A 108,669-nucleotide genomic window follows, 5' to 3' on the forward strand; every position below is an offset into this window, starting at 1 on the left:
ACTTTGTATCTCCAATTATAACTTTGAGGATTATTACTTAGATGGGTTCAAGCTTAATTATGCTTTGTGATGAATTTGAAATATAAGTTGGATAATCTCCTTTAAGTTTATGATTCATAATTACTATTTTTCTAGTTACATTTAAATGATTAATCGATTTATTTTTCAATTCACAAATAATAATTTGTTATGTGGATTGAGTTAAAAATGAGAATTATTCAACAATAAGATGACTTGCAAAGATTAATTTGATATCTCTAAGTCCCTTTTATATTGTTTTCCATCTCTATTTTTGCTTTTATTTCAATTTTATTTCATTTTTTAATTGTAATTTTCTAATCTATTTTGTAAAATTCTGTTTTTGTTTCAATTCAAATGAATATTTGAATCACGATTGTCTCTGTGGAATGAATCTTATTTATCAAAGTTTTATTCTAATATTCGTTCAATCTACATAGCATTGATCAATTTTCTTTTGAGAGATGTACCGAACGGACTTACTTTATCTAATTTTTGACTGAACAAACCTTACTTTATTAAAAACTCCCTCCATCGGGGTCTTTTAAGTAATTTTACCTTTTTAAAGTAAGGGTATTTTTATATTAAAGTAGTAATAGACTAATAATAATTTAAGGATATAGAGGACTAATGGGATTGTAAGGATATAAGACTAATGGGACTGTAAATTTTTTAATTATTGGCAAAAATGATCTTTAATAGTATTAAATTTAAAAGTAATGCTGCGGTGACACAGCGTGGACATTATAATTCTCACAGTTCTGACGTGGATACTAAACCACGTCATCCATTTATTGAATCAGCTGCCACGTCATTAATTGAAACATTAAAAAAAGAAACTAACAACGTCTTCTCCTTTTCCTTCCTGTTAAGTCTTGTCATCTTCCTCTTGCAATGGTTCTCTCAACTGTGCACGATCTGTTCTCTTTGTCTCTTCCTATCTCTTCATCTGGAATTGGATGGAAACGTTCTGACATGCCAGTATTAAAATGCAGTGTGGAACAAAGAAAATAGTTGCTTTACTACCAATTATATTTTTAAAAACAAATCAATCAAGAAGAGAGACACCAAAGACGCCAAGTCAACCGAATGGAGGGGAGTGACTGTGACACAATGGTCTCAGATGGAAAATCCGAAACAGAGCAAAACAGAGGAGGATCCATCATCAATTCCAGAGAGAAACACAAGAGTGCAGAACCCGAACGTAACAAATCAATGCGAGAGCTCTTCCTATCTCTTCATGCTCTTCTTCCTCAGTCTGACTCAGTCCGTGAAGAACAATCCGCAATTCTCGATGAAATCATCAAATACATTCCCTTAGCTGCTTCTCGTCTTCGCTCTCTCCAGAAACAGAGGGACTCACTAAGTTCATCTCGTTCTAATACCTCTCCAACGATCCATGTCTCTACCTTGGCTTCGGGTAAATCTTCTGACTTTGATTTACGAGTCGTTCCCGACTTGTCTTCCTCTGTTTCAATCCGGGTTAGAGGTGGCAGAGTTAATGTGTCTTTGAGTTATACAAAGGGTACTGCAGTGAGTCTTTGTTTGCTTTCCATCTTCGATGAACTTGAAGCCTATAACCTTCAAATAGTTCATTCTAATCATTGCCGTGATGGAAGTAAATTACTGCATCACACTGAGAGCAAGGTTTGTTCTTCGTTTTAATTTACGAGGAGAGAACCGTTGCATACATATCTTACAAAAAACAGGGAGAGGAGGAGAAAGACATAACAGGGAGAGAACAGGTTAACTGGAGAAAGAAGTTTTTTTTCTTTTAAAGTTTCATTTAATGACGTGGCAGCTAACTCATTAAGTGAGTGACGTGGCTTAGTATCCACGTCAGAACTGTGAGAATCACAGTGTCCAGGCTGTCACCCCAACATTACTCAAAAGGTAAACGAAACCTATTTGCTTTTTTTGGAAAGTGTTGAATTAACATTGAAATTGACATTGTTAACGTGGATGTGTGCAGAATCATGTATGCTTTTCATTGAGATACGTGTGAGAAGCATTTATGATTCTATGGACACCAATGTTTGAAACAATGTCAATTTCAATGTCACAGAGAGGCGAAATTACGTAGGGGGTGAGTAGGGGCTATAACCACCAAAGTTTAGGTTTAGGAAAAAGGGAAATTTAGATATACCCCCTTCAGATTTTTACAAATATTGGATATAACCCTTATGTTTTCCAGATAATGACATGCAGAGTTTGACTTCAGTCTTCACTCAAAGAAAATTCTTTTATGACTTTCCCTCTTCCAAGACTTCAACACTAAAATATGAAAGTACCCTCCATTTTAAAAATCACTAAAATGTCTCTTTATATCAGTTAACGTGGATTAATATTGTACCATTCACAACAATGGCATAATCAACTTAGATCTTTCTCTTCTTTAAGAGAGTTACTATTGTCACCCCATTTTTATTTATTACACTCCAATTAAAAGTAAATGAAATAAGTGAATGGATGAAAAGAAGTAAACGTTTGGGTGTGAATAGAAGCTCTCTTATTTAAAGATTCGTGATAAACTTACTTTAAAAAAACATACTCAACTAACAAGGCATGTGCACAATACCATAGATTTTTTCTTCATGATACACAAGAAAAAATATCCATAATTCTTTGCACATTCCACATATATTTGAGTATTTTTTTGAATCAATTTATAATTATTCTTATTAAAACCAATTATTAGTTTAAGGAATGTATTTAAATATATTTTCATCATAAGAAATATTTAAATTCGTAAAAACTATTGGACATTAGATTTACAGATAAACAATTAAGATCTATCTATTTTCCTAAAATATATTGAGAATTCTTAATTCTATTTTGATTAGGCAAAAATAAAGATTGAGTTGACTCATTCAAGTCACCTTCTCTTCGATGGGTCAAATTATTAAATTAGAATAAATTTTTATAAATATATATTAGTTACACTAGATAACTAAAACTGTAAATATAATTAGGGCCAGGATCCAGTGACTCCTAAGAATGATTCTTGAAAAAAAACATGATCCCAACTCTTTTAATGCAAAATCCAATGGTTGAGATGTATCCTTAGGATAAGTATCTCCGAGATTTGTGTTATCAAGATACTCATAAATCTCAACTATTCAATGGTTGAGACTTATCCTTAGGACAAGTATCTCCGAGATTTGGATTATCAAGATACTCAAAAATCTCAACTATTGGATTTTGTGTTTAAAGGGTTAGGATCATGTCGTTTTTTCAGGAGTCATACTTAAGATACAACGGATCCCAATCCAATTAATTAAACTATTTGAAGGGTAAAACATTCATGTTTACGAAGAACTCTGTTGCATTAATTGGCTACTTCAGTTCAAACATTCTGGCTAATATAAATGACTCAAGTTGATTTCTGACATAAATGGTTGTGAAAAACCCTAGTTAATGTCTTAAAGCACGAGCTATTTTTAATTGTGAATATATATAGTTGAGCGTGTTACCAAGAATCCACGATCATCGGGGATATAACTCGGTAATTGACACTTCATTCACAGTTGCTCTGGAGTTATTAATAGGCATATCAGAGACCATCCTACTATGAGCCAAAAATGCAGGTCGTGAAGGTAATGCAAGAGTGACAGAATGGCTACTAAGCATAAGAACCACAGATGCCAGCGTTGGTCGGTCTACAGCATTTTCTTGAACACACAATAGCCCAATGTGGATACATCTAATCACTTGGCTTGCCGAAAAGGAATCCTTCAATGTTGGATCTATCAATTCTAAAGCTGATCCTTCTTTCCAAAGTCTCCATACCTGGAATAACTCAACATGTATTTAAATTTAATTAAAGTTAAATCCAAGTTCTTGATGCCGAGAATTACTTAATTAGTATGGATCCTGAATTAATCAACAATATAAAAATGAAAACTGACACCAAATAATCATACTCACATAGCTTAGAAGGTTCTCGGCTTGCTCAGATTGATAAAAACTATTGATTTGCTGCCCACTCACCATCTCTAGAAGCAATACACCAAAACTATAAACATCTGATCTTACTGAGAACTGCCCATGTATTACATACTCTGGTGGCATATACCCACTGCATCCAATAACCAAAAAATCAATTGAGATGAAAGACAATTTAATTTTAAGCTTTTTGAGAGTTTGTAAAAGTAATATCGATTGTAATCTCGATATCATGAAAATTTTGATTGATATTAGAGATGAAGTTTAGTACTTACTATGTTCCGAAGACTCTGCTGGAATTTCCTTGAGTCTGGTCCACTGCAAAAAGCCTTGCCATACCGAAATCTGAAATCTTGGGGTTCATCATCCTATCTAGCAAAATATTGCTGGCTTTAAGATCTCGATGAATAATCCTATGTTGAGAATCTTCGTGAAGATATAGAAGCCCTCGAGCAATCCCTTCTATGATTTTATAACGCATTTCCCATTTGAAATATGCACGTTTTGTTGGATCTACAATTCAAATAAAGAATATTTTTAGGAAAAATCAAGGTATTTAGCAATAATGTCTCTCTCTCTCTCTCTCTATTACATACACAGTTCAAAAATATATAGAGCAGCGGAGACTAACCAAATAGAATGTGATCCAGGCTTGTGTTGGGCACAAACTCGTAGATCAATAGCTTCTCTTCTCCTTTGATGCAAAAACCTAAGAGCCTAACAAGATTCCGGTGATGAAGATTGGCCATCAAGAAAACCTCATTCTTGAATTGTTCTTCACCTTGCCCAGAGTTTCTAGAGAGCCTCTTCACAGCTATTTCTTCTCCGTTGGATAGCCTACCCTGAAAATATATTACAACAATATGAATGAAATACAATACAAAGAACCTGTGAATTTGCGTAAAAATGCGTATGTCCTTCAAGAACTTCTAAGATCTTAGACATTTGAGGTGCATGTATAATTATAGTTTGAGTTAATAATATGACTGGCCAGGTGGCATACTCAAATGACTTCATAAAGTGACAAGTTTGACTTCATAAAGTGACAAGTTAGGGCACCGTAGATCTGCATGCCTCGGGATACATGATTAAGTTGGCATACACTTTTTTATGGGAAGTGCAATCATGTATCCTTACGCGTACAGATCTACCGTACCTGAACTTGTCCACTTCAAGGAGTCATTTGAGTATGCCACCTTGCGAATCATATATATATATATATATATTTGATAAGTAGCAATATACTCATATGAGGAGAAAATAATACTAGGCCAGTCGAGTCATATTATTAGGACTCATTGATTTTTTTGCATGATAAATTTTTAAATAGTTAATTACCTTGTAAACAGCACCAAATCCACCTTGACCAAGCTTATTAGCATCAGAGAAATTGTTGGTAGCAGCTTCTATTGTATCAAAGCCAAATTGCAAAGAGTCCACACTTGTAATTACCTCCACATCTTTTCAAAATGTGAATCAAATATTAGTAAAGACTTCACAAACAACAACAAATCTATGATTTTTTGAGGGTTCGATACTAAAAAGGGGATTATGTAATATTTTCTTTTAGATATTTTATACTTCGAGGATTTCTATTTTTTGGGGGGATAGACAAGATGTAGAAACTCTAATTTTATAAATAAAGATCTCTACAATTGTAAAAATTGTTGTGTGTGTAAACACCCTTATGAAACTCACTTAATAATTTGGTCAAACACCTATTTGGTACTTAACGAAACACCTTACATGCTACAACTTCCAAGACCTTATTTGATAATGGTACTGAAGGGTAATCCAACTAATAGTAGCAAATGCAAAGAAGATAAACATTCGCACAAAGAAAAGAGTAAGAACATCATACCCACAACATGAGATTTTACATGGTTCACCTAAAAGCTACGTCCACAGAGGTATGAGCATTGGAGTTCGATTTCACTATAAAGAAAATGTGGCAAATCGATACAAGAACTCCCTTTATCACTTAGATTCACCTTCTTTTAAATCTCAATCTTCTCAAACCTCTGTTCCTCTTATCTCTTAAGTTTTTTTCTTTTTCTACTCTCTTCACTAGAAATGACTTAGACTTGAAGTTAGAATTCTTATAACAAAATAACAAAATCCTTTTTAGAAGCACCACATAAGTGGGTTAATTATTGAGGAAAGCAAATTAAAGAATGTGGATGAGTAAATACAATGAAAAATTGATTTTTATTGAATTATAAAAAGTAGAGGATAAAAAAAATTTAAGGAGTTTAATAAAATTAATTGACTACTGTATTATGGTTGAAAAAATAAAAATAAAGAATTGGAAGAGGGTTGAGTAGAATTTTTTAAGAAGTTGAAGGTGTTAGTAGAAATTTGTGGAGGCAAGACTTGTGGTGTGAGTGCGCGGCTGTAGTTGCGTAGTGGTGGATACCATCACTAAAATTATTAGGCTTAGGAAAAGGTCAGGATGGGGATATTAAGGTCATTCGTTATTAGTATTTCCTGAGAGACTATGGTCAAGGACGTATCAACCTTTTAAAAAACATAAAAATGGGTTTTTAAACCCTGTTCTCTAGAGAAAACAAAAGAGGATGAATAACAGAGAAGAAATTATATTTTAACTTGATTTTATAGTTTTATCTGTAAAATATTTAATTGTTTGTGAATCGTTTACATTGGTTTGCATATGATTGATTCATGTTGTTATTTAAAATTGTATTGATGCATATATCTGATCATACCTCACTTTGCATGCTAATGGTTGATCAAAGAGTCAGTTTTGTGATTATATGATGTAGGTATAAATTGTATATATGTAATGTGGATGTATGATGTGTAATTGACGGATGTGATGTAATTGTGGATGATAGAATATATGAATTGTACATTATGTAGACTTATTTTATCAGGCAAATTTTTTCAAAAGTTCGATTTTTAGAGGAAGTGATGTCGAAAAATTTGGTGATGTCAAAGAAAGCTATTTGAGGAATTTTTCGTTATGATAGATTGATTTTAATTTTCTTCATGCCCTGCATTCTAGATCGCAAGCCAGGATCATGGATACTGGAATTCAGGTGTGCAATCAAGCACATGTGGATATTTGTTCAAGAAATTGTTTTTCACAATAACCTATTTAATTTATCCCAAGATACTGTTTGGTAGAAAATTATTCATACCCTTAGTGGCTAGTGGCTACCTTGATGATCAACTTATTTAGGTTTCTAGAGATTTTTGACACATAAATAGTCACATTCACTTAGATTAATGTTGTCATACTAGATTAGATCATGGAAATTAGTTACTTACCATCATCAACTTTTTCCTTTGCCCTTCTCTTTCGCGAACAATAGCATACAAGGATGGTGGAGAGGAATACTATCGCAATGATTGAAAGAGGAACTGTAACCGCAATAATTGGGAATGGATTTTCCTTTGCTGCGAAAATAACATTAATTTTCTCTGTAAGTAACTCACATTGTTGAGGATGAAATTTTGAAACCAAGTTGTTGGCAAACTTCATACAACAGTGCTAGTTAATCCAAGCACTGCTGCAATGACCTAATTAATTAAGAGATGAACGTGACTTTCCTAATCGCAATAATGATTAACTTTGCAATCCGGGTTTTGTGCTAATCGAAGGGCTCATTTTAAACATTTGAAAATTTATAAAGAAATATATTAATTTTCGATTTGTAGAAAAATTAGTTAAATACAAGTTGAATTGACTCGCCTAGAATCTTAATGTGACTCACCAAATTCTAAAATTAAAATTAAATCATCTTTCCAGACAGGGGTGGAGCCAGGATTTTACTCATGTGGGGGCAACTTAAGTGTAGAAATTTTTTTGTGAGGGCAACAAAGATTGTAATTTTTTTTTGTGGGAGCAACATAAGAATCAAAACTTTTTTATGGGGGCAACCAAGAGTGTAAAACAAATTGTGGGGGCAATAGCGGCAGATTTCTTTATCCGCCACTATTATCTGTCGCAATAGCTCAATACTCTACAAAAGGTTTGAAAATTCTTATGGGGGCAAGTGCCCCCATTGCCCCCACTCTAAATCCGGCCCTGTTTCCAGAGGTAATTCTTAATTTCTATTTATGCTCACATTAAACTAATGCAAAGTGCAAAAATCAAATTAAAATAAATGAATGCATGGCATATATCCTCCAAACCAAAAAAAAATGTTGGATCCATGAGTAGAAAGATTAGGCGTATACTTACAATTCGTTTTAGTCCTATTTGATGATGGTGGTGGTGGCGGTGGTGGTGGAGAAGCAAGTGGAGACGTGGGAGGTGGCTGTGATGCATAGAAAGGAGATACATCGTACCTCAAATAACAACTTGGTTGAAGAATTATCGCAAATGGTTTTCCACTGCAACAACCAGGAATGAGACCCACAGCAGCTCTTAAGCATCTGTTGCAATCAAATCCAGATAAATCTGGGGTGCATTGCACTAGCCCATATATTTTTTGAAAGTTCATAACGTTTATTTCGTTCGTTGCAAATTTAGCAGGGGAAGATCCATCAGCAGCTTTTGTTACAAGCCCATCCATCAACTCATTCAGTCTCGTATCAAATTGATCTGGGTTTGAGACATTATTCGTATTCCATAAATAGGCAGCCGGGCTACTCTGCATAGTAGAGAAGATGGATTGATTGGAGTACCTTAACAAACAATCATCATACCATAGAGTTGGCTCTGTCTGGGTTGGACAACGTTGGATGACATCTTCGCTTGCCTTCTCCACACAATTCTTGCAGGCTTCATTGGTAACGTCGTCTCTACAAAGGTAAAGGCCATATGCTTTGTTGGGAGGATTTTGGCCGATGGTGGCATTGTAAAATTTGGTAGTGGTGGCATTTGAAGATAAAGAAGAGAGTAGGAGGTTGACATTAACATGAAATATGCTATTGCTAGTATTAACACCTTCACAGAAGTGGTATAATTGAGCAAGGATAAGCTCACAATTCATGAAGATTACACAAATAAAGAAGAGAAATTGAAAGAAATCCATTGCTTGTTTTTGGTCGGTTTGGACTCGCCAGGGATTAATGTTTTAGTAATATTTGGATTGATGAAGATGAATGATGGGCTTGCGATTCTATTTATAAGACTTGGAAGTAGTCAACATTTTTAATAATCAAAGTCATTATAACATCTGCGTCTATGTGGAATAATCAAAGTCATAGTTTCTGAGTGGTTTGGTCATATATATTTTTATTTTTAAATTAATTGTGTTACTTAAACATACCCGGCCCTTTTGTTCAATATTTGAGTTGCCGATCTATGTTTTCAATTGATTGCATATCCCTTAGCCTTTGTCTTCTCTGGTGCTTTTAGGAAGATTGAGATCTAGAAGAAGGTGAAGGTAAGTGATAGAAGTGACTATTTGTATTAATTTGCTCCATTTTCTTTATAGTAAAATCGTGTTCCAACACTCATACCTCCATAGATCAAGTTAAAAAAAACATTATTTTTATATATTTTTCTTTCAAATTTGAATTTTCCATGATATCTAAAAGACTATTGTGTTGGATTGCTAATGTGGCAATCCATGTGGCCCAATAACTCTTGTGTAATTTGAAATATTTTTCTTTTTCAAATCAGCCTGTTTTTCTAGGTTTTGTTTTTTTTGTTTTTTTTTGTTTTTTTTTTGTTTTTTTTTTTTTGTTTTTGTTTTTTTTAATATATATATATATAGATATATATAAATCTTAAAAGTATTTACAATGGTCGAATCCCTAAATCATTAATTTCTTAAATCAATATAACAAAAATCTTCTTAAATTAAAAGTCAGAAATCATTTTCGTTAGCATAAAGTACAGTACATTAATTTACTTTAAGAGTGTTACCTAAAGTAATGTTTTCAATATTTTCAAGGACAGCAAACAGAAAATTAAACATTAACTTTTCTACTGTTTAGTGGATTTTTGTTTATTATTTTATCATCAAATTATCATTTTTTTATTAATTTATTATATTTTAATTTTTTGAGTTCTCTTTTATTTTTTATTTTTTTTCAGATTATATATATGAAAATTATTTAATAAATAGAAAATGGTTGGATCAAAATTGGACCTTGATTCGACCAAGTAAGAAAATTTTCGGTTGGATCATTGTTTCGATTTTTAAAACATTGTGTTGGAGTGCCTTCTAAAATTATTTAGAAGGAATTGGGTATTTAAGAGAAATAATTATGACAATGTTGTATTAGCTCATAATGTAATCAACATAAAAGCAAGGAAAAAGTGAAGGATGAAATCGAACTTCTAAAAAATTAAAATCTATTAGCTCATTGTCAATCAACAATGTTAACTTTTGTCGAGGAACAAAACCAACCTTCAACCATTAATTACTGACCACTAACCTAGCTTTCATAACAAAATGAAAAGTTTTAATTTGATTTGAGCTATTTGCATGAAAGAAATTCAAGATTAGTTGCACAAAAATTTCATTAAATTAAACGAAAATAAACTCTATGTCCTATGCTGATGATATATACTTGGCCCATCTATCTTTTGACCTATAAACAAAATAATTAATATAATAATAATAATAATTTAACTAGTGCCACACAGATGGTATATAATTAGAGTAATACATGGGATGAAACATTCCAAATTTAGAATGTAATCTATCTTAATCATCATCATGATTTAAATCAATCGTATTCAAATCTAATCTTAAATGATACAGTATGCCACAATACACTTCATTACATTACATCCTATGCAATACTCTAATATATATAAAGTCTACGCATGAAGATGACACAAAGAAAGAAGAGAAATTGAAGGAAAACCATTGCTTGATTTTGGTCAGATTGGATTGGCATGAGATTAATATTTTAGTAATATTTGGATTGATGAAGATGAATTATGGGCTTGTGATTCTATTAATAAGACTTGGAAGTAGTCAACAATTTTAATAAACAAAGTCACAATATCTGTTTCCATGTGGAATTTTAAAGATTCATTAGAAAAGTAAGAGAGATTGGCGTGAGTGACAATTTATTTGGTCCTTAGCGTGTGAGACATGTTGGTGACTAGTCAAGAGTCTGAGGCAACGCTGCACGAGACTAACACGTCGACCATGGATTTAATATGCTAAAAGTTTGATGTCCTTGACTTGAAATGTCTCCTATGCACTTAATAGGACCCACCAACCCTACGGGGTATCTTTTGATCGACCTTAACATTTGCAGTCAACTTTATTTGTAACTTATACTATTAAATTTGATAATTTATTATAAATTATTGAATGGATTATGTTTGAATATTGTAGGCATTAAAAATTTGAAGAACCCTATAGCTTTCCAAATTATAAAGAAGTTCATAAAAATTAAAATTGTGCTTACATAAATTTGGGCCATTGACTGGGATAGGCCTATTATGATTTGGACTTTAATGAATAAAGTCCATGGTCTAAACAAAGTTAAGTGATCCACATTAAGTATTGGTTCCATACACCCAACTACAAATGGGTTAGCCCATGGTTAAATCCAAAACTCACTAAAACATGTTGAATCAATAACTAAATACCAGTTAAATTGATTATGTAAAATCTATTTAAGTTGGAGTCATATTTGAAAATATTCCTTTACTTTAAGTTTATAATTACCAAAACTTCTCTCATTTGAAAAGGGAGGTTGATCATTTTCTCTTAGAAGGCAGAAGTTCTTAAGCTCTCCTCTCGAGATGAAGCAAAACTCTTCAAGAGAGACTTGAATTTTGATTTAAGAGAAGATCAAGTTTAAATATATTTTTTTCAGAAGTCAAGAAAATATTTTCAGTCAAGAAAACGTGAAGTCTAAAAAAAAAAAAAAAAAAAAATCTACATAAACTTCTACAGAAAATAGAGCTCAAAAACCCTTCTTTAGAAGATAAGAAATGTTTCTCAATCGATAAAGTGCGAAGTCCAAAGAAAAGAAAATATACAGGAGCCTCTATAGAAAATCAAACACAAACAAAACCACCGTTAAAGCGATCTTCTTAACTAATCACGCGCGAAGCCCGAAGAGAATAAAACTGCACATGTCATTTTTATTTTTATATTTGACTGTTAATCAATGAAAAACACTCAGATTTGTACTCTTATTTTTATCAAAATCAATAAAATCTTTTGCGATTTTATTTTACAAATCTTGAGGTAGATCTATGAAATTTATTGTCTACAAATGTCAATTTTCTTTTTTCTAGTCTTATATATGTTAGAGTATTGCATAGGATGCAATCTAATAAGATGTATCGTGCGACACCGTATCATTTAGGATTAGATTTGAATAACTAAAAAGATTGATATAGATCCTAATGATGATTAGGATAGATTACATGTTAGATTTGGAATGATTCATCCCATGTAATATTCTAACAATATACCATTTATGTAGTATGTATCACTAATTAAATTATTATTACTTATTTTGTTTATAGGTGGTACAAGTATCACCAGCATAGGACATTGAGTTTATTTTCCTTTACTTTAATGAAAGTTTTGTACACTAATCTTGAATTACTTTCATGCAAAGAGCTCTTATCAAACTAGACATTTTTATTTTACTATGAAAGCAAGGTTAGTGGTCAGTAATTAATGGTTGAAGGTTGGTTTTGTTCCTCGACGAAAGTTAACATTGTTGATTGACAATGAGCTAATGATAGATTTTAATTTTTAAGAAATTCGACTTCATCCTTCACTTTTTTCTTGATTTTATGTTGATAACATCATGAGCTAATACAATCTTGTCATAGTTATTTCTCTAAAGTACCCTCTTCCTTCTAAATAATTTTTAGAAGGTGCTCCAACAACCCAGTAGTAAGAAGTTTTGAAATAATGATGCGGCTTCAATTATTGTAGAATTTACCTATTTGGTGATCCTTCAGAGGAAAAAAAATGATGTGGCTTCAATGACGCAAGGTACAACAAGAGTGCCGGAATAATAGCTACCAAGCATAAGAACAACAGTTGCCATGGTTGGTCTGTCAAACACACCTTCTTGAACACATAATAGCCCAATGTGGATGCATCTCATCACTTCACTTGTAAAGAAACTAGACCTCAATGTTGGATCTATCAACTCTAAAGCTGTTCCCTCCTTCCAATGTCTCCATGCCTGTAACAATAATTCAACATGTATTCATAATTTCAAATCTAAAGTGTTCGCCAATATATAAACCAAAGTCAATTAATCTGGATCAATTTCAGTGGATATGGTAGTCTCAACTTGGGAAATTTAAACATACCACTCCAAGTTTTGGTAAATATTTGAGATACCCTTGTTGTGTTTTCAAACTAATTGATGGCATATCCCTTTTGTTTTTGGTGGTTAATTTTTTTCTTTTAATGGGTAAGCTGGACTTGAACCCATGACCTCAAAGTTGTTTTGCAATGTGTCAAACCAACTGAGTTATGGGTCTAAGCCCAATTAATGGCATATCCCTCGATCTCGATCTTCTCTGAGATACTAACAAAAATGACTTAAATGTCCTCACATCTTCATCTTCTAAAAAAAAGACCCAGATTTTTCTTGCTGAAATGGTAAATTATTTTTAAGCCACGATGCCTTCAACCTCTTGTACAAAACCCTCAATTTTTAAGCTACTACCTCTTCAACCTCGTTTTTAGTTAGGCTCTTAGAGAAGACCAAGGCTAATGGATATGCAATCAATCTGGAAACATAGCATGGCAACTCAAATATTCAATAAAAGGGTATGTTTATATCACACAATTGATTATAAAATAAAAATATATATGACCAAATCACTCACATAGCTTAGAAGGTTTTCAAAATGCTCTAATTCACAGAAACTGTTGTTTTTCTGACCACTTAAAGTCTCCAGAAGCAAAATATCGAAACTATAGACATCTGACTTCACTGAGAATCGCCCATGAATTGCGTACTCTGGGGACATGTATACATTGCAAGCCATTACCAATAATAAATTTACTTGATATGAAACATGACATCGTGCTTTAATTTTTTATTATTTTAATAAACATATTTCTGCATGCTTGTATTTTTATTTATTTATTTATTTTTTCAATACCCTGAATACCTTAACATGGATATGCCTTCCTAAAGACATTTTCGTCCTCCATAGATTGAAAGCAAAAGATAATACTCTGAAATTTTATGAAATGTTGAACTACGTATCGTTGAGGTGTAGTACTTACTATGTTCTGACAATTCTGTTGGTAATCCCTTGAGTTTGGTCGACTACAAAAAGCCTTGTCATGCCGAAATCTGAAATTTTGGGGTTCATCTCTGCATCTAATAAAATATTGTTGACTTTGAGATCCCGATGAATAATCTTATGCCGAGAATCTTCATGAAGATAGAGAAGCCCTCAAGCGATCCCTATTATGATTTTGTAACGCATTACTCAATTCAAAGATGCACGTTTTTTTGGATCTACATTTTGTCCACATAAAATTTCAAGTTAGGCCATAAATAATATAGCAAGTATTTATCAAACCATTCATACTTTGCGCAAGAGTCAAGACCATAAAACAATAATGTTAAATAAGGAATCTCTCAATTGATGGAGCATTGGATCCAAACCAAATATAAATTGATCAAGGCTTTTGTTGACCACGAACTCATAGATCAAGAGCTTTTCTTCTCCTTCAATGCAGAAACTTAGGAGCTTAACAAGATTCCTATGCTGAAGCTTAACCACTAATAGAACCTCATTCTTAAATTGTTCTTCCCCTTGTCTTGAATTTCTAGAGAGCTTAGCCACTAATAGAACCTCATTCTTAAATTGTTGTTCCCCTTGTCTTGAATTTCTAGAGAGCCTCTTAACTGCTATCTCTTGTCCATCGGATAGCCTACCTTGAGAAACATATAACATGAATGTGAATGAATAAAATAAAAAAAAAACAACTTCGATCACATAAAATTCTTCATTTTTCTAGCTTGTTAGTCTTTTAATAATTACCTTGTAAACAACACCAAATCCTTCTTTACCAAGCTTATTAGCATCACTAAAATTGTCAGTTGCAGCTTCTTCATTATCAAAATGGAATCGCAATGATTCCAAACTTGTAATCTCTTCCCCATCTTTTCCAATGTAAGGATAATGGAAAATATGAGACAAACGAGTAAAGAGTAAAGATTATTGATGTTTGAGGTGTAAAATTCAACAATTTGGCATACCAAGTACCAGTTTCCTCACAACATTGTGGCAGAAATGTTTAACAAAGCTTATGTATACTCACAGTGTTGAGATCAAAGTTGGTAAATTAAACGATTAATAAAAGAATAATTTACCAAAACGGTAAATTGTACATCTTATTTCTAAAAACAGTAATTTACTGTTTTCAGAAATATTTTACTTTACCAAAACTATAAAAATAGTAATATTCATATTTTTGATACTAAAAATACCTTTTTTGTTGAAAGGATCTTTTTGACATTGTATAAAATACATTTAATCTTATGTCAAAAAGATCTTTCCGACAAAAAAAGATATTTTCGATAGCAAAAGTATTGAAATTATTAATTTTACTATTTTGGTAAAATTAAATATTTTTGAAAACTAAAAATTACCGTTTAAAAAAATAAGATGTGCAATTTACCATTTTGATAAATAATCGATATGTCGTGCATGTTGTGGTAAATTTGCCTTAATAAAAACTATTTACTATCAACTTTTTTCCTTTTCCTCCTTCGTGATGAAAAGCGTATGATGATTATATAGAGAAGTACTAATCCAATGAAGGAAGGAACAACTATGATAACAATAATAGAAGATGATTTCTTTGCATTTCCTACACAAACAAGATCAATTTTCATAAGTAACCCCACACTCTTGAACAATGAAAGGAATATGTTATTGAATTAACATAACGTTGTGACGTAAGCAGTGAGATAAATTCTTGTACAAGATAGAACTTTGATTACAATGTCAAGATATTCAGAAGAAAAATCTTGAAAAAATTTCACGTTAGTGTTGTTGTATACCATGGGTTGGACAAAGCCCATGAGTAAGGTTATATTCTTTGGCCCATTAAGAATGGACTTGTGAGGAGATTCGTTTGTTGTTGAAGCTAAAAAGAGGTAACCCTTATTTTTTTTTTATTTTTTATTATAATACCTTAAGCTTTGGATAAGAGCTTGGGATGAAAACCTTTGTACCATTATCATTTGAATAGTGAAGATTGTTTGGTGTTGTTCCATGATTTTTCTCTCACACATTGAGAGGGTTTTATAAGTAAAACATTGGTGTTGTGTGATTTGCCTTTTACATGCTTGATTAATTGCTTTTTACATTTCTTTGCTTAATTATTTCATTATTTGGCTTGGTAATTGAGTTTTCCCTATTTAGTTGATTATCTCTTTGCTGCACATAGTCGGGAAGGTTCTCATCGTTCCCCACAAGTGCTAATCCTATCAACCCAACGAACTCACGTCTAAAGAGATGAAATAAAAATATAAAAAAAACCTGAAGATAATGTCATACACTGATCAAAATTCTTATTGACATAAAATTTACTCTTAAGAAAATAAGACTCTAGTACTGATCCCAAAAAAAACTCAAGACAAAAGTCGAATATCTAAACCATATCTAAAATCCTCTTATCTCAATCAAAAGTTATATTATTTAGAAATCAAATTTTCTACAACCTAGCAAGATTTTTTAAATCTGCACCTCTTTGTTTGGCACGTCCATTGTGGTTTAAAATGACTCTTAATCTTTGATTATCATCAAAATGATTTAAAATGCCTACTACTTTAGATTGCATGAATTTAACACCAGGAGAATATAATATTATATTTGAGATGTGAACTTGAAAATGTACTTGAGACGTTGATGTTTGCATTGATTATGGTCTTCCTTAGTCTACAGGGATGTTGTAGCTCTATAAGTATAAACTGCAATAAGAGTAAGAGTAAGGCTAGTTGGGGCCATATGGATCGCTACCTATCGAACTGGTTGGACGACCAGTTCGGTCCGGTTTTTAAAACAATGCTTTAGCCTTTATGTCTAAAGGGGAACATAGTCTCAAAATTCGTGGATTTTTTTAAAAATCATAAAATTCTCAAAATAAGGGATCAGCCTATTAAAAGAAATTTATTGATTAATGGCTGAATATGATAACATTTAAATTTTCATCTTCAAATTTTCATTTTCTAAAACATTCAAATCCCCGTTTCTAGAGAGGTTGAAGATGAATCATTTTGCGAAGAAATCCAAAATCATATATCATTGGTCCAATTCACAAAACTTCCCCAATTTTTCTTTTACAAAATTTTCACCAACTTATCCAAATTAATTGAATTGAACACCACCCGATCAAATAGTTGCTGAATCCGAACTTGGTCGTGATGAAGGTTCACAATAGCCTTAATAGTATTGATCTCTAGGAAATTTATGTTTTTCAACCAAAATTATTGACGTGGGGATTTGAAGAATACAAGACCCTCTACTTTTGGTATCCTTTTTTGAATTTAAAATCCAAATTAAAAACTGTACTAATAAATCTCAGGATAATCCATGTACTTACGAGCTGTATTAGTTATATTTGTGACCGAAATCCCTGGCCGTGTTAGAGGAGGAGGTGGTGCAGGCGCAGCAGCTACTACGGACCCTTAAAACGGATATATATATCATACCTCAAACAACAACTTGGTTGAATTAGTCGTCCACCTTGTTTCCCACTACAGCAAACTGGAATCCCATGCACAGCACGTAATAAGCATTTCTTGCAATCACTTTGAGTTAAATCTGGAGTGCATTGTACTAGCCCATATCTCTTGTCCAAGTTCATAAACGAAACCTCTCCAGTCGCGAATTTAGCTTCCGAAGTTCCATTGGCTGCTTTATTTATAAGGTCGTCCATCAATTCCTCCAATATGGCACCAAATCGATCTGGGTTCGAGACATTGTTCACTTTTGATAAGAAGAGACTCTTTTTCTTGCAAAGTGGAGAAGATGGATCGATTCGAATACCTCACCATACAAAATTCATGCCATATAATTGATTCTTTCTGGGTTGGACAAAGTTTGATGATATCCTTGATTGCACTCTCGGCGCAATTCTTGCAGATCTCGGTGGTAACGTCGCCTCTGCAATGGAAAATTCCATATGCTTTATCTGGAGGATCTCGACCAATGATGGTGTTGTAAATTTTTTTATTGTTTTTGGTATTAGAAGATAAAGAAGAGAGTAGAAGGTTGAGATTATGATGAAATGGGCTATTAGTAGTGTAATTAGCTCCTTCACAGAAGTGGTGCTCATAGGTGAGTTGTGCAGTTGTGAGACAAGAGTGGATGACACAGAGAAAGAAGCAGAGCAATTGGAAGAAACCCATGGTTTGCTTTTGGCCAACCAATTTTGGAATGAAAGGAAGTAATTTTTTTAATGTTTTAGTTTTATCAATGAAGATGAATTATTGTGGTTGGAATATTGGAATAGTCTTTAGAAGACTTGTTGGAATAGTCAATATTTTGGTCAAGTGAGACTTCAGGGTCGGCTCCATATAATTAAATTGAGGCCTAAGGCGAAAGCTCCTTTTTAATATTTTGATATATTAATATAACTAATATTAACTAATTATAAATATAATAAAAATTTACTTGAAATCCATTTTACTCATTTTTTTTTAATATGTAAATTATTATAAATAAATAATAAGGCTAATCCGCTTAAAATCATGAAAAGGTTCAAATTAAATCCAAAATAGGATTAAAAAAACATTCCTTTGATGATTAAAAAATAAACTAACAAAAAAATAATAATTAAATTAATTAATTTTGTGAGATCCATTAAAAAATGATGATGATGAAGAAAGCAAGATTAATTTTATTTTTTGACTAATCCAAAGTTTAAATTTATCTTAATATATAAGTATGATGTCCTTTTGCCTTAATGCTTCATACTAAATTGAATCTCTAACTATATTCTTTAAGGTGTATGTAATTAAAGAGAGGTTATGCATGTGAGAAAGAAGATGGAGGTCATAGGAAGAGAGAAGTGTGTTGAAAATTTTAGAAAAAACAAAAAAAAGATAGATGAAAATAATAATTATTTTTAAACCTCTAGATTGGTGAACTTTTAAAGTTTTATTTTATTTATTTATTTTTTTTTTTATGTACAAATTACAACGGTAAAGAGGAGATCTAGGGTGTAAAATTTCCACCCTAAGATTTTTCAACAAAAATTATTTATTTGTGAGAGCTTTTCTCATCTTTTGGGACAAGGGTTTATTGAAAATTAAAAGTTATTTTATTATGATTTCCACCATGAAAATCGGTACCCAAAACGGTGTCTACATATCACCTTTTAGGGAGGAGTTTGAAACACAGCGTATCTTACCATCTATTATAAGAACGGGGCATGGTTCTAGATCCCTACCAATCTTAAAAGAAATTATTTTATTTTATTAATGTGGGGTCTTAGGCCATTGTCTAAATAACCTTATGGTTGAGGTGCCTTGAGAGGGGTGCGATTGTGATGGAAGCCCAACTTGGAAAGGCCCATTAATTAATACTTCTGATGGATACTGAAGGGAAGTTGAGAACTCCTCTCAACCATACATTTGATGGGGGCAGCGATCAGGTGACTAGAGAGAGGATAAGGTTACGATTTACTGGTTACAATTACAAGTACTAATGAAAAATTTGGGTGACCTTTGTAGCGGAAACCAAAAGTCGTGATAATCATACTACCCACTTAGCATACTCAATTGACTACCTTATGTGACAAGTTTGGAAACAATAGATCCATGCTTTTTGGGAAACATGTTTCCTTCGAAACACACTCTTTTATGGGGAAGTGCAGCCATGTATCCTGAAGAGCGTAGATCTACAGTTTCCAAAATTTTCGCATCAGGATAGTCGATTGAGTTTGCCATATGAGATAGTTGATTATCATGATTCTTAACATAAAGCATGGCTGAAATGGGAATATTCCAAGATTAATGAATCCTTAGGAGTATTCTTCCCACTGTCATGTCAATGTAGTATCCAACAAGTTACGTCGGCATTTTTCATTTATATTGCTTTCTAAACAAATCTTTATCAAGTTTACCAAGTTTGTGTGTGAACAAATCTTGCTTTATGAATCAGATCAGCATGATTTACTTAGTAAAATTTCAAGTCTTAATAAGGGTCGCTGGGCCTACATGAATTATCAAATCGCAATTCAATGTTACAATCTTTTAGATTTAAAAAAAAAAAAATTAATATTCAAAAAAAAAAAAAAATCATTTTTGAGTTTGATCGAAACTATTGAAATGAATGGCTATCAACTCACAATTTTAACACTAAAATTCAATATAACTATTAACTATTTTCTATTCTTTTTAAACTTTTAGGAATTTTATCCTTTATAACCCTGTGGCATTAGATGTTTTTAGATGTCACAAGTGATGCGGTTAGATCTACTCCACGGTACGTTAAGTAACAAATTAACTTCATGGTACATTAAGTAACAAATTAACTTTGTCAAATTGAATTTAATGATGCAGATCCCCAATCCAAGGTTTGTTGGGAAACAAACTTGATAAAGTATGGTTCACATGGAATTGTCATAGCTCCGAGTTTTTGTCATAAAAATGCAACAGTTAATTCTACGGGCAAAGATCTTTTTGCGCGAGCGCGCGCGCACACACACACACACTCTCTCTCTTTCTCTCTCATACTAGAGTTTTAACAATCGGACTGGGTTGGACCAGATCCGTTGGTTTTTACAGGTCAAGTCACTTGAAAAAACCCAGTTTTATAAAAACACATTGATCCACCCAATTCAACTGGTTGGACCGGTGACCCGGTCAGGTTTGTGAAAGGACTAACTCAATTTTTGAGTAATTTTTAACACACTTCCACAATTTGGTGACTATTTGAGATGCACTTTGTGTTTTGAAATCGGTTACATGCCCTTTTACCTAAGGTCTACTCTTGTAAACTTATGAAAAATAGTACAATTTACTAAGACTTTAATTGTTTGACCAACATGGATTGCTGTATTGGAAAAATAGCATTACAACAATCTAAAATTCATCCAAATTGGAGCACATAAAATAAAACTTAAAAATATATTTATTTTTTACTTAATTCATGCAAATCTCAAATTTCAATTCAAATCTAATAGTGAAAAAGTATCTTTTAAATTTCAAATTCAATACCAATGACAAAATTATCTTTTAAATTCTTAAAATCTACATTACTATTTAAAATAAATAAATAAACCTCTTATAATGTATCCCTACGGCATTGGATCATGTTTTTGAAATAGAGTAACTAAATATTGGAAAAAAAAAACCCAAAAACTAAATTAATATCTCATTTTGGGTCCATCCAGCTTGACCCATTTGTCTGACCAATTTGGACTGACCCGCTCAGTTGTACGGGTCGGTTTAGTTTTTAAAACATTGCCTCATACAAAAGGTAAGGAATGTATTTTTTTTAGTCAGTCTAGCCTGACTAACTTAGTAAGATTTGAAATCTTACTAAGAGTGGTGAGCTCACATGCATCTTGGCGTCTAAACAAGTAATCAGATTGTAAAGGAAGAAATACTAAGAACTTCGAAATTAAAAGAAAAAAAAAAATCTTTATTTTTCACCATTGAATTTTAATTTTAAGTTTTGGCAATTCGGTAGCCATTCATTTTCAGCACTTTGGATCAAGCTTAAAACATAATATTTTCTTTGAATTTTTTATTTCTTGAATCTAAATATTTTCATGAAATCGAGAAGGTTGTTGTGTTGGATTGCCAATGCATTATATCAATCCATGTGAGCTCAAGGACCCTTAGAAAGATTTGAAATCTTACTAAGTAAGAAAAGTATTTTTTATTTCAAACATTTGCACAAGGAAGTAACTTGGTTGTTAATTCATAACCATAGATTCTGGAATGACTTGACTGACAAATTCTGACCACCAGATACTTGACAATTCTCAAATCTATGGTAAAGAATTACCAATTGAAGCACTTGATCAACCCATGCCCAACCCAAACTTGACAAACACAAACCGCATCCTTCCCCAACCCAACTTAATTTGGGCATGAAATGCTCGACCTGAACCCCACCCAAGTCAGGTTGGCTGGGTTAATACATTTCTCATTAATACTAGGTAATTAAATATTGATAAGAGTTTATATAAAGATAAGTGGCCGGTAAAAGAACTTAAAATTTACAATTAATATCCCTAAAAATGTTTTTCAAAAGTTTGTATACATAAAATTATGAGCAAATTTAAAAAGAGAAGAAGAATAATAGAATTAGCTAAAATAATTATTTTTTTTTATTAATAATCATAATTTTAAATAAATAAAAAACATTTAAAATTGTAATATAATCATTGTATAAAAATGTAGAATTACTCTTAAATCAAAGCATTAATAAGAAAAATTGATTATTTATCTAATGAAAATAATTATATCTTAATTTTGACATATAGATAAACAAAAAACATACATATTGAAATATGAATTATGAGTGTGAAAGAAATTAAGATAAGAAATATTTTTAAATTATAATCATATTAAACTTATGCCTGAACTTAAGTTAACTATGCCCAAACATGACCCAAAGGTTCAACCTAGTGGGTTCAGATTTTGCTTGTCCAAGTTGCAGCCCTAACCAATGCGCCCTAAATTGAAATAACATAAAAGTAGAGGTGGGTGGTCCAAAGTAGATCCCAATCATTTAGGGCTGCCAACGGGTCAAGTAATATATGTTTAACCTATTCATTGGACCCAAATTATTGGATCAAAGTACATGCATGTTTTTTTAGCGAATTAAGAATTTAAAAATGATCCATAATTATGTAATCGAAAATGTTTTTACAGTTAATGTGGACTTGCATCTTACCAAAGTTGAATATCCGTTTATTCGAGTTTAAAAATATAAATTGCTAATGAAGTATAGATATAACCCAAACTTAAAGTTTCTCCATCCTCCTCACAATGAAGAACATCTATATGTATTCACTTGGATATGCATTCATAATCAAATATGGATATCCTTCAAAGAGGCAAATAAATAGTTGGACACGGATATTCTTGACCAAATTGGTGATTGTTTGCTCACAGCTCAACACTGTTTTGACATGTGGTGTTGATGACATAAGCAATAAGAGAATTTTTCTCTCCTACACACAAAGAAAAAACAAAATTTACTCACCTTGTGACATTCAAAAACATGATCTAATACCACAGTGTTGTAGAGGACGAAATTCTGTGACTTCAAAAAAAAAAAAAATTGAAATAAAAGTTAATTTTCACTATTGAACTTTAATTTTAAATTTGGATGCTTGCTAATTGTCCATTTTCAACACCTCCGTTCAAGGTCCAAAAATTTTGTTTTTTTTTTTTGTTTTTTTTTTTTTTTAAATTTCTTTTTACCATGAGTTTTTTCATGAAATTTAAAAGACTTTGGTGCTCGATTGCCAATATGATAATCCATACGGATCCAAGAATATCTTTTAAGACTTAAAATATAAAAAGTAAGATTTCCAGGTAGTGGATGTGTGGACAGGGGAGAGAGAGAGAGAGAGAGAGAGAGAGAGAGAGATTTCTCTCTCATCACTTACGTCACCAGCGCCACATATCAAACCGGTGTTGGGCTGTGAGCAAACAATCACGCTATTAAACTGGATAAATTTTGGATCCGAAGATTTAAATATAGAATTTGAGAGTATAGTTAACTCAACTAGCCGACCTTATACCCATTGTTCTACACGTGTTGTAATATCTTTCCTTAAGGCATCACATAACATTGAGAGAATGCATAATAAAAAGAATTTTAAGGGGATGACCTCAAATCCAAGCACTATTTGCATGTATTCCCTAAAGTTGAAACCTATGTTATTTATGTAAGTATCTAATTTAAGCAAGTCAATGTATATTCTCTTCATTCTTTGGTTTGTCAAACCCAATGACAAAATTCAACGAACTAAATGGTTGGATTCGCAAATTGGTTAATATGGCATGTATGGTTCTACTGAATTCCATGAATCCAATATAAATCCTACAGCAAATTGATTACCTTTTAGTTGATTCACAGTACGACTAAGCTATATATAGTAGAAATGAATTTAGTAAAATATATTGAAACTATTCCCTCCAAATCATACCTTAAAATATATATCATTTTTTTAGGGTATCTGGGATATGTACTAATCTAGGATTGCACACCTCGAGCCTACAGAAGTTTTTTGATGTCACACAGGGTAAATTAAAGGCCACCTACAAACACACGACCAGAGAGAGCAAACCCCCTTCACTGGTTCCAACTTAGTTACAAATTATTCCTTAATAACACATTTATTTTTTAATGGCAAGATTACCCTGTATTTGGAGAGGGTGATCAGTAACCATAAAAGGATACTGCTTGCTATTAAGCTGTAAATAAAAAAATTCATGGAAAGAGTTTGGTGAAAATGATACACACCTTCCAAATGTAAATAACTCAAAACTTAATTGTTGCTATAAATGGCAATGAGAAGCCCAGTTAAAACTGTGGCAAGAAAATAAGTTTCTTCATTTGTAAAACATTAACTTGTGTTTGTATACATATGATGATACCCATGCAATATGATTATCGAGGATATATCTCAGTATTTGTCACCTCATTAACAGTCGATGGCAGTGTTGAATCACTCATGTGCATGTTTGACTTCATTCTTCCATGCGTGGAAAATGCAGGAGGTAAAGGTAGGGAGAGAGTGCCAGAATAGCTACCAAGCATAAGAACAACAGTTGCCATTGTCGGTCTATCTGCAACATCTTCTTGAACACATAACAGCCCAATGTGGATGCATTTCATCACTTCACTTGTAGAAAAACTAGACCTCAATGTTGGATCTATCAACTCTAAAGCTGTTCCCTCCTTCCAATGTATCCATGCCTGTAATAATAATCGATCAACATGTATTCATAAATTTGAATCTAAGTCTTTGAAAACATACATACCAAAGTCAAGCTGGATATGACTTTGCTAGCCAAGACATTTTTCTTCCAATCTTAACTTCTCTACCAAATAAAAAGGGCCATTTAAACGAATCCCTCTAAGTATTGGTGAATAATTTAGATACCCACATGTTTTGTAAACTGATGGAAAACAACTTGATCCAGTCTTCTCTGAGACACAAACATAACATGATCCAAATGCCAAATTATAAGATCTTGGAATTTTCTCCCAAAAAAGTTAAATTATTTTCAGCTATTCATCAAAGTCTTCATTCTCTTGTAGAAAACCCTTCATTTATTTCCTACCCAAAAAACCATTGTCTTCTACAACCCTAGAAGTCCAATCTTGTTCTTGAAGTTTTAGCCTAGAGTAAATCATTTTTTGTGGCTAGAAGTTGAAGAAGAACCCATTTAAATCATTTTTTGGCAGTCTCTAAAATAATACGAAGGTCAGGAGGTATGTCATTGATGACAAAACATAGGGCTGTATCTCAAATATTCAACAAACTTTGGATAATTGTGTCTAAATCACCCAACGAAAAAAAAAAAAAATTTTGACCAAATATTTAAACTCACATAGCTTAGAAGGTTTTCGTAAAGCTCTGATTCTTCGAAATTATTGTTTCTCTGACCAGTCACCATCTCAAGAATCAAGACACCGAAACTATAGACATCTGACTTCACTGAGAATTGCCCATGCATCGCATACTCTGGGGACATATATCCACTGCATGCATTGACATTAGCAATAAAATAACTCGAGATGAAAGATAATAGCAAGCTTTAACATTTTATTTAAATAAATATGTTCCCTGCTAGTGATTTTTTTTGCCTCCCCCAAATATATTTTTCATCCTACATTGGTAAAAAAAGCAAGGATGAATTATATAAAATTTTATCAAATATCATGAACAACAGTATTCAGGAGTATGGTACTTACTATGTTCCCACTATTCTATCGGTGTTGTCATAATTCTGATCCCTTACACAGAGCCTTGCCATACCAAAATCTGCAATTTTGGGGTTCATCTCCGCATCTAACAAAATATTGCTGGCTTTGAGATCTCGATGAACAATTCTATGTCGAGAATCTTCGTGAAGATAGAGAAGCCCCCGAGCGATCCCTCCTATGATTTTGTAACGCATTTCCCAGTTCAAAGAAGCACGCTTTATTGGATCTACATTTCATCCAAATGAAGAATCAAGATAGGCCTCAAATAATATACTATGTCATCATCAAACTACACATACTTTGTGCAATACTATAAAACAATAACTTAAATATAAGGAATCTCTGATGAGTGCAAAATATGTATAGATGAAGCATTGGAACCAAACCAAATATAAACTGATTGAGGCTTGCGTTGAGCACGAACTCGTAGATCAGGAGCCTCTCTTCTCCTTCGATGCAGAAACCTAGGAGCTTAACAAGATTCCTATGCTGAAGTTTGGCCACTAATAGAACCTCATTCTTAAATTGTTCTTCACCTTGTCCCGAATTTCTAGAAAGCCTCTTAACCGCTATTTCTTGTCCATAGGATAGCCTACCCTGATAATATATATAACAAGAATTTGAAAAATAAATACATAAATAAAAAAAACTAGCTAAGTCAAGTAAAATTATTGGTTCTTTCTTCTCTTCTTCTTCTTCTTCTTTTTTATTTTTTTTTCATGTTAACCTTTGAGTTACCTTGTAAACTGCACCAAATCCACCTTTGCCCAGCTTATTAGCATCAGAGAAATTATCAGTTGCAGCTTTTATTGTATCAAAGTCAAATTGCAATGATTCCACATTTGTAATCTCCTCCCCATCTTCGCCAAGGTAAGGAAATGGAAAAATATATATATCAAATGAGAATAGATTATTGACATTCGATGTGTAACATTCAGCAATCCACACAACATCTTAGCAGAAATGTATAAAAAGAACTCACACAGATGTATCGCCTAGGTAAAATCTCAAATTGTTAAATTGAATGATTGGAATTATTTTTCCAAAATAGTGAACAAGTACCTAAGAATCTAAAAACGGTAATTTTTCACTGTTGGATTATAATTTTCATTTTAAAAGCTTGTGATTGGACCCAAAAAAAAACAATTGAATTTGTTTTTAATATAATCTAGGCCATGAACTCTAGAGGTATATATGAGGTGTTATTTAGCAAGCGTGGCAGTCCATGTGGGCCAAACAAGTCTTAGTAAGGGTGGGAGCTTGACTAAGTCAGTCCTGCGTGTTATGGTTTGTGGAGCCTATGGTACTGATTAGGGAGCAGTATTGTTCAACATTTAACACAGTGGAGAGGCGGACTGAGTTCGGCGCTGAGCTCATTGGGGGATTGGAGGGGGGAGGGGTGCCTTACCTTGGAAGGTGGGGGCTTAGGGCGGAGTCCCAAAAGAAAATTTTCCCAATGTTATTTTCATAATTTGACTGGTGTTATGTAAAAGTCTAGTTAGGTTTAAATGGGGGGATATATATATATTTTCGGTGAAAAGGTGTAATTGTAATTGAGAATTTTCTCCTCATAATGGAATTGGTGTGATCCGTGGACGTACCTCAATCTTGAGGGAACCACGGAAAAAAATATGGGTTTTATTTGTAATTGCATCTTGGTTTATTTTCTTTCTTTATGGTTCTTGGATTGATTTCTCTACACCTCTAACCTAACTCTTTCAGCAAATTCTTGTGCTAAGTGTGATGTCCTATAAGAGATTAATGCGATCTATGGTGTTGATAGCTAGGCTGCTTGCATTTCGACACCCATGAATCGATATGATGTTCCTTCCTTTATACCTAGCACAGACACAAAGAAGAAATAACTTACGTTTTTTTATCCCCAATTGACTATAAAAATCATAGAAGAGATTCAAAAACAGAGATAAATGCAGTGAGAAAAAGAAAGAGTAAGGCAGAAGATGTTAAAAACAATTTGGAGTTTGTTCTGGTCTTTTGTTTTTCAGTTTGTACATATATTCCAGAAAAAACACATTTTATATGAAAAAGCCCATAATCGATGGCCCAAGGTGTCACAGTCCTTAGAATTTTTCATTGTCGATTTTTTTCAATGGGTCAAAATCGTCACATTAATGGAGGATAGGAGAAATTTGATGGTTCTAAGCCATCGAATATGAGGAAAATCACAAATTTCAATGGCCATGGGCCATCAAAATTCAGTTTCTAAAATTTGTTTTCCTTGTCCCGTCGAATTTTCCAATTTTCAGGTAGTGTTTATGCTTGAAACAGGTGCACAGTAGCAAGAACTCAATAGGATTTTTGAGCTTGTGTTCATGACTACTTTGATGATCAACTTGTTTCTGTCTCTATCGGTTTTTGTGGACAAGGTAGTTGCTTCAGTTTTTTTAGATCAAAAGTAATCACAATAAATTAGATGATTAACAATGGCTACTTACTATCAAATTTTTTCTTTGTCCTTCTCCTTTGTGATGAAAAGCGTATGATGATGATAGAGATAAGTACTAATCCAATGAACGAAGGAACAACTATGGCAACAATAATTGTGGATGAATTCTTTCCACTTCCTGCACACACACACACACACAAAATCTAGAAATCTTGTTCTCATAATATTTATTCGTAAGAAAATAAGTCTCTAATACCTAACTTGAGACATTCTGGAAATCTAAAATGATCTAAGACCCTATATGAAAGCTTGGAAAAAAAATTCTTTTGATATTCTTAATCAAAAGATTCATGAGCTGAAATTCCTAGATTATTACACTTCCGGTAGTCTACAGTAAAGTTGTAGCTCTATTAACTGCAACAAGGATGCGGATTATATATGGAGGATTGATTACTTGGAGGATGATTGGTTATCAAAATCTTTAAAAATGGAGCAGCCCAAACCTGGTTATGGAACCAAACTGGTGCTTGGTTTGGTTACTCTTGATTGTGGTATAGACTTGTTTTTTATGTTTTTGAAGCAAAACAAAAGATCCAATTTTTCTAATCATTATAATATAATGAGGGAAGGTGGAGAAGAAGTCGTCTGACACCAAAATTTGAGTGTTCATAATTATCACCACTTTTATATTTAAATTTAATATAATAATGATCACTTTAGTCAAAAATCCACAAAATTGTAACCCACCATCTTAAAATCATGTTGCTTACAAAAATGTCATTTTTTTACTATCTAATTACGAAAACCCTTTAATTTCTAGATGAATCTTTGGGGAAAATGAAGGGTATTTTGGGCTTTTTAAATCTTTTTTCCCATGGGACTTTAAGTTGTATAAATTTCACTGTCACGATTATTGAGTTACCACCCAAAAAAAAAAAAAAATAGAGGGCATAGCAAGAAAACCTTGTACCAGGATGTATTAAGTAATTGAATATTTAAAAAAAAAATAGAGGTATCTCAAATATGTATTCAACAATATGTGGAGAACTAGAGGAATATATAAGTTTTAAGAGTCTCAATCTTATGCATAGGGTGGAGGATTGAAACTCTCCTCCTACACATCAACATGTGCCAGGTAAGTTATAATCTAAGGAATCAATGTCCAAAATATCGGGAGCAGATCCTCTGTGGTACTTTATTCCTAGAAAAAAAAATTGCTCATAGAAATTAATCTGGGATCCACCAATCACATGAACTCACATGTATTGAATGGCATTCCTAATTTACAAAAGTACCTTTGTTAGTTACAAAACTATCCATGTATGCTTCTATGAGCAAAAAGGGACTGTTATTCCTGAAGTTCTCTATAGTGCGGTTAAATGGTTGAGAGAGCTCCACTTGGTCAACACAACAAAATCCCTCTGTTGAAACATCGGAGTTCGGTGACGTTCAATTTCAAGGCCACAAATCGGGCTTTAAAAAGGGGTTTTTTTTTTTCAAATCTAATCTAAATCATAATCATGACATGGTTAATGTGTTCGATTTTAGTTTTCAACATGGCCTCTCCACTGTTGGAAGAGTACTTTGGGGAACTTAAGGAAAAAAGTCTGTTGTCCAAAATATCTCCTTTTTAAAATTTCCTTGAATTGTTGCTTACGTGGCATGTATTGAGGTTTGGGACGAGGATTTAAATCCTCCACCCTGGGTGCAGACTATCTGGGGCTCATACGTCTAAAGAAAGATACTAGCCTCAAAGGGAGAGGCTATCGATCTCTAGGAAACTGCATCCTTGGAAAATTCAACTAATTCCTAGAAAAATAATATTGACCCCGCCTAGGAAAGTTATGTGTACAGAACCATAGATCATTTTTCTCAGGATGCACAAGGGAAAAGATTTATGGTTTTGTGCACATGTCAAGTCAAGCGAGTGAATTTCGAGCCAGTTTATCATTAGTCGTTTTTTTTTTATAAGTTAGAATCAAAAAAATTACAATCATAAATCTCACGATGAGCCATATAGTGATACTTACGTTTTGTGTTGCCTGGCTGTGTTAGTGGTGGAGAAGCCTTGGGATCATCATAGAAAAGATCTGTCTCGAACCTCAAAAAACAACTTGGTTTAATTATTCTCCCACCTCGTCTTGCACTACAACAATCCGGAATCTGAGTCACAGCAGCTCTTAAGCATGTGTTGCAATCAAATTGAGATAAATCTGGTGTGCACTGCACCATCCCATATAATTCCTCAAGGTTTGCTTGTCCAATTGCAAATTTAAGTGTAGAAGATCCATTATCAGCAACTCTTCTTACAAGCTCATCCATCAACTTGTTCAAACTCATATTAAATTGAATTGGGTTTGAGAAAATACTGTTCTCGTTCGCTCCATAGACAGTCGGCCTAAGCTGCATAGTGGAGAAGATAGATCTATTGGAGTACCTTAACATGCACTCATCATACCATATAATTGATTCTTTTTGTGTTGGACAACGTTGGGTGATATTTTTGCTTGCTGTCTCCACACAATTCTTGCAGACTACGGCAGAAACGTCGCCTCTACAAAGGAAAAGGCCATATGCTTTATCATCATCAGGAGGATTTTGGCCTATGGTGGTGTTGAAAAATCCGATACCAGGTGTGGCATTAGATGATAAAGAAGAGAGTAGGAGATTGACATTAACAGGAAATTGGCTATTATTGGTGTAATTCGCTCCTTCACAGAAGTGGTATGCATAGATGGGTTGGGATTGGGCATTGGTGAGACCACAATGAATGAGGATGGAAGAAACAAAACAGAGGAATTGGAAGAAAACCATTGTTTGTTTTTTAGCCAATTTGGATTGAAAAGAAGTAATTAATCATGAAGGTATGGTAGTTATGGGTTAGATGAAAATGAATTATTGATAAGAGTTGGACTAATCAACATTTTGAAAAATCTAAGTCTTCAGATGTTTTAATTATCATAGTGGAAAGAGTCTTGATTTTCTAATTTCCCCCCAAACTCTCCTGACGTGGCTGTGCATAAAACCATAGTTTTTCCTCGGGATACACAACTGCACATCAAGGGGAATTTGTAGAGGGGGGAGTCTAGACTCAACCCCATTGACATGACCATTGGGATGTTAGGATTCCGGAGAAAAATGTATTCCTTGGAAAAAGAGTATTAATCCCTAGAGATATCAGAACTGATCTCTAGGAAATCTTCGCTTAATTTCTTCAAATCCTTATCTCATGGTGATGAGGTGGTTAAAAAAGTCCATAATAGAAAAGAGTCCACAGAAATGAAGACAAGCAGTGGTGCACAAACTTCCTACAACACCGTGTTCACTTAGATCTAATGATGTTTTTCCTCGAGTGTACAACACTTGTATCTCGATGAAAAACATCTGTGGTTCTGTGCACACTACCACATCAGCGCAGTGTTGTAGGAAGTCACTTTAGAATTAAGATACTTTAACAGGATGGGAGTGAAACTTTGAAGGTTCATTAATACATTGGAAAATGCTAAGCTCACAATGTGTTGACGCTCTCCATCAACATGACGGTTGGGATGGTAGGGATTTGCAAGAAAAATGTATCCCTAAGAAAAAGTGGATTAATCTCTAGAAAGATTGTAAATGATCTCGAGGAAATCTGTGTTTTATTACAAATCCCAATGGTCATCTGGTGGACTCTGAAGGATAACTTGGACGTGTCACGTAGATATTGGTGATGAAAAAGTCAAGAGGATGGAAAACTATGAACAAAGATTTATAAATTTTCTGTGCTAAGTTGATGATTCCATGGCATGACATCACTGTAGTGTAAATAGAAACAGTGATCGGTTAATACGGAGAAAATTGAGGAGAAAAATTAATTAATTAATAACAGGAAATCTCTGTTCAAAAAGAGAATAGTTCAGAGAAAAAAAAAAAGGAAAAAAGAGGCAGAGCCTCGAGTCCTACTCTTAAACAGTATGTGAACGAAGTTGCCCAGGTTTTAACGAAGAATCGTGATAATCTGACTACCCCACGTGGAAAACTCAATCGATTCATGACAAGTTCAAGAACCAAAGATCTGCACTCCTCGGGATACACAGCTGCACTTCCCCATAAAAAATTATATCTCGAAGGAACCGTATATCCCAAGGAGCGCAGATCTACAGTTCTCAAAGTTCTCACGTCAGGTAGTCAATTGTGTATGCCGCGTGGGGTGGTCAGATTATCACGACTCTTTAGTGAATATTTGAGATGGACTTCGGTCCTTTTTTATAGATTATCCCCTCCAAACTGCAAGATTAGGTTTACCCCATCGATCGAAAGGTAACGTCAACTTTTGTTGATGAATTAAGGAAGAAATTGGTAATAGTAGCTGTGATTCTAAGTCCATGCTCTCTTAGTACAGACCACGGTTGAGAGATGAAAGAACTCAGAGCATACTCAGTTTTTCTTTACTTCCTCCTTAAGATGAGAGATCAAGTTTGCGGTGTCTAACATTTGGAATCCCACCAACAAGGAATTAGGATCCAAACATGTGTCTGACTATGATAATAGTTCTTTTCATTCCCTCATACATTGTAAGAAATCTTGGTGGCAAAATAGAATATTTTTTGAAAAGTTACTTGCCTTTCACCCCTTTGAGGGTTGAATGTACATGTTCTCAAATAACCTGATTGCATTGGCTACTTAACCCAAACTTAATAATGTCTCAAAAGATCATCTAGTTTTATTTGTGAACATACACTTGTATATGATAATAACACTCATATAATCCAATATGATTTAAATGATATTCACACCTCCCAAATGTAAATAGCTCATACTTACTTGTTGCCATAAATGGCAATGACAAGCCTTAGTTTCTTGTCCCAAGAAACTAAGTAATTGCCTCATCTGTAGAAGAGTAACTTGTGCATAAATGATGATACCCACATGTACAATAAGCCAATATGATTATCGAGGGTATAGCTCAGTATTTGTCACCTCATTCACACTCGATGGCAGTGATAAATCACTCGTGGGCATCTTTGACTTCATTCTACCATGTACGCAAAATGCAGGTGGTAAAGGTAGGGAAAGAGAGGCAGAATAGCTACTGAGCATAAGAACCACAGTTGCCATTGTTGGCCTATCTGCAACACCTTCTTGAACACATAATAGCCCAATGTGGATGCATCTCATCACTTCGCTTGTCGAAAAACTATGCCTCAATGTTGGATCTATCAACTCTAAAGGTGTTCCCTCCATCCAATGTCTCCATGCCTATAATAATTCAACGTGTATTCATAAATTTGAATAAATCTGTCTTCCAAAACATACCATCTAAACTTCTCTACCAAATAAATAGAGCCATTTCAAAATTGGAGACACTGAAATTTTCTCGCTAAAATGTTAAATTATTATAAGCTATTCATCCACGTCTTAAATCTCTTGTAGAAAACCCTTCATTTATTTCCTACCCAAAAACCCATTGTCTCCTACTACCCTAAAAGTCCAATCTTGTTCTTGAAGTTTCAAGGTTTAGAATGAGGGTACAAAATTTTAGCCTAGAGGTTTAAGATGATGGGATTTAGCTTTGGAGGAGAAAAAAATAAGTTTGTTGCTAGAGGTTGAAGAAGAGTGCATTTAAGTCATTTTTTTTTTCAATCTCTTAAATAATATCAAGGTAAAGGGTATGCCATCAATTTGAAAACATAGGGTTGTACCTCAAATAATCAAAAAAAAAATTTTGAAAGTTATGTCTAAATCACCCAATTAAAAAAATAAAAATATGACCAAATATTTACACTCACATAGCTTAGAAGGTTTTCGAAATGCTCTGATTCTTGGAAACTGTTGTTTCTCTGACCACTCACAGTCTCCAGAAGCAAGACACCGAAACTATAGACATCTGATTTCACTGAGAATTTCCCGTGCATTGCGTACTCTGGGGACATATAACCACTGCATGACATTACCAATAAAATAACTCGATATGAAAGATGATAGCAAGCTTTAACATTTTTTATTTAAATAAATAAATTTCCTGCTAGTCATTTCTTTTTCTTTGGCCTTCTCTAATATATTTATCATCCTACATTGGTAAAATAATAAATAAAATAAAAAATAAAACAAAACAAAAAAAACAAGGATGAATAATCTGAAATTTTATAAAATAATGAACAACATTATTAAGAATTATAGTACTTACTATGTTCCGACTATTCTATTAGTCTTGCCTTCAGTCTGATCCATTACACAGAGCCTTGCCAAGCCGAAATCTGCGATTTTGGGGTTCATCTCCGCATCTAACAAAATATTGCTAACTTTTAGATCCCGATGAACAATTCTATGTCGAGAATCTTCATGAAGATAGAGAAGGCCCCGAGCAATTCCTCCTATGATTTTGTAACGCATTTCCCAGTTCAAAGATGCACGCTTTGTTGGATCTACATCATCCAAGTTAAAAAATTAAGTTAGGCCTCAGATAATATGGCAAGTCCTTATCAAACTAGGCATACTCTGTGCAATACTATAAAAAATAATAATTTTAATAAAAGGAATCTCTCTCTGATGAGTGCAAAATAAATAAAGCAATGGAATGGAGCCAAACCAAATATAAAGTGATCGAGGCTTGTGTTGGGCACGAACTCGTAGATCAGGAGTCTCTCTTCTCCTTCGATGCAAAAACCTAGGAGCTTAACGAGATTCCTATGCTGAAGCTTAGCCACTAATAGAACCTCATTTTTAAATTGTTCTTCACCTTGTCCAGAATTTCTAGAGAGCCTCTTAACTGCTATTTCTTGTCCATCAGATAGCCTACCCTGAGAGCATGTAACAAGAATTTGAAAAAAAAGAAAAAAAAAAAAAAAAGAAAAAAAAAAAACCTAGCTGATTCAAATAAAAGTATTGTTGCTTTCTTTTTTTGTTCTTATTTTGTGTATGTTAACCTTTGAGTACGTTACCTTGTAAACTGCACCAAATCCACCTTTGCCAAGCTTATTTGCATCAGAGAAATCATTAGTTGCAGCTTCTATTGTATCAAACTCGAATTGCAATGAATCAACACTTGTAATCTCCTCCCCGTCTTTGCCAAGGTAAGGAAATGGAAAATATGTACCAAATAAGTAAATATTTTTGACGTTTGATGTGCAAAATCAGCAATTCGTACAATATCTTAGGAGAAATGTGTAAAAAGCATTCCCAAAGATGTATCACATAAGTAAATCTCAAATTGTGAAATTGAATGATTGGAAAATAAAGCTCACACTTCGCATATGTTTGATTGCATATTTTCGTAGAAAAACCATTTACCTATCAAGCCAGGAAAATATCTACTGAACCTTTCCTGGGCAATTGATTGTCTTAGTTTGGGAAAATACTCTTAGTGAGAATTCATTTTCCTTTCCACATTTTTATATGTTTTCACAAGAAATTCATTTTCACAAGAACCAATTTTGTATAAAATTTATTTTCCCCATAAAATATTTTGTAGGCAATCATACACACCCATAAAAGCTACCTTGATGATCACCTTGTTTTATGTCTCTAGAGATTTTTGGAGGCAAAAATAGTCGAATCCAATGAATTTAATGATGTTAGAAACTTAGAATGGATTAGATGTTAGAAACTTACTATTAACTATTTCCTTGGCCTTTCTCTTTCGTGAACAATAGCATACAATGGTGGTGGAAAGAAGTGCTACTGCAACGACCGAAGGAACTACTATAACTACAATAATTGGGAATGAATTTCCCTTCGCTGCAAAAATAAGATCAAAATTTTCATAAGTAACACACATTGTTGAGCATCAAATTTCAAAACTAAATATATTGGCAAAAGTAAAAGAGTAGAACTTCAATCTAACAAGTAATAACATTTTTGAGATAATGGATTCTCAACTGGAAATTGGGAAAAAACCAAGGTCATTTTTCAGGACATATTCATTTTCAATCAAATGGCCCTATCCCCAACCTTACTTTAAGTCTACATTTAGACCAAATTTCTAGAGATGATGAAATAGTTAATGCCATCCAGTCTATGCCTAAAACCAAAGCCGCTCATCTAGACGGATTTTGTATGGAATATTTTCAATCGTTCAAGCAATTTATGCGAAATAATGTTATTACATCCATGGGAAATTCTTAAAATCATATGAAAGGCTAAGGTTCATTAGCTCAGGAGTCACTCCTAAGCGAGGGAGACGTAGATTGAGTAAGAGGTGAGAGTGGGAAGTAACGGGATGTCATGCACAGATTCATCCACAAACCCCTATTGATAGATCGATGAACGTATTCATCAACTTCCATAAGAGGAATAGAGCCAGCCTCTACTTCCTAGATCTTTCATGAAATTTGTTGGCTAGTCTTAGGCGACAACTTTATGTGCTTGATCCCCAAAGAGCAAAAAACTAAAACTTTTGAAATGTTCAAATAAATTTCCCTATCCAATTCTTTATATAAAGTTATTTCAAAGAAATTGGCAAATAGATTTGCAATGGTTCTCCGTATAATAATCAGTCTAAGCTAATCAACATTTATCAAAGGCCAAAATATTTCAAAAAATATTTTATTGTTTTCTTAACCTTTGAGCCAAAACATATGTGTCAAGATGGATCAACAGAAAACCAACACAAAGTTAGAGCAACTCCGGCAAACTCTTTACATGTCAAATGTTCTTTATTATAAAGAGTAATTTGACAAAATAAGAGTTAAACACACTCTACTCCCTCAAGTTAAAGTAGCGAACACAAAAAATCAAGAAGAAGAATTGCTACATACAGCAAAGTCCTTTGGCTCGTTATTAGTAAAAATATAACATAAAAATATATTTTTTAGCTAGATCCAGGTTGTTGAACTGGATAACTACCAAACTCTCAAAACTTAAGATTAAAATTCAACGATGAAAAATAATATTTTTTTTTCAAATTTCTTAGAATTTCGTTTTCTAAAAGCTTGTGACTTCGGATCATGTTTTCGGATTTGAAAATGTGAGGTCATGACTCTTATTAAGATTTAAGTCAATCTTCAACAAATGAAAGATTTTTTGAGTCTGTTGGAGCACTCAAAAAATTTTAAGCTAGCGAAACAACATTTGTCAGATTTTAACAAAATATGCTCTTTATTTTCAAATTTAATATTAATTATTTCTCAAAGTTTTGATGATTCATTCTTTGATAAGTTCAAAATTAACCATACTTCACAGAGAATAATTAATATTTATTACATGATTTCAATTTAATTTATCAATCACATTCAATCTTTTTTCTATTATAACTGTTTGATTTTCCGATCCACAAACATTAGCTTTGTTTAGTGAAATATAAGATAAAAAATCATTGATAAAACTTATGAAGGTGGTTCCAACTGATCTACACTTCTACATCGTATCTTAAACATTTTTCTTTTAGTATTGTAGTTTAGATAATTTCTCTCGAAAACTGTTTTTAATCGTTTGCATAAATTGAATTGAATTTAAAGTGAAAAAATTGTCGGATTAACGTTGTCTCTACGGTTCGACCCTTGCTTGTCAAGGTCTTTATTTTGTTCTTATTTTATCATAATCTATAGCTTGATCATGGGGCCACGAGGAGCCAGATTCTTTTTCTTATTCTTCTTACGCTGCTCACCAGAAGGTGGGATAGCCCTGACAAAGTGATAGACAGAAATGGAAAACTCCGAGAGGTCAATGTTCATGACGTTGGAAGAGGGGTTTGGTGCAAAGGAAAATAAAAGTAAATGAAAGGAAGTGATATCTACTATCTGCTCGGCTTGATTAATAAGAGCAAGTCGTGCAAGTCGTCGAAGCAAGAAAGAAGGGGAAGGACAGGTATGATCTCCTTCAATCACTTTCCTTTGGACTTCTATTGCCACCACTCTATTTTCTTTGACGAATCTGTGCTGTTTTTTCCTAACCTTTACAACAAAAAGGGCAGAATAATCTGCAAAATAACGAGATTCAGATTAGACTGACTTGCACAATCAAAATATAATAAAAAGAAAAATAATACCAGAAACCTAAAATGTGGATTACCCTAAAAGGCTTGAGGAACCCTAAATCCCTCACAAGAGACACCGGAGCCAAACTTTCAATCCCTAGAGATGATCAGGGGACCTTTGTACCACCCTTTGTTAACATTGAGAAGATATGGTACTAGAGCGACAACTACATTTTTAGAGGACAACGAGTAGTACCCAAGGTACTGAGGGATGACTTTCAAATTGTATCTAAAGAGGAAGTCATTGGGGATTATCTCCAATTCCTCCAACCTCTCTACCAGGCGATAAAAGATGTCTGACCTTTGGCCTAGGGCCCGATTTATTTTACTAAATACCTCCCTAACAAAGGGAGAAAAGGGGAAGCTTAGGCCAATGTACACTAGAATTTCCCTTTGAAGGCATTTGTCAGGGTTGTTAAGGTCTTTGCAAACCTTAACAGACACAGAGGTAGTGATTAGAAGCTCCCTACAAAGTTGGACAATGTTGATGGCCATTGAGAAATAGGAAATTACGGAGGATTAAAAAGTAAAGAGGGAAAAAGATTACCTCAGAATGAAAGAGGTAAAAATGGTTGGAGGTTTGAAAAACTTTGAAAGCACTAGAAGATGAAGTGATAAAGACAAAAGAACAGAGGAAAGGGATGATGATGGGAATCCCTTATTTATAGAAGGGCAAGAAAGAGGACGCACGCTTGAGGAGAATAACCTATTCATGCCTAATCGTTGCAACCTTTGGATTTAGTGGAAACGTTAGTGAGGCACGTGGACGATTGCAAATAAGAGACAATTCGTCTCAATCGTCTAAAAAGATTTGAAATGACGCTACATTTAATGCGTCGATTTGTTGAAGATAGAGGTAATGATGGGACATCATGAAAATCAATCAGAAAAAGAACACGTGTCTCGAGAAGATGGCAAGACTTCACATCTCTTCAAGAGGGGGTAAATGTAGAGGATAGTATGTTATCTAGACCGTACACGTGTCCAAGCCAATTAAGCGGTACTATGTGCAAACCAATACATTCGAACTTGCCCAGCAATAGGACAGACCAAGGTAGAGGCGTCTAACCTGGCTGATAGGGCAGGATAGCATTAGTAAAAACCTGGCTTGTCTGGCAGGATAGGCCTAGTCTGAGTATCTCCGTAATATTGGGTTACACGTATCAAGTATAGAGATCTTGGAAGAGATTTTCCAAGAATCAGAGACTCAATATCAAAGATCCCAATTCTGTTTAAGATCCTTGTAATTAGGAGATTCATCGTGATCACATCCTGATTGAAGGGGAAACCCTGATTCGAAGGAAGGATTTATAAATAGAGAAATCAACATAGGCAAAAGAATCTTTTTGGCCAATTAAGAAGAGAGATAAGAGTTTTTCTTATTATTCTTCTACAACTCTAACTTGAGTATCGGAGGATTATTGGTAGGTACCACATCGGTGCTAACAAGAAGGATGAGAGAGCAACTTCGAATCAGTAGGACAGAATTTATCAAGGTATCACGAACTTCTACCTCTACATAAGTCAATTTTAATGTCACTCTAGCACGACTCCTTACAAATTTATGGTTTGGCAAAAAAAAATAAAAGGAAAATGACCCTCGAGAATTGTTTTGCAAAAGATTTACAAAAAAATCCATCCAGGCAATACGGACCATAAAGGACAAACATTATAAAAAATTTATCCTCCCAAAAGCTTTTTGAAATTATTTTTCTATAAAATACCTGAAATACCCTCTTGAATCATTTCAATAAAACCGTCATAAAAATACTTATGTCAAATCAATTTTTGTAAATATTTGGGATATTTCTATGACTTAAAACTAATGACAATCCTTTTGATATATATTTGTTGAACAAGCTTTTTTTTGTTTTTTAATATAATAAGGGGTTCAAGGCATTTAAACCTAAGACCTTGGGAGCATTCTCCCAAGGTCTTACCACTTAGCTAAGTGGTCCTTCTTACAATCCCTTTGACCTTGGTCTTTTATTTATGACCAAAAAATAAATACCGTTACTTTTTCTTCCTTACAAAACCAATCCTCTTCAATCTATTATATTATATCAATGATTGGTAGTGATGACGATGTGATTATTATCATCGCCAACACCATGATCATCATCATCATTGAATATCATTGTCATCATAATAATCACAATCATAATCATAATTGTAAAAAGTAATAATTGCATGATTATCCGTATCGTACACGTGTCCACACTAGTTAAGTGGTACCATGTGTGAGTCAGCATTCCCAACACTATCCAGCAGTAGGACAAACCAAGGTAGAAGGTGTCCAACCTGGCAAGTAGGGTAGGGTAGCATTAGGGCAAGCTTGATCTGCCTAATAGGGCAAGTCTAGCTTGGGAAGTTGTACAATCCTGACTTACGCATGTTAAGTTCAGAGATCTCCCTGAAATCCTAGACCCAATCCCAAAGATCCCAATTTCGTTTAGGATCCTGGTAATCAGGGCATTTTCCGGGATCGTATCCCATCAGAGAGAGAAATCCTAATTCGAGTGAAGGATATATAAATAGAGGAATTGATAGAGACTAGAGGATATTTTGACCGATTAAGAAAGAACAGGTTCTTCAGTTATTATTGTTATTCTTCTACAAACTCTAACTTGAGCGTCGGAGAATTCTTGGCAAGTACCACACCGGTGCTGCACAAGAGGGAAGAAGGAGCAACTTTGAATCAGTAGGGCAGAATCCATCAAGGTATAACCGGATTCCACCTCTACAATAATCATGATCACCATCACCACCATTCATCGTCATTGTCATCATAATTATAATTATGATCGTCATCATGATTACCACCACCACCATCATCATCATTCATTGTCATTTCATCACAACCATGACCACCATCACCCCTATCACCATCATTCATCGTCATGATCACCATCACCCCCATCATCATCAATCATTGTCATTGTCATTGTCATTGTCATCATAATTATGATTATGATCATCATCACCATTGCCATCATCATAAAGGATTGAAAATTAATCAATTAGAGCATACTAAGGTCAAGGAGTATGCCATCAATTTTTATATGTAAGGTTATCCCTAATATTCATCAAAATTTGAAATGACTATTTCTCAAATTAGTTACGGTTTGCTACTAAATCAAGTATTTGAAAGGGTAGTTTAGGTATTTTATAAAAAAAATTCAAAAGATCCTTCTCGGTCTAATATTCTATAAAGAGTGTATTAAATTGTCCATATTCCCTATGAGAGGATTTTTAGGTACGTGTTTTTAGAAAATAGACCTCTAAAATCATTTATTCAAAAATAAAATAGTGTTTTTTTTTTTTTTTTGGGCTAACCGAGTGTCCAAGCCAGCTTGCACGCACCATGACTAATCTCGGGGAGGACTATCACAGCAACCCACCACCATGGTCCCCCAGTAGAAAATAATGAATTTAAAAAAATAAAAATAAATCCTCTAAATTTTCTACAAAGGGTTAATTGAAAAATGTTGGACTTAAAATAAGATTAAGTAGAATTAATACAAACAAATATCATAAAGATTGAAAAGCTTGAAGATGATGATGGGCATTTGACTCTTTTCCCATTAATCTATAAAGAAAACTGAGGTCAAGGGAAGCAAGTTGTTCGTTTCAAAATATTGGGGGTTGTATAAAAGTAGGGTCTGTGTCTAAATCACCCATTTTAGTAGGATAATTTTTCCTAAAAAAGGGAAGTTGTGTTATTTAGAAATTATGAAAATAATATAATATTTCCTTTTAAGCAAGTAAATATCAATTTTCAAAAGATTCTGTTACGTTAAAGAAACGTTAATATAGTATCATCCACAACGAAGGTATCCCCACTATAGTTCAAAGTTCAAACCAATCGAGGGTCACCAAAAGTGTTATTAATCAATTCTCATCAATGGTTTAGAATTTAGGGAGGAAGGTTGGCCCGGGCTGACTCCAATATTGAAAAAGGATAATTATCGGTCTTTGGCTTATCCAACGAGTGGCCCCAAGTGAGAGAATAAATGCTTTCCCTTGCCTTCCGTCAGTCTGTTTGAGTCGTCGCAGACCGATAAATAATTGAGAGATTTACGGGACAGACATATCTGTTGAAATTTTATTTAAAAAACCTCTTTACTTTATCAAGTTTGTTACGTTAACAAACCTTATTTTATAAATCACGTTATCATGACTAAGTAAGATTTCAAATATTATTTTGGTTCGTTGAATGTACATGAATTATCAAATTAACAATCCAACGACACAGACTTCTAGATTTCTAACTCAACATAAAAGAATTCAAAATAAAAAACTTTTTTGATGTAGATTGTAGGTGTTGAAAATGGATGGTTAACTAATTCTTAGATTTAAAACTATAATACATCGATGAAAAATAGTTTTTTTTTATGTGAATTGTTTTTTTTTAATTCTTATAATTTTACCCTTTATAAACCTGTGGCATTAGATCATGATTTTGGATGTCATAAATTCATACGGTTTGAATCCATTCCAAAGTATGTGAAGTAATAAATTTATCTTATAAATAAGAATATTATGATGTTGGATTCCACTATAGGGTATGTTAGGCAACAAACTTCAAAAAGTAAGGTTCCCAACTCCAAGAAAAATTTTCTAATAAAAAAGCAATAGTTGAGTGTGTTAGGTAAATTTCTCTAAATAATATTAGAATAATGATTTGGATGCTCCCCTCTAACACATCCCCCATATCTCCTTTCGCATGACATGTGTTAGAATCATAGATTCTTTTCTTCGGATTTCACAACTGCACGTATATATATGAGATGTATGATTGTGTTTTGTGGATCTTAAGGGGAAACATCTATGGTTCTAACTCATGTCACGGTAAGGGGCATAAGAAAATTACCTACTAATAATATTAAAGAGTCGAGATTTTTTTATGACCCTCTAACATACAATCTGTGACATGGAATAAGATAAACATAGATATGTACATCTCATAAATATGTACAATTGGGTATATGAAGAAAAAGACCTATCCACAAGAGGAATAAGTCAAAGAGGTGTCGAAAAATCATGTTAAAAAGAACAATTCAAATATTCTAGAATATGCCACAACGGAGTACGTCAAGAAGGTGTCAGAATATCATTATGCAATATTAATAGAACAATTAAAATATTAACATACCACGACAGGAGGAGTAGGTGAAAGAGGTGTCAGAAAATCATTTCTTCAATATTAAAAGAATAATTAAAATTACAAAAGTAGTATTTTGGTAACGCATTTCCTACGTCACACATTAAAGACCAATAAATGTACTTCGAAAATTGTATTTATTGAGTTTGATTTCAATTTCCATAAGTGCAATAAATACCCTCACATTCCAATTTCTGAAGTGTATTTATTCTACTTTAGCGTGTACCTTAGAGGTTTCATAATTATATAAAACCACATTTAATAGCAAAAGGGATATAATATCATATATGAAGTATTGTAATAAATTGTACATAATACTCTAAAACAAATCTCAATAGGATAAGCAAATTAAGATATTGAGTTTGATTAGAATGAGGAGGATTAGGATAGATTATTTGTAACATTAAGATTGATTGATTCTTGTAGTGTAAATAAAGTTCTTATAATCTAATTAAAGAGAATATATAAAACCTATTTTTATATTTATTTATATGTGACTTTAGATAGAATGAAATAAAGACACTGAACCCAAATATTTATATTGAAAGATCAAGTGGATACTTACAATTTGTGATAGTCGGAGGAGGTAGTGATGGTGGTGGCGGTAACAGTTGAGGAGAAGCGAAGGGAGGTGGTGAAGATTCATAGAAAGGATAAACCTCGAACCTTATATTACAACTTGGTTGAATAAATCTTCCACCTGCTGTTCCATTGGAACAATTTGGAATCTGATCCACAGCAATTCTTAAGCATCTGTAGCAATCGGGTCCAGATATATCTGGTGTGCATTGCACTAGCCCATATATTTTCGGAAAGTTTATGTAGTTTGCGTCATCAGTTGCAAAACTATTAGTTGAAGATCCATTAGTAGCTCTTGTTACAAGGCCATCCATCAACCGGTTTAATATCTCATTAAACTGATCTGGATTTGAGATATTGTTTGGATTCGACATACACCAACTAGGCTGAATCTCCATGTTAGAGAAGATGGATCGATTAGCGTACCTTAAGATACACTCTTCATATACTACAATTGACTCTATTTGGGTTGGACAACGTTGGATGATAGCTTTGCTTGCATCTTCTACACAATTCTTGCATGCTTGGGCTGTAACGTCGCCTCTACAAAGGTAAAGACCATACGCTTTATCGGGGGGACTTTGGCCGATGGTGGTGTTGTAAAATTTGTTATTGGGTATGGCATGAGATGATAAAGAAGAGAGGAGGAGGTTGACATTAACAGAAAATGAGCTATCTCTAGTGTAATTGGCGCCTCGACAATTGTACATTTGAGCTGTGATAAGATCACAACGTATGAGGATGACACAAAGAAAGAAGAGCAATCGCCAGGAACCCATTGCTTGTTTTTGCCTGATTTCGATTGGAAATGCTTCTTAGTAATTAATATATGGATTGATGAATTATAGCTTTAATTTCGGATTATTCTATTTTGAAGACTTGGAAGTAGCGAGAATTTAGAAAAGAGAAAATTATAAAATAAATAAATTATAATTAAAATTATTTATCAAAATAATATCAATTTTTTTAAAATTACCAACAGAGAAACAAATCGCCACTTTAAGTGCTGAATTTATTCAAAAAAAAAAAAAAAAATTATCCACTTTGAAATTGACTGAGGACAGTTTTGTTTAGAATTAGTCAAAGTCAATGGTGGAGGGAGGTTGTCAAGTGGCAGTCATCCATTAGCAGCTGGACAATTGTTCTCCATTTGAGATGGACTCAGCATACACAATCAAAATTATTTAATATCCGTCTTACTTCACTTCACACGTCTTCCCTTCCATGGCTAGGCGACAAAATATACATTTAAAGTCATGGATGTTGGAGTCTTTTCTTACGAAGACCAATTTTCCGCGGAAAAATTATAAATAAGAAAAAATCATAATTAAAATTATTTATCAAAATAATATTAATTTTTTAAAAATTATCAAAAGAATAACAAATCAGCACTTAAAGTGTCAAAATTTTATTTGCTTTTATAAAAAAATGAAAAATCGACACTTTAAGTATCAAAATATTTTGAATATGATCGTTTGTAAACATTATATACACTACAAGAAATATGATTTATAACCACAAACTATTGTGATCTTTTAGGGTATTTTAGAAACACTCCTTATAAAATTTATGATAATAGATTTATCCCCTTACAAAATGTAAGATTAGGTTTAGCCCCCCCTTAACTGTAAGTCAAGGTTGTTTTTTCTTGATAACTAAAATGTGAAATTTGATATTTTCTAAATTTTGATTTAGTAATTTATGTATTTAAAATAAATTTTGAAAAGATTCAAAATTTTACTATTAAATCATCAAGAAAATGCAACATTGACTTACGATCAAGGGGTGAGTCTAATATTTCATTTTGCAATGGGTAAACTTAATATCACATAGTTTACAAGAGGGGTGTTTCTAAAATACGCTGTCATTTAATAGAAAGATTTTAGCCTTAAAAAAAATAAAGAGTTCTGGACAGACTATTTTTGCCACTTTGTATCTCCTTGATTATGCATCCATCTCTTAATAGATCAATGACTAAAAAAATTAACTTGATTGCGATAGTAAATTTGAGTAACAAAAAATGATCAAGTCGATCCATCAAAATCACCTTTAAAAAAGGATTTTGTTAACAGGTGCTCTAAGGGCACACATTAAAGGGTAATAAATACACTTTGAAGATTGGAATATGAGGGTATTTTAGTAAAAGATAATTTTTTCAAGGTCATTTTCGATACAAAATCCAATTTCCAAAGTGCACTGTGCACTTAGGGCACATGCTAACAAGACCCTAAAAAAATCCAAACACTAAAAATCACCTAATTATTTTACATATAATCAAATCACCAATGACTTAGTTATAGGATTAATCGCCTAATTGTCACGTTATAGGTATAGACAAGCTTATTAAAAGGTGGCATTTGCAAATGTTGATGTATCTAAAAGGCTTATTTATAATTTAAAGTATTGGTTAGAGAATTTTGTATAAATTAGAGAGCAAAAAAAAATGATATTTTTGTAATTTTAAAAATAAAACAACATGATTTTAGGTAGTAATTACATGAGTTATAATTTAATAACTTTTTAACTAAACTAACCTGGATTATATTAAATTTAAATATACAATGAGAGCATTTATAACCACTTAAATTTTGGTGTCAAATAACTTATTCTCACGGTTTTAAAACTCGTTTTGACATCTCATCTCATTCATAAGCTAGATTGGGTCGTTTCAAACGAATTTTCCAATATGTTTGAGTAATCTCGTTCAACAATGAGAAAAATGAATTATGATTTTAACTCTTGTCGGATATATTGATTTTTCTATCCATCTCATTGGTAGACAACACCAATACACATTAGGCAAGTTGTCTCGGTCTCAAGTGAGATTTAAATTATGCTTCTACTCTTACCTTCTTTCATTATAACAGTAAAAAAATCGTATTAGAATAACATTATCAGAACATTATGCTAGAATTATAGATTCTTTTCATCGAGATACAAGTGAAATCTTGATGAAAATATCTATAATTTTGTGTACAGTAATATTGCCGGCAATGTTCCTCACAATGTTACTTTGGCATTATTCATGGTGTAGATATGGAAAAGTATTTTAGATAATTTAAATATTTTAATAGGATTATTTAGTGACTACATGTTAAGTAAAAGATATCTATCCATCATTTTCGGTGTAAAAAGTCAAGATCCAAGGCAGAACTCTTAATTACAATTCACACGGCTTTCAATAAAATGACACTAATTATATGTATCATCATTATGACAAAGGGGCAAAGGTACTGACGTCATACTATTATTTTACTATTTTTTACAACTAACAAGGATTAAATTACATCGATAGATTAAATTATAATTATTATTATTATATTTTTATTAATATCATATGATAATATTATTGTTGACTCTAAGATATTTATTAACGTTTAATGATCCTGCAAAAAATCTTGATATTGATACAAATATTAATTTATATTTAAATACAACTTATTAGTATATAAAAGTATACAAGTTGCTTTCATGAAATTATAATGCTTTATAAAATTAAAGAGTCATGATTTTCTGACTAAAAAATTTTTAATCGATCTATACGTGATTGATGTGGCAAGGACATAGAAATATAGAACTTTTCTTTGGGATACACTAGGGAAATGGTCAACAATTCTGTGTCCTTACCACGTCAATCAAGTACAGATCGAATGAAAATTTTTGAGTTAGAAAATCATAAGTGAAATTAAATTTGATAAAATTATTTTGATATAAGTATGATTGTTGTAGTAAAATATAGTTTATAAGTGTTTGAGTCATAGGTGCCCTTATAAGTTGTCTCTGATAATTGTAACGTCAAATATACTTAGGTTGATCAGAATACTTGATAATTTTTTCCAATAACATCTTTATTCATTTTGTCTTTTAATAAAAAAGACTAGGATATTCTAAGTTTTTTGCATAATAAATGCTTATTTATATAATTAATACTTGTCTCTTTCATAATAAATGCTAAAGGCATTTAATTTTTAAAATAAAATGTATTGTTACAATAAATGATTTGACAATCAAAGGAAATAAGCATAGTATTATTGAAAAATAAAGTGTTGGAAAATAGTAACATCCCCATAATATCTTTGTTGTTAGTATTATCCTATATATATATGGGAAATGTTCAGCATCAAACATTTTGGCAAACATTTTGCCCAAACATTTTTCAAAACATGAGTTAGAAATTTTGGAATTGGCTGATTTTTGGTGAGGATGATCTCTACAGTGAGGAGATCATTATCACCAAAAATCAACTCATATTCCAAAACTTTTAACCCCATCAAAAATGATTTACAAAAAATGGACGGTCCACGATTTTTCACCTTGTAAACATGGGGCTAAAAGTTTTGAAATGGAATGATTTTTGGTGAGGATGATTTCCTCACTGTAGAGATCATCCTCACCAAAAATCAGCCCATTCCAAAACTTCTAACCCATGTAGGACAAAAATGATTGGCTAAAATGTTGGCCAAAATGTTTGATGCTGAACGGGACCTATATATATTGGGAAATGTTCAGCAACAAACATTTTGGCAAAACATTTTTCAAAACATGGGTTAGAGGTTTTGGAATAGGCTGATTTTTGGCGAGGATGATCTCTACGGTGAAGAGATCATCATCACAAAAAATCAGCCCATTCCAAAACTTCTAACCCCATCAAAAATGGATGATTCACGATTTTTCAACTTGTAAACTGGGGCTAGTGTAGAGATCATCCTCACCAAAAATCAGCCCATTCCAAAACCTCTAACTCATATTTTGAAAAATATTTTGTCAAAATGTTTGTTGCTAAACGGGACCCTATATATATATATATATATATATATATGGGAGCGGTTCGGAGGCCATAAAGTTTTACAAGTTTTAAGCCAAGTTTTTTGGATTGTTAGATTTGAACAGATCCAACGGTTTGCAAGCGTCTGACGGTTTTAAAGATAAAACAGTAAAAAATTAAAGTTGCCCCCTATTTAATTTTGTAATTCTTTAAAACTCCCTCTCTACAATCTCTTCTTCCTTTCTCTCTCAACTTACAGAAAGAGAGAAACTTTCTCTCCCTCTCTCTCTCTAATCTCTTGGGAGAGGAGATGAAGCAAGTAAATTTAGCTTTCATTTTTCATTTTGCTACAGAATCTCTTTTTTCAAGTTGTTCTGAATCACTACCAAGCGGGCTGGACTAGCGCAGTTATTCTATATAATAATCTCCAATCAATCCTCTAACCTTCCATCTCAAAGAATCCCACATCATGAACAAAGAAAAATTTCATCTCACATAGTAATATAGTCAAACACCTTGTGGGTTTAATGGATTCACACCAACAACAAGGGAAACTTTCTTCCATCCTTCATTACACTCACAATCAAATGGAAGCATGGCCATTGTTGAGGGTTTGGTTTGGAGAAACGCTGCCTAAGAGCATGGCTGTTGTTAAGTCTTTGAGAGATGGAGAGAGTTGAAGCTCTAACCTGGGGAAGAGTTGCATTCATGGCTTCTCCACATCTCACCTTCTTAACTAACCGTTAGGGAGAAAAAAAATCGTATTTTCTAAAGAAAAAAAAATAAATACATTTTCCATTTAGCTCTTGTTCGAACCCTTTTTGAGAGAGAGAGAGAGAGGGAGAGAGAAAGTTTCTCTTTCTGTAAGTTGAGAGAGAAAGGAGGAAGAAAGTGTAGGAAGGGAGTTTTTAAAGAATTAAAAACTTAAACAAGGGGCAACTTTAATTTTTAACTGTTTTATCTTTAAAACCATCAGACGCTTGCGAACCGTCAGATCTGTCCACATCCAACAGTCCAGAAAACTTGGCTCAAAACTTGTATAACTTTATGGCCTCCGAACCGCACCCTATATATATATATATATATATATAGGGTGCGGTTCGGAGGCCATAAAGTTTTACAAGTTTTAAGCCAAGTTTTTTGGATTGTTAGATCTGAACAGATCCGACGGTTCGCAAGCGTCTGACGGTTTTAAAGATAAAACAGTTAAAAATTAAAGTTGCCCCTTGTTTAAGTTTTTAATTCTTTAAAAACTCCCTTCCTACACTTTCTTCCTCCTTTCTCTCTCAACTTACAGAAAGAGAAACTTTCTCTCTCCCTCTCTCTCTCTAATCTCTTGGGAGAGGAGATGAAGCAAACAAGTTTAGCTTTCATTTTTCATTTTGTTACAAAATATCTTTTTTCAAGTCGTTTTGAATCACGACCAAGTGGGCTGGACTAGCGTCAGTTATTTCTATACAATAATCTCCAATCAATCCTCTAACCTTCCATCTCAAAGAATCCCACATCATGAACAAAGAAAAATTTCATCTCACATAGTAATATAGTCAAACACCTTGTGGGTTTAATGGATTCACACCAACAACAAGGGAAACTTTCTTCCATCCTTCATTACACTCACAATCAAATGGAAGCATGGCTATTGTTGAGGGTTTAGTTTGGAGAAACGCTGCCTAAGAGCATGGCTGTTGTTAAGTCTTTGAGAGATAAAAAGAGTTGAAGCTCTAACCTGGGGAAGAGTTGCATTCATGGCTTCTCCACATCTCACCTTCTTAACTAACCGTTAGGGAGAAAAAAAATCGTATTTTCTAAAGAAAAAAAAAAACACATTTTCCATTTAGCTCTTGTTCAAACCCTTTTTGAGAAAGAGAGAGAGGGAGAGAGAAAGTTTCTCTTTCTGTAAGTTGAGAGAGAGAAAGGAGGAAGAGACTGTAGGAAGGGAGTTTTTAAAGAATTAAAAACTTAAACATGGGGCAACTTTAAATTTTTACTGTTTTATCTTTAAAACCGTCAAACGCTTGCGAACCGTCGGATCTGTTCAGATCTAACAATCCAAAAACCTTGGCTTAAAACTTGTAAAACTTTAAGGCCTCCGAACCATTCCCATATATATATATATATATATATATATATATAGGGGGCGGTTCAAGGGCCATCTGAGAAACCGTCTAAGAAAACTTTCGTTTTTCAAAATAAGGGTTAGAGGTTTTGGATTGAGCTGATTTTTTGCAAGGATGGTCACTATGATGAGAAGATCATCCTCACAAAAAATCAGCTCAATCAGAAACTTGTAAATCCATCAAAAGTGATTTACAAATTAGTGATAAAAAGTGGTAAAAAATCGATGGTCCACATTCTAAATCACTTTTAACGGGGTTAGAAGTTTCAGATTGAGCTGATTTTTTTTTTGGATGATCTTCCCATCATAGAGATCATCCTCACAAAAATCAGCTCAATCCAAAATTTCTAACCCATATTTTAAAATTTTATTTACCGTCGAAAGTTTTCTTAGACGGTTTCTCAGACGGGCCTTGAACCTGACCCATATATATATATATATATATATATATATATATATATATATATGGGTCCCTTTCAGCAACAAACATTTTGGCAAACATTTTGGCAAAACATTTTTCAAAACATGGGTTAGAGGTTTTGGATTGGGCTGATTTTTGGTGAGGATGATCTCTATGGTGAGGAGATCATCCTCATCAAAAATCAGCCCATTCCAAAACTTCTAGCCCCATGTTTACAAGTTGAAAATTTGTGGACCGTCCAGTTTTTGTAAATCATTTTTGATGGGTTAGACGTTTTGGAATGGGCTGATTTTTGGTGATGATGATCTCCTCACCATAGAGATCATCCTCACCAAAAATCAGCCCATTCCAAAACCTCTAACCCATATTTTGAAAAATGTTTTGCCAAAATGTTTGTCAAAATGTTTGTTGCTGAACATTTCCCTATATATATATATATATATATATATATATATATATATATATAGGATTTTGCTAACCTGTGCCTTTCGAGAGCACGTTAAAGTGAATTACACCTTGGGGACTGATTTTTGTACTGAACCTAGTTGCTTGTTCTCAAGGTGTATTTAATGTTTTTTAACGTGTGCCCTTCGGCATCGCAAGTTGTACTTCATGTTGGCCATTGTTAGTCTACAGTAAAGCTGTAGTTCTATTAACTGCAATGAGGCCACGGATTACACATGGAGGAATCATTACTTGGAGGACGAATGGTTATACAATATTTTAAATATGGAGCAGCCCAAATCTGTTTGAGAATCAAACTGGTGCTTGGTTTTGTTATTCTTGATTGTGGTATATTGCAACCAAACAGGCCCAATTTTTCTAATTACATATTAAAATAATTTGCTTGGTAAAGACAAGATGAATCATCGGAGGGGCATTAAGGGTATTTTGGACTTTTAAATCATTTCTTCTATGCGGCTTTAAGTCTTCACACTAAAATAAATAGAATGGCAGAGGCGTTTTTTGCTAACTATAAATTAGGCATGTCATTTAATACACAATGGTGCATGTAATTGGTGGAGGATTGCCCTCCTCTCACAGGAGCGGATCCTATGCAACCAATCAGCCATGTACTGATCATGATTTGGAGAAGATTTGAAGAAAAAAAAATTAAAATCATTTTTTGTGTCTGATATTTTGGATTGAAATTAAACAGTTGTTGACTTCCAACATTTCAACCTAAGGATTTTAGTATTTGTATGACGTCGTACATTGTCAACCGTCATACCAAACTACAGGATATAAGTATGGTAGAGGATATGCTCTCTCCTCCCACATCTCAACAAATGGCGAGTTAGCCACAATTTAGGGATTGATGCCTAAAATATTTCTTTTTTAAAGTTTCTTTTGATTGTGACTTAAGGTATGGAAGGAGGGTTTCCTTCCTCTACCTTGTGTTAAATCTCCCATATTTTATTAGAATAATTTTTCCTATAAAAAGGAAATTGTGTTATTTAGAAATTATGAAAATAATATAATATTTCCTTTTAAGTAAGTAAATATCAATTTTCAAGTTATTAATCAATTATCATCAATGGTTTAAAATTTAGTGATGAAGGTTAGCCCGGGCTGACTCCAATAATGAAAAAGGATAATTATTGGGTCTTTGGCTTATCCAACGAGTGGGCCCAAGTGAGAGAATAAAATACTTTACCTTTTAATGCCTCGTAAGTCTAAAAGGAAGACGCGTTCCGTTCCCTTCCATCAATTTGTACGAGTCATCATAAATCAAATAAATAATAGAGAGATTTATCTGACAAACCCATCTGTTGCAGTTTTATTATAAAAAAAAAAAATACTTACATTACGTGAAAATTAAAAAATTCTACAAAAAAAAAAATTAACGAGTCAAGGTCCACAAATTTAAAAATTCGTATTTTGACGGTCTAAGATCGTTAAAATTCTTGATGCTCCCAGATTTGACGATTTAGAGCTGTCGAATTTCTCTCATCCTTCATTAATTTAACAGATTCAACCCGTCGAAAAAAAATATTTGACAATGAAACATTCGACACTAGTTCGATCTCTTGATTCATCGAATTTTATGAAATTTGACAAAACATTTTCCAAAACCTCTAACTTATGTTTTGCCAAAATGTTTGTTGCTGAACTTGACCCATATATATATATATATATATAGGGTGGCGTTCAGAGACCCTAAAGAGAACCAAACATTGTACCAAACATTTTTCAAAATAGGGGATACAAGTTTCAAAATTGGTTGTTTTTTTGTGAGGATGATCTCTATGGTGAAGAGATCATCTTCACTAAATACCAGCTCATTCTGAAACTTCCAACCCTAGTTTACAAGTTAAAGAACAGTGGATCGTCCGTTTTTTGTAAACTACTTTGATGGGGTTAGAAGTTTCGGAATGAGTTGATTTTTGGTGAGGATGATCTATTCACCATAGATCATTATCACAAAAAATCAACCCATTCTGAAACTTGTATCCCCTATTTTGAAAAATGTTTGGCACAATGTTTGACTCTCTATAGGGCCTCCAAATGCACATTGTGGTTTGCTAGATGTGACTATGACCAATTTAAAGCAATCTAGAAGGGTAAGTAAAATAAGGCCAAGTAGTGTGCCCTTATAAAATAGACTTGAGAAATAGGAAGTAGGTTCAACATAAATAGGAAAAAAAAAATTGCAAAAATTTCAATTAATTAATTTTTATGAAAAGAAACGAACTTTATAAATGTCTCCATCTTAAATATACATGTGAATATTTCATAAAGATAGTTGGAGCCTCAAACCAATTCAAGTTGCAGAAAAAAAAAATTATGATATAAAATTTGATATCAATTGAAACATGATTCAAGCCAAGTCAATTTTTAGTATTTAATTGGTAGTGAAGGCTCGTCAACTCAAACTAACTAAACTAACTTGAAGAGAGATTGAGAAGACATCACAAATTGGAATGGAAGCATCAACTATATATTTATATAATCGAGGCAAATATTACAATGCCTACCTATTTATGAAAGGGGCACTAAACAATATTTAGATTTTGAACAAAATTAAAGTATTGCTAATGGAATTAGTATATCATTAATTCTAGGAAGGCTCTTCCCATCGAATTTGAGAACTGCCAGGAAGGCCATGCTTTGAACAATGATATTCCACTACACCACCTTGGTGATAAAATTTACACCCCAACTCAGACATCTTTTCATTAGTTGGATATGGAAATTTTTTTAGGAAGGGCATGAATTTTTTTTATTTATTTAAACTCCACATTTAAGGAGGGGTCCCTAATTGATCAACAAAAAAAAAGGGTCTTTTCAAATTTGAGAAGAAGGTCCGATAATATGATATATATGATTAATAATTAAATTCATCTAATTTGAGAAGAAAGTCCAATAACAAGCTTAAGATTACCTTTAGTGTAGTGGGCGTAGGGACCCAACAGGGGAGAGAAGGGGCAGTTCCACACGACCCCCATTTTTTGTGGGGGTATTTTAGACACTTCTCTATGTTTCAGTGAATATTTGAGACACCCTGTGTTTTCTCAAAGTGAGACATACCCCATTTGACCTAGTTGCTTCCAATTCTCAATTTTATGGTTGATTTAGAGACCCCTACTACATTAGTGAATATATGAGATACCCTTATTTTTGTAACCAAAACCATTAATTCCTGTCATCTTCATGCTCTTCAACCTTATCTGTTAATATTTTTGTGCATTTAGTAATACCCCCTGCAAAATTGATGGTATTAGGATTATCAGATTATCCCTTCCAAAATGCAAGATTAGGTTTATTTCATCGATCAAAAGATAACATCTCCTTTTGTTGATGAATTAAAGAAGAAATTGGTGATAGTCATCGTTTTAAAACTCAGTTTCGCATCTCGTCTCATCCAGGCCCGATATTGAGTCGTCTCGGACGAGTTTTCCTATATGTTTGAGACGTCTTGTTAAAAAAAAAAAAAGAAAAAAAAAAAAATTTGAACTTGAATCCTAAATCTCAGTCAAAAAAGTGACTTTGTGAGTTGGTCTCATTCAGCTCCGATATCGAGTTAACTCGAGCGATACGTCTTGGTCTCGGACGAGTTTTAAAACCATGGTGATAGTGGCTGTGGTTCTAATTCCATTCTCTCTTAGTACAGACTATGGTTGAGAGATGAGAGAACTCAGAGCATACTTTGTTTTTCTTTACTTCCTCCTTAAGATGAGGGATCAAGTTTGCGGTATCTAACATTTGGAATCTCACCAACAAGGAACTAGGATCCAAACATGTGTCTGACAATGATTATAGCTCTTTTAATTCCCTCATACCTTATCAGAAATCTTGGTGGCAAAATAGAAATTTTGTTTCAAAAATTACTCACCTCTCGCCCCTTTGAGGGTTGAATGTACATGTTCTCAAATAACCCGAATGCATTGGCTACTTAATCCAAACTTAATAATGTCTCAAAAGATCATGTAGTTTTATTTGTAAACATATACTTATATATGATAATAACACTCATATAGTCCAATATGATTTAAATAATATTCACACCTTCCAAATGTAAATGGCTCAAAGTTACTTGTTGCCATAAATGGCAATGACAAGCCCTAGTTTCTTCTCTTAAGAAAATAAGTAATCACCTCATTTGTAGAAGATTAACTTGTTTGTATATGATGATACCCATATATACAATAAACCAACATGATTATCGAGGGTATAACTCAGTATTTGTCACCTCATTCACAGTCGATGGCGGTGTTAAATCACCCATTGGCATATTTGACTTCATTCTTCCATGCACGCAAAATGCAGGTGGTAAAGGTGGGGAAAGATTGCCAGAATAGCTACTGAGCATAAGAACCACAGTTGCCATTGTTGGCCTATCTGCAACATCTTCTTGGACACATAATAGCCCAATGTGGATGCATCTCATCACTTCGCTTGTCGAAAAACTATACCTCAATGTTGGATCTATCAACTCTAAAGATGTTCCCTCCTTCCAATGTCTCCATGCCTATAATAATTCAACATGTATTCATAAATTGGTATATATCTATGTCTTCAAAAACATACCATCTAAACATCTCTACCAAATAAAAAGGGCGTTAAATTAATTTAAGCTATTCATCCACGTCTTCAATCTCTTGTAGAAAACCCTTCATTTATATCCTACCCAAAAACCCATTGTCTTCTACTACCCTAAAAGTCCAATCTTGTTCTTGAAGTTTGAAGGTTTAAGATGAGGGTACACAATTTTAGCCTTGAGGTTTTAGATGATGGGATTCAGCTTTGGAGGAGAAAAAACATAGGGTGGTATCTCAAATAATCAAAAAACATTTTTTGAAAGTTATGTCTAAATCACCCAATTAAAAAATAAAAATATGACCAAATATTTACACTCACATAGCTTAAAAGGTTTTCGAAATGCTCTGATTCTTGGAAAGTGTTGTTTTTCTGACCACTCACAGTCTCTAGAAGCAAAACACCAAAACTGTAGACATCTGATTTCACTGAGAATTGACCGTGCATTGCGTACTCCGGGGACATATATCCACTGCATGACATTACCAATAAAATAACTCGGTATGAAAGATGCTAGCAAGCTTTAACATTTTTCATTTAAATAAATAAATTTCTTGCTAGTCATTTTTTTTTTCTTTGGCCATCCTAAATATATCTATCATCCTACATTGGTAAAATAAAATAAAATAAAAAACAAGGATGAATAATCTGAAATTTTATAAAATAATGAACAACATTATTGAGAACTATAGTACTTACTATGTTCCCACTATTCTATTAGTATTGCCTTCAGTTTGATCCATTGCACAGAGCCTTGCCATGCCGAAATCTGCGATTTTGGGGTTCATCTCCGCATCTAATAAAATATTGCTAACTTTGAGATCCCGATGAACAATTCTATGTCGAGAATCTTCATGAAGATAGAGAAGCCCCCGAGCAATCCCGCCTATGATTTTGTAACACATTTCCCAGTTCAAAGATGCACGCTTTGTTGGATCTACATCTTCCAAGTGAAAAATTAAGTTAGGCCTCAGATGATATGGCAAGTCCTTATCAAACTAGGCATACTCTGTGCAATACTAAATTTTTATTTTTTATTTTTTTAATAGGTCTTTTTCTGATGAGTGCAAAATAAATAAAACAAAGGAATGCTGCCAAACCAAATATAAAGTGATCGAGGCTTGTGTTGGGCACGAACTCGTAGATCAGGAGTCTCTCTTCTCCTTCGATGCAAAAACCTAGGAGCTTAACAAGATTCCTATGCTGAAGCTTAGCTACTAATAGAACCTCATTTTTAAATTGTTCTTCACCTTGTCCAGAATTTCTAGAGAGCCTCTTAACTGCTATTTCTTGTCCATCAGATAGCCTACCCTGAGATCATATAACAAGAATTTGAAAAAATGAAAAAAAAAAAAAACCTAGCTGCTTCGAATAAAAGTATTGTTTCTTTCTTGTTTTTGTTCTTATTTTGTGCATCTTAAACTTTGAGTACATTACCTTGTAAACTGCACCAAATCCACCTTTGCCAAGCTTATTTGCATCAGAGAAATTATCAGTAGCAGCGTTTATTGTATGAAACTCGAATTGCAATGAATCAACACTTGTAATCTCCTCCCCATCTTTGCCAAGGTAAGGAAATGGAAAATATGTAGCAAATAAGTAACGATTATTGACATTCGACGTGCAAAATGTCGCAATTTGTACAATATCTTAGGAGAAATATGTAAAAAGCACTCCCAAAGATTTATCACATGAGTAAATCTCAAATTGTGAAATTGAATGATTGGAATTTTTTGTTTTTCCCAAAATAGTAAAAAACAAAATATCTAAGAATCTAATTAAAAGCGGTAATTTTTCACTGTAAGATTTGAATTTTCATTTTCAAAGGCTTTGATTGGGTTGGAGAAAAAATTGAATTTTTTTAAATATAATCTAGGCCATGAACTCTAGAGGGATGAGGTGGCATTTGGTGAGCGTGGCAGTCCATGTGGATCCAACAAGTCTTTGTAAATAGCATCAGAGAAGTTGTCTCTAGCAGATTCTATTGTTTCAAACTTGAAACGCAATGATTCCGCACTTGTAATCTGCTCCACATCATCTCCTAATGGCAATCAAATGAGTAAAAATTCACAAAGAAAAATAAATCTATGAAAATATGTGCTCTTCCATCATTTGTAAGATAAAAAATAAAGGCCATTTTATAGGGTCTTTGAAGAGTGAGATCCATTGTGAGAAATTTTAGCAAAGAAGCGTAATCTCCTGACTCAAATGCTTGTGGAGGGAAACTAACTAGCTGTTGATCACCTTAATACTATTGAAAATGTTTGCTGATGTAATACCTATTTTCACTTATATAAAAAATAATAATTTATTTTAAATCTTACTAGGAATATAAAGTTCACACTTCGCAGATGTTTGATTGCATATTTTCGTTGAAAAATCATTTACCCATCAAGCCAGGAAAATATCTGCTGAACCTTTCCTAGGCAATTGATTGTCATTAGTTTGGGAAAATACGCTTAGTGAGAATTCATTTTCCTTCCCAAATTTTTATTTGTTTTCACAAGAAATTCATTTTCACAAGAACCAATTTTGTATAAAATTTATTTTCCCAATAAAATATTTTGTAGGCAATCAGACATACCCATAAAGACTGCCTTGATGATCACCTTGTTTTATGTCTCTAGAGATTTTTGGAGGCAAAAATAGTTGAATCCATTTAATCTAACGATGTTAGAATCTTAAAATGGATTAGATGTTAGAAACTTACTATTAACTATTTCCTTGGCCTTTCTCTTTCGTGAACAGTAGCATACAATGGTGATGGAAAGAAGTGCTACTGCAACGACTGGTGGAACTACTATAACTACAATAATTGGGAATGAATTTCCCTTCACTGCAAAAATAAGATTAAAATTTTCGTTAGTAACACACATTGTTGAGCATCTAATTTCAAAACTAAATTTATTGGCATAGTAAAAGAGTAGAACTTCAATCACAAAGGCACCTTTTCTTTAGTGAATAATCTTTAAAAACTTCATACAATCCAATAAATAATAACATTTTTGAGATAATTGATTCTCAATTGGAAATTGGGAAAAAAACCAATGTCATTTTTCAGAATATATGCATTTTCCATCAAATGGCCCTGTCCCGAACCTTACTTTAAACCTACATTTAGACCAAATTTCTGGAGATGAAATAGTTAATGCCATCTTGTCTACACCTAAATGCAAAGGCGCGCATCTAGACGGATTTTGTGTGGAATATTTTCAATCTTTCTAGCAATTTATGCTAAATAATGTTATTAAATCTATGGGAAATTCTTAAAATCATGTTGTAGACAACCCATTTTTGCCTGGACCAAGCCCGAGAGCACCGAAAACATTTCGATAAAAGATTTGACCCGAGTCGATTTTCAAATGATCGCAAAGGCTAGTGTTGAGCCAACAAGTAAAGGACATTTTTTATTTTGGCCTGGTATGGAGGTAATCAATGGCCAGGCTTAATTTTTAGCCTGGCCATAGGTTACCAATGGCTAGAAGATAAATTTGCACAGTATGAAGGTGACTAACAGCCAAGCGTAATTTTTAGCTTGGCCATAGGTTATCAATGGCCAGAAGAAATTTTCATATGGTATATATGAAGGTGACGAACGACCAAAATGAAATTTTGCACTAGTCATTGACTACTTAAGGCTAATTCTATTAGACAACTAGAAGAGCCATGTGCATTTGAATTTATTAAGGGTTAATTACCCTTTAAACCTCATTTTAATTATTTATTTCTCAAGAAAATCTTGTCATTTTACCTTTTTATCCTTGTTTTATTTGCCTAAACAATGTTTTGTCTTTCTTTGTAGTAATTCAACAAGTCCTTTTATCAAGTTGGTCCTTATTTAATGTCAATTACCCGTACTAACATTGGTTTGTTGAGACACATTAGATACAAATTCCCCTTCTACCCCTTCTACATTTTTCATCATTCAAAGAGTTTCCATGACATTCAATATAATATGACTAATGTCTAAAGTTTTTGACTAATTTATCCATCCAAGATAACTTTCTAGAATTTGTGCCTAATGACGAACCTATCCCTAATTCGTTAGAGATTCTCTCAAGGGAAATGACCAAAGAAGATAAAATCCTTTCATTTAATTACATGTCATTTGGATTTTTTCATTTTCAATTGACTCAAAGTCAAGGTCTTACGACCATTTTAACCTTCATTAAGAATTCTTTAGAATTTTTGGGATGATTACCATCATACCTATTGGTGATTAAAACTAGTAAGACTCAATAAAAAAATAATGACTATCAAGGCCAATATTAGAAATTTAAAATAGCTCTTTGCATGGAGGTTTTATTACAAATATTGAGGATCCTATGGATTACGATAAGTTTATCTCTAAAGGTCTCCCAAATTTTTATAAATAGGACCTTTATCCAAGGAAAAAAAAAAGAAGGGAGAGGGAGAATCTAAATTTTTGTTTAACTTGCTTCATAAAACTTTTTAGTCTACTTAAACTCTATCCAAATCCATTCCCAAACCTTCAAGAAACTCGAACCAAGAAAAAGAAAATTAAGGTGGGGTTGAACCCCTTTTCTCCCCTTCTAGATCTCCCCTTTTTTACTTATTCCCTTCTTTCATTTAAACCAATTTGCATTCATGTTTTCTTTACGTACAATAATATAGATTTCAAGTTTTTTGTGAGGCCTAGAGGAAGAGAGTAAGACCTCCTAGAGGCAATCTCCCTCTATAAGCCCTTAATAAGCTCCTTAAGGGTATTAAAGTAGGTTTTACTTTATTTTCTTGTTTATGTAATTTAAATTCATAATGTAGATATTTTATTTCTTTTACTTTACTTGTAACCTATGTTTTCTTTCTTATTTTATTTTATTGATGGCAATAGAGGTAGAGAGTAAATCCTTTTTGGAGGTGATCTTCTCTTGACAAATTTATCATATGCATACACTTTGCACACACTCACTTATAAAATGGTTAGAAGTAAAAGTGTAGGTCCTTATAGGCCTATATTCAACCTTTAGAGTCAACAAAAACAATCCAAAATAAACACATTGCATGCATAAGGTCCTTAGCCTTTCCATGGTGATGTCCAACTTATGAACACCTCATAAAGGCTAAACCAACAAAAAAAGCTTCTAAGTGAGCACATAACCTTTCAAAAGAGTTTTTGCATTAAAAAAAAAAAAATGAAATCCTCATGGATTCGCACCAAAATCTTAGGTTCATAAAAAATTCCAGCAAACCATATTTTCATTTTAGCTTGCTTATTGCTTTAATTTGCTATTATTCTAAAATTAGACTATAAATCTTTTAAAAACAACCTTTGGATATAAAATAAGGTAAAATCCTCATGGATTCTCACCAAAATCCTAAGCTAACAAAAAATTACAACAAGCATTTACTTCTAATAAAGGCTTTCTCATCATATCGATTTGTCTATTTTTTAAAACAAAATTATAGTTAATTTTCCTTAATTTTCTACATTATTTCTTTTGTTTTTCAAAAGCAAGTTAAGATTTCAAAATCACACCTATGGTCATATATTGGTAATCATCTTAAGATGAGTGGGACAAGATGCCTAACACTTTCCTTGTCCTTCAACCAAACCTCTTTATCATAGATCTTTAAGTAAATCATTTCCTTCATCTTTTAAATATGTGAGTCACTACAAGCCAAAAATCAAATTTCAAAAATATTTTCTTATAGTGTCCATTCACACTTTAATTGAATGGTGACGACTCTTAAACCCGTGTAGATGAGCTCAAATCTTTCCAAAAATTTCGAAGCCCGCATATCTACACATATAAAAGGCTAAGGTTGATTAGTTATGACTCTTAACCCAGGGAGACGTTGATTGAGTAAGAGGTGAGAGTGGGAAGTAACGAGATGTCTAGCACAAATTCGTCCACAAAACCCCTTGACAGATTGATGGACTTATTCATCAACTTCCATAAGAGGAATGGAGGTAGCCTCTACTTCCTAGATCGCCCCTGAAATTTGTTGGCTAGTCTTAGGCAGAAACTTTATATGCTTGATCCCCAAAGAGCAAGAAACTAAATTTTTTGAAATGTTCAAATAAATTTCCCTATCTAATTATTTATATATAAGTTATTTCAAAGAAATTGGCAAATAGATTTGCAAAGGTTCTCCGTATAATAATCAATCCAAACCAATCAACATTTATCAAAGGCCAATCCATTTCAAAAAATATTTTATTGTTTTCTTTACCTTTGAGCCAAAACATATGTGTCAAGATGAATCAGAAGAAGGCCAACGAAAAAGTTAGAGCAACTCTAGCAAACTCTTTACATGTTAGATGTTCTTTATTATGAAGGGTCATTTGACAAAATAAGGGTTAAACACTCTCTATTCCCTCAAGTTAAAGTAACGAACATAAAAATCAAGAAGAAGACTTGCTACATATAGTGAAGCCTTTTGGCTCATTATTAATAAAAGTATAACATAAAAATATATTTTTTAGCTAGATCCAAGTTATTGAAATGGACAGTTACTAAACTCCCAAGACTTAAAATTAAAATTCTACGGTGAAAAATAATAATTTTGTTTTTCAAATTTCTTAGAATTTCGTTCCCTAGAAGCCTATGGCATCAGATCATGTTTTTGGATTTCAAAATGTGAGGTCACGACTCTTATTAAGATTTGAGTCAATTTTCAACAAATGAAAGATTTTTTGAGTCTATTGAAGTACTTAAGAAATTTTAAGCTAGCAAAACAACATTTGTCATATTTTAACAAAATATATTCTTTATTTTAAAGAACATCGTTGGAGATGCTTTGATATGGGATTTTATTGAAAATATTATGCACAAACTTGGGTGTGATGGTAATGTATAGCATGGGTTAAGGAGTGTAATTCTACCCATTCCATTTCAGTTAAATGAGGTTGATAGTAACTAGTTAAGAAGTAGAAAATAATGAATTTTATAGTTTTACAGGAGAGTTGAAGAACTTAAAAATGAAAATGCTGAAGTGACATTGAAAATGACATCGATTCACACATTATTGACATGGATGCATATATGGAGTCCTATATGATTTTCATTGAGATATGAGTGAAAAGCATCTATGATTTTGTGCTCACCTCTGTGTCAGCAATGGGTGAATGGAAGTCAATTTTAATGTCACTCTTACAAGACTCCTTAAAGATTTATGGTTTGGTGAAGAAAAATAAAGGGAAAATGACCCTGGACGATTGTTTTGTCAAAAGATTTATAAAAAAGTCCAGCAAGTAATATGGACCACAAAGGACAAACATTATAAAAAATTATCTTCTCAAGGGCTTTTTGGAATTATTTTTCTGTAAAATACCTGAAATACCCTCTTAAATCATTTCAATGAAACTGTCCTAAAAATACTTTTGTCAAATCAATTTTTGTATATATTTTTTTCCGATCAAAGACTCCTCCACTCTTAAATATTTGGGATATTTCAATGACTTAAAACTAATGACAATCCCTTTGACAATTTTTGTTTTTTGTTTTTTTTTTTTTCTTTTGGCTAAACAAGCTATTTTTTTATTTTTTTAATATAATAAACGGTTCAAGGGATTTGAAGTTAAGACCTTGGCAACATCCTCCAAAGGACCTTGGCAACAGCCTCCAAAGGTCTTACCACTTAACTAAGTGGTCCTTCTTACAGTCTCTTTGACCTTGGTCTTCTATTATGACTAAAAAAAAAAAAAAACACACCCTTACATTTTCTTCCTTACAAAATCAATCCTCTTCAATCTATTGTATTAGATCAATGATTGGTAGTAATGACGATGTGATCATTATCATCGCCAACACCATTATCATTTCTTTCAATGTCATTACCATAATCATCACAATCATAATCATAATCATAATCATGATCATGATCACCATCATCACCATTCATCGCCATTGTCATCATAATTATGATTATGATCATCATCATGATTGCCACTACCACCACCATCATCATCACTCATTGTCATTTAATCACAACCATGATCATCATAATCATGATCACCATCACTCCCATCATCATCATTCATCGTCATTGTCATCATAATTATGATTATGATCATCAGCATCATTGCCATCATCATAAAGGATTGACAATTAATCAATTAGAGAAGACCAAGGTCAAGGAGTATGCTATCAATTTTTATATGTAAGGTTATCACAAATATTCACTAAAATTTGGAATGACAATTTCTCAAATCAATTATGGTTTGCTACTAAATCAAGTATTTGAAAGGGTAGTTTAGGTATCTTATAAATAAAAAAATTCAAAAGATCCTTCTTAGTCTAATATTCCATAAAGAGTGTATTATACTGTTCATATTCTCTATGACAGGATTTTTTAAGTACGTGTTTTTAGAAAATAAGCCTCTAGAATCATCTTTCCAAAAATAAAATAATTTTTTAAAGAAGTAGAAAATAATGAATTTTTTTCCTAAAAAAAACTCTTAATTTTCTACACAGGGTTAATTGAAAAACGTTGGCCTTAAAATAAGATTAAGTAGAATACAAAAGAAAATCATAGAGATTGAAAAGTTTGAAGATGATGATGGGCATTTGACTCTTTTCCTATTAATTTATAAAGAAAACTGAGGTCAAAGGAGGCATGTCGTTCATTTCAAAATATTAGGGGTTATATCTAATATTCAATAAAAAATAGGGCCTGTGTCTAAATCTCCCATTTTAATAGAATAATTTTTCCTAGAAAAAGAAAATTGTGTTATTTAGAAATTATGAAAATAATATAATATGTCCTTTTAAGTAAGTAAAAATCAATTTTCAAGTTATTAATCAATTCTCATCAATGGTTTAGAATTTAGGGAGGAAGGTTAGCCCGGGCTGAGTCCAATAATGAAAAAGGATAATTATTGGGTCTGTGGCTTGTCCAACGAGTGGGCCCAAGTGAGAGAATAAAATGCTTTACCTTTTAATGCCTCGTAAGTCTAAAAGGAAGACGCGTTCCGTTCCCTTCCATCAATTTATATGAGTTGTCAAAGACCAAATAAATAGTTGAGAGATTTACCGGACAGACCTATCTGTTGCAGTTTTATTATAAAAAAAAAAATCCTTACTTTATAAACATGGATTATCAAAATTAACAATCCTAAGATACAGACTTTTAGATTTCAGATTCATCATAAATAATTCAAAACAAAAAACTTTTTTAATGCAGATTGTGGGTGTTGAAAATGAATGACTAACATACTCCCAGATTTAAAATTATAGTATATCGATAAAAAATAACTTCTTTTTTTTTTTTAATTATTCTTTTGAAAGTCTTATAATTTTGTCCTTTATAATCCTGTGATATTCGATCATGATTTTGAATGCCATAGATTCATACGGCTTAAATCCACTTCAAGGTATGCTAAATAATAAATTAATCTCATAATAAAAATTTTATGACGTTGGATCTCATTCCAAGATTTGTTAGGTAATAAATTTCATAAAACGAGGATTAGTGGGTAACAAACTTCTACAAGGAAGATTTCCTTAGAATTTTCAGAACTACAAATGAATTTTGATAGTAAAAAATGCAACAATTGAGTGTGTTGGGTATCTCTAAATGATATTAGAATAATAATTTTGACACTCCCCTCTAATACAGGCTCCCATACACCCCTTGACGTGGCATGTACTAAAATCATAGATTCTTTTCCTCAGATTTCACAACTGCACATATTTATGGGGATGTATGATTAAGTCTCTTGAGGGAAATATCTATGATTCTAGCCCATCTTGCATCAGGGGATGTTAGAAAATTACGACTCATAATATTAAAAAGTCATGATTTTTTAATCCCCCTTTGACATACTCTCCCTGATGTGAAATGAAATAAACCATCGATTTGTACATCCCATAAATATATACAATTGTGTATCTTGAGAAAAAGATCTATAATTCTAACACAAGCCATGGTAGGGGGGGTGTAGGTTAAAGAGGTGTAAGAAAATTATTATTCAATATTAAAAGAACAATGAACATTACAAATATAAGTAGGATTTTGGTAATGTGTGCCCAATGGCACACTTTAAAGTACAATAAATACACTTTGAAAATTGTATTTATTGTTTGATTCCAATTTTCAAAGTGCAATAAATACACTTTGAAAATATCCTAAGGCTAAACAAAGGATATAGTATCGTATATGAAGCATACTAATCAATTGTACATGATACTCCAAAACAAATCTCAATAGGATAAGCAGATAAAGTTATTGAGTTTGATTAGAATGAGGAGGATTAGGATAGTGTATTTGTAACATTAAGACTGATTGATTCTTGTACTGTAAATAAAGTTCTTATAATCTAATTAAAGAGAATATATAAAACCTATTTTTATATTTATTTATATGTCACTTTAGATAGATTGAAATAAAGACGCTGAACCCAAATCTTTGTGATAGGGTTTTGACTATGCTGAATTTATATAAAAAAATATTTTAAACAATATTAAAACCATATTTGTTTTCAATTTTCTAAAAATTATATTAGAAGTAGGTATCCTTGTGACTTACCAAGTTCTTAAAGTATAATTGAACCATTTTTCAAAAGGTAATTTTTAACTTTCAAATTATGTTCACATGCCATAAGCAAAGAAACAAAATCAAAATGTGATCAATTAATGTATCAATGATATATATATATAAAATTATAATTGAACCATTTTTCAAAAGGTAATTTTTAACTTTCAAATTATGTTCACATGCCATAAGCAAAGAAACAAAATCAAAATGTGATCAATTAATGTATCAATGATATATATATATATATATATATATATATATATATATAGCAAGATCAAGTGTATACTTACAATTTGTGATAGTCGGAGGAGGTGGTGGTGGTGGTGGCGGCAGCGATGGTTGAGGAGAAGCGAGGGGAGGTGGTGAAGATTCATAGAAAGGATAAACCTCGAATCTTATATTACAACTTGGTTGAATAATTCTTCCACCTGCTGTTGCATTGCAACAATTTGGAATGTGATCCACAGCAATTCTTAAGCATCTGTGGCAATCAGGTCCAGATAAATCTGGTGTGCATTGCACTAGCCCATATATTTTCGGAAAGTTTATGTAGTGTGCGTCATCAGTTGCAAAACTATTAGGTGAAGATCCATTAGTAGCTCCTGTTATAAGGCCATCCATCAACTGGTTTAATATCTCATTAAACTTATCTGGATTTGAGATAATGTTCGGATTCGACATATACCAACTAGGCTCAATCTCCATGTTAGAGAAGATGGATCGATTAGCGTACCTCAATATACACACATCATATACTACAATTGACTCTGTTTGGGTTGGACAACGTTGGATGATGGCTTTGCTTGCATCCTTTACACAATTCTTGCATGCTTTGGCTGTAACGTCGCCCCTACAAAGGTAAAGACCATACACTTTATCGGGGGGACTTTGGCCGATGGTGGTGTTGTAAAATTTGTTATTGGGTATGGCATTAGATGATAAAGAAGCGAGGAGGAGGTTGACATTAACAGGAAATGAGCTATCTCTATTGTAATCGGCGCCTGGACAATTGTACATTTGGGCTATGATAAGATCATAATGTATGAGGATGACACAAAGAAAGAAGAGCAATTGCCAGGAACCCATTGCTTGTTTTTGGCTGATTTGGATTGGAAACGCTTCTTAGTAATTAATATAATATATGGGTTAATGAATTATTGCTTTAATTACGGATTATTCTATTTAGAAGACTTGGAAGTAGTCCCAATTTAGAAAAGGAGAAATTATCAAAAAAAAAAAAAAAAAAAATCTATAATTAAAATTATTTATCAAAAACAGTAATAAATCGGCACTTTCAGTTTAATAGTGAACCCAACAAAGTGTCGTTCACGGCATTTTCAATTGAAGGACATCAAGCTCTTTTTGTAAAAAGGAAAATAGCAAATTTAAACTAGATGGCGTGTTAGACTTGCAAGTTTCGCGTCAAACTCAGACTCGACACGTTGATGCGCAGTTTTACACGCAAACAAACGGGGCCACTCAGGATATTTATTATCTTTAAACTGCCACTGACACGTTGCGGACACTTGGTAATTACAAAACACAATGCAAGTTTGAGGTCCTTAAGCAAACGAGCGGTTGAGGTAAGAGAATGTGTCCTGAAAATTTATAGAGAAAATGAACGAAAACCATGCATTAAAGATACTAATCCCTAAGACATTTGATCTCAGATGCATGTTTGACGTGGTGTGAACGTTTGGCACTTTGTCTCTAGAAATAAATTTTCTTGGGTCAGCAACCCTTACGCAAGCAAGACTTTCGTCCCTGCTGACTGGTACATCTTTAAAAAAAAAAAAAAAACTTTAAACCCCGCTTTAAAATTTAGAAGAAACCCTCTGTATGATATTACACGTGGCATTTTAAAAAGGTATTTCAAATTTTAGTTAAATTGTAGCGTGTAAAATAAATTCAAAACATCACATGTCTTATAACAATAGGTTCCTTCAAAATTTGAAGCGGGTTGACTGCCTGCTTTGGGTCAATCTCCGTCTGAATCAAGGAAACAAAGTACACAAATTTTCTAGAAGATGATTACTAATCTACTTTAATTTTTTCTAGAGTTAATTTTCTTGAGATCTTTAGTACTCAAGCCATCAGTGATGGAAGCTTAAACAGTGGGATGAGACTATATTTTGCAGAAAAATTATATCCATGTAAGAAATTGGAAATGATAGTCTCAAAGAATGACGGTTGGGATGTTAGGGATTCCCAATAAAAAAATCTCTATGTGTTGATCCCTAGAAGTTCAACTTTGGGAAATCTACATTTTTCCTCAAATCCGAATGATCATGTTGATGGAGAGCCTCAACCAATGGTTGGGATCAGAAAAGTCCAACAAAATTATAGAGAATTGTTATTGGCACCCCAACTTTACTTATTACATCCAATTATGGATAAAGAAAATAGGATGAATCTCCGAATCGTGCATTGTATATGTCGAAATTCAAATTTTAGAACACTTTTCATTTTACTTTCTAAAACATGCACCTTATACATTTTTCACTTTTTACGCGTCTATCTACTCATAGGATCGTCACTTTCAATATCTACGAATTCGTAAGTTCGTCAATTTTAAACTTATGGGTTTGTAGATGCTTTAAAGTGAATAGTATACCGTGTGCATGTTTTTATAAAAAAAATGAATAGTGTACGAAAATCGCAATTAGAACAAAACTCGTGCATGTTTTTGTAAATATCTCAATAAAATAAATAAATGATCGAGGATAAGTAAAAAAAATTGAGGTACCAAAAAAGTTCTCTTTCATTTTATTCTTGCTAGATTTCTAGTTTTTGAGTTTAAGATTTATATGAACCTAATCATAATTGTAAACAACTATTGCAAATGTTAATTAGACAAATGTTATAATGTTGAGATAATAATTTGAGTCAAACCTTTATAATATTTGAATGACGTGTTTTAATCTTTCATTGAGATGTGATAAATAATTTAAAAAATTGGAGTGTAATAAATAAAAGTTGAGGTGCCAATAACAATTATCAAATTTTATTAGTCATCTGAAATAAGGATATATCTGAAGGAAAGTACTTGCTCACTCCAATCACAAGTCATTTCAAGGGTCCTTACTTTTTCACAAAGAAGTAGGTCTCTAAAGACTTAAATTTTTCTAAAGGGGAAATTATAGAAAAAACATATAATTAAAATTATTTATAAAATTAATATCAATTTTTTTAAAAATTATCAAAAAGAGTAATAAATTAGTACTTTAAGTGTCGAATTTATTTTTTATTAAAAATAATTAAATTGTCGCTTTAAGTGTCGATGTACTTCCCACAAAAGTCTTCCAAAAATCTACCTAATAATCATTCTGGCTACGGGCAATGGCTGCTTTGAAATTGACTAAAGACAATTTTGTTTAGAATTGGGCAAAGTCGATGGTGTAGGGAGGTTGTGAAGTTTTTAAAAATTCAAGAATATTCTTTGCTCTCCCATGAAGAAAAGAAATAAAACCCCATAAAAGAATTTTCTTTTTTCATAAAAAAAGTAATGGAAAGATGTAAACGCTTGAAAATAAGGAAAAGAGAATCTGCAAGGTCAAAAACAAACAAAGACTCACTTAAAATCTATGGCTGTGATCCCTTTATTTAGGAGAATTATTTTACTAATCAGTTTCACTTGACGCAAAGAAAAAGGGAATTTTTTCTAATAAGTTGATTAATTAATAAAAAATTATGATAATTATTGACCAACCAACATAACAGTTCAATAAACTTGTACAACAACTACATATTGTGGGAGGATGGGCTGTCAGTGAATCAGATAAGGCCTAAGATCAGATCCGTTTTGATCCAATAACTTTAAATCTAGATCACCAATTTGGATTCTGCTAAGGCTCCAACATAACAGTTCAATAAACTTGTACAACAACTACATATTGTGGGAGGATGGGCTGTCAGTGAATCAGATAAGATCTCAGATCAGATCCGTTTTGATCCAATAACTTTAAGAAACCCACAAAGACCCACATATCCATTTCCAGCTATCTTATAGTGCAAGAAAGCAAAGAAAAACAGAGAGAGAGAGAGAGAGAGAGAGAGAAAAGATGAGAGGAAGTAATCATTTAATAAATTTTATAAACTTTGCAACATTATAAGAAAAAAAGAATAGAATTGATTATTTTAAAATAGATATCAAAGATATCATACACAATAAAATGAACGGAACCCATATATATATATATATATATGAGTAGCGTTCAAGGGCAAACTTTTTAGCAAACTTTTTGGCAAAACATTTTTCAAAACATGGGTTAGAGGTTTTGGAATGGGCTGATTTTTGGTGAGGATGTTCTCTACGGTGAGTAGATCATCCTCACCAAAAATCAGCCCATTCCAAAACTTCTAACCCATGTTTACCAGCTGATAAATCGTGGACCGTCCATTTTTTGTAAACTGTTTTTGATGGGGTTAGAAGTTTTTGAATGTGCTGATTTTTGGTGATGATGATCTCCTCACCGTAGAGATCATCCTCACCAAAAATCAGCCCATTCCAAAACCTCTAACCCATGTTTTGAAAAATGTTTTGCCAAAAAGTTTGCTAAAAAGTTGGCCCTTGAACGCCCCCCTATATATATATATATATATATATATATATATATATATATATATATATATATATATATATATATATATATATGGGAGCGGTTCGGCGGCCCTAAAGTCTAACAACTTTGTTGCCAAGTTTTTTTGGACGTTAGATCGAGTGGCATCCGACGGTTCGGATGGAAAATACGGTTTTAAAATTAAAAATCACGTTTTTACAAATTGCCCCCTATAAAAATATTTTATTCTATTTTAAGTCCCTAAGCCTTCTCTCATTCTCTTCTTCGAATGTCTCTCCCTCACAAAACCCAACTGAAACCCATCTCTCTCTCTCTCGCTCGAAAACCCATCTCTCTCTCAAGTTTCACTTTGACGCCATCTCTTTCTCTCTCTCTCTTTCTCTCGCCCACTCGCTCTCTCTCTCTCAAAAGTTTCAGTTCGAACGACCCGAAGCCATCGCCGACGAATGTGACTCGATCTCTCTAGTTTCAGTTCGAACTTACTTGAGATCTCATCGTCTTCGGAGCTCTCTCAACCCTCTCTCGCCGTCGCCGTCGCCATCGCCGTCAATCTCTTTTTATTTCGATCGAACGGGTATTTATTTAACTCTTTATTTTTTAGGAAAATCGATTGGGTATTTAATTTTTTTATTATTGTAGTTCTTGAATTTGAAAGATAATGTGGATGGGTTTTTTTTTTTTTTTTTTACTTAGACAATTTTAAAGAAATCAGGTTTTTTTTTTTGGGTTGTAATTGTTACCCTTGTAAATTTTGTAGTTTTTACCATATGAAGAAGAGGGTTCTTCTCGCTTTTTCTTCCTGTTTTTTTTTATCTTAAGAACAAGATATGATTTTTAAGAAGGTTAAATATGATGGGTTTTGAAGATGATGTTTTATCCCAAAAAAAAAATTATGAAGTCTGATTTCGACTAATCTGAACTAAAACCCTACCAAATAATGGTCGAACCCGAACTTGTTTACCATTGTTCACTAAGAAATCTTTTAAAAGTAGGAAAAATTTTAAAAGACATGTGCACTTCTAATGCTAATTTTTCATAATTTACAAGTGCCTATATCGAGATCATTTCCCACGACAGCAATGAAGAATCTAGTGTACAGATCTGTTCAAAAAGCTCTTATTATAGTGCTGTTAGATTCAGCTTTGCTCTCATAAAACTTACACAGGTCCTTTAACTTTTCTTTGCTAATTATAGTTCTCACCTGGTATTGTAAACACCATGTTTCCATGTATTACTGTTCTAAAAAATTCACATATGTATTCTTGTGTACATACAAGGTGGTGCTTGCTTGGCTCCATTTTGGTCAGTCACTAATTTTTTCCCACCAAACAATGTTCTCCCAAACAATGCAGGTGCGGGGGGGCTGGTGTAACTCTCCTCAGCACCATTTTGATCTCTCTCAACCTGTCTTCCAATACATTGCTCAATACAGAGTTGGGAGTTGTACCTGTTGCGTACAGAAGGTATGTTATGTGCTATTGTGTTGTCCATCAGTCCATGTCTTATAACACCAATTTTTTTTTACTTATAACACCAATCCTTTCTTCCCAAATCATATCAAATAGCAATCCCCTAACTTAATAAATGAATTGCTGCGAAATTAAAACTTTAGTTACATTCAATCAGGTTAAAACCCATCCTGATTTTATGCAATCAGTACCTGCATCAACCCTTCTCTTTTGAAGTTTCTGCAATGTGGGGAGCTTATAAATTTTGAACATGGTGGTCACTTGCTTATAACTTAATCTGCATATTCAGTGTTCAAGCTTATAACTTTTGAATGATTTGTGCAGATGAGTTTATACGAGGACTTGGTAGCAACTCGGGTACCAGCAAAACATAAATGGTTGAAACTTCGATGTTTCCAAGTGGGGATGCTGATGGCTAATGCCAGACCCTAATCATAATTGTAAACAACAATTGGAATTGATTGTACGAGTGTGTTTGTTATAATGCTTTGTAATGTTGAGATTATAATATGAGCCAAACCTTTGTAATGCTTGAAGAGTGTAATAATCTTTAATTGGGATGTGATAAAAAAAAAATTTAACAAATTGGGGTATAAAAGTTGGGTTGCTAATAGAAGCTCTAATTAAAATAGTCCACAGCTTTAATCTGCTATTATTGATTTTTTTAGTTTTGAAATTTTAATAAGAAAGTTATTATTGCAGCTGGAATGTCAATAGAATTACCAAGTGGGGATGCTGATGGCTAATGCCAGACCTGTTATTACTCTTCTTTTTGTATTCTGTTTGACAATGACCTTCACACATTGAGGGGTATATTACCCTTTATTCAAAGTAAACTATCTAAAAGATTGGCGCCATTGCTTTGCTTGGGTAGATCTATAATCATCTCAAAGATTTGTTACAGCAACCATCATTGGTCTAAATTTATCAGTTTTATTCTTCAATTTTTTTTATTTTTTTTTTGAACTAAGCTGACCGAAAGGTAAGAATAACAGAGCTAAGATGACACAACAGAGTCATCTGTCCTTGAAGTTGTGAATTTTGTGTCACCAACTCTTAAAGCTATGAACTTATTAGATGAAAAATGAATCTAGCTCTAAGCAACAAAAAAAATTCAACAATGGATCTTTATTTGGAGTCTATGATTCTCTTTAAGATAGCAACTTTGGAAACCTCATCAGCTGTTGGTGTAATACTGTGACTTTTTTATGAATACATTTTGAAAATGGTATATTCCCAAATAATTACCGAAGTTTTTCTGTATTTCCAACATGTGGTCTTGAGCTCATGTCCTCCACTCTCCCAAGCCCATCTCTTCGACCCTTTCATAATCTCTGTCCGCAAACATCATTTGATGCAACCTTCTCTCTGATGGGTGCCTCCCGGAGGTGAAACCATCATTTTTGGTGTCCTCCAATCATTGTTGCCTTTGAGGACATTGATTGCACCAGCAAGTGATGCCATTCCCTCGGTCCCAACATGCCAAAGACCTTTGATAGAAAACAATAAAGAGCCTGTTGTGATTGCACGTGTTGCTGCACTAGCAGCCTGAGACACTCATGTTGGAAGCTCAACGTCTTTCTTCTTCAAGCTATTTGTTGTACCAAGCTTCAATGGAATATGCTGGAAGAGACAATCTAATATTCTTGAATTGGCAAAGTTTTGTATACATTGAATCAGTCTCTGCCTTGTTGGTGATGATGACAACAACAAAGCCCAGGTAATGAAGACATGAACCTAAAGATTAGAAAAAAAGAATATCACAATCAACAAACTCCCAACATGTGGAAAAAAATGGTTAGATGGTCCTCAAGATTTGTGTGGCATTCACAAGTGTTTTGGTTTATGAAAATTGGTCTTAGTATAAGAACTCAAATCATTGGTGGTGGTGTGTACAGGCCTCTGTAGGATTTGCTGATAAAAAATTATTGGTTCCTTTGAAAAAAAAATAGAAGAGGAAATTGCTTCTGATATTTACAATTGTATGGACTCTGTAGGATTTGCTTATGAAATATTATTTGGTTCCTTGGAAAAAAGAAAGAAAAGGCAATTGCTTCTGATAGTGAAGGCCATAGCTAAATTGCATGTTTGAGGGTTGAACCCTTCTCTACCACTCCAATCTTTTGTGATAGTGAAGGATTTTTTACCAAATTGAAAGTAAAACTCTTAATCTTAAACTTACAAGTTTTGAAGCATGCTTCTTGGTTGACATTCAGAATTGTTAACCAAATCGTAACTACCTAAATTCGACACCTATGGGACCATATATGAGTTGACCCATACATGTTGGTACCTATGTACCAACATGTGATAGCTTCATTTGGTGGACATGAAATCCTAACCCAACTGGCCATTTATTGCAACATAAACATATTGGGAACTATTTCTACATTTTTTCCGTAGACATTCATTTATAATTTTTTCAGCCCAACATAAACATACACCATTTCATAAATTCAGAGTACAATTCAAGAAGAAAAAAATTATAACAGTTCCATTTTGTTTTCCTAACATACACCATTTCATATACGAATCAATGTCAATTATAATATGGGTAATTCAACTAAAACTCAGTACAAGAACCTCTTGAGCAATGTCCACGCGACAGCAATGGCGAGAACTGTTGTTTGGGTGCCAAAATCCGATGGAGAACCATTGGGTTCTCTTGAGAGAGAGAGAGATAGAGAGAGAGAGAGAGAGAGAGAGAGGGATTTTAGAGGGCGAGAGAGTTTCAGTTCTGAGATGGAGTGAGAGTTTCAGTTGGCGTCGAAGTTCCCTTTTGGAAAGAGAGTTCGAAGAAGAAGAGGGTTTTTACAATCGGTTCTGTGTAAGAAGAGGGAGAGAGAGATAGTGCGAAGATGGAGTGAGAGTTACAGTTGGCGTCGAAGTTCCGGTGAGAGAGTTCGAAGAAGAAGAGGGTTTTGCCGAATCGGTTCTTATGTAAGAACAGGGAGAGAGTGCGAAGAGAGAGGTTCGTGTATGAAGAAAAGGAGGGATTTAATAAAGAATTAATTGATTGATTAGGGGGCAACTTGTAAAAACGTGATTTTTAACTTTAAAGCCGTGATTTCTATCCGAACCGTCCGATGCCACTCGATCTAACGCCCAAAAAAACTTGGCAACGAAGTTGTTAGACTTTAGGGCCGCCGAACCGCTCCCTATATATATATAGATATGGGTCCCGTTCACCTCCCTACGCTTTACCCTACACTTTACGAAACGTGTTTTGTCTTACATGGGTTAGAAGTTTTGGAATAGGCTGATTTTTGGTGAGGATGATTACTATAGTGAGGAGATCATCCTCACTAAAAATCAGCCCATTCCAAAACTTCTAACCCCATCAAAAATGATTTACAAAAAATGGACGGTCCACGATTTTTCAACTTGTAAACATGGGGCTAAAAAGTTCAGAATGGGCTGATTTTTGGTGAGGATGATCTTCTAATCATAGAGATCATCCTCACCAAATATCAGCTCATTCCAAAACTTCTAACCCATGTAAGACAAAACACGTTTGTTAAATTGTAGGGTAAAGCTTAGGGTGTTGAACATTTCCTTATGTATATACAATGATCTCTTCACCGTAGAGATCATTCTCACAAAAAATCAGCTTATTCCAAAATCTCTAACCCATGTTTTGCCAAAATGTTTGTTGCTAAACATTTCCCATATATATATATGTATATGGTCTCCTTCAGTACCAAACATTTTGGCCAACATTTTAGTCAACCATTTTTGTCCTACATGGGTTAGAAGTTTTGGAATGGGCTGACCCCATGTTTACAAGTTGAAAAATCGTGGACCGTCCATTTTTTGTAAATCATTTTTGATGGGGTTAGAAGTTTTGGAATGGGCTGATTTTTTGTGAGGATGATCTCCTAACCCCATGTTTACAAGTTGAAAAATCATCCGAGGAGATCATCCTCACCAAAAATCAGCCCATTCCAAAACTTCTAACCCCATGTTTACAAGTTGAAAAATCGTGGACCGTCCTTTTTTTGTAAATCATTTTTGATGGGGTTAGAAGTTTTGGAATGGGCTGATTTTTTGTGAGGATGATCTCCTAACCCCATGTTTACAAGTTGAAAAATTGTGGACCGTCCATTTTTTGTAAATCATTTTTGATGGGGTTAGAAGTTTTGGAATGGGCTGATTTTTGGTGATGATGATTTCGCTGATTTTTTGTGAGGATGATCTCTAGGAGATCATCATCACCAAAAATCAGCCCATTCCAAAATTTCTAACCCATGTTTTGAAAAATGTTTTGCAAAAATGTTTGGTGTTGAACATTTCCCTATATATATATATATATATATATATGATAATCATGGACGTCATGCACATTGTGGTTTGCTAGATATGACTAAAAGGGTAAGTAAAATAAGGCCATATAGTGTGAACTAATAAAATAGACTTGAGAAATAGGAGGTATGTTCAACATAAATAGGAAAAAAATTACAAAAATTTCAATTAATTAATTTTTATGAAAAGAAATGAACTTTATAAATGTCTCCATCATAGATATACATGTGAATATTTTACAAAGATAATTGGAGCCTCAAACCAATTCAAATTGCAGAAAAATAAATTATGATATCAATTGAAACATGATTCAAGCCAAGTCAATTTTTATTATTTAATTAGTACAGAAGACTCGTTAACTCAAACTAACTAAACTAACTCAAAGTGAGGATTGAGAAGGCATCACAAATTGGAATGGAAGCATCAACTATATATTTATATAATCGAGGCAAATATTACAATGCCTACCTATTTATGAAAGGGCACTAAATAATATTTAGATTTTGAACAAAATTAAAGTATTGCTAATGGAATTAGCATATCATTAATTCTAGGAAGGCCCTTCCCATCGAATTTGAGAGCTGCAAGGAAGGCCAATTGATTGATGCTTTGACCAATGATATTCCACTACATCACCTTGGTGATAAAATTTACACCCTAATGATATGGAATTTTTTTAGGGAAGAGCATGAATTTTTTTTTTCATATATATAAACTCCACATTTAAGGAGGGGTCCCTTCAACCATACTTGATCAAACAAAAAAAAAAAAAAAATGGGTCTTATCAAATTTGAGAAGAAGGTCCAATAATATGCTATATATGATTAATAATTAAATTCATCTAATTTGAGAAGAAGGTCCAATAAAGAGTTTATGACTACATTTAGCGTAGTTGGTGTAGGGACCCAACAAGGGGGGGAGAGAGAAGGGTCAGTTGCCCACCCCCTCCCCTATTTTTTGTGGGGGTATTTTAGACACTTCTTTATGTTTCGGTGAATATTTGAGATACCCTATGTTTTCTCAAAGTGAAGCTTAACCCTTTCGACCTTGTTGCCCCCAATTCTCAATTTTATGGGTGATTTAGAGATCCCTACTACATTAGTGATTATATGGGATACCCTTATTTTTGTAACCAAAACCCTTAATTCCTGTCATCTTCAAGTTCTTCAACCTTACCTGTTAATTATAGTTTGTCCCAACAAGAAAATCCTGACTTCGGCCCTACCTACAGGTAAAATATTTTTGTGTATTTAGTAATACACCCTGTGAAATTGATGGTATTAGGATTATCGGATTATCCCTGCGAAAATGCAAGATTAGGTTTACCCCATCGATCGAAAGGTAACGCCTTCTTTTGTTGATGAATTAAAGAACAAATTGGTTATAGTCGCTGTGGTTCTAATTCCATTCTCTCTCAGTACAGACCACAGTCGAGAGATGAAAGAACTCATAGCATACTCTGTTTTTCTTTACTTCCTCCTTAAGATGAGGGATCAAGTTTGTGGTATCTAACATTTGGAATCCCACCAACAAGGAATCAGGATCCAAACATGTGTCTGACAATGATAATAGTTCTTTTAATTCCCTCATACCTTGTAAGAAATCTTGGCCACAAAATAAGAAATTTTGTTTGAAAAATTACTCACCTTGTGCCCCTTTGAGGGTTGAATGTACATGTTCTCGAAAAACCATATTGCATTGGCTACTTAACCCAAACTTAATAATGTCTCAAAAGATCATCTAGTTTTATTTGTGAACATACACTTGTATATGATAATAACACTCATATAATCCAATATGATTTAAATGATATTCACACCTCCCAAATGTAAATAGCACAAACATACTTGTTGCCATAAATGGCAATGACAAGCTCTAGTTAATAATGTCTTAAGAAAATAAGTAATTGCCTCATTCGTAGAAGTTTAACTTGTGTATATATGATGATGCCCATATATACAATAAACCAATATGATTATCGAGGGTATAGTTCAGTATTTGTCACCTCATTCACAGTCGATGGCGGTGTTAAATTACTCATGGGCATGTTTGACTTCATTCTACCATGCACGCAAAATGCAGGTGGTAAAGGTAGGGAAAGAGTGCCAGAATAGCTACTGAGCATAAGAACCACAGTTGCCATTGTTGGCCTATCTACAACATCTTCTTGAACGCATAATAGCCCAATGTGGATGCATCTCATCACTTCGCTTGTCGAAAAACTATACCTCAATGTTGGATCTATAAACTCTAAAGATGTTCCGTCCTTCCAATGTCTCCATGCCTGCAATAATTCAACATGCATGTATCATAAATTTGAATCTATGTCTTCGAAAATATACGATCTAAACTTCTCTATTAAATAAAAATGGCTGTTCAAACATACCCCTCCTAGAATTGTCGAATAATATAGATACCCCATTGTTTTCAAACCAATGGAATACCATTTGACCTGATCTTCTCTAAGACACAAACATAACATGACCTAAATGCCATCATCTTCATCTCTAGACAAATTAAAGACAATGAAATTTTCTTGCTAAAATGTTAAATTATTTTTAGCTATTCATCGACGTCTTCAATCTCTTGTAGAAAACCATTCATGTATATCTTATTCTTGAAGTTTGAAGGTTTAAGATGAGGGTACAAAATTTTATCATAGAGATTTAAGATGATGGAATTCAACTTCGGAGGAGAAAAAACTAGGTTGTTGTTAAGAGGTTGAAGAAGAGCACATTTAAGTCATTTTTTTTTTGGTCAATTTCTTAAATAATATCAAGGTAAATGGTATGCCATCAATTTGAAAACATAGGGTGGTATAATCAAGAAACATTTTTTGAAAGTTATGTCTAAATCACCCAATTAAAAAAAAAATAATATGACCAAATATTTACACTCACATAGCTTAGAAGGTTTTCAAAATGCTCTGATTCTTGGAAACTGTTGTTTCTCTGACCACTCACAATCTCCAGAAGCAAGACACCGAAACTATAAACATCTGACTTCACTGAGAATTGACCGTGCATTGCGTACTCTGGGGACATATATCCACTGCATGACATTACCAATAAAATAACTCGATATCAAAGATGATGGGTCAAGATCAAGGGCCATATGAAAAAACATATGTAAAAACAATGTAACATTAATAAATTTTCAAAATATGGATTAGAAGTTTTGGATTGAGCTGATTTTTTGTGAGGATGATTTCTATGATGGGAAGATCATCCGAAAAAAGAAATCAGTCCAATCTGAGACTTCTAACCCTATTAAAAGTGATTTAGAATGTGGACCATCGTTTTTTGCCAATTTTTATCAATAATTTGTAAATCACTTTTGATGGATTTAGAAGTTTCAGATTGGGCTGATTTTTTGCGAGGATGATCTTCTCATCATAGTGACCATCCTCGCAAAAAATCAGCTCAATCCAAAGCATCGAACCCATATTTTGAAAAACCATTGTTTTTACATATGTTTTTACATATGTCCCTTGAACCACCCCCGAAAGATGATAGCAAACTTTAACATTTTTTATTTAAATAAATAAATTTCCTGCTAGTCATATTTTTTTCTTTGGCCTTCCCGAATATATTTATCATCATACATTGGTAAAATAAAAAAACAAAAAAAAACAAGGACAAATAATCTGAAATTTTATAAAATAATGAACAACATTATTCAGAATTATAGTACTTACTATGTTCCCACTATTCTATTAGTTGTGCCTTCAGTCTGATCCATTACACAGAGCCTTGCCATGCTGAAATCTGCGATTTTGGGGTTCATCTCCGCATCTAACAAAATATTGCTGACTTTTAGATCCCGATGAACAATTCTATGTCGAGAATCTTCATGAAGATAGAGAAGCCCTCGAGCAATCCCTCCTATGATTTTGTAACGCATTTCCCAGTTCAAAGATGCACGCTTTGTTGGATCTACATCATCCAAGTAAAAAAAAATGAGTTAGGCCTCAGATAATATGGCAAGTCCATATCAAACTAGGAATACTCTGTGTAATACTATAAAAAAATAATAATTTTAATAAAAGGAATCTCTCTCTGATGAGTGCAAAATAAATGAAAAAAAGGAATGGAGCCAAACCAAATATAAAGTGATCGAGGCTTGTATTGGGCACGAACTCGTAGATCAGGAGTCTTTCTTCTCCTTCGATGCAAAAACCTAGGAGCTTAACGAGATTCCTATGCTGAAGCTTAGCCACTAATAGAACCTCATTTTTAAATTGTTCTTCACCTTGTCCAGAATTTCTAGAGAGCCTCTTAACTGCTATTTCTTGTTCATCAGATAGCCTACCCTAGAACATATAACAAGAATTTGGAAAAAGAAAAAAAAAGGCTGATTCAAATGAAATTATTGTTTCTGTTTTTTTTTGTTGTGTGTGTGCATGTTAACCTTTGAGTTACCTTGTAAACTGCACCAAATCCACCTTTGCCCAGCTTATTAGCATCAGAGAAATTATCAGTAGCTGCTTTTATTGTATCAAAGTCGAATTGCAATGATTCCACATTTGTAATCTCCTCCCCATCTTCACCAAGATAAGGAAATGGGAAATATGTATCAAGTGAGTAAAGATTATTGACTTTCAATGTGTAACATTTAGCAATCCGTACATCTTAGGAGAAATGTACTCTCACAGATGTATCACATACGTAAATCTCAAATTGTGAAATTGATTGATCAGAGTTTTTTTTCGAATATAGTAAAAAAAAATTTTAATATCTAAAAATGATAATTTTTCAATGTTGGATTTGAATTTCATTTTGAAAGCCTGTGATTGGGGAAAAATTGAATCTTTTTTAAGGAAAATGCTGAAGTAACATTGTGGGGGACATTTCTGGCGTGGATGTGTGTCACAACCATAGATGCTTTTCATCGAGAAATGAGTGAGAATTCGATGAAAAGCAACTATGATTATACCACACATATACGTCAAAAATGCTCCCCACAATGTTACTTCAGCACGACTCTTTTTTTAATATAATCTTGGTCATGAACTCTAGAGGGATGAGCTGTTATTTAGTGTCTGTGCCAGTCATGTGGGTCCAACAGGTCTTAGTAAGGGTGGGAGCATGACTAAGTCCCGCTCGCCTACTGTTTCAGCAAATGTGATGCTATGGTGTTAATAGATAGCCTGCTTGCATTTCAGAACGCATGAATCAATGAGTTCCTTCAATTTCTTTATGCCTAGCATAGGCACAAAGAAGCAAGAACTCTATGTTTTTCACCCCAAAATGAACTCTAAAAATCTTAGAAGAAATTCAGTCACAAAGATAAATGTAGCAAGGAAAAAAAAAGATTAAGGCAGAAGATACTAAAAACAATTTTGTGATTGTTCTGTTCTTTTGTATTTCAGTTTTGTACATATATTCCAGGAAAAAAAAAAACCATTTTATATGATCTAAACCAGATCAACTGGAGACCAAGTCTTCCAATAGGGACTACTGGCATAGTTCTCTTGATATGGGACAATGTGAGAACAACTTTCGGGTGTTCACAATTAGTCTACACTAAATGACATTTAAGAAATTAATGAAAAAACTTAATAAAAGTTAGACCCAAAAGGTATGTTACTGAACCAGGGACAGAGAAGCGATAGCTCAATAGGATTTTTTAGCTTGTTGTCATGACTAATTTGATCAACAACTTGTTTCTATCTCTATCAGCGTTTGTAGACAGGTAGTTCCATGAGTCTTTTTCAATCAAATTAGTCATCACAATAGATAAGATGATTGACAATGGCTACTTACTATCAAAATTTTTCTTTGTCCTTCTTCTTCGTGATGAAAAGACAATGAGAATGATAGAGAGAAGTACTAATCCAACAAACGAAGGAACAACTATGGCAATAATAATTGTAGATGAATTCTTTCCACCTCCTGCATGAAACAGATCAATTTTTCATTAAGCAACCCACACTATTGAATATCAAAATTCAAAGCCAAATTAAATGAATAAGTTTTTAATTGACTTAAGGTTGTGATGTAGGAAGTCGGAATAATTATTTGCAGAGTAAGAGATAGAACTTTGATTGCAAAGTGAAGAAATTTAGAAGATTATTTAGAAAAAGAACTTCCATGCAAGTGCTAATCCAATCAACAAAAGAGCTCATAAAATAAATGAGGTAGGACAATTAAGAATTCATGGAATGTTTGGATCACAAAAAGTCCAAGCGTAAGGCCTAGGCCCTTGTGTGCCCATTAACCCGAGTGGTTGATTCTGCCTTAGTCATAGAAGTCAGAATCATGTACCATCAATTCTGCCTTACTTCTAGGGTTAAGTAGTTTACATTTCCATTCTTAATCATTTTTACTACAAACTCCTCAGAGTGCTCACAAACTGCTTACAAACTCCTCAGTTCTTGCCCATGTCAAGCATACACAGCAAGAAAAAAGCCTATATTTGACGGCCTAAGGCCATCGAATTTCATAAAATTTGACGGACGAAAATGTCAAATTTTTCATTGTCAATTTTTTTTTTCGACAAATCAAAACCATTAAATTTGATAGCTCTAAACCATCAAATTGGGGATCAACAAAAATTTCAATGGCCATAGGCCATCAAAATTCATTTTCTAAAGTTTGTGGGTTTTAGCCCGTCGAATTTTCTTGTCAAAATTTTCAGTTTTCACATAGTTATACAAGGGTAGTTTTGTAATTATAAATTAGGATTGTCATCCAATACACATTGGTACATGTGATTGGTGGATCCCAAAATTCTGTGAGCAAAAATCTTTTCCACACCTCAATGCATGTCATGTAAGCCACAATCCTATGCACCCAATCAGCCATGTAGTGATCATGATTTGTATCAGGTTTGAAGAAAAAAAAAATTACAATCATTTTTTAAGTCTGATATTTTGGATTGAAATTGAACGGTGGTTGACCTCCAACATTTCAACCTAAGGATTTTAATATTTGTATGTCTAAAGGATGATACTAAGCCTCAAAGGAAGAGTCTATATTGATCTCAAGGAAACTGCATCTTTAAGAAAATTTTACTGATTTCTATAAAACTAGTATTGATCTCTAGGAAATTCATTTGACTTTACTAAAATTATTAAAATCGCAGCTGGATGACCCAGATGATGATACTTACGTTTTGTGCTAATCATATCAGCTGGAGGAGAAGCTGGAGGAGGTGCTGGTGGTTGATAGAAAGGATAAATCTCGTGCCTCAAAAAGCAACTTGGTTGTATGACTCTCCCACCTTGTTTCCCATCACAACAACTCTTAGTCTGAGCCACAGCATTTACTAAGCATCTGTTGCAATCAAATGGAGATAAATCTGGAGTGCATTGCACTAGCCCATATATTTTCTGAAAGTTTGTAACTTGTTTCTCTCCAGTTGCAAATTTAAGAGTAAGAGATCCACTAGAAGCTCTTAATGCAAGCTCATACATCAACTCTTGTAGTATCTTATTAAACTGATTTGGGTTTGATACGTTTTGTGTATTCGACATATAGAGAGTCGGACTATCCTGCATAGTGGAGAAGATGGATTCATTGGAGTACCTTAACACACACTCGTCATAATATATAGTTGGCTCTGTCTGGGTTGGACAGCGTTGGGTGATTTCTTTGGTTGCTGTCTCCACACAATTCTTGCACATATCATCCGTAACGTCTCCTCTACAAATGAACAGGCCATAGGCTTTATCTGGAGGATTTTGGCCTATGGTGGTGTTGTAAAATTTGGTATTGGGTGTGGCATTAGAAGATAAAGAAGAGAGTAGTGGGTTGAGATTAAGACGAAATTGGCTATTCCTAGTGTAATTTTGTCCTTCACAGAAGTTGTATACAAAGGTAGGTGGGGAGGTTTGGGCAATGGTGAGACCACCATGAATGAAGATGGAACAGACGAACAAGAGAAATTTGAAGAAAACCATTGTTTGGTTTGGGCCAATTTGGATTGATTAAAGGAAGTAATTAATTAATTATGAAGGTATATTAGTTGTATGGGTCGATCAATAAAGATGAATTGTAGAAAGACTTTGACGAATCAACATTTGGAAAAATTAGAAGGACCAAGTCATCACACTAATATCTTCTGATGGAGAAAGAGATAACGTGATGGGACGGGAATGGAGACTGGGGCGGAGCAGTTGAAGGAGGTAAAGTTATCACAACCGTATTTGCCCCTACCCCCTCACCTCCCTTCAATTTTTGCCTCCCCCCTAAATTTTTAGTTCATGACATTGCGTATTGACTGGGCCTTCTCATATATATTAATTAGAAATAACTTAAATATCCTTTTTTTCAATTTATATCCAAAAACCATTCATCTTCAACTTCTCCACCCCTGAGTGGAGAGAAGGAAACCGTGGATATCTCATGTAGATACTAATGATAAAAAGGAAAAACACTTTTCTTATTGAGTAAGATTTTAATTAATCCAAAAGGTCAATCCAAAACCACTGATATCTCTAGATTTCATGGAAAAAACTTAAAATCCAAAAAGTCAAAAAATTTAAAAGAAAAACCCTTTTTTTAAAGCTTCTTCCTGGGTTTTGAAAATGAATGACTAGTAAACTTCCACGTGGCTCCTAAATTTAAAATTAGAATTTAACCATGAAGAGTAATTTTTTTAAAATTGTTTTGTTGAAAGTTCATCGAATTTTTACCTCTACAACCTTCAAGAATAGGATCATGCTTTTGGATGCCACAAAGTGAGCCCAAAAACCCTTAGTAAGGGTGAAATCCTTACTAATTTAGTAAGGTTAGTTGGACTCTTTTTCTATTCTTAAATGGCCCTAGTCACTTTCATAATTTTGGTAAAAAAAACACACTAAAGATAATTAAATACTTTATTTCCTTTTTATAACCAGTCCACGTCGGGTGTAGGCACCATCTCGCCCAGCATAGGTTTATGTGTAATCTACCACTTTTCTGTGTAGGGACATATTGAGACTCGAAGTCACAACCCGGGAGCACACCCAGTTGCATCTTACCATCTTAACTAACTACCGATGGCTAAATATTGTATTTCTAGGTACTGACCAAATTAATTTATGAAAGATTTACCTGGCAGACCTTACTTTGTTGAGTTTTTACCCACCAAACCTTAATTTATCAAGTTTCTTACCCTCTCAAACCTTGGAGTGGGGATCCACATCATAAAATTCAATTTGATGCGAAATTCTTAGAACTTTTCAAAAAATAATTGAAAAAAAGGGTTAATTTTCACCGTTAAACTTTAGTTTTAAATTCAAAATTTCGGTAGCTATCCATTTCAACACTTTTTATCAAGCTGAAAATGATTTTTTTTTTTTTTTTTTTGTTAATTCTTTTGCATTTGAGTTTTCCCATGAAATCTATGAGGCTGTGATGTTGGATTGTCAATTTGTTAATTCATGTGAGCCCAATGACCCTTAGTAATATTTGAAATCTTACTAAATACTAGCCTAAATCAAAAAGTACAGTTGTTTAGTAACAAACTTAATAAATATGAGAGTTTTTGTAATAAAATTGCAACAGATAGGTCTGCCTAGGGGTGTCAATGGGTACCCATTTAACCGAACTGATAGGAATGGGAACCGTTAGGTTCTATCCAATGGGTACATCGGTCATCAAAAAAAAAATAAATAAGGTTAATGAAATCAAAGGAATCTCTCCCTGCGTGCATTGGAGCCAAACCAAATATAAAGTGATCGAGGCTCGTGTTGGCAATGAACTTGTAGATTAGGAGCTGCTTGTCTCCTTCAATGCAGAAACCTAAGAGCTTAACAAGATTTCTATGCTGAAGCTTAGCCACTAACAAAACCTCAGTCTTACATTTTTCTTCACCTTGTCCTGAATTTCTAGAGAGCCTCTTAACCACGATTTCTTGTCCATCAGATAGCCTACCCTGACTGAGAATACATAAGAAGAAGTTGGATAAAATAAAATAAAACTAGCTAATTCAAGTAAAATTATTACTTGTTTCTTTTTTTTCTTCTATTTTAACCTTTTAATTACTTTATAAACAGCACCAAATCCACCTTTGCCTAGCTTATTAGCATCTGAGAAATTATCAATAGCAGCTTCTATTGTATTAAAGTCGAATTGCAATGATTCCAAACTTGTAATTGTTAGATTATATTATTTTTATTTATTTTGCTTATTTCCTATTATTAGTAAGTATCCTATTATTGGTAGGTTTCCTATTTTCTATGTTTTTTATATATAGTTTAGTTTTTATGTAACACATAATTAAGTGATTATTGGAATAAAAAACTCTAGTTTCTCTTAGTTTTCATATGGTATCAGAGCCACTATCTTATGGATTTTGTTAATATTGTTGAAGAATGATTATTCTTAGCCACATATTTTTCTGAAGAATTTTTTTTTTTTGTGCGTTCGTACAATCGTTTTCGCTACCGTTCTCTCGCTCGCTTCCGCACGTTTTGATTGGATTCTGGTTTGATTTCTCATCTGAGTTTGATTTCGTTATTGTTTGGTGATTATTTGTTAGTCATCTTTATTTTTTTCTCATCATGGTTGGTCGTAAAGATGATTATCTCCAGTCGATTAGTGTGCAATTAGATGGAAAAAATTATTCGTATTGAAGTTATGTTATGAAGAATTTTTTGCGGGGCAAATCTATGTGAGGTTATGTTACGGGTACAAGAATTCAACCTACAGACAATGCTACTGATTATATAGAATCGTTGAATATTTGGGAGGCTGATAATTCGAAGATCATCACTTGGATCAATAATTCTGTTACGCACTCTATAGGTGCTAAGTTGGCAAAATATGAGATTGCCAAAGAGGTTGGGGATTATCTAGCAAGATTATACACGTAGTCTAACTTTGCAAGACAGTATCAGTTGGAGACAGATATTCGTGCTCTTCAGCAGAAGGATATGAGTATTCAGGATTTTTATTCTACCATGTCAGAATTATGGGACCAGTTAGCACTTACAGAATTCGTTGAATTGCGAGCATTTTCACTTTACATCACTCGTAGAGACGAGCAATGACTGGTACAATTTCTGATGGCCTTCTATGATGATTTTGAGAGATTTCATGAGACAATCTTGCATCGTAACCCACTCCCTTCTGTTGATTCGGTGGTCAATGAACTTTTAGCTGAGGAGATACGTCTTAAGTATCAAGTAGACAAAGAGACTGTCCCAATGTCTACTCCATCTATTTTTGCAGCGCTTCAAAGACCCCCGAATCAAAATAGGTCACATTCGAAGGTTTCTCATGATGAATGTGCTTTCTGTAAGAAAAAAAGGCCATTGGAAGGCTCAGTGCCCATTACTGTTGAATTAAATCAAATTATCGCAATCCCAACAACAACAGAAACAGCAATAACAACAACGACGACCTCAGCAGCTACCACTGCCATCTCAGATTCCTCCATGGTAATTTGGTAATCAATCACCCCAGCGTAATAATGAAGTGGCTGCACCATCATTAGATCCATTTATGTTTGAGCAGTTTCAACAGTTTCTTGCCTCACAACCACATGCCATGTCTGCTTCTTCTCATGTAGGTTTGTCATCTTCGAATACTTCAGGTATATCTTCCTCCTTGTGGATCTTAGACTCTGGCGTCTCTCATCATATGTCACCTAATCTGTCATCATTTGTTTCTTTATCTCTCAATTCGTCTATGTCTGTTGTGACTGCTGATGGTATTCCTATACCATTAGTAGGCATTGGTTCAATTATTACATCTTGTTTGTCTCTTCCGAATGTTTATTACATTCCTAATCTTACTTTGAATCTTGTTTCTGTTAGTCAATTATGTGAGTCAGGATACTTAGTCTCTTTTTTTTCTTCCACTTGTTATGCGCAGGACCCGCGATCTCGAAAGCTGATTGGGACAAGTCATAGGCAAGGGGGATTCTATGTTTTGGATCAGCTTAAAGTATCGAAAGTTGTAGCTTCAAGTGTGGATTTGTCATCTTTTCGTTTGAGTCGTTCATCTTTTGATTTTTATTTATGACATTCTCGTTTAGGTCATGTTTCAGCGTCTCGTTTACAATTTTTACTGGAGCATTAAGAAATTTAAAAACTTATGATATTTCTGATTGTAGTGGTTGCAAACTAGCAAAATTTTCTGCTTTACTATTTTATAGAAGTCTTTATTTTTCTTTTGCTCCATTTGATCTTGTTCATTCTAATGTGTGGGGACCTTCTCTTATAACCACAAAAAGGGGGTCACGATATTATGTTTCGTTTATTGATGACTGTACTCGTTATTTTAGAGTTTATCTTATGAAACGTCGTTCTGATTATCTTTTTATTTTTAATAACTTCAGAGCTCTTGTAAAAACTCAACATTTGGCTATCATAAAGTGTTTTCATTGTGATTTGGGAGGAGAATACACTTCTAACGATTTTTCTAATTTGCTTGTTTCCGATGGTACCCTTCATCAAACTTCTTGTACAGATACCCCCGAACAGAATGGTATTGCAGAAAGAAAACATAGGCATCTTGTTGAAACAACCCTTTTTCTTTTTATTGTTTGCTTATGTTCCTAGTGTTTTTTGGGGAGAAGCAATTCTTACTGCTGCTCATTTGATTAACAGGATTCCAACCTCACACAATTCAGGTCTGTCACCCTTTGAGAAGTTGTATAGATATGCTCCTGATTACTCTTCTTTGCGTGTTTTTAGTTCTACCTGTTTTGTTCTTCGACCTCAAGTCGAGCGTAATGAATCGTCCTCGTGGTCTGCTTTGTGTGTCTTTCTGGGCTATGGTGTAGGGCAAAAAGGATATCGTTACTTTAATCCAGCTAGTCAAAAGTTATATGTCTCTCGTCATGTTGTGTTTCTTGAGCATATTCCATTAATTAAATGGTAGCGTGTAAAATAAATTCAAAATGCCACTTTGTCTTATAACGAGAAGGTTCCTTCAAAATTTGAAATGGGTTGACTGCCTGCTTCGGGTCAATCTCCGTCTGAATCAAGGAAACCTAGTACACAAATTTTCTAGAAGATGATTACTAATCTACTTTAATTTTTTCTAGAGTTAATTTTCTTGAGATCTTTAGTACTCAAGCCATCAGTGATGGAAGCCTAAACAGTGGGATGAGACTATATTTTCCAGAAAAATTATATCCATATAAGAAATTGGAAATGATAGTCTCAAAGAATGACGGTTGGGATGTTAGGGATTCTCAATAAAAAAATCTCTCTGTGTTGATCCCTAGAAGTTCAACTTTAGGAAATCTGCATTTCTCCTCAAATCCCAATGATCATGTTGATGGAGAGTCTCAACCAATGGTTGGGACCAGAAAAATCCAACAAAATTATAAAGAATTGTTATTGGCACCCCAGCTTTACTTATTACATCCATAATTATGGATAAAGAAAATAGGATGAATCTCCAAATCGTGCATTGAATATGTCAAAATTCCAATTATGGAACACTATTTATTTTACTTTCCAAAACGTACACGTTATACACTGTTCACTTTTTACGTGTCTATCTACTCATAGGACCGTCACTTTCAATATCTACGAATTCGTAAGTTCGTCACTTTTAACCTTATGGGTTTGTAGATGCTTTAAAGTGAATAGTATACTGTGTGCATGTTTTCATAAATAACATGAACAGTGTACGAAAATCGCAATTAGAATAAAACTCGTGCATGCTTTTGTAAATATCTCAATAAAATAAATAAATGATCGATGATAAGTTAAAAAATTGAGGTGCCAATAAAAGTTCTCTTTCATTTTATTCTTGCTAGATTTTTATTTTTTGGGTTTAAGATTTATATGAACCTAATCATAATTGTAAACAACTATTGCAAATGTTAATTAAACAAGTGTTATAATGTTGAGATAATAATTTGAGCCAAACCTTTGTAATATTTGAATGACGTGTTTTAATCTTTCATTGAGATGTGATATATAATTTAAAAAATTGAAGTGTGATAAATAAAAGTTGGGGTGCCAATAACAATTATCAAATTTTATTAGTCCATCTGAAATAAAGACATATAGGGAGGAAAGTCCTTGTTCACTCCAATCACAAGTCATTTCAATGGTCCTTACTTTTTCACAAAGAAGTAGGTCTCTAAAGACTTAAATTTTTCTAAAGGGGAAATTATAAAAAAAAACATATAATTAAAATTATTTATAAAATTAATATCAATTTTTTAAAAATTATCAAATGAGTAATAAATTGATATTTTAAATGTTGAATTTATTTTTTTATTAAAAATATTTAAATTGTCGCTTTAAGTGTCGATGTACTTCCCACGAAAGTCTTTCAAAAATCTACCTAATAATCATTTTGGCTACGGGCAATTGGCTGCTTTGAAATTGACTAAGGACAATTTTGTTTAGAATTTGGCAAAGTCGATGGTGAAGGGAGGTTGTGAAGTGTTTAAAAGTTCAAGAATATTCTTCGCTCTCCCGTGAAGAAAAGAAATAAAACCCCATCAAAGAAATTTTTTTTTTCATAAAAAAAGTAATGGAAAGATGTAAATGCTTGAAAATAAGGAAAAGAGAATTTCCAAGGTCAAAAACAAACAAAGACTCACTTAAAATCTATGGTTGTGATCCCTTTATTTAGGATAATTAGTTTATTAATCAGTTTCACTTGATGCAAAAAAAAAAAAGGGAATTTTTTCTAATAAGTTGATTAATTAATAAAAAATTAGGATAATTATTGACCAACCAACATAACAGTTGGATAAACTTTTACAACTACATATTGTGGGAGGATGGGCTGTCAATGAATCAGATAAGACCTCAGATCAGATCCGTTCTGATCCCATAACTTTAAATCTAGATCAACAATTTGGATTGTGCTTAGGTTCCAATTTTATAAGTTATTAGGTTTTATGAAGTTTAAATCTAGATCGACAATTTGGATTTTGCAACGGTTAGAAATTTTAAATTTTCTCACCGGATATATAACGTTCACAAACGATCGTATTCAGAACATTTCGACATTTAAAGTGCTGATTTGTTACTCTTTTGATAATTTTTAAAAAATTGATATTATTTTGATAAATAATTTTAATTATAAATTTTTATTGATAATTTTCTTATTTTACAATATTTATCTCAAATGTATCAGGCTTCTCTCTTTCTTCAATTTGTTGCACGTGCTTTGAAAATTTTGCTTGCCAACGACTCTTCCAATAATTGCTAGAGCTACTTATGTTGGCAACAACCAACTCCTAGAACACCTCCTACATTGAGGCGTACTCCCTTTTAATTGGTTTGGTTACTTTGTGTATCATGATAATAATATGTATGGTGCAACATGCAATCACATTTAAATAATAAATTTATAACCTTTTATAATTGTTTTTTATCTATGCACATGTGAAAAAAAAAAAAGATAAATGTATTACACACCGTACATATATGCTATGGTGTGTGGTTAATAATTTTTGTCGGTATTTACCTCACACCTGTGGATTAAGATTTGAGCGAATCGGCCATATGGTCCAACAAAATCTAAGATACAATACCTCATGGAGATATAAAACAAGGTGAGTCCAAGGACCCTTAGTGTAAGGCTAATCGGACTGCTAACATTTTCATATGTTAAGTGACGGTCGTCATCCATGAGCAGCTTGACAATTGTTCTCCATTTGAGATGGACTCAGCATATTCACTCAAAATTATTTAATATCTATCTTACTTCACTTCACACGTCTTCCCTTCCATGGCTAGGCGAGTAAATATACATTTAAAGTCATGGATGTAAGAGCCTTTGCTTACGAAGACCAATTTTCTAAGGGAAAATTATATAAAAAAAACAAACTTATAATTAAAATTATTTATCAAAATAGTAATAATTTTTTAAAAATGATCAAAAGAGTAATAAATCGGCACTTGAAGTGTTGAAAATTATTTGTTTTTACAAAAAATGTTCTGAATACGATCGTTTGTGAATGTTATATACAGTACAAGAAATATGATTTATAGCGACAAATTATTGCGAACGATTGCAATGGCCATATTTTAATTGTCGGTATAGGATCTTTTAGCGACGACCACATATGCTGATCGTCGCTACAGGATTTTTACTGGAAAAACACGCACGACTTCCCCTTCTCTATTCTCACTCTCAAATCTCATCATAAGTTTTTGATCCAATAAGTCAATCAAAAACATTCTTTGCTTTAATCGAACATCTTTTTTCATCATTTTTTTTCTTTTCGAATTTAAATCCAATCTCTCAAAATCGTTTAGGGTTTTTCGATCATGAATTCCTCATCTTAATTTCAATTTTTTTTTTTTTAAATTTTATCTTTGTGGATCCCTCTAATTGTTTATTACTTGGAGGTAACTTATGAGAGTTGTTTTTTTTCATCAAATGTGCTCTTCTGAATCAAGGTTTTGTTTTAGAGATTTTGAAGTGAAATTGATTTGGAAAAATAAGTAAGACTTTCCAATAGTTAGTTTCTCTCCCCATCCTTCACACTACAGGCCAGATCTAGGGTTTATAGATTTTGAATTTATTGGATTTTTTTTTTCTAATTCATTATTTCATACTACAGACTATATCCAAAGGATATTTCTCCATTTTATTTTTTCTTTCAGGTGGAACCATAGCAATGTTCAGGTTTTTTTTCCTTCTCGTTCTTGATTTGTTTTAGTGTTTGAGTACTCGGCTTCACTCAGTGATTTTGGTTCTTTTTTTTTTATTATTTTCTTCAAATCTATGGATATGAGCTCTCCATCTCTCTCTTTCTTTATCATCTTCGGTGGCTTTGATTCTAAGTTATCAAAATGGTAACGAAACTTTAATCAGGTTCGATAATGTAATTTTAGTTCTACTTTTTGTTCGATTTCAAACCAAAACCCTAATATGTATAGTGGATTCTATTTTTCGTTTGATTACAAACCAAAAGCTTAATAATTTTATAGTTTTGATTCTATTGTAGGCTTGGTTTCAAACCGAAATCTTAATTTCTCATTTTTATAGCTAAGATTTTAATAAAAAAAAGTGGTAAGATTATTACGGTTTAGCAATCGAATCTTAAACTCTTTCCAATATTTCAATTTAATGGCTTAAGAGCTAAAGAGTAATTTTTCTTTGGAGGTAGTCTTATTTTTCTAATTTCATTACATGCATACAAGATGTGCACACACATGACAATGTTTTTCTCTAAAATAACTCTGGGCCAAATGTAAGGATCTATCTAGATCTATACCCAACACTCTAAGCGGAAAAAAAAAAAAAAAAAAAACAGTTCAAAGAGGGCACAACTCATGTATAAGATCCCTAATCTTTCCATGGTGGTGTCCAACTCATTGGCACCACCTAAAGGTTAAATCAACAAAAAGATGTTTCCAAATAAACACATAACTAAGTTAATAACACTATCCTTAAAATACACACACACACACACACACATACACACACACATATATATATATATATATATAGGGTCCCGTTCAACACCCTACGCTTTACCCTACATGTTTTGTCCTACATGGGTTAGAAGTTTTGGAATAGGCTGATTTTTGGTGAGGATGATTTCTATGGTGAGGAGATCATCCTCACCAAAAATCATCCCATTCTAAAACTTCGAACTCCATAAAAAAAATGGTTTACAAAAAAAGGACGGTCCACGATTTTTCAACTTGTAAACATGGGGTTAGAAATTTCGGAATGGGCTGATTTTTGGTGTGGAGGATCTTCTAACCGTAGAGATCATCCTCACCAAAAATTAGCCCATTCCAAAACTTCTAACCCATGTAGGACAAAACACGTTTGGTATAGCATAGGGTAAAGTGTAGGGTGTTGAACATTTCCCATATGATAATCATGGACCTCATGCACATTGTGGTTTGCTAGATATGACTACAACCAATTTAAAGCAATCTAAAAGGGTAAGTAAAATAAGGCCATATAGTATGAACTAATAAAATAGACTTGAGAAATAGGAGGTATGTTCAACATAAATAGGAAAAAAATTACAAAAATTTCAATTAATTAATTTTTATGAAAAGAAATGAACTTTATAAATGTCTCCATCATAGATATACATGTGAATATTTTATAAAGATAATTAGAGCCTCAAACCAATTCAAATTGCAGAAAAATAAATTATAATATCAATTGAAACATGATACAAGCCAAGTCAATTTTTATTATTTAATTGGTAGAGAAGACTCGTTAACTCAAACTAACGAAACTAACTACACTAACTCAAAGAGAGGATTGAGAAGGCATCACAAATTGGAATGGAAGCATCAACTATATATTTATATAATTGAGGCAAATATTACAATGCCTACCTATTTATGAAAGGGCACTAAACAATATTTAGATTTTGAACAAAAATAAAGTATTGCTAATGGAATTAGCATATCATTAATTCTAGGAAGGCTCTTCCCATCGAATTTGAGAGCTGTGAGGAAGGCCAATTGATTGATGCTTTGACCAATGATATTCCACTACATCACCTTGGTGATAAAATTTACACCCCAATGATATGGAATTTTTTTAGGGAAGAGCATGAATTTTTTTTTATATATAAACTCCACATTTAAGGAGGGGTCCCTTCAACCCTAATTGATCAAAGAAAAAAACAAAACAAAAAATGGGTCTTATCAAATCTGACAAGAAGGTCCAATAATATGCTATATATGATTAATAATTAAATTCATCTAATTTGAGAAGAAGGTCCAATAAAGAGTTTATGACTACATTTAGTGTAGTTGGTGTAGGGACCAAACAAGGGGGGGGGGGGGGAGAGAGAGAGAGAGAGAGAGAGAGAGAGAGAGAGAGAGAAGGGGCAGTTGCCCCACCCCCTCCCCTATTTTTTGTGGGGGGGGGGGGGGGGGAGAGAGAGAGAGAGAGAGAGAAGGGGCAGTTGCCCCACCCCCTCCCCTATTTTTTGTGGGGGTATTTTAGACACTTCTTTATGTTTCGGTGAATATTTGAGATACCCTATGTTTTTTCAAAGTGAAGCTTACCCCTTTCGACCTTGTTGCCCCCAATTCTCAATTTTATGGGTGATTTAGAGATCCCTACTACATTAGTGATTATATGGGATACCCTTATTTTTGTAACCTAAACCTTTAATTCCTGTCATCTTCAAGCTATTCAACCTTACCTGTTAGTTATAGTTTGTCCCAACAAGAAAATCCTGGCTTGGGCCCTATCTACAGGTAAAATATTTTTGTGTATTTAGTAATACCCCCTGTGAAATTGATGGTATTAGGATTATCGGATTATCCCTGCGAAAATGCAAGATTAGGTTTACCCCATCCATCGAAAGGTAACGCCTTCTTTTGTTGATGAATTAAAGAACAAATTGGTTATAGCCGCTGTGGTTCTAATTCCATTCTCTCTCAGTACAGACCACAGTCGAGAGATGAAAGAACTCATAGCATACTCTGTTTTTCTTTACTTCCTCCTTAAGATGAGGGATCAAGTTTGTGGTATCTAACATTTGGAATCCCACCAACAAGGAATTAGGATCCAAACATGTGTCTGACAATGATAATAGTTCTTTTTAACTCATTCCTTGTAAGAAATCTTGGCCACAAAATAAGAAATTTTGTTTGAAAAATTACTCACCTTTTGCCCCTTCGAGGGTTGAATGTACATGTTCTAAAAAAACCAGATTCCATTGGCTACTTAACCCAAACTTAATAATGTCTCAAAAAGTCATCTAGTTTTATTTGTGAACATACACTTGTATGTGATATAACACTCATATATTCCAATATTATTTGAATGATATTCACACCTCCCAAATGTAAATAGCACAAACATACTTGTTGCCATAAATGGCAATGACAAGCCCTAGTTAATAATGTCTTAAGAAAATAAGTAATTGCCTCATTCGTAGAAGTTTAACTTGTGTATATATCATGATGCCCATATATACAATAAACCAATATGATTATCGAGGGTATAGCTCAGTATTTGTCACCTCATTCACAGTCGATGGCGGTGTTAAATTACTCATGGGCATGTTTGACTTCATTCTACCATGCACGCAAAATGTAGGTGGTAAAGGTAGGGAAAGAGTGCCAAAATAGGTTCCGAGCATAAGAACCACAGTTGCCATTGTTGGCCTATCTACAACATCTTCTTGAACGCATAATAGCCCAATGTGGATGCATCTCATCACTTCGCTTGTCGAAAAATTATACCTCAATGTTGGATCTATAAACTCTAAAGATGTTCCATCATTCCAATGTCTCCATGCCTGCAATAATTCAACATGCTTGTATCATAAATTTGAATCTATGTCTTCGAAAACATACAATCTAAACTTCTCTACTAAATAAAAATGGCCGTTTAAACATACCCCTCCTAGTATTGTTGAATAATATAGATACCCCATTGTTTTCAAACCAATGGAATACCACTTGACCTGATCTTCTCTAAGACACAAACATAACATGACCTAAATGCCATCGTCTTCATCTCTACAAAAATTAAAGACAATGAAATTTTCTTGCTAAAATGTTAAATTATTTTAAGCTATTCATCGACGTCTTCAATCTCTTGTAGAAAACCATTCATTTTTATCTTATTCTTGAAGTTTGAAGGTTTAAGATGAGGGTACAAAATTTTATCATAGAGATTTAAGATGATGGAATTCAACTTCGGAGGAGAAAAAACTAGGCTGTTGTTAAGAGGTTGAAGAAGAGCACATTTAAGTCATTTTTTTTTGTCAATTTCTTAAATAATATCGAGGTAAAGGGTATGCCATCAATTTGAAAACATAGGGTGGTATCTCAAATAATCAAGAAACATTTTTTGAAAGTTATGTCTAAATCACCCAATTAGAAAATAAAAATATGACCAAATATTTACACTCACATAGCTTAGAAGGTTTTCAAAATGCTCTGATTCTTGGAAACTATTGTTTCTCTGACCACTCACAATCTCCAGAAGCAAGACACCGAAACTATAGACATCTGACTTCACTGAGAATTGACCGTGCATTGCGTACTGTGGGGACATATATCCACTGCATGACATTACCAATAAAATAACTCGATATGAAAGATGATGGGTCAAGATCAAGGGCCAACTGAAAAAACATATGTAAAAACAATGTTACATTAATCAATTTTCAAAATATGGATTAGAAGTTTCGGATTGAGCTGATTTTTTGTGAGGATGATCTCTATGATGGGAAGATCATCCGGAAAAAAAAAAAAAAATTCAGTCCAATCTGAGACTTCTAACCCTATTAAAAGTGATTTAGAATGTGGACCGTCGATTTTTTGCCAATTTTTATCAATAATTTGTAAATCACTTTTGATGGATTTAGAAGTTTCAGATTGGGCTGATTTTTTGCGAGGATGATCTTCTCATCATAGTGACCATCCTCGCAAAAAATCAGCTCAATCCAAAACATCTAACCCATATTTTGGAAAACCATTGTTTTTACATATGTCCCTTGAACCGCCCCCGAAAGATGATAGCAAGCTTTAACATTTTTTATTTAAATAAATAAATTTCCTGCTAGTCATTTTTTTCTTTGGCCTTCCCGAATATATTTATCATCCTACATTGGTAAAATAAAAAAAAAAAAAAAAAACAAGGACAAATAATCTGAAATTTTATAAAATAATGAACAACACGATTGAGAATTATAGTACTTACTATGTTCCCACTATTCTATTAGTTGTGCCTTCAGTCTGATCCATTACACAGAGCCTTGCCATGCCGAAATCTACGATTTTGGGGTTCATCTCCGCATCTAACAAAATATTGCTAACTTTTAGATCCCGATGAACAATTCTATGTCGAGAATCTTCATGAAGATAGAGAAGCCCCCGAGCAATCCCTCCTATGATTTTGTAATGTGTTTCCCAGTTCAAAGATGCACGCTTTGTTGGATCTACATCATCCAAGTAAAAAAAAATTAAGTTAGGCCTCAGATAATATGGCAAGTCCATATCAAACTAGGAATACTCTGTGTAATACTATAAAAAAATAATAATTTTAATAAAAGGAATCTCTCTCTGATGAGTGCAAAATAAATAAAACAAAGGAATGGAGCCAAACCAAATATAAAGTGATCGAGGCTTGTGTGGGGCACGAACTCGTAGATCAGGAGTCTTTCTTCTCCTTCGATGCAAAAACCTAGGAGCTTAACAAGATTCCTATGCTGAAGCTTAGCCACTAATAGAACCTCATTTTTAAATTGTTCTTCACCTTGTCCAGAATTTCTAGAGAGCCTCTTAACTGCTATTTCTTGTTCATCAGATAGCCTACCCTAGAACATATAACAAGAATTTGGAAAAAGAAAAAAAAAAGACTGATTCAAATGAAATTATTGTTTCTGTTTTTTTTTTTTGTTGTGTGTGTGCATGTTAACCTTTGAGTTACCTTGTAAACTGCACCAAATCCACCTTTGCCCAGCTTATTAGCATCAGAGAAATTATCAGTAGCTGCTTTTATTGTATCAAAGTCGAATTGCAATGATTCCACATTTGTAATCTCCTCCCCATCTTCACCAAGATAAGGAAATGGGAAATATGTATCAAGTGAGTAAAGATTATTGACTTTCAATGTGTAACATTTAGCAATCCGTACATCTTAGGAGAAATGTACTCTCACAGATGTATCACATACGTAAATCTCAAATTGTGAAATTGATTGATCAGAGTTTTTTTTCGAATATAGTAAAAAAAATATTTAAATATCTAAAAATGATAATTTTTCAATGTTGGATTTGAATTTCATTTTCAAAGCCTGTGATTGGGGAGAAATTGAGTCTTTTTTAAGGAAAATGCTGAAGTAACATTGTGGGGGACATTTCTGGCGTAGATGTGTCACAACCATAGATGCTTTTCATCGAGAAATGAGTGAGAATTCGATGAAAAGCATCTATGATTATACCACACATATACGTCAGAAATGCTCCCCACAATGTTACTTCAGCACGACTCTTTTTTTAATATAATCTAGGCCATGAACTCTAGAGGGATGAGCTGTTATTTAGTGTGCGTGCCAGTCATGTGGGTCCAACAGGTCTTAGTAAGGGTGGGAGCATGACTAAGTCCCGCTCGCCTACTGTTTCAGCAAATGTGATGCTATGGTGTTAATGGATAGCCTGCTTGCATTTCAGAACACATGAATCAATGAGTTCCTTAAATTTCTTTATGCCTAGCATAGGCACAAAGAAGCAAGAACTCTATGTTTTTCACCCCAAAATCAACTCTAAAAATCTTAGAAGAGATTCAGTCACAAAGATAAATGTAGCAAGGAAAAAAAAAGATTAAGGCAGAAGATACTAAAAACAATTTTGTGATTGTTCTGTTCTTTTGTATTTCAGTTTTGTACATATATTCCAGAAAAAAAAAAAAAAACCATTTTATATGATCTAACGAGATCAACTGGAGACCAAGTCTTCCAATAGGGACTACTTGCATGGTTCTCTTGATATGGGACCATGTGAGAACAACTTTCTGGTGTTCACAATTAGTCTACACTAAATGACATATAAGAAATTAATGAAAAAACTTAATAAAAGTTAGACCCAAAAGGTATGTTACTGAACCAGGGACAGAGAAGCGATAGCTCAATAGTATTTTTTAGCTTGTTGTCATGACTAATTTGATCAACAACTTGTTTCTATCTATATCAGCGTTTGTAGACAGGTAGGTCCATCTTTTTCAATCAAATTAGTCATCACAATAGATAAGATGATTGACAATGGCTACTTACTATCAAAATTTTTCTTTGTCCTTCTTCTTCGTGATGAAAAGATAATGAGAATGATAGAGAGAAGTACTAATCCAACAAACGAAGGAACAACTATGGCAATAATAATTGTAGATGAATTCTTTCCGCCTCCTGCATGAAAACAGATCAATTTTTCATTAAGCAACCCACACTATTGAATATCAAAATTCAAAGCCAAATAAAATGAATAAGTTTTTAATTGCCTTAAGGTTGTGATGTAGGAAGTCGGAATAATTATTTGCAGAGTAAGAGATAGCACTTTGATTGCAAAGTGAAGAAATTTAGAAGATTATTTAGAAAAAGAACTTCCATGCAAGTGCTAATCGAAACAACAAAAGAGCTCATAAAATAAATGATGTAGGACAAGCAAGAATTCATGGAATGTTTGGATCACAAAAAGTCCAAGTGTAAGGTGATAAGGTCCAAATTATTCGATTTTAGGACCGTAACTACACTAAGATTATCATCATATAATTGTTAGTTCCCATAAATAATTGCAAAATTAAATTATTTATCCAAATTAATAGAGCTAATGAGATATCATTGCTAAATGCAGATAAATAAAACGCACGTGAAAGTTGTCAAACGATTAACAAAGTCGGTTACAATATACGTGCAAAAAGGAGAAAAATGATAAAAAATGAGCTGAAAAGGGTGTCACGTCACCGTGCCGCGGTTGGTCTTGGGTGCTCCGCGGTGATCTCGAGGAATTTTTCCTTGAGATTTGCATGAGATGTTCTAGAAGCTTCGGTGGTTGTAACTAAATGGATCTTTCGAATCAAATCATCCGCCAAATCAACCCGATTACCCGAATAGGAATATTCCAAATTTGAGGGTTGATTTCAGAGAAAAGGGCTCTCTTCTTCTGTAATTTTTGAGTTTCTTTCTTTAGAATTCTCTGTAATTTTCCTTTGGGAGAGCTTTTGAGTGAGAACATCAAAAGTGATCCATTAGCTCCTATTGCAACTCTGTTGAGAGACCATCAAAGAAGGAATCAACATAACTGTTATTCTAACAGTTGATAAGCAGCTTCTCTCTTGTGTATTTACATTGCATACCAAGTACTAACTAAAATGCCCAACTCACTCCTACATTGAATAATTGCTCTAACAACAATTCAGATACGTTGAAGTTTGTAGAGGTTATGGCCATTGGTAGTCTACAGTAAAGCTGTAGTTCTATTAACTGCAATAAGGCCACGGATTATATATGGAGGATGAATGGTTATCCAATATTTTAAATATGGAGTAGCCCAAACCTGGTTAGAGAATCAAATTGGTGCTTGGTTTTGTTACTCTTGATTGTGGTATATTGCAACCAAACAGACCCAATTTTTCTAATTACATATTAAAATAATTTGCTAGTATAAATTGGAAAAAACGAGATGAATCATCAGAGGGGCATTAAGGGTATTTTAGACTTTTAAATCATTTCTTCCATGGGGCTTTAAGTTTTCACACTAAAAAACAGATGTCAGGGTTGTTTTTTGCTCAGAATGCTCACAAACTGCTTACAAACTCCTCAGTTCTTGCCCATGTCAAGCATACAAAACAAGAAAAAAACCTATATTTGACGGCCCAAGGCCATCGAATTTCATAAAATTTGACGGACCAAGAAGTCAAAATTTTCATTGTCAATTTTTTTTTCGACAAACCAAAACCATTAAATTTGATAGCTCTAAACCATCGAATTGGGGATCAACAAAAATTTCAATGGCCATAGGCCATCAAAATTCATTTCCTAAAGTTTGTGGGTTTTGGCCCGTCGAATTTTCTTGTCAAAATTTTCAGTTTTCACATAATGATACAAGGGTAGTTTTATAATTATAAATTAGGATTGTCATTCAATACACATTGGTACATGTGATTGGTGGATCCCAAAATTCCGTGAGCAAAAATCTTTTCCACACCTCAATGCATGTCATGTAGGCCACAATCCTATGCACCCAATCAGCCATGTAGTGATCATGATTTGTATCAGGTTTGAAGAAAAAAAAATTACAATCATTTTTTAAGTCTGATATTTTGGATTGAAATTGAACGGTGGTTGACCTCCAACATTTCAACCTAAGGATTTTAATATTTGTATGTCTAAAGGATGATACTAAGCCTCAAAGGAATAGTCTATATTGATCTCAAGGAAACTGCATCCTTAAGAAAATTTTACTGATTCCTATAAAACTAGAATTGATCTCTAGGAAATTCATTTGACTTTACTAAAATTATTAAAATCGCAGCTGGATGACCCAGATGGTGATACTTACGTTTTGTGCTAATCATATCAGATGGAGGAGAAGCTGGAGGAGGTTGTGGTGGTTGATAGAAAGGATAAATCTCGTGCCTCAAAAAGCAACTTGGTTGTATGACTCTCCCACCTTGTTTCCCATCACAACAACTCTTAGTCCGAGCCACAGCATTTACTAAGGGGGCGATTGATTGCGCTTCAAAACGCGGAATTTCCAGCGTTTGCGTTGAAAAACGGCGTTTGACGATATTTTGCGTGTTTGTTAACGCTTTTAAATGCTGCGTTTTGACGCGATTTACGAATGTTAACCGCTGTTTTGAAAAGCGGACGAGAGAGGCTTCGCGCAACCGCGTTTAAACGCAATCAAGTGAAATGACTACTATACCCTTCGACATATTTAGAAATTACAGCTTCTGTCCGCGATATTAACTTCGTTCATCGAAAGGGTTTTTCTTACCCATCGATTTCCTCAGCAGCAGCCGACTGAACTCATCGACGACGACGACCACCAGCTCCGATCTAACATATCGACGACGCCGAAGTCGACGCTAACTTCGTTCAAGTGAAACCCATCAACGACGATGGCGGAAAAACGATTTGAAATTCAAAAACCCATATCGATCGACACCCTTTATCGTTGAACTCAACCCCGATCAAGACAGCGACGAAGATCGACGGCATTGACGACCTCGTTTGCTATTGACGGCATTGAAGACGACGACTCGAAATCAATCCCTCCGTTTACTCCTTTTTCCGATCGAAACCCATTTTTCCAATCTCTGTGAGCTCTCTCTCTCTCTAATTGATTTCAATTTTTATGAATAATTCTTGTCGAAATTGCATATTGAATAGAAAATCTTCTGTTAGGGTTCTAATTTGTTGATAGAATTTTATTACCAAAAGAACATGTATATCGATCTAAATTTGTGTGAATAATTCGTGATGAAATTGTGTATTAAAGGTTGGATTAACAGAAATTTTTCTGTTAGTGTTCTAATTTCTTGGTAGATTTTTGTTAAAAAATAAATTAATAGAAATTTTATTTGTTAGAAATTTTTTCCAACTTATTTTCTTTTCCATTTTAATATTTTTCCATTTTCCATTTCTATATTATGGATAAAAGTGACAAGTTTGATGACTCAAATGTAAGATACCATTATTATCATTGGATATTGTTTCCAACTGCCTTTGCTCCATGTTTAAATTTTTTTGCTTCAAGTATGATATTTTTAATAGACCATGTTTTGAGCTTGTAACTATAATCAATGTGGAGGGAGTTCATAAAATTATTTGTTTAGTATCGAAACTTAAAGAAACTCATCTTACAGTTATTGAGACGTTAGTTGTTAAAAAAAAATTGATGATTTTAGTTTTTTATTTTTCAGTAAATAATCCAACTATCATTAATCTGAACAATTTTCTATTTTCTAAACTAGGAGTAAAAATTAAGATGATTGTGGTTTTTTTATTTGACCATTGATTCCCCATAAGTTTGAGTTGGGTTTTTAATTTTTATCAACCCGTGTTTGTATTTAGTAGAAAAATAGTTTGAGTTGGGTTTTTAATTTTTATCAACCTATGTTTGTATTTTGGAGAAAATAGGATTACTTCAGATTTGGCATTGATCTTTGAATAGTAGGTGGCATGGTCCTCAACATTAGCCATTGCTAGAATTGCAAATAAGTGAGAGACTACCATGATTAATAGGTCTCTAACTGCCTCAATGATGTTGTACAATCTCATCTCTTAATATGTGGCTATATTTTTCTGTTTTTGAATGCTTCAAGTTTGATGCCAATGATCTCAAGATTGTACAATTTGAAATAATTTGAGTGAGCTTCATTCAAAAAGCAAACAAGATGCAGAATTATGGTGGAATTATCTATATGATTTGTTTATTTTCGTTGGGATTAAATAAAAAATTAGTAACCTTGGGTATGATGTTAGTTTAGGAAACTTTTAGGAGTTTGATATTAATTGTCTAAAGTGGTCTTCTTTCTCTGTTCAGCCACTTTAGAAGAATCATAATTGTTGATAATTATATTGCTTGTAGGTGAATTATCATTACTTTCTATATGATATGTGAAGAGAGTGTCAATCACCTCCTCATCCATTGCCTTGGGACTAGAAGTATCTGGTCTCATTTTTTTTTTTTCTCTTTTAGACATTTACTCGACTCTCCCCTTTTCAATTCCATCCTTCTTTATTAGCTGGCTCAGATATTATTTTAATGCTAAATATGGGACTCTTTTGGAGAGTTGTTGTTTGCAGTTTGTTGGTCTATCTAGAAAGAAAGAAATAGAAGAACATTTGGGGCAAGGAGTCTTTGCCTAATTCTATTTTGGCAACCGTATGTTCATTTTGTCTAAAAGTTACAAAGAGTTTAGGGGTTCCTTCTTTGGGCTTTGTAAAGTATGTGATAGGTTTTGCCAATGCACATTACATGGCAATAGGGTTGGTAGATCCTCCTTGCAACCTGAACTATTTTTACCTCTCTAACAATTTTTTTTTCTTTCTATTGTACTAGTATACTCATTTAGAAATATCCAATCCAATTGTTTCCAATTTAATGTGTGTGATGTTTCCGATTTTGACATTAAGAAAACTTGGATTAAGCTTAGGCCACCATTGTATTCATTATAACTTTGAAATACTTACACTAACTAAAGGTTTAAATCGAAAGATACCTTTTCATATGCATAATAATGTCAAATTTTATATGCATTGTAATTTTTCAAAGCTTAGGCCACCATTGTAATTTTTGATGCATTCTGCGTACATTATGTTGAATTGTGTATTATGCAGGTATTTTGTTTATCAGGAAAATTTTATATGTCTATTTTTAAGAGGAGATGCTGCCGAAATTTCTATAGAATTATAAATTTTTCTATAATTTTTTATAGATTTATAAACATTTTAAAATTAAAATAATTATTTTTTTAATTTTTTATATAATTTTATTATATTTATATATATATTTAGTGTAATTATATATGTATAGGGGTATTCTGGCAATTTTTATGCATTCTGGTTGCATTATCAACCTTAAGGGCATTCTGGTCATTTTACCCTACTACAGCAGATTTTAGAAGCTGTATCAAACAGTCCACAGTCAGATTCTAGTCAACAGCACAGCAGTTTTTAAAAGCTCTATCAAACAAGTTTTTCAGCTTTTCAGATTCTGACAGCAGATTCAGACAGCAGATTCAGACAGCAGAAGCTGACAGCAGTTTTAAGAAGCTGAATCAATCGCCCCCTAAGCATCTGTTGCAATCAAATGGAGATAAATCTGGAGTGCATTGCACTAGCCCATATATTTTCTGAAAGTTTGTAATTTGTTTCTCTCCAATTGCAAATTTAAGAGTAAGAGATCCACTAGAAGCTCTTAATGCAAGCTCATACATCAACTCTTGCAGTATCTTATTAAACTGATTTGGGTTTGAGATATTGTTGACATTCCACATATAGAGAGTCGGCCGATCTTGCATAGCGGAGAAGATGGATTCATTGGAGTACCTTAACATACACTCGTCATAATATATAGTTGGCTCTGTCTGGGTTGGACAGCGTTGGGTGATTTCTTTGGTTGCTGTCTCCACACAATTCTTGCACACATCATCCGTAACGTCTCCTCTACAAATGAACAGGCCATAGGCTTTATCTGGAGGATTTCGGCCTATGGTGGTGTTGTAAAATTTGGTATTGGGTGTGGCATTAGAAGATAAAGAAGAGAGTAGTGGGTTGAGATTAAGACGAAATTGGCTATTCCTAGTGTAATTTTGTCCTTCACAGAAGTTGTATACAAAGGTAGGTGGGGAGGTTTGGGCAATGGTGAGACCACCATGAATGAAGATGGAACAGACGAACAAGAGAAATTTGAAGAAAACCAATGTTTGGTTTGGGCCAATTTGGATTGATTAAAGGAAGTAATTAATTAATTATGAAGGTATATTAGTTGTATGGGTCGATCAATAAAGATGAATTGTAGAGAAGACTTTGACGAATCAACATTTGGAAAAATCAAAGCCTCCAAATGTGAAAGTTATTAAATTAAAATTTGGAAAATTTTGAAGGACCAACGTCATCACATTAATATCTTCTGATGGAGAAAGATATAACGTGATGGGACGGAAGTGGACGGGAATGGAGACTGGGGCGGAGCTATTAAGGAGGTAAAGTCATTACAACCATATTTGCCCCCACCCCTCACCTCCCTTCAATTTTTACCTCCCCCCTAAATTTTTTGTTCATGACACTGCGTTTTAACCGGGCCTTCTCACATATTAATTGGAAATGACCTAAATATCCTTTTTTTCAACTTATATCCAAAAATCATTCATCTTCAAGTTCTTCAACCATACAACTCACAATAGTTTGCCCCCACTACTAGAAAATCCTGGCTCCACCAGTGGAGAGAAGGAAACCATGGATATCTCATGTAGATACTAATGATAAAAAGGAAAAACACTTTTCTCATTGAGTAAGATTTTAATTAATCCAAAAGGTCAAATCCAAAACCACTGACACCTCTAGATTTATGGTAAAAACTTAAAATCCAAAAAGTCAAAAAATTTAAAAGAAAAACCCTTTTTTTTTAGCTTCTTCCCGGGTTTTGAAAATGAATGACTAGTAAACTTCCACGTGACTCCTAAATTTAAAATTAAAATTCAACTATGAAGAATACTTTTTTTTAAATTGTTTTGTTGAAAGTTCTTCGAATTTTTACCTCTACAACCTTCAAGAATCGGATCATGTTTTTGGATGCCACAAGGTGAGCCCAAGAACCCTTAGTAAGGGTGAAATCCTTACTAATTTAGTAAGGTTAGTTGGACTCTTTTTCTATTCTTATATAGCCCTAGTCACGTTCATAATTTTGGTAAAAAAAAACACACTGAAGATAATTAAATACTTTACTTCTTTTTTATAACCAGTCCACCTCGGGTGTAGGCACCATCTCGCGCAGTACAGGTTTATATGTAATCTACCACTTTTCTGTGTAGGGACATAAGGAGACTCGAAGTCACAACCCGGGAGCACACCCAGTTGCATCTTACCATCTTAACTAACTACCGATGGCTAAATATTGTATTTCTAGGTACTGACCAAAATAATTTATGAGAGATTTACCTGGCAGACCTTACTTTGTTGAGTTTTTACCCACCAAACCTTAATTTATCAAGTTTCTTACCCTCTCAAACCTTGGAGTGGGGATCCACATCATAAAATTAAATTTGATGCGAAATTCTTAGAACTTTTCAAAAAATAATTGAAAAAAAGGGTTAATTTTCACCGTTAAACTTTAGTTTTAAATTCAAAAGTTTGGTAGCCATCCATTTCAACACTTTTGATCAAGCTGAAAAGGAATTTTTTTTTTTTTTTATTCTTTTGCATTTGAGTTTTCCCATGAAATCTATAAGGCTGTGATGTTGGATTGTCAATTTGTTAATTCATGTGAGCCTAATGACCCTTAGTAATATTTGAAATCTTACTAAATACTAGCCTAAATCAAAAAGTAAAGTTGTTAAGTAACAAACTTAATAAATAGGAGAGTTTTTGTAATAAAATTGCAACAGATAGGTCTGCCTAGGGGTGTAAATGGGTACCCATTTAACCGAACTGATAGGAACAGGAACCGTTAGGTCCTATCCAATGGG

General features: G+C 33.4%; 7 protein-coding genes and 1 long non-coding RNA gene across 16 annotated transcripts; 2 read left to right on the forward strand and 6 right to left on the reverse strand.

The window, feature by feature from the left end:
* Window positions 1-1,107: 1,107 nt before the first annotated feature.
* On the forward strand, window positions 1,108-1,683 carry LOC147390304 (uncharacterized). Its single transcript, XM_086457814.1, has one exon. It carries the CDS (start codon window positions 1,108-1,110, stop codon window positions 1,681-1,683), a length of 576 nt encoding a protein of 191 aa, XP_086313940.1.
* A 100-nt stretch (window positions 1,684-1,783) lies between these two features.
* On the reverse strand, window positions 1,784-9,238 carry LOC147390305 (cysteine-rich receptor-like protein kinase 10). 2 transcript variants are annotated; one of them, XM_086458858.1, is made up of 7 exons: window positions 8,171-9,237; window positions 7,255-7,383; window positions 5,302-5,423; window positions 4,595-4,805; window positions 4,239-4,476; window positions 3,946-4,096; window positions 1,784-3,807 (listed from the first exon to the last, which is right to left on the reverse strand). In XM_086458858.1, exons 1-7 carry the CDS (start codon window positions 8,964-8,966, stop codon window positions 3,505-3,507), a joined length of 1,950 nt encoding a protein of 649 aa, XP_086314984.1. In that variant the 5' UTR covers window positions 8,967-9,237; the 3' UTR covers window positions 1,784-3,504. The 2 variants fall into 2 exon arrangements, with proteins under 2 accessions (XP_086314984.1, XP_086314985.1); XM_086458859.1 differs by lacking the exon at window positions 7,255-7,383 and having other exon boundaries at window positions 8,171-9,238.
* A 3,187-nt stretch (window positions 9,239-12,425) lies between these two features.
* On the reverse strand, window positions 12,426-17,913 carry LOC147390306 (cysteine-rich receptor-like protein kinase 15). Of its 6 annotated transcripts, none has more exons than XR_015182550.1 (6): window positions 17,569-17,913; window positions 14,891-15,722; window positions 14,512-14,780; window positions 14,124-14,361; window positions 13,718-13,851; window positions 12,434-13,062 (listed from the first exon to the last, which is right to left on the reverse strand). XR_015182550.1 is itself a non-coding variant. In XM_086457509.1 (2 exons), exons 1-2 carry the CDS (start codon window positions 13,877-13,879, stop codon window positions 12,829-12,831), a joined length of 396 nt encoding a protein of 131 aa, XP_086313635.1. In that variant the 5' UTR covers window positions 13,880-14,004; the 3' UTR covers window positions 12,426-12,828. The 6 variants fall into 6 exon arrangements, 1 of the variants encoding a protein (XP_086313635.1); XR_015182551.1 differs by having other exon boundaries at window positions 12,436-13,062; window positions 14,124-14,638; window positions 14,702-14,784; XR_015182552.1 differs by lacking the exon at window positions 13,718-13,851 and having other exon boundaries at window positions 12,432-13,062; window positions 14,124-14,638; window positions 14,702-14,784.
* Window positions 17,914-24,358: 6,445 nt separating this feature from the next.
* On the reverse strand, window positions 24,359-31,152 carry LOC147390307 (cysteine-rich receptor-like protein kinase 25). Of its 2 annotated transcripts, XM_086457781.1 has the most exons (7): window positions 30,260-31,151; window positions 28,279-28,407; window positions 26,561-26,682; window positions 26,209-26,419; window positions 25,811-26,048; window positions 25,447-25,597; window positions 24,364-24,808 (listed from the first exon to the last, which is right to left on the reverse strand). In XM_086457781.1, the coding sequence occupies exons 1-7, from the start codon at window positions 31,041-31,043 to the stop codon at window positions 24,500-24,502; spliced, it is 1,944 nt and encodes a 647-aa protein (XP_086313907.1). In that variant the 5' UTR covers window positions 31,044-31,151; the 3' UTR covers window positions 24,364-24,499. The 2 variants fall into 2 exon arrangements, with proteins under 2 accessions (XP_086313908.1, XP_086313907.1); XM_086457782.1 differs by lacking the exons at window positions 26,209-26,419; window positions 26,561-26,682 and having other exon boundaries at window positions 24,359-24,808; window positions 30,260-31,152.
* A 1,683-nt stretch (window positions 31,153-32,835) lies between these two features.
* On the reverse strand, window positions 32,836-44,747 carry LOC147390308 (cysteine-rich receptor-like protein kinase 10). The gene is made up of 7 exons (XM_086457780.1): window positions 43,911-44,747; window positions 35,820-35,945; window positions 35,150-35,271; window positions 34,798-35,008; window positions 34,396-34,633; window positions 33,998-34,148; window positions 32,836-33,467 (listed from the first exon to the last, which is right to left on the reverse strand). Exons 1-7 carry the CDS (start codon window positions 44,701-44,703, stop codon window positions 33,159-33,161), a joined length of 1,950 nt encoding a protein of 649 aa, XP_086313906.1. The 5' UTR covers window positions 44,704-44,747; the 3' UTR covers window positions 32,836-33,158.
* Window positions 44,748-55,788: 11,041 nt separating this feature from the next.
* Window positions 55,789-85,141, reverse strand: LOC147390309 (uncharacterized). Its single transcript, XM_086457816.1, has 14 exons — window positions 84,234-85,141; window positions 82,886-83,014; window positions 81,542-81,663; window positions 81,222-81,432; window positions 80,818-81,055; window positions 80,021-80,171; window positions 79,097-79,404; window positions 67,060-67,868; window positions 58,980-59,105; window positions 57,707-57,828; window positions 57,370-57,580; window positions 56,969-57,206; window positions 56,591-56,741; window positions 55,789-56,201 (listed from the first exon to the last, which is right to left on the reverse strand). The coding sequence occupies exons 1-14, from the start codon at window positions 85,021-85,023 to the stop codon at window positions 55,893-55,895; spliced, it is 3,915 nt and encodes a 1,304-aa protein (XP_086313942.1). The 5' UTR covers window positions 85,024-85,141; the 3' UTR covers window positions 55,789-55,892.
* Window positions 71,623-73,416, forward strand: LOC147390310 (uncharacterized). Of its 2 annotated transcripts, none has more exons than XR_015182878.1 (3): window positions 71,623-71,923; window positions 72,702-72,812; window positions 73,143-73,416. It is a non-coding gene; the product is annotated as an uncharacterized LOC147390310 (long non-coding RNA). The 2 variants fall into 2 exon arrangements; XR_015182879.1 differs by lacking the exon at window positions 71,623-71,923 and adding an exon at window positions 72,193-72,514.
* Window positions 85,142-96,804: 11,663 nt separating the features above from the next.
* Window positions 96,805-106,932, reverse strand: LOC147390311 (cysteine-rich receptor-like protein kinase 25; the record flags this gene model as incomplete). The annotated part of the gene is made up of 9 exons (XM_086457817.1): window positions 96,805-97,271; window positions 97,892-98,042; window positions 98,684-98,921; window positions 99,089-99,299; window positions 99,413-99,534; window positions 100,754-100,922; window positions 101,580-101,739; window positions 103,031-103,211; window positions 106,269-106,932. Coding segments are annotated over 9 exons (2,205 nt in total), but the record flags the coding sequence as incomplete, so codon positions are not given.
* Between the last annotated feature and the right edge of the window lie 1,737 nt (window positions 106,933-108,669).

Source organism: Akebia trifoliata, chromosome 11 (assembly GCF_017979445.1).
Source record: "Akebia trifoliata isolate Shusen 1 chromosome 11, ASM1797944v1, whole genome shotgun sequence".
NCBI classification, from domain to species: Eukaryota; Viridiplantae; Streptophyta; class Magnoliopsida; order Ranunculales; family Lardizabalaceae; genus Akebia; species Akebia trifoliata.

Coding starts and splice junctions, on each gene's coding strand:
- LOC147390307 (XM_086457781.1), bottom strand. CDS start 31,043: ATGGTTTTCTTCCAATTCCTCTGTTTTGTTTCTTCCATCCTCATTCAT. Junction 26,683..28,278: donor GACAAAGAAAAAATTTGATA/GTAAGTAGCCAT, acceptor ACCTTGGCGAAG/ATGGGGAGGAGATTACAAAT. Junction 26,420..26,560: donor GATTTGGTGCAGTTTACAAG/GTAACTCAAAGG, acceptor ATATATTATCAG/GGTAGGCTATCCTATGGACA.
- LOC147390308 (XM_086457780.1), bottom strand. CDS start 44,703: ATGGGTTCCTGGCGATTGCTCTTCTTTCTTTGTGTCATCCTCATACGT. Junction 35,272..35,819: donor GGCCAAGGAAATAGTTAATA/GTAAGTTTCTAA, acceptor ACCTTGGCAAAG/ACGGGGAGGAGATTACAAGT. Junction 33,468..33,997: donor TCGAAAACCTTCTAAGCTAT/GTGAGTGTAAAT, acceptor GAATTATTATAG/GCATGGAGACATTGGATGGA.
- LOC147390306 (XM_086457509.1), bottom strand. CDS start 13,879: ATGGCTTGCAATGTATACATGTCCCCAGAGTACGCAATTCATGGGCGA. Junction 13,063..13,717: donor TTGAAAACCTTCTAAGCTAT/GTGAGTGATTTG, acceptor TTATTGTTACAG/GCATGGAGACATTGGAAGGA.
- LOC147390305 (XM_086458858.1), bottom strand. CDS start 8,966: ATGGATTTCTTTCAATTTCTCTTCTTTATTTGTGTAATCTTCATGAAT. Junction 4,477..4,594: donor CCTGGATCACATTCTATTTG/GTTAGTCTCCGC, acceptor TTTGAATTGTAG/ATCCAACAAAACGTGCATAT. Junction 3,808..3,945: donor CCGAGAACCTTCTAAGCTAT/GTGAGTATGATT, acceptor GAGTTATTCCAG/GTATGGAGACTTTGGAAAGA.
- LOC147390304 (XM_086457814.1), top strand. CDS start 1,108: ATGGAGGGGAGTGACTGTGACACAATGGTCTCAGATGGAAAATCCGAA.
- LOC147390309 (XM_086457816.1), bottom strand. CDS start 85,023: ATGGTTTTCTTCAAATTTCTCTTGTTCGTCTGTTCCATCTTCATTCAT. Junction 83,015..84,233: donor TGATATGATTAGCACAAAAC/GTAAGTATCATC, acceptor TGTTTCATGCAG/GAGGTGGAAAGAATTCATCT. Junction 80,172..80,817: donor AATAGAATAGTGGGAACATA/GTAAGTACTATA, acceptor AATGTCATGCAG/TGGATATATGTCCCCAGAGT.